This window comes from Denticeps clupeoides, chromosome 18 (genome assembly GCF_900700375.1).
Source record: "Denticeps clupeoides chromosome 18, fDenClu1.1, whole genome shotgun sequence".
NCBI classification, from domain to species: Eukaryota; Metazoa; Chordata; class Actinopteri; order Clupeiformes; family Denticipitidae; genus Denticeps; species Denticeps clupeoides.
This window is the reverse complement of record NC_041724.1, coordinates 6,046,532-6,186,934: the sequence shown is the minus strand read 5'-3', so window position 1 is coordinate 6,186,934 and position 140,403 is coordinate 6,046,532. Positions and strand designations below refer to the sequence as shown.

At 43.8% G+C, this 140,403-nt stretch overlaps 14 protein-coding genes and 1 long non-coding RNA gene across 26 annotated transcripts; 10 read left to right on the top strand and 5 right to left on the bottom strand.

The window, feature by feature from the left end:
* Positions 1-6,079: 6,079 nt before the first annotated feature.
* Positions 6,080-14,110, bottom strand: cpeb4a (cytoplasmic polyadenylation element binding protein 4a). 5 transcript variants are annotated; one of them, XM_028960820.1, is made up of 11 exons: positions 14,093-14,110; positions 13,843-14,001; positions 12,314-13,406; positions 11,412-11,505; positions 10,491-10,514; positions 10,076-10,225; positions 9,318-9,407; positions 9,122-9,240; positions 8,918-9,032; positions 8,640-8,821; positions 6,080-8,527 (listed from the first exon to the last, which is right to left on the bottom strand). In XM_028960820.1, the coding sequence occupies exons 3-11, from the start codon at positions 13,355-13,357 to the stop codon at positions 8,300-8,302; spliced, it is 2,046 nt and encodes a 681-aa protein (XP_028816653.1). In that variant the 5' UTR covers positions 13,358-13,406; positions 13,843-14,001; positions 14,093-14,110; the 3' UTR covers positions 6,080-8,299. The 5 variants fall into 5 exon arrangements, with proteins under 5 accessions (XP_028816653.1, XP_028816655.1, XP_028816654.1 ...); XM_028960822.1 differs by lacking the exon at positions 14,093-14,110 and having other exon boundaries at positions 11,412-11,502; positions 13,843-14,023; XM_028960821.1 differs by lacking the exons at positions 13,843-14,001; positions 14,093-14,110 and adding an exon at positions 13,691-13,741.
* A 35,665-nt stretch (positions 14,111-49,775) lies between these two features.
* stc2a (stanniocalcin 2a) lies at positions 49,776-57,629 on the top strand. Its single transcript, XM_028960092.1, has 4 exons — positions 49,776-50,045; positions 52,315-52,457; positions 53,845-54,056; positions 54,613-57,629. The coding sequence occupies exons 1-4, from the start codon at positions 49,901-49,903 to the stop codon at positions 54,977-54,979; spliced, it is 867 nt and encodes a 288-aa protein (XP_028815925.1). The 5' UTR covers positions 49,776-49,900; the 3' UTR covers positions 54,980-57,629.
* A 6,744-nt stretch (positions 57,630-64,373) lies between these two features.
* nkx2.5 (NK2 homeobox 5) lies at positions 64,374-66,480 on the top strand. Its single transcript, XM_028960844.1, has 2 exons — positions 64,374-64,713; positions 65,788-66,480. The coding sequence occupies exons 1-2, from the start codon at positions 64,374-64,376 to the stop codon at positions 66,390-66,392; spliced, it is 945 nt and encodes a 314-aa protein (XP_028816677.1). The 3' UTR covers positions 66,393-66,480.
* A 2,781-nt stretch (positions 66,481-69,261) lies between these two features.
* Positions 69,262-72,062, bottom strand: bnip1a (BCL2 interacting protein 1a). 2 transcript variants are annotated; one of them, XM_028960846.1, is made up of 6 exons: positions 71,915-72,062; positions 71,589-71,681; positions 71,263-71,354; positions 70,984-71,085; positions 70,745-70,863; positions 69,262-70,539 (listed from the first exon to the last, which is right to left on the bottom strand). In XM_028960846.1, exons 1-6 carry the CDS (start codon positions 71,996-71,998, stop codon positions 70,343-70,345), a joined length of 687 nt encoding a protein of 228 aa, XP_028816679.1. In that variant the 5' UTR covers positions 71,999-72,062; the 3' UTR covers positions 69,262-70,342. The 2 variants fall into 2 exon arrangements, with proteins under 2 accessions (XP_028816679.1, XP_028816680.1); XM_028960847.1 differs by having other exon boundaries at positions 71,263-71,817; positions 71,915-72,016.
* A 2,585-nt stretch (positions 72,063-74,647) lies between these two features.
* LOC114768278 (protein Wnt-8a-like) lies at positions 74,648-76,259 on the top strand. Its single transcript, XM_028960470.1, has 5 exons — positions 74,648-74,677; positions 74,790-74,928; positions 75,022-75,147; positions 75,242-75,384; positions 75,597-76,259. The coding sequence occupies exons 1-5, from the start codon at positions 74,663-74,665 to the stop codon at positions 76,152-76,154; spliced, it is 981 nt and encodes a 326-aa protein (XP_028816303.1). The 5' UTR covers positions 74,648-74,662; the 3' UTR covers positions 76,155-76,259.
* A 1,051-nt stretch (positions 76,260-77,310) lies between these two features.
* On the top strand, positions 77,311-80,207 carry LOC114768550 (protein Wnt-8a-like). Its single transcript, XM_028960905.1, has 6 exons — positions 77,311-77,350; positions 78,129-78,187; positions 78,389-78,527; positions 78,624-78,749; positions 78,989-79,131; positions 79,644-80,207. Exons 1-6 carry the CDS (start codon positions 77,311-77,313, stop codon positions 80,205-80,207), a joined length of 1,071 nt encoding a protein of 356 aa, XP_028816738.1.
* Positions 80,208-85,025: 4,818 nt separating this feature from the next.
* Positions 85,026-85,887, bottom strand: LOC114767939 (uncharacterized). The gene is made up of 3 exons (XR_003743006.1): positions 85,873-85,887; positions 85,555-85,657; positions 85,026-85,234 (listed from the first exon to the last, which is right to left on the bottom strand). It is a non-coding gene; the product is annotated as an uncharacterized LOC114767939 (long non-coding RNA).
* A 537-nt stretch (positions 85,888-86,424) lies between these two features.
* LOC114767938 (forkhead box protein I1-like) lies at positions 86,425-89,771 on the top strand. Its single transcript, XM_028959878.1, has 3 exons — positions 86,425-86,549; positions 87,795-88,651; positions 88,988-89,771. The coding sequence occupies exons 2-3, from the start codon at positions 88,060-88,062 to the stop codon at positions 89,419-89,421; spliced, it is 1,026 nt and encodes a 341-aa protein (XP_028815711.1). The 5' UTR covers positions 86,425-86,549; positions 87,795-88,059; the 3' UTR covers positions 89,422-89,771.
* Positions 89,772-91,458: 1,687 nt separating this feature from the next.
* sh3tc2 (SH3 domain and tetratricopeptide repeats 2) lies at positions 91,459-104,750 on the top strand. 7 transcript variants are annotated; one of them, XM_028959873.1, is made up of 20 exons: positions 91,494-91,629; positions 93,987-94,043; positions 94,690-94,770; positions 95,503-95,630; positions 95,719-95,824; positions 95,906-96,049; positions 96,144-96,333; positions 96,459-96,532; positions 96,824-97,019; positions 97,440-97,585; positions 97,693-97,743; positions 97,898-98,337; positions 99,237-99,907; positions 99,999-100,573; positions 100,846-101,023; positions 101,564-101,714; positions 102,069-102,191; positions 102,330-102,480; positions 102,849-103,045; positions 103,588-104,750. In XM_028959873.1, the coding sequence occupies exons 2-20, from the start codon at positions 94,001-94,003 to the stop codon at positions 104,134-104,136; spliced, it is 4,194 nt and encodes a 1,397-aa protein (XP_028815706.1). In that variant the 5' UTR covers positions 91,494-91,629; positions 93,987-94,000; the 3' UTR covers positions 104,137-104,750. The 7 variants fall into 7 exon arrangements, with proteins under 7 accessions (XP_028815708.1, XP_028815707.1, XP_028815706.1 ...); XM_028959870.1 differs by lacking the exon at positions 91,494-91,629 and adding an exon at positions 91,663-92,264; XM_028959875.1 differs by lacking the exon at positions 93,987-94,043 and having other exon boundaries at positions 91,459-91,514.
* On the bottom strand, positions 103,539-110,112 carry LOC114767937 (beta-2 adrenergic receptor-like). The gene is made up of 2 exons (XM_028959877.1): positions 109,964-110,112; positions 103,539-108,876 (listed from the first exon to the last, which is right to left on the bottom strand). Exon 2 carries the CDS (start codon positions 108,874-108,876, stop codon positions 107,767-107,769), a length of 1,110 nt encoding a protein of 369 aa, XP_028815710.1. The 5' UTR covers positions 109,964-110,112; the 3' UTR covers positions 103,539-107,766.
* Positions 110,113-122,816: 12,704 nt separating this feature from the next.
* On the top strand, positions 122,817-125,081 carry il12ba (interleukin 12Ba). Its single transcript, XM_028960904.1, has 6 exons — positions 122,817-123,021; positions 123,195-123,297; positions 123,915-124,093; positions 124,396-124,571; positions 124,681-124,790; positions 125,018-125,081. The coding sequence occupies exons 1-6, from the start codon at positions 122,817-122,819 to the stop codon at positions 125,079-125,081; spliced, it is 837 nt and encodes a 278-aa protein (XP_028816737.1).
* Positions 125,082-127,471: 2,390 nt separating this feature from the next.
* LOC114768146 (histone H2B 1/2-like) lies at positions 127,472-128,067 on the top strand. The gene has a single exon (XM_028960283.1). The coding sequence runs from the start codon at positions 127,497-127,499 to the stop codon at positions 127,869-127,871; it is 375 nt and encodes a 124-aa protein (XP_028816116.1). The 5' UTR covers positions 127,472-127,496; the 3' UTR covers positions 127,872-128,067.
* Positions 128,068-128,838: 771 nt separating this feature from the next.
* LOC114767766 (histone H2A-like) lies at positions 128,839-129,561 on the top strand. Its single transcript, XM_028959461.1, has one exon. The coding sequence runs from the start codon at positions 128,889-128,891 to the stop codon at positions 129,264-129,266; it is 378 nt and encodes a 125-aa protein (XP_028815294.1). The 5' UTR covers positions 128,839-128,888; the 3' UTR covers positions 129,267-129,561.
* Positions 129,562-130,588: 1,027 nt separating this feature from the next.
* LOC114767765 (histone H3) lies at positions 130,589-132,567 on the top strand. The gene is made up of 2 exons (XM_028959460.1): positions 130,589-131,073; positions 132,196-132,567. The coding sequence occupies exon 1, from the start codon at positions 130,661-130,663 to the stop codon at positions 131,069-131,071; it is 411 nt and encodes a 136-aa protein (XP_028815293.1). The 5' UTR covers positions 130,589-130,660; the 3' UTR covers positions 131,072-131,073; positions 132,196-132,567.
* Positions 132,091-133,344, bottom strand: LOC114767764 (Golgi-associated plant pathogenesis-related protein 1). The gene is made up of 6 exons (XM_028959459.1): positions 133,272-133,344; positions 133,074-133,099; positions 132,745-132,972; positions 132,572-132,649; positions 132,346-132,495; positions 132,091-132,235 (listed from the first exon to the last, which is right to left on the bottom strand). Exons 1-6 carry the CDS (start codon positions 133,277-133,279, stop codon positions 132,231-132,233), a joined length of 495 nt encoding a protein of 164 aa, XP_028815292.1. The 5' UTR covers positions 133,280-133,344; the 3' UTR covers positions 132,091-132,230.
* Positions 133,345-140,403: the final 7,059 nt, after the last annotated feature.

Genomic DNA, 140,403 nt, shown 5'->3' with positions numbered 1-140,403 from the left:
TTACTGCTGGAAACCTCTATACCTAAAAGTAGAAGAGGAGGGAAAATATTAGCATATTTAAAAATAGTATTGTCTATTTCAGTGCAGTTATTGTGAATAGTTATGGTTTTAAATCTTAGATTAGCACAATCTAGAAGTTGCGTCAAGTGGTCTGCTTCACCATGTTTAGTTTTACTTTTGACTATTATATCTGGCATTTAAACCAGCATCAGCATTTTTTTTTTAATAAATTTTTCGAGAAAGCAATTTTGTTTTGTACAAATTTGAGGAGCCTCTCCTACTGCAGTTAGTGGACAGGATCCTTTTCTGGCCTTCATCGGTGCCTCTGTGACATCCGTCGCTTCCTTCAGGCAGGTTACAATTATACTGCCCTTCCAGCGGTGCAGCATGGAGGCGGCAGACAAGGAGGAGAGGTGGAAAAAAGCATAAAACCTATTACCACCTATTTCATTCTGGCAGAGCTGAAGGGGGAGGAGATGCCAGGAGGCATCTGATATATGACTTGATTTACAGAAACGTTAGTGCAGATGATTCATGGGTCTTCTGAGGAACCTCTGTCCTGCTCCTCTGTGCGAGGTGACCAGAAACTATAGGTCTGAAATGATAAATACTTTTTTATCACAGAAACCATTCTATTATTCTATTGTTTAAAAAAAAAAAAAAAGAATAGAATACTGAAACCTTGCAAAAAGAAACGTAATATTTGCTATAGACCTGTTCTTGTCCATGTATATAATGACTTCACTATTTATGTTGTGTAGAGTCTATGTGGTTATGCTGCTGAGGTGTTTTTTTTTAGGTTCCCACAATGTAAAATTGGAGTACAATCTGTTTTTTATTTATTTTTTTATTCTCCTCCTCTATCCTAATGCAACCCCTGCCTGCTTTTCTGATCTTATCCCCTATCTTTTCTGACGCCCCATTGTACTGTGTTGTGTATATTTATGGTCTGATTGATGGTCAGATTTTTCAGTAGTACTTGTAATTTTGACATGGTATATTGCAACAGCAATAAAGGGTACATATTAATAAATCAATCAGGTATAATAGATTGACTGATTATTATAATTATGTGATTCCTTCTGGCAACGTGGATCCTTGCCGTTTGCCCAGTGATCGGACCCAGCAAAACAGCGGCATGCCTGCTGAGGCGAGTGTGTTCACCCATGCTGTGCGCTCCTTAATTCGCCGCATGGAGGGTAATTGCAGTTTGTGTTGTTCATGGCTCTCTAAACACCATTATGAAGATGACATTGAGCGTAACTTGCTTGTGGCTTAGGAGCCGCTTCTGCCTCAGTTAAGGGTAAGGTGTGGCTCCATTTGCTCTGCATGTTTCGACACATGACCCTCAAATGAAAATAATTACAGCTTAATTCACTGCTGGCATCCATATCGAGTGTGCAAAGCACTGCTATTGCGGTGTGGCTGCCAAGGACTGCACGTTACTGCACGAGCACTTTTTTTTTTTTATGCTTATGTATTAGACCACGAGTGACCTTGATATTTGTTTCATTTATAGTCAATCTGTCATGGTGTTGTGTTAAATCTAGTTGCTCCAACCAAAGGCTGCAGGCACATGTAACTTTAAATATTTAAAATGTATTATTTAAAGATTAAGGTTGGGACTGCCCTGTGCCCAATGTTCCAAAATGGTATTAAGTGGTTACAGATAGTTTAATCTGATTAATAATCTGATTGTCAAAATTTATGACAATGTATTGTTACATGACTATGCCCTGGTGATGATGATAAATAGCTTTGTCAACCTCATTACAATAAAATACAACATGAAAAGTGAATGGCATTTCATTCACTCACTTTCCTTAAACGCTTAGTACTGTTACTCAGGCGTCCTGGGATACACTCCAACTACAGTAAAAACCTGTAGAAAGAAAAAGTGTAGAAAACACACCCTGATGGATTGCTGGGTCATCCCGGCTGATGAGCACGAGACCTAAACAGAAACACAAACCCAGGCACAACCCGTTTCGGAACAAAACTCTTCATTTCGGGCTATTTCCAGAGCGACTCCGGACCCCTGAGCCGTGCAGCTGTGCACAAAGGCCTTTCCACATAAACAGGGCATGTAGCCACGGGGGAGTTCATTTCGCCGCGTGGTTTGTGTGGCAGAATTCCCGCTGAGCCCATTTCAGGCCACGGTGCTGATTAGAAGGACTCTGCTGATCGCTTATCACGTCTACCTACAGTGTGTTCACTGGAATTAAGAGTCACTAACTGACATGATTGTTTTTGTAAAAAGAAATTACTGAGTGTGTGTGTTTTAAATATTAATCACTATACTAACCTGTCCAGTCTATAATGAATTAACAACACATTTAGCAAGAGGAAAAACCACGCAATATCAACACTTTCATATTTGATCTTACTTGGTTACTGTAGGTTTAGCTTCCATGATGAAATACAATTTGCAATGAATTTGCAATTTGCATGAAATGCAATTAGTTTCTGGTTTTATTGTGTTTAACAAGACTTGCATATTGTTAATTGTATGCTTTATTGCTCTTTACTTTTTTAACTTATGCCATGTGTTATTATCTCTGCACCACTTTGGCTGACGAAAGTCATTTGAATACATGATGGTGATAATGAATGATGATTCAGATTCCTAAGCAACATACAATACCAGGCATGTTGAATCCAATTATTATCTTTTCCTTTTTGAAATTTCAACAACTGCCAAACTTTTATCAGCGAGGTATTATGCTACATTTATTAAACTGCAATTACTGTCATGGGTACATCTGAGTGGCACAACGACTGCTGCGAAAATTCATTCACTTCATTCCTGTGCTACGGATAATGGTAGAATTTCAGTACCTCATCACATTACAGGTTCTAACCCACATCAAATTCTCGCGTCATGGATTTATTATTACGTGTGTCATTTTCAACATTACAAATTTGAGACTAAATTCCTGTGGCATCGCTGGATTAAAGTTAATTATGTAATTACCTGTGTCTTTGTTAACGGTCTGACAGAGCAACTTAAAACACTTTGTACAGAAATATTATTAACACATCAGCCTGTGTGAACCGCGGCACGTTATCTAAACGGCATCTTTATAATCACAAATGTCACCAGTCCGATAAATTACTAAACAGACAATGCTATTCATAGCAAATGGAAAATGGGCTAATTTTTGATAATAATTAAAAGTTCCAAATAGCATTAGCAGTGTGCAAACCTAATTACCCACTAGGTAGTAACCGAGTGGGTACCATACTTGCCTATGAACCAGAAGACCCAGGTTCAAATCCCACTTACTACCATTGTGTCCCTGAGCAAGACACTTAACCCTAAGTTGCTCCTGGGGGGGACTGTCCCTGTAACTACTGATTGTAAGTCACTCTGGATAAATGCTGTAAATGTAAATGAGACTGAATGCTGTAATTAAATCAAAAGATGCTCAAGAAATTATTATATTAAGGATGTGTACAAATTTCTATGTTAAGGAAATTATTATATTAAGGATGTGCAACCTTTTCTATATACCTCTTTTTATTAGTTATTTTTGACAGATTTGTTGATTGTTCAATTTAATTGTAGAAGTTATATGTCATTTTAAAGGTGGATAAAGCTTTTGAAAATAATTTATTGTGTTTTTTTTTTACATTTTAACAGGGGGGGTTAACAATGTCAACTTTTTATATCCATTGAATAAGATAAGATTAAAGATTAAACTTTCCTTTTTAACCCACATGAGTTTGAGATGGCATGTTTATTCTATGAAATGCCCTTAAAGTCACCCTGTAATAATTGTCTTTTTTCCCTGAAAATACTACTCTGTAGTTCACACAGTCAGAATTTTGTCTTTGGCTCAGACAAAAACATGGTTCACAAAAAAGCATCTAACAACAGCCATCAGTCATAACCATTTCAAAACAAATCATGCACTAATTATTTCAGAATTAGGCTAACTACAGACAAATATTTTCAATCATTACCTCTTGTTAACTGCACTGACACCATTTGCAGGCTCACTCTACCCTGGAAGGGGGTCCCTCTCTGTATCACTCCTTCCCAAGGTTTCTTCCTCTCTTTTTTTTCTCTCTCCTAGAGTCTTTTTTTGTCAGGAGTTTGTGTGCAGAAGGGTCAAGTGTGGGGGGTGTCAACTGTAGGGCCTGTCAAAGCCCATTGAGACATTCTGTATGTGATTTTGGGCTATATTAGCAATAAATGTAGTTGTTGTTAACCCCAACGCTACACACAGTGTGTGTATGAGGCCTGAATGTGTCAAAATCCTAGGTTTTAAAAGGACAAAACAAAAATACTGGAATATGTATTTATTCAAATCCATCTTGTTGACAAAGGGCTTTTTAACATTTAAATATTGTAGTTTACATTGCAGAAACTTTCTGAATACAACCTGTAGAAAACTACAACTAGCAAGTCGTTTATTTGAATTGTCTGCCCCCTAGTGGTCTGAGTTTGAAACACAGCATGGGAACTATTGCTGTAAAACCGAACAAAGCTATCAAAAAACTTCCAACTTCTTGGCCTCTTGTGCTTTTATTGTTTGTTTGTGAGAATATCTGCAATGTAATGAAACTACAGCCACAGACCTCGAGGCCTTCTGGTGACACGCCTCAGGTTTTCTCGTTGTTCTGGTTCAGACATTCAAGTCTCCCCCTGATCTGCTTGTTCTCCTGAAGCATCTTATCCATGGCCTTCAAAACCCGCTCTCTGGCTTTCGTCTGCTGAAGCGAACGCTTCCTCTGAACACTGACCGGTGAGCCGGCTGGGTGCTTCCCGCAGCGGTTTGGTTTTACACCGTCTGCCTTTTCACTGGAGGAAGCGCTCCGGTCGGTCTGGGTGAAGCTGAAAATGTGCTCAGAATCTGCGACAACAGAGAGAGACACACCTTCTCATTCAATGTGTTTTCTTTATTTTCATGACCATTTACGTTGGTAGATTCTCACTGAAGGCATCAGAACTACGAATGAACACATGTGGAGTTATGTACTTAACAAAAAGTGGAGACCTGACCTCCACAGTCACCGGACCTGAACCCAGTCGAGATGGTTTGGGGTGAAGCTGGACCAACAAGTGCTAAACACCTCTGGGAACTCCTTCAAGACTGTTGGAAAAGCATTTCAGGTGACGACATCTTGAAGCTCATCGAGAGAATGCCAAGAGTGTGCAAAGCAGTAATCAGAGCAAAGAAACTAGAATATAAAAATGTTATTTTTTGTTAAGTACATAACTCCACATGTGTTCATTCATAGTTTTGATGCCTTCAGTGAGAATCTACCAACGTAAATGGTCATAAAAATAAAGAAAACACATTGAATGAGAAGGTGTGTCCAAACTTTTGGCCCGAATGTGTGTGTGTGTGTGTGTGTTTATTTAATTGACTCGTGGCTTTAACGCGACATCAGTAAGGCGCGTCACCTTCTCCAGAGACTCGGTTCGGCTCCGGTTTTACGGGGCGCCGCGGTATCAGCCGGACTCGGAAGCTGCCCGCCACCCTCCTCTCCCGGCGGGCCGCCGCCGTCGCGGAGCCGCCGCCGCCGCTTCTGCCGCCAGGGCGCGACGACCGAGCCGCGGCGTCTCCGGACAACATCCTGTCCACGGGTTAAAGCTTTAAAGATTGCGCCTCGACAAGGCCACGATGGTCGAAAACAGGCGAGTGTATCCTAGACTAGCGCCGCTGTTTTCACCGACTGTGGAGTTCACAAACTTCCCGACATTTTCCTGCGTATTGTTAAGCCTGTCTGGTTGTGAGAGTCCGTGTTTGATGGCAGAATTAAGCGTTCGGCGTTCACGTACAGGCCCAATCGGCGATGCAATTCCGGCCGCGACCAGCAGAGCGCGCTGCAGCTGAAACCGCAGAACCAATAACCAATTATTACGATCCGGTTTTAAAACACATGATCCATTCGTTGTAATCTTATTTGTTTCAACAACATAGTAAAATTCTCAAGCATGATGGACAATGGTAACCCGATGATCACCAGTCAACTCTAAATTCAGTTGCAATGTGCAATTGACCACAATTGCCCCTTTAAATGAAAAAGATACTCACATAAAACACAAAGCATAATCAGTACCCAAGTAAACCTTTCTTGCATTTCAGATTTATTCACCCGACATTTAAAATCACAAACACTTCAAAAGTATGCACACTAAAAATAGTCGTCTGCAAATAGTTACAGTAGAACATCTATGGACCAACTAGAAAGTGCATTTTTCTACATAATTATTACAGAAAAATATAAAACTGGAACTTATAAATGGCTTAACAAAACTAAAAATGAATAAAAAAATATGAATAATGCATATAGCCTTTTCACACCATATAGTTTCTTAAGGAACACACATTAAGGAACACACATTAAATTTCTTCTGAAAATGAAACACAATACAGTGATTTTTAGAAAAGGTTAGACAATTAGCAAGAACAAAAATATGATCAAATGGAAGTTTTACATTCTGATGAAAACATATAGAAATAAAATAGAAGCTGAAAAGTCGTAAGGTACAAACACAAAGACGAAACAATTGTAAAAAATATTTTGCATTATTTCAAGGTTTTTTCTTTTTACATATACTGTCATGAGAAAATAGTTTTAAAGAAAACACAAAATCGCTGACAGAATATATTAACATTTTCAAATGCAACAGAAAAGCTGGGTTTCCAGGGGAGAGCATATTGCACGTAAATTGCAGTTACTTTTCGACGCAGCACATTCAAGTTTTCAACATCCCTTCTCATTGCAGGGACTGAGTCAAGCTTCAGTGTGTTACCATTCAGACGATTCCAATAAATTAAGAAAAAATGTTGTTAATTTCATAACGATGATGGGGGCACAGGGACAGTTGAGTTTCACATTGATTAATCGTTATCCATGCTCACCAAGACTGACCAAGTCCGTTGTTTCGGAATGCACTTTATATAAATTAGTATATATGTTTCACATTTAACATTCATAGTGAATACATCCCAAAACATGAGTAACCTATGTGGGAGGAAAATCATTTTGAGAACATCACATTACTCTTTAACCAACATGCTATACTCAATATGTTCAAGTAAAATAGAAAAAAAATGTGTGCACTTTGAGAGAAGTCATCAGTACAGATAAACCACAACTTTGCACTTAAACATAATATACTTTTGCAACTGCAAGTAAGATTAAGTTTTCTACATGTTCCTTTAATTACGTGGCCATATATCCAGGCCTGTTTTAATAAAATATTTTTAAAAATCTGTTCACAAGTGAAACATGAGGTATTGCTAAAGGAAACTTTCCCAATTTCTGGAAAGAACGACCAGTAACAACCATTTAGAAAAGTGCATTATATCTATGATCATGACAAAAGAATGGACTATAAAACATGTAAAAAAAAAAAAAAAAAAAAAAATTTGCAGGCCAACACACATAATCTCAGTAATTGTTTTCACATACTGCATTTCTACGTTAGTACAAAATTAAATATCCTCACTAACATAATCAACTGAGGAAAATACTACTGCAATCACATTTATATATATGTATATATATAAACTATTCAAGCGTACACGTTTATACACCAGCAACTGCCTTTTTTAAGGAGTTTCTTTGGTTTACCCACTTTTCATTGTGAAGATCTTAAACCTCTGCCCCAGTGACCTTTGGTAGAGGTCTCGCACGAGATCTTCCCCTCGTATTTATGAGCCTGGTGCACAGTACACAGTTTACGGTTAACAGCCGACTGGACAGAAGGACGTGAGCGGGCTTCTCGGACCAGTTAACAAATGACCACGGGTGATGAGGTGTGCATCACCTGCGCCACACAGCCCTTCCATAGGAACCACAGTCTTACAGGCCGAGGAATCAGAACCTGCAAGCTTTTTTTTTTTTTTTTTTTTTTTAATATATGTAATAAACCTGACACATGAGGGAGTCATTTTCTGGGAAAATTAAGTGCACTGTTCCTGTTGGAGATCACCACAAATAGCTGAGACTTTAAAAAGTAAACTACAGGAATCTCAGGCAAAACATTGATTCTTTTTTTTATGTAAAGAGAATGTATACGAAATCGAACATATTCACGTTTTTCATGCATACCAACATAACGTCTTTTAGTAGTAAAACAAAAACTTTTACTATTTCATTTAGCTTTCCTATTTTAACATCGAGAAAAAAAATTATATATATATATAAAAAACTTAAAATAAATTAAATGTCAACATTTAAAATAAAAAAAATTAATCCCCCAAAAATCTCGATTTAACCAGCATAAAGGAAAAGTGCACGTATGCAAATGAGCATGAATTAGCCTTTCCCCCGCCGCTCAGTTCCAGGGGAAGGAGATGTGCCGTGGCCGGTCTCCACCGTCCTTCACCAGCGGCTTGTGGAACTCGCGGCCGGCGCGCGAGTGAATGGCTGCCCAGCAGTATTCACAGTAGTACTGCAGACAGGTGACGTTGGCACAGAAGAAGGGCGCAAACTTGCCCCCGCATCGCATGCCCTGGCACTCGTCACACAGCTGGTCGTCCAGAACGTATGGCTTCACTTCCACCTGCAGGGCGCGGAGATGGAATTAGTCAGGTTCTGTGCTTTTAATCGACTTTCATTGCAAAAAAAGAAAAAAAAATGCATTGGTAAAAGCTACATTTTTTTAAGGCCCTCACCCGTTTGTCAATGTCCCCGTGCTGTAGCTGCACAAAGCGAGCGCTGATGGCAGCAATGTAGCTCTGCTGGTTGGAGAAGGCCACCCGGCCCGCGCCCTTCGGGTACTTCAGCTCTGGGTCGGTGTCGATACCAGCGTAGCACACCCCTCCGTACAGTCGGTCCATGATCATAGCCAGTTCCACTGCCGGAGGAACACAATCAATACAATCAAACCCACTGCAGCGCATAGCATGAGAGAAGACAAGCAAACGGACGTGGTTACAGAACATTATTCTACCTGCACGCAGAGGTCGAGGAACACCACCAACGAATATGGTCTTCCTCGGGTCGAGAGGCTGCGAGCCGTCCATTACAAAGTCACTGTCGTTCAGGTTCCAAGGGCGGATTTGGACCTGAGGTGAAAAGCGTGAAGCGGAACAACCACTTAAAACAGCGATTTCAGCAGAACTGCAGGTGCGTAGTGGGAGAGCGGGAGTCGTACTGGTTTATCCTTCATGGTGGGACTGGACACACACAGGTACAGCTTCCCCTCTTGCTCAATGCAGGCCTCGATCAGGGCCTGCACCGAAACCTCGTCTTGGAACAGGAGGAACGCGTATCCTGGAAGAACAAGGCTCATTATCGCAAGTTAAGATGCTGCTACCTCACTGGCCAAAGAGAGAGAGAGAGAGAGTCACCTTTAGGTGGAAAGTAGGATTTGCTCTCGGCTTTGTGTGGCCAGTCCACAAAAAGGGGTCCGAACCTCAGGAAACTGGAAATGATCTCATCTGAAGTAAAATGGAAGTGAAGCAGAAACAGAAGACAATTTACAGTCCTGACACCGGACGTTCACAGAAGTCTTTGTTGTGATAATATTTTGGAATGGACATGTGAGATTGTAGTTTTCACATAACTAGGCAAATTTTGTCCATTGTGGCGATTAATTTGAAATATTTAACGCGTTTAAATAATTTAACAGAGTTTTGTTTCATGTAGGCTCAGTACGTGGGGGCACCCAATCCAATCATTTTTAGCTGCTTAACCCACCATAACCCTGACTGGCCAATACGCTCACATGGGTCTGAATGACGGGACCGAGCACCGCAAACAAAGCGAAGCTATGCACCCACAATTCAGTTTGGCGACACATACAGTCACCACAAATTATGAATCTGATTATAAAGACGTTGTGATTCAATATGACTGAAGGGCTCAGGGGGAAAATGTACATATCTATACACTGCATCAAGTGTCGTAACACCACACAACTACCACAAAATGGGGCAGTGGTGGCCTAACTGCAAGGGTGCCACTGAGTAAAGCACCGTCCCCACACACTGCTCCCCGGGTGCCTGTCATGGCTGCCCACTGCTAACCAAGGGTGATGGTTAAAAGCAGAGAAGCAATTTTCTTTGGGATTAATAAAGATTAAAAAACAAACATATTTCATGATTACCTTCATCGATATCAGGCGGCAAGCCTCCCACGAACACTTTGCGAGAGTAGCGCTCAATGCGCTCTCCGTTTTGGTGGGGGAAGCAGAGTCCACTTCTATCATCGTCGCCAAAGCTGCGCTCTTCCTCCGGGGAAAACAGGGACAAGGGTCCTGACACACAGGCATTGACCAGTTACCAAGTATGGAAATCTCGAAACATACAAATTTCTTTCGGGGATAATAAAGTTTTCTGAGTCGGATTCTAATATGTTCCTGTGGTATTTTTTTTCTCCCCCCCATTCTATTTTTCCACTACTAGAACCATGACACAGAGGTTCCGACCCCTAACCCTACACAAAAACGATCCACAGGCATGGCAACACTCGAACCCTGCAATTACAGCAGCTAAACGCAGGCTCGTTTCTGGAAGCTTTACCTCGTCGTCGCCCACAATTCCTTGCTGCATGCAAAAGGAGACAGAAGAACCTTAGGCATTGACGATAGAATAAGAAATGAATGTGTTCTTTAAAACAAAACCCCAAACAGACATCATTGGCTGAGCTAATGAAAATAACGAACAAATTTAAAGGTCCCATGCCATGAAACTTTCTTGCTTCTATATCGGTATTAGTGGTCCCCCAATACCGTATCTGAAGTCTCTTTCCGAAATTCACCCGTGGTGCAGAATTACAGCCACTTTGAGTCAGTCCCACAATAAGATTTGTAGTTTTAAATGCTAATGAGTGGGAGGGCGGCCTATAGACGTTGAGGGGGCATTCGTGGAAATGAGTCTGAAAAAATGATTGGTGCTCATTTTTACACCCAATCAGCAACTGCAACGCTTCGCAAGTTTGGAGGCCATGACGGTCGGTGGAGTTACTTTTTTAGGGGAGGGGTGGGAAATTCTCTGGGTCGGACAAAGCATGAGAAACCGGTGATAACCTTTGCCCTTATGGCGACATAATGGGACAAATTCCAGATTAGACCGCTCTCTGAACAGTGAAGCAGAATGGCCAAAGCACTCTTTATACGTATCGCCATTTCTAGCCACTGCAGTACCATAGACAGGCTAGAGGAACCCGTATTAATGTTAAATAAATCTCACAAAGTGACATTTTTTCATAATAGGGGACCTTTAAAGAACTGTTAAAGATCATTTAATAACAATATTCAAGAGTTCCATCATAATCATGCATAATGTAGCAGATTTAAAGAGACACACACACAAAAGATCAAAGCGACTGGAGCAGGTTCAGGCAAAGATTATTGAATCTTCAGCAGGAAAATTAACAACATGGACAGAACATGCTAAACTAGTAATTAAAATCTTGCGTCTCAGGCGAAAGAGAAGCCACACCTTTCAGGGAATCCTGCTCGGCTCTCATAACGTCCATCAGCGAGTTCTCCAGGGACTTCATGCTGAAGCCATCAAAAGGCTGGCTACGATCCTGCTAAAAGACAGGAGAGAACCTTCATTAGCTTTATGTGCTTCCACTTGAAACAGGACAACATGGCAACCCTCTGCTGTGGCGGAGCGTCCCCGAGCTCAGACTGCTCGCCATCTTCCTTTTCACAGGCTATGTTGAAAATTGTGCTTTTCAGAACAGGGTGTCCAGTGGGTCATTCAGATAACGCGGTGTGACTGAGAAATTGAAAGTGAAGTGATTGTCATTGTGAAACACAGCAGCACAGCACACGGTGACACAACGAAATGTGTCCTAACCATCACTCTTGGTGAGCAGTGGGCAGCCATGAACAGGCTGCCCGGGGAGCAGTGTGTGGGGACGGTGCTTTGCTCAGTGGCACCTGAGTGGCACCTTGGCGGATCGGGATTCGAACCGGCAACCTTCTGATTACGGGGCCACTTCCTTCCACCACTGCCCCTGTTCTTGCTCCCAAATACAGCATGTCTTGATGCAAACAGATCAATTCCAAACTTTCTCAACATTCATCATGTCTGCTCTAGGCAGAAGGTCACAGTTACCTTGAAAACGTCACTCAACGTTGCCTGTGTGAATAGGTACCCTAATCTGAATTCCTCTCATCTCAGTATTTTTATAACATCAACAGCATTTTCTGACCAACAGAAGGCCGGTGGCAATCTTCTCTAGACAAAGACATCCATCAGACAGGGTCACGGGAGGGATCAAATCCAAAACAGACTAAGTCTGACCGAGTGGGACACCGACAAATACGCCACATGGATTCAATCACGGAGAAGAAGACAACCGGATGGACCGTTATAGGGTCTCTCCTCACCTGAAAGGGAAAGACACCGTCGTTCTGGTTCACGGCGTCCTCCATCCACAGTCTCGGACTGAGGTTGGCGGCGTTTCTGGGGTATCTGTTGTTGTGGGGGAAGTTCTTCTTGAGTTGAGAAATGGAGTTGAGGGTTATCAGCGCTCCGCTGACCCCTCTACGGTATTCTCGGCCCTGAGAGCCCCCCCAGCCTCCCGTCCCGGCACCAGAGCCCCAGGAGCTGGACTTGGGGGTAGAAGGTGGGCTCTGCAGGCTGCCCCATGGGGACACTGGTTTATTATTGCTCAAGTGGGGCAGCTGATTGTAAGCAGCATGGCGGTGGGAGAATGGGGAAGGGTGTGGCCTTGGGTGGGGCTGGTTGTGGGCAGAGTGAAAATGAGGGTGTGGTTGAGACAGGGGTCCAATTGGATGGGAAAAATTGCTTCCGTAGCCCTGGTTGGCAGGATGGGAAAAATTCTGGAACAAAATGGGAGATGGGGCACTGCTGGTGGTCCCTGCTGGGCTTATGAAACCCACCTCCTCACTGACCAGAGTGGACAGGTTCGAGGGGACGGCGGCAGACCAGCTGTTGAAGCCAGTGAGGGTGGAAGAGGAAGAACCTCCAGGCTGTGCCACCGTCCCCATGACTGGCGGGTCTTGGTAGTCAAACGCGGTCAGATCAGGAGAGCCACCGTGCAGGCTCTCCTTCCCACAGCCGTTCTCTACAGAGCCTCTCTCCAGATGCCCATCTCCAGCAATCCCGCTCTCCATCCCAGGTGCATCCTGGAGGCCCGGCGGAGACAGCGGCCGCGGTTCTTCCGGGTCCTGCTGGGCCTTGGGGTTCTCTGCCTCCAGAACGTCATCATGCACTCCGCCGTGAGAGGTCAGCGCGGGAAAGCCCCACGCAGACCCCGCACTTCCCCCGACGGGGGGTCCGCGGCTGCTGATGAAGCCGGGCGGACTGGGGGGCGCAGCGTGCTGCAGGTGGGGGTGGATTCGCACCGGGAAGACCGCCTTGTTCGCCACGTTGTTCTTCACCAGGACACCGAACCCGTAATCCCCCATTTATATAATCCGCAATTCCCTCTGAATGCCTTGGGTTTGGTTCTAAAGCCTGAAAAAAAAATAGAGGGGAAGGAGGGGAGGGAGACATGCGTGAAGGACAAGGACAATGAAATGAGAGTTTGACCAATTGTCTCCTTACACACACACACACAAGCAGGCCACCTGCAGCCAAAAGTCACCAGCGAGAAGACGCTGGCTTCAGCCCCCCCCACCCAGAGCCACGGCATTTCCTGCTAACGAAACAAGGGCGTCGCGGTCACGCACCTCAACCCACACCTCGGCCCGAATTCACGCAGCCGGGACCGGGCCGGCGAGGCGCAACGAACCACCTACCGCTTCTCTGCCCCGTTCCAGCGGCGCGGCCATTTACACGCAGAAGGGGACGAGGGGGGGGGGTGGGAGACGCCGGTGACGCGGTTTAAATCGCCCGCACCCCGGGCGATTACGGACGCGAATAAAAACGCTGACCGCGGCAGGACACTTACCGGCCACAGCGGGGGGGACGGGGGGACACACTTCACATTCCCACCACTTTAAAAACGCGCGGCGAGGACCGACCCGTGCCAAGGCAAAGCCCAGAATCAAACCGAAACAGATTGTCAGCGTCCGCCGACACCGGCCATGGTTTAAACGCTGGCGTTATACTGTTGAAATAAAAAAAAAAAAATGAACGTGATTTCGTTTTCTTTTTTTTTTTCTCCCTCTCTCTCTCGGTTTCGCACGGGCATGACCCACCTAATGTGACAGCTAAACCGCCAGTGTAAAGAAACTTCCGGTTAGGGCCCCGCCCCTTGAGCGTGACAATCCCGCCCCGCTGTGCGCGCATTGGTCCATCAGGCGCTGGCCACACCCACACTCGCCTTTTTCGGCCGAGGACCAGGGTGGCGTTCGGCCCATTCAACCAGTGAGCAGGACTATTGTTCAAATAACAAGGTTACGTTTACAAGGATGAGAATTCAAATAATTTTTAAATAAATAAAAAATCTAGATAAGTTTTTTCATGGTTCTATTAGTGTCACTGCATAGATCCGTGGCTTTAATGTGTAATTATGCAGCTTGGGCACCCTAAGATGCAAATGGTGGACCTAATAGAATTTCTGCTTCCGCCTTGCCCTGTGCAAATCGGAGGCCCTGCTCTCACCTGAAGGGCAAAGCAGGGTGCCAGTGGCAGGCCGGTGTATGTTTGCATGCGTTAGCCATTTGTGTACATGCATTAATTGGTCTGAAGGCTTATTAAAGCAGTGGTCTCACCGCTAAACGGAAAAGCGGCGAATGCAGCGGTTTGGGTCTGGAATACAGTGGCTCCTGCACTCCCTGTACAACTGAAATCTCATTAAACTAAGCTGATGCTATTTTTGGCCAGGAACTGAGCTCAGGAGCTTGATTATTGTTGCCTTAAAACCCCCCAATATTTTCCCACAGTTGCCGGACAAAAACCCATGGCATAGTCTAGTGCAGTCTTCTACTTAGCAGCCCGATATGTTTGAACTTCCTGTGTCCATCACAGAGAACTGTGATCCAGGAGCTGTGTGTCACCAGATAACTGTCAACACAAGCCAGCTACAGAGTATCTCCCAACCCACACAGCCGGTCTGTCAGTGGGGATTACGCGCACAGAGCTGGGACTCAGCAAGTGGGGCTGAGCATTGACTGTGCACATCTGATCTCCTCCTGGCACCCATGAGACCTGACGGAGGTGAGGCGGCCATCTTTCTAAAACATGCCCTTTGACAGGATTCAATTCTGTTTTTAAAGAACGATAAAATCATTGAATTCAGTTACTGAACAAGTACCATGGAGTAACCGGCAAGGACACAAAATCCTCATTAGAAGAAACCTGCTTGTGGTCCACCGTGCTCACGATCAGCAACATTTCCCAGAATTCAGTCTGAATAATCATCTGAAGTCTAAGGTTTCATTCTCCGGTTTGTCTGTGATTCTGTTTCAATACGCCAGGTACATCCAGATGTATATATTGTGAAGAATAAATGAGGATTAGAGAACTGAATCCTTTCTTCTATAAACCCATCTGAAACCAGCTTTATTATATTAGAAAGAGTTGTAGGACTTTATGGTATGGAGTGACAAAAATGAACAGGATTAGAAATATAAACATAAAAAAATAAAATAAAAAGGAGATTGGGATCATTTGGGGTATGTGGAGAGGAGGTATGAAGGACACATCAGAAGAAGAATTCTGAAGATGGAACCTGACTGGCTAGTGAAGGAGGTTGCTCATGTAGTGATAAATTACATGTTTACATTTACACCACTTATCAGACGTCTTTAAGCCTCGTCCCCACACACTGCTCTTTGGGCACCTGTCATGGCTGTCCACTGCTCACCAAGGGTGATGGTTAAAAGCAGAGGACACATTTCGTTGTGTCACCGTGTGCTGTGCTGCAGTGTTTCACAATGACAATCACTTCACTTTCACTTTCTGGTTTATACGTGTTACCCGCTACAACCTCCCTGACGTTTGTGATGTTCCAGGCAGGGTAAGATGGAGCACTGAGAAGAAGATCACTCATGGCTCGGAATAACATTAAAGTTAAACTTCGTAGCAAAAACCTTTGTAATTAGCAAAAGAACACAAACTTTTACTGTATCAGTATCTGGTAAAAGAAATCTGTTTTTTTTACTCATGTTATGTAAAATCCTACAGAATATGGACAACAAAAATGAAAATAAACAAAAAGTAAGTGTAATTTTTCTTTGGGATAATTGTCTTGTTAATATATTACACTTATTTGAAGTCAAATTGCTGTAAAACTATTAAAACGAAATAAAAATTAAATGACGACAAGTATTTCTTGTAATATACAACTGCTGTAGCCTATGAAGGAGCCTTAAGGTCAAGCTGAAGGACGCAGAGGGAAATGAATGAGCCCAGTGACTGCGCTCATTCAATACTACAATACTCAAGACTACAGTAACGTCCTATAGACGTGTTACCCTCGATTCCGTCCCTGTCTGTTCGCTCTCCTGTCCTTCGCCATGCCCACTCTCTCATTCTCATAAGCTCTATTGTGTGTTGGGCTGTGCCCGGGGAAAGAGGAAGGTTGAGCTCTGCTGAACGGCGCGGCACATGCCCGGTCCATGTGACTCGGCGCTGGAGCCGTGAGCGACTGTGGCACTGTTTGCTGGAACAGTACAGATGCAAGGGCCGTCCTGGACACAGTGGACAATGACAGTTTTGTTTCTTTCATTCATGGCTCCAGCACTAATGCTGGTCAGTTATTTGAAGTGTGCACGTCTTCGATGCCACCAGTGTTCCATACTCTGAAAGGTATGAAGTGAAATGTTGCACGCTTAACATCACACACTGGTAACCAAAGTGCTTCTGCCTAGCTACAAAACCACTCCAACCATAAAACTGCTCCCTTCCATCTGTCTCCTTGTCCTAGACATATAAACAAAGTGTTTTACAGGCTTCCAAAAGTACAACACATGACACCCAATATGTCAATAGCAATAGTAAGAACTAGAAAACATACATAAATAATAAATGTGTATGTAATAATGTTCATAGTGTGCTTTGTTGAACATACAAATCTCACCAAAAACAGCACACATGAATGCTTGGTTTCACCAGATTGCTCTAGACCCACCAGGAGAGAAGGGGGAGGGGTCATGTCTCAGTAAGATTCGTGGGCAGCACACCTGCAGGAACCGTACTGCCCGTCCGCCACAGAAGGCACACCAGTATCTGCCTGGACAGGCTGTCCCTACGGAACATTTTTGCCACTGAGCAAAAAAAAAAACGCATTTGACACATTTCAAACAGCCTTGTGCATTGAATGAGTGAATAATTGCCTTGGCAACCATGCTCATTTACTCCCAAACTGCCCATCGGTTATTTCTCATACACAGACTAAATGGCCTTGTTTGAGACTCAATTCGTCCACTTCTCCGGCTTCACATTTACATGAAAGATGTACATGTGTGCATACTGAACAGTGCGATGTAAAATGCACTTCTTGTTCAGGTCAGCTGACTCAACTTTCAGACCAGCGGTGCCATAGCAACACTCCAACCTTATCGTGGTGTGTCTGGACACCTGGGCAGGAAGCAAGGGGGCCATGAGCTGAATTTCAAATGCATTCAAAAGCATCTGTCAGTTTTGGTGCATGCTTTGTTGATTTTTTTCCAGTTTCTATTTTGCGTTACAAATCTATGGCAAACCCCATGGAATTGTAAAGGTTACATGGTGCAGGCAGTACAATAAAAATACCATTAATGACCAATCAAAACATTATCTCTTCAGAGTTTGTTTTCCAAACGAATGAATGCATTTTGTATTAATGTTAGTATTGCAGTTTTGACTGCAGCCACAGACTACTGTAGGCACAGTACGCTCACGGATGACCTCACCTTACACTGGACATTATATAACACTGGGCTGTGCCCAGATGTTGCAGTTGTAGCCTTCTGTGAACAAAATCCTCCCTGACACATGTAGGCTGGGACAGAAGAGCTTTATTTTATTTTCTGAAAAAGGTGGCGTGTGGCGCCAGCTAGTGGCTGAAGGCTTTGTTACAAGTCAGAAAATAGCTCAAGAACTGCTCCACGTGCGCAAATGGTTTTTGAAAAGTTTTACATGGTACACAGTTTAACATTTGACTTTTCAAAAATGCATAAAGTCAAAAATTACATGTCACCACATGTGACACAACAATTGCTGTGCTGTGTTCTGGTTTTGGATCATTTTCAGTTCAGCGCAGGGGACATTTAAACATGGTTTCTGGGTAAGGTCCAGGAGGACCTAGTCAGGAGACCATTAGACAATGATGAAAGATAAAAAGAAGACTGTGACAAGTAATCACAAAGCTGCCTTTTGTAGCTCGCTGCTCTCACACTGACATGCGAACGTGCTACATCCTGTGTGTGTGTGTGTGTGTGTTTTGGGAGGCAGTGGTGGAGGGGAGGTTTTCTGAGTTTCTCGTGTCATATCTTGTAAATATTCATTTGCATAATCATTACCTCATCTTTAACTCGTCTGGCATTTCCCAGTGCCATGCTAGACCCTGCCTGAAGCACACAATGCCATGACCCACCTATTCGGCCATAATTGCCTCAGTCATAATGTACTGTAGGCCTAATTCAATGTGCTGGCAGGCCATTTGCCATTCTGATGTGTTCCTTTTCCATGCAATTTGAGTCCACCAAGAAATGAGGTAAGGCCTTGCTAATAGGCTAAATGACGAGCATTGTAAAAGGGCTTGCCTAACCAGCTTGATTACCACCCTTGACTATAGATTATTCATAAAGAGACAAAGAAGGCTCGGAAAGGAGCACTGGTCTTTGTGCACGTCTCTGTTTTGGGTCCCTAACTGGCCTTCGGAGCCACACAGGGCTTTGTTAACCACAGCCCTCTCTGTGTGGACCATCAAGTCCTTGGCAGTTTTACTTGAGTTCCTGTCCAAAGCTCCAGTGCTACTGGTGACGCCATCCAATCCCGGGTCACCGAGTCGGCTGGAGGGCCTCATTTGAGTTCTCTGTGAAAAGTAATACCCCTCTCCTAATTCTCTGCATTCAGCATGTTCGAAAAAAGGCAAAAACAGAGGTGGTTTTGTCTGTTCATATACTGGTATCAAATTATAAGCCACTTTTAAATTAATCCAGGGGAATACTTGTAAAAGGCAAAATGTTTCATGGACCCAGGGCAAGTCATTTGCTTCAGATATTTAATTAAATTAGCATATTTAGCACATTTCTTAATCACAATTATTGCATCTTTATCAGGCCACATACATTTTTATTAATAAGGCTCAGGAAAAGTCAGCTGTTCACACAGAAGTCTGAATAGATGTCTTAGTGTACTTTAAATTGCATACAGAAAGTATTCAGACTTTTCCCACATTAATGCAGAATTGTTGACATTTTTGCAGATTTATTAACAAAGAAAAAACTGAAATGTCACATGGTCCTATGTATTCAGACCCTTTGCTGTGACACTCATATATTTAACTCAGGTACTATCCATTTCTTCTGATCATCCTTGAGTTGGTTCTACACCTTCATTTGAGTCCATCTGTGTTTTGCTTATACGGACTGGACTTGATTAGGAAAGAAACACCCCTGTCTATATAAGACCTTACAGCTCACAATGCATGTCAGAGCAAATGAGAATCATGAGGTCAAAGGAACTGCCTGAAGAGCTCAGACACAGAACTGTGGCCAGGCATTCTGCTGCACTTAAGGTTCCTAAGTGCATAGTGGCCTCCATAATCCTTAAATTGAAGACATTTGGGACGACCAGAACCCTTCCTAGAGCTGACTGTTCAGCCAAACTGAGCTATCAGGGGAGAGAAGCCTTAGTGAGAGAAGTAAAGAAGAACCCAAAGATCACTGTGGCTGAGCTCCAGAGATGCAGTCGGAAGATGGGAGAAAGTTGTAGAATGTCAACCATCACTGCAGCCCTCCACCAGTCGGGGCTTTATGGCAGTGGCACAACGGAAGCCTCTCGTTGCATGGAGTTTGCTAAAAAAAACACCTGAAGGACTCCAATACAGTCCCAACAGTGAAGCATGGTGGTGGCAGCAAGATAAATGTAGGGATAAATATAGGGATATCCTGTAAATATAGGGATATCCTGTAACCTTCTCCAGAGTGCTCAGGACCCCAGACTGGGCCAAAGGTTTACCTTACAACAAGACAATAGCCCTTAGCACAGAACTTAAATAATGAAGGAGTGGCTTTACAACAACTCAGTGACTATTCTTGAATGGTCCAGAAAGAGACCTGACAATTATGTATAACCAGTAGATGTTAGATTAGACAAAATTTTCAATTCAATTAAATCTTGACACTGAGTCAACTTAGAAGTATAATTGTTCTCCCTCCAACCAATTGCAAATGTTCCCCTATTAAGGAATCTCAGTTTCTGGGCAGAGGAGATGCAAGCTATGTTTCTGGTCAATTCAGGCAGCAATGCTCAGTTCAGGCCAGGTATCAAAACAATAGATGGAATGCAGAGGCAGTCCAGACTCTAGAGGAGGGTAAAGGTCAGCAAAACTGAGAAGTCACTATCTAAAATCTTTGAAATTCTAATGGTAATGGGTTTAATGCAGAGGACACATTTCGTTGTGTGCACCACGTGCTGTGCTTGCATTGTATCACAATGACGGCATCACTTCACTTGAAACATTACTTGAAACGTTCTCTCTAAAAAGGAGGTACTGATAGTAAAAATAAGAGGTGTGACTGACCTTTGTGTAGTGCATAGTGTGGTATGTGTGGGTGTTACAGACACATCACGCCATGTACAGTACAGATGCTGCAGCAGCAGGCACCACAGGGGAGCTACTGTCCAGATATCCTGCCCCCTTCTCCCTAATCCAGGCTGACAGCATGAGAGAAGGACTTGTGCTCCCTGTTCCAGCCTTTCTAATTGCCACTACGACAGAAGGGGCAGCACAGTGTGTGTCTGTGTTCCCAGCAGGTCAGGCATGCTGGATACGGCCTGGCGTGGACAGAATCATCACTCAGGTGGTGCACCCCGGCCTTGACCACATTTGCAGGCCCCACATAGAGACGGCCATTCATTAGGGTTTAGCTCCCCAGAGGGGTTAGAGGAGGAGGAGGAGGAAGGGCAGGCCAAAATGTGATGTCCAGGACATAACTGGGAGACACCACACCAGAAAATGCCAAGACTCTGGGATAACTCAGGGTTTATGTAGTGGCGTGCGTCTGCGTGTGTGGACAGACCCAGACCAGGACCTGGCTAACAGTTTCCCACCAAACCCAGTGGCGCGCAGCACTTCGTCTTCGTTACTGATGTGCGAGACACACCAGCAGGCCCAGTTCAGTGCTGCCAGTGTGAAAGGCGCAGAGTAAGGTGATGGTTATGAAATCTGGCGAGATGCGCCAACGAGCAAAAAAAAAAAGAAAAACCCTGTTGACAGATAGGCAACGCATTCCTCTGGCCTCGCCGGGCGCCAGCCCGATATTTGGAGGACGAGGCTTTGCGTTTTTTGCACATACATGTCTCATTTTTCCAGTTGCCTCTGGACAAGACAGCCTAAATGAGGCGTCCATGGGCTGCCAGAGACCGTGGGCCGCTCTTTTACTGGCAGACGCAAGCCAGGCTCAGATATGTGAAATATTCTCAGCAGGTACGAGGGTGAGTGCGTGCCGGGGCGTCTGTCTTCACCCTCGCGCCACGCTGCAGACATGGCCGCTAGTGCTGGTGGTTTCCATAAACCGGGTTTCCACTCACAAACTACAGATGAGTATAACTTTAACCTTTTACGGAGATGAAGAGTCCAACTTGGAAGTAAAAAAAAAGACTTACAATACAATTTTCAGTAAAACTGCTGCAGAACTATTAAAAGAAGACGACTGGGAGACCTCATTCTGTTCTAGTCTAATCTCATTCTTTTTCAAGAATACACCCTCCAGGACACTGGACTCTTAATTATCCCTGGGGTGTGGACAATGTAATCTGAGGAGGCAACATTCAGTGTCTATGGTCCCAGCCTGCCAGTGGAGCTGAGAATGTTTTATTTTAATTGACATTTCCATGGGTAACGTTGCAGCATTTCTGATTGCGCACTTAAACGTTACAAATTAAAGTTTTTTTTTAATGACATTTTCTGTACCTGTGGCCTGCTATCTCAGTCGGTTGAGCATGAGACTCTTAATCTCAGGGTCGTGGTTTTGAGCCGCGGGTTTGTGTTTTGGGGCCTAGCGGGTTAGGAAAGGGACCCGTTTCGCCATATAACGCCAGTTCGGATCCCAAACTGTCAAGGTGCCACTGAGCAAAGCACGGTCCCCACACACTGCTCCCCGGGTGCCTGTCATGGCTGCCCACTGCTTACCAAGGTGATGGGTTAAAAGCAGAGGACACGTTTCGTTGTGTGAACTATGTTCTGTGCATCCCAGTGACAATCACTTCACTTTCACTTCACATTTCACTAAATGAGTAATCTGTGTTTTTATATTGGTATGTTGTAGGGAGTTACACAAATAAATTCTACAATATTGCCATGGAACAATTTTGACGCCCTCCCTCCTTTTTTTGAAGATATCATATCTGTTTTGTTATCTTTTTTGATGGTTTTCAGGACACTCAACTGGATAACCAGAGAAAAGCTGCACGTTTGGCTTGGTCGTCACAAGATGTTAATAACAGGGGGTGTTAGCCTTGTAGGTTCAAACCCCACTTACTGCCATTGTGTCCCTGAGCAAGACACTTAACCCTGAGTGTCTCCAGGGGGGGACTGTCCCTGTAACTACTGATTGTAAGTCAATATGTATAAGGGCATCTGATAAATGCAACGAATGCAATGAATCATTTCCGATGTCCTCTAATGATGGTTTTAAAGATCCAAAATTAGTTAATAAATAGGGTGTGCAAGGGATGGCAATCATCTACAAAGGCTCCTCCCTATTTTAACTTAAGTATTCATAATTGAAATGCTCTGCATCCATTTTAGCGCAGGGAGAATGGCCCCCCAAAACTGACATTTCATCGTATTCTGTTGAAACCATTGGTGCCTTTAAGTCTCATTCTAAAATGCCCTTTATAATGTAATGGAATAAAACAAAAAGGAATGTTAATTCCTTGGCTGTGCTGCCCTCCATTTGTATTTATATATAATGATCTGTTGTGCCAGGCTTGGTTTTGTTGTGTCTGAGCATTAGAAAGACCATGAATGTGCAATTAGCATCAAGCTACATAAATGCGTGCTTGTCTTCCAGGAGCTTGGGACAGCTAATTGATTGATTGACTGGGAACCTCTCTATGGTGATTCAATTACGGAGGTGAAAAGCTGTATGTAAGCTCAGCGTTAATTATCCCCCTGGCCCCCTTCCCACCGCCAGCCTCAGCCACCATGCCTGCATGTGCCCATCGTCACAATCATGGGAACAGAAAACCATGTGCTGGAACATGGACATGTTGTACACTTATAACGACGGCGGAACGAGCTAAAACACTGTGTCCTCATTCCGTAATGATTTCCCATGTTTAAAACCCCCTTGGACCTGGGAATGGAGGGTCCTGTGTGCTTCCAGCAACCAGCAATACAAAAGCAAGGCCCCGTCGCTGAGGAGGAAGCTTGGGAGGAGGGGAAGGAGCTGTGGTAAACCTCACTGTTTGGTGTGAGGGAGTATGGGAAATGCGTGGGTCTGAACACGGTCACAGTAAGTGGTTCTGGCCCCGTCACTCTGGGTCCCTTCCAGACCTTCCTCAGTGACAAACACACAATGAGAGCGAAGGCTCCGGACGCTGGCACCCGGTCAGCCTGCCAAGTGGCCAGCATCTCTCAGGCCTGAAATGAACCTCCACACTGCAGCAGACAGTATCAGATGTGAAACGTTTCACCTTGAATGGGTGCTGTGACAATAAGCATGCAAAAAAAAAGGAGAATTCAAGTCCGCATCAAGGTATTTTCTAGGTCACGGGCTAATACGCTAGAAATGCAATCCCCTCTCAGCCAATCGCGATGGCCAGTTGGAATGAACTGTTGTACTCGTGGACCCTCGTGGACGCTCTGGGCTGTGGACGGGCACACTGAGATGAAGACTCACCTGATTCTCCGAGACCTGCTGGCGGCGCACGTGTTTGCGCAGGTGCGTCGCGTTCACGCTGAAGACGTGACTCCAGCTTTCATTGGAGCAGAGTGAGGGCCGAGTTGGGGAGGGAAGGAACAAAGCACTTTTGAAGGGGGACCTGTGCAGGTGCAGGCCGGCTTTCTGAGGCAGGACACCTGCACCGCCGCAGCTCAGTCCGGGTAACAGGGTAGCTGTGGCAGCAATGGAGTTAGCTGACGAACATGTTTGGGGGGTTGAGGAGCCTCAGGTTCTAGGTCCCCAGCAGCGCAAAATAACTTGCACTGTCCATAGTAATGAGACTGTGGAACAGAACCAGGAAACAGACAGAATGTGGGAACAGTTTGAAAGCGACCACAAGAGGGCAAAATTATTTCAGTTTATTTGTCGCACAACAAGCAAACCTTCACAATCTTCCTTCACAAGCATGCGTTTCAGTGTCCATTACAGTCCTGCACGTTAGCCCTCACGGCACTAAGCGGAATACTGTTACAGTAGCAAAGGCCAGACAGAATCAAGATGAGGAACAGGCAAAATTCAGCCACACTCACAAAAAAACCTATAAAGTAAAACCTGTATTTCAAAACCAAAACATAACATTACTTTGCTTTTGATTATCTTGCAGTCCTGTTAGACCAAAAATATGTTTTCATGATTCATAATAATCTAATATACAAATATATACACACATAGACACATACACGCACACACATATATGTATATATATATATGTGTGTGAGTGTGAGTGTGTGTGTGTGTGTGTGTGTATATATATATATATATATATACACACACACACTATAAAATATGATAGATCCTTCACCTTTTTCTTATTTAAAATGCAACCTTTTGCATTACTCAAATTCTCAAATTTCTTCATATAATTCGTATAGTTGGCATCTGCATTCCCTTCTCAGCAGGTTTGGTTTCAATACTTATTTATTTATTTTTTGGAACGCTGTCACTCAATTTTTTTATTGTATTTTTGCTGGATGCGCTAAATACCAAAACGCTCCTCTATTCACTGCAGCAGCAGTCAGGAGCGTCACTGTCTGGCAAGCCCAGCATCTCATAGAGCCACAAGTAAAACAATCTGTCCCATAAACCGGTGAAAGGAAAGCGCCGTCTGCTTGTTAAATGATTTACTGCATAATTTAACCTCTCTTTTTTGCTATTTGTTCAGTGATTTATTCATTTACCGCGCGAGTATAAATAAAAGTCGATGCCCGTGCGCCTCTGTGGGCCTTTCTGTGCGCTGTTTGTTTGCATGTGAACGTTTATTCACTTCACGTGAAAAATGAGTGACAGAGCGCGGCGAAAAGAAAACAACATGTGCTCTATTCCCAGTTTCTCAGATGTTCTCCATCGGTCCGGACAAATGAGTTATTTCAGGGTTCAAACATAAACGGCCTGCTTTTTTGGAGTGGACGGTGTCGGTATAAATAGATTTCTGGGCCTACAACGAGCAGGCTGTTTTGTGTTACATCACTGCCCATGAAAGCGGCCTTCTGGAGCTGTCTTGTGCACCCTGGGCCAGCCATTATGGTTTGTCCTAATGTTCTGGTATTAAAATCCAAACATGCTGGATGCTGTTATTTGCCACCTTTTCCCCCCTCTGCTCTCCTCAGAGATTCTGTTTCATTTCTTACGTTACGTTTTTTTTTTTCTTTTTTCGCACAGCTGTCAACACAGAGCAGAAACAGATTTGAGTGAGAGGGGCGCAGATGGATAAGGAAGTTAAGCAGGCCATGAAGAAGAACCGTGGCCTGTTCTGCACTTTTGGATAACACCAGGCAAGGCTGAGGTCCAATCCGTGTGTGTATTTATGTATGGAAAGCATGATGTCGCATTTTCCACGCAGTTCACTTTGGACATGCAGTCTCAAGGACAACATAGCAGCAGTTCCCTCAAGATTATGCCCCAAAATAAAAAACAATAATATGCATTCAGCACGGATGCAAAACTGGTACATTCTGAGGGTTGACAGACATGAAGCTCAACAGGACAATATGAAGCTGCTGAGAAGGTCTTCCTTCTTCCTTCTTAAACTTTCATTTGTATTCTCATGCTGTAGCTGCTTTTCAGCAGAAGGAATCGTGAGCTTTTGTAATTACGTAGACAAATGATTGAACACAGCACTGAAATGCTGTTGTAAATCGCAATTGGTTTTTGGGTCTATGTGGTTTTGAGAATTAGTCCATCTGCTAAAATGTATGGGGATATTGTGCAGGGATGATTAAAATGCTCTTTCCTCCACAAAGGTTCAAATGAAATGAACAAATGAACAACCTCCATCCAAAAAGTTTCAATTGAATTGAAATAATTGAATACAACTAGAAGAAAATGAAATAATCCTTTTTTCTTAACGTAGTTCTCTTGTTTTCTGCACCACTGTAAAATGAAATACAACTGAGTGAGAAAGGTGCCGTCCCCACATACCGATCCATGGGCGGCGTTCATGGCTGCCCACTGCTCACAGGTGTTGGGTTAAATGCAGAGGACAAATTTGTGTGCTGTGCTATGTTAAGTAGAACAACGACTTTCACTTCACCTAAATAAAAAAAAAAAAGTGCTACAAAAGTTCAAAATAGTGGAGTCTGTAATGTCTGTAGATATTTTAACCCAAGTGAAATACAAGCTAAGGCTTCAAACACACATACACTGAAAGAACAATGTTGCTTTTAAGGTGCCATGAACATAATGGAGGTTTTTGCACATTTTTTTTTCCAAGAACAATCCAGGAACTGAAAGGTTCTCTGTTAGCTGGCATGGAATAACTAATTTATTACAGTTCACACAGCTTTTACAGAAACCACATTTAATGCCAAATTCAATGTGTTCCCATTATCACTGACACAAAAAAAATGCCAAAAAATGCAGCTGTAATAACACAATTATCTGAACGTGGAATGTAATTGGAATAACACAGCCGTCTTGCATTCCCCCCCCCCCAAACTAGCTTTAAAACTTACTGACAGTGAGAATGCTGCAGTAAATGAGGGCCCAATTATCATTTGGACATCGTGTTCCTGCGATAGACCATATTGGTTATTGTCATGTTTTATGTGAGCTGTAGAGGCCTGGGTGCTCAACGCAGAGCTGCTCTTACTGACAAAGGGGGAAGACAAACCCTCCGGCGCGGTGGCCTGAATAATAGAAACACCCGATCGTAGCTGAGATAAAGTCAGGTTTAAACTCACAGACAAAGCGGAAACGGGCAAGACAGTAAAGCTTTAACAACAGACCATCGACAAAGGCAGGATACACTAAGGGGGCCACAAAGGACCAGGGGAATGTAATGCCCTCCATTAGGGGAAGACAGGACGGAGCGGGGGTAAAAAGCGCAGTCAGGAGTGCTGACAGGAAGATGGCAGTCATTTTTTTTGTAGGGTTTTCCCTCGAGTTTAGAATGCAGTTTTAATGCCATTACGCAGGAGTTACTGGGAGTAAGAGAACACCTTTCCCCAATCCTCTGATCAAGTTGCACCATGAATAAGCAAGGCTAGCATTGTAAGGCAAAATCGACAACGTCCCATAGCTAAACCACGGCCCTGAATACCCTCAGCAACCTGGTGAAAAATCTTTATTGCAAACATAAACTCATTTAACTTGTTAAAAGACAAAACTGGCTGTTTAAGATTTCTTAATGTTTTGTGACGCAAGGCACAGTTTTTAACCTCCTGGTGCAAAACACTTACTTTCAATTGTTGGTAGAAAACCAATTTAAGGTATGTGATTTGGGGACATGTACATTATTGTTCTTTAGAAAGGCACTGCCCCAGCATTTGTACCCATTTAGGGACGCAGTGGAACCTCTCTCTGTATATAGATGTCCCAGTTGTGACCCTTTATTGACACTGACACTGCAACCCCAGCTGTTCACGGACCCCTTTGTAGGACAAAGAGCAACACCTGTGTGGAGGAAATGGGCACAGAAGTTGGTCTTGGTGCTCTTTTTTTCTGCTAAGAGTAGCACACACACACACACACACACACACACACACACTGGAAGAGCGGGCGAGGGATGCTCCTCGTTTCTGAATGTCTCCACGGCTGTCGACAGCCGCGAGGTGGGCTGGCGTTAGTGTGCGCGCGCCTGCTTTTAATTAGAGCAGATTTGGGTTGACATATCACATCTAATTATGGCCGGCGAGCTCAAGCGATCAGGCCCTGATGTGAGAAAAGAGCCTCGCGTGAGCCGAGCTCCCTAACGTGGCACGCCAGGTCCAGGCATCAGCCCTTCGCATGACACTGTTGCGTGGGAGAGGCTTTATGGTTGTCTTCTGGAGATCATTTGAGATTTGTGAGGAGAACCCAAATAGAGGCCACAATGTACAAATATGCACCTATCTGACCTCCAAATTTTTTGTCACTCATTATTTCTGTCAGTGTCAGTCCAGGCGAGCAGGGAAAAGACACTGAGGATGAGAGACGCATGTAACCAAGGGGGGGCATGCATATTTTGGTTTGATCATGTTTGAACATGTTGCCAAGTTGTGGACCAACTGTAAAAGTTTCGCAGTGGAGGATTGGAGGCATTAGTTGGGTGAGTGATAACCATAGCCTGTTTCAGGAGATGGGTGCAAGTTAGGGCTGTATACCTTGGAGAACCTGCCGATACGATACATACCTCGATACACAGGTCACGATTCGATACGTACCTCGATACAGAGCTGTCTCAATATGATTTGATACAATGTGACACGATTCGATACGATTCAATAAAAATACATGGGCCAGAGCCAATTAGTTAATGCTGAACACATTTACTCAACAAACAGAACTCAATTTATTGAAGACAAAAGTGCATTATAACAAAGTGCATTTTGCTTAAATATTTGCAACTTTAAGTGCTCTGATTAATTGTACACAAATTGTATTAATCTGGAAATTACCACAAGTCAACATTTAACTTTCCAAGGGTACAGTCTGAGCTCACACAAGCACAAAATCTTCTTCTTCTTATTCTTAACTTCTTATTAAATCTTCTTATAATTCTTTTTTGTGACACCATGTACTGCCATAACATATTTCACTATGAAATCACTTAAATGCTATATCTTGCTTTAACATTTGGCACAACCTAAGCTCGTTGGACAGAAGAGCAGCGGAGACAGCGGGTTGCTGCTCAAGAAAGCATATCATGCACGTCACGACATCGGTGATCAGTTTATGTTCAGGCAACTCGAGCAACTTCTGCTTCTGTCGAAGTACGTGGCTGGCTGTGGTACTGCGCTTAAAAAAGGTGGATGTCCGTCTAACACGTCCCAATAAACGAGCGACAGCAGGAAGCTTCAGTGCACGCTGCGAGGCCAGGTTTAAAGTGTAAGCGAAGCACCTGAAATGCAACATACCTGCAAGCTCCGCTCATATTTGCGGCATTGTCAGTCACAATAGCTGGGTCTTTGGATACGAGGTCCCACTCCTCCAGCGTCGCTTTTAGTAACTCTGCAATGTTTGACCCCGTATGGCTCTCGTGCATGGCTCGCGTTTGAAAAACGTGCGACATCAGTTCCCACTCCTCGTCAACGTAATGGCAAGTGATTGTAACAAAAGCTTCTGTGGCTCGCGATGTCCACCCGTCACAAGTCAGTGCCACTCGTGGGGCAGAACTCAGGGCTGACTTAACATTGTCTTTGTCATATATTCTCGGTACTCCTTTGTCGGTCATGTAGCTGCGGGTAGGGAGCACGTAACGGGGATCTAACGTGTTGATCATAAAGCGAAAGCCTGTGTTCTCTGTAGGAACATAAACCTGTAGGGACATAAACCTTTGCAAATATAATGCACCACAGACTCCGTAATCTTCTGTGCACGGACTGAGTTAGATGGAAGCTTGGATGTTGCGTTGTCCAAAGTAGTTTGCGTGGGGTCCCGTGTTTTTTTGGGCTGCGGCGAAGCTAGCTTGTCTGCATGGTGTCTTTGCAGGTGGGCGCGCAGGTTAGTTGTATTACCGGTGTAGCGTATAGAAGCCTGGCAATGCTTGCAGATTGCATTTGTTTTATCGATCCCTTGGTTTCCTTCCTTTGCTTTAAAACCAAAATGTGTCCAAACATCTGCCTTTAGGGACAACGGCGCTTCTAAAATCTTCGACATTTTCCATGACTTTTTTTAAACTCGCGGGCGCCGCTGCGCCCCCTAACTGCTGGGCGGAGTATCGATACTAAGGGCTAGAATATCGATACTGTATCTTTTTTTATTATATCGGTATGTATGTAATAATCGATATTTTGAGCACACCCCTAGTGCAAATGTTTGCTTTTCCTGATATTGTAAAATGACAGGACAGTGACTTTGGTGACACGTTTGGAAAAACATTAATTTTTGAAGTCTTGAGGAATGAAGATTGTAAAATTAATGTTGTCAGATGGTTTGCTTGTAATTTTGTCACAAAGACAAGGAACATTTGGAACATTTGTGGGATTATATGGTGGGAACAGAAAGTTTGACCCAAAGGAGGATCATGTATTCAGCATTTAGAAGGGGTTCCAATGCCGAGCCTTGTGATTCCATGGCGCACACTCCCTGCCAAGTGATATTGAAGGAACAACCAGGTTTTGAAAAATCAATATTTGAATATCCTTCAATATTTTGTAAAAAAGACCATGTGGTGTGGGAGAAGAGAATAGAGTGTGTAGAAAAACTCTTTCTCCCTCCACACAAAGCACTGTATTCAACCACTCCAATTTGATGTTACCTGGCAGAAAGAGGCATGGCACAGTAGAGGTTAAAAATTAACAGTTTCTAATTTATTAACACCGGTAAATAATTATTGTAGTTACATGTGAATATTGATATGTAAAAAGGTACCAAGGTTACAGAGAAAATAAAAATGAGAAGAAAGAGTAAAGAGGGAGAATGGTGGTAGTAGCCTAGTGGGTAACACACTCGCCTATGAACCAGTAGACCTGGGTTCGAATCCCACTTACTACCATTGTGTCCCTGAGCAAAACACTTAACCCTAAATTGCTCCAGGGAGACTGTCCCTGTAATACTGATTGTAAGTCGCTCTGGATAAGGGCGTCTGATAAATGCTGTAAATGTAAATGTAAATGGAGAAGAGAAAAAGAGGGGGAGAGAAAGACTCAGAAGCCTTCCGGCTTCCGATGGAAAACCCCCTGAGCAAGAAAGCTCAGAGTCCCTTTTCCACATGTGAGCAGACCTTTATACCCCTGGCCTACAGGAAGTTGTCACTGGCCTACAGGAAGTTGTCACTGGCCTACAGGAAGTTGTCACTGACCAATCAGAACCTGTTGTTTCTGATGTCACGCCCCCGGTGCCTCCCATTTGGGGAAGACAAAGAGGGTGGGCGGTCCTGACGGCTGACACTTCACACGTTGCCGTCAGACAAAAGGCATGTAAAACAGAGGTGCTGAATCTTCAAGCACAACCATCCACACAGGAATGACACACCTCCCCCTGCAGACAGCTGTTTTGCAACACAAAAGGCATGCTCCCGTGATGTCCATCCTTACAATTTTTAGTTAATCCAGTCCTTCAAACTCCATATTGATATTATACATCTATATCAGGGGCAGTGGTGGCCCAGTGGGTAATCAGAAGGTTGCTGGTTTGAATTCCGATCTGCCAAGGTGTCGCTGAGGTGCCACTGAGCAAAGCACCGTCCCCACACACTGCTCCCTGGGCGCCTGTCATGGCTGCTGTTACGAGTCGGTCTAGGGGTACCGGTCCATAACAAAAGAAATGACAATAACGAAAACCTACTAAGACGAAACGGAGAAATTTTACAAATATTTTATTAACAAATAAGTATATAAATTAAAAATAAATACATACAAAATAACAAATACCGAAGCAGGCCGACACAACAAGTTGCGTCGCCTCCTAGGGGAAGCGCAGAGGAAACCGGAAGTGATGCAGAAGGGAAATGGTATGGCGGCGGGCGGGGTCCACAGCAGGAACAGGTGGGCTCAATTTGCCATCACCAGGCACCTGCAAACACAACACAAACACAGAACAGAAACACACCAAAAATACCAGGACGTAATACTGCAAAAGTCTAAAAGTGTAGTGATTGTCACATGTGATACACAGCAGCACAGCACACGCTGCACACAGTGAAATTTGTCCTCTGCATTTAACCAATCACCATGAGTGAGCAGTGGGCAGCTATGACAGGCGCCCGGGGAGCAGTGTGTGGGGTTGGTGCTTTGCTCAGTGGCACCTCAGAGGCACCTTGGCAGATCGGGATTCGAACCGGCAACCTTCTGATTACGGGGGCACTTCCATAACCGCTAGGCCACCACTGCCCCAAATGAACTGCACGGTCTATTATCTGCGTTCAATAGACACAATAGACACTGCTCACCAAGGGTGAGGGTTGAAAGAAGAAGACACGTTTAGTCTGTGTCACCATGTGCTTTGAAAATCACTATCATTCTATGAATACTTTTCACAATATCGAAAAGACAAAAAAATATGTGGGTTTTATGGGTTTATGAAACTAACTGCACACATATGGGATAATGCATTCTGACCAGGCTTTTGGGCTTTCCTGGGATTGGCCCATTTTTTCCAGCCATTTATGCACAAGCTGATTTTATCATGGACCTAGCTTCTCAGGCTGTTTTGATAAATTTGTTCTAGTTTAATTAGACATTATAGATTATGTGGAATTAAGAAAAAAAATCCAGTTTCACTCCAACCCTAAGACATACATACCTATGTCTCCAAACTTTGTCCTGCATGACAAAGCCAAAAAATTATATCCTGATGGATCAGAGCACTATGCTGCCATCAATCCGAGGTCTAGATCCAGATTCAGAAAATAAGCAGGGAAGCTGTGGCATCTTAACATTCACCATGCCCATCTGGAACCAGGATCTGCATATATCTGCCTCTGATTATAGATGACTGACTGTAAATGAGCCGTTTCTTTAACCAGGATCAGAGACCAGGTCCTCCATGTACACGACCCATTTCTTCCTTCCAAAGGCCAAAAGGCACCGATGTTTCTGATAAAATGATTGAAAGTTAAAAAAAAAAACGTATATCATGAGACTGGCACGAAGGAAAAAAAAAAAAAACACACAGAATGCATTCCACTTGGAGTTGCAGGATAGATAGATCAACCATTGCTTTAACTTGGCCCTGAAGGCTTTTAGACATGCACAGTTTCCATTTCTCGCCAACACTGGACTGAGCCCTGATCGTTGGCAGCGGCCTGTCTTTTCGAATTTGCGCCGGGTGCCAAAATATGCGCTCCCATCACTTTTGCAGTGCTGCAACGGCGTCCAAACATTGTAATTTCAATTTGCTGGTCCAAATCATTACACAAAGTGCAGGTATTTTAGGTAAATTGTTTTATTATTTTTAACACACTAATTGTAAGGCAAATTCCCTTAATTGTAACCCCAGACTCTGAAATAAACAAGGCTGAAAAATGTAACCGGTCATTATGGTTTTCAGCGTCCTGATGTGGTATTTGTGAAGCTGTTGCCAAGTCTGTTTTCATGTTACAGTTTCGAGTTACAGCCTAACATAGAATCATTCATCAGAATGCAGAACACTTTAATGGATGAGACTTTTAAAGATTTGGCCCGTTGTGGAACGTATGTAACTGGCACTTTCCATCGCCCCCCTCCATTGCAGGAATGTTCCATATATATAATGTCCTCCGCAAATTACTCAGGCCGCTGATAAATCGCTCGGCACTCGTCGTCCCCGCATATTCATCACCGGTTCCAGGTGCTGTCTGCCGCAACGCTTTTTTGGCTTGGCATCTGCGGTTCCCCAGGCGCGAATCTCGAACCCGTCCCGCTGAAATGCGATGCCGATGTGGTCGGCGTCGGCCGAAGGATCAGCACCTGGCCAAAGACAAGCTGTGAGTATCGAGGTCAGCAGGACCATATTTAACCGTGTGCCTCCCACTCCAAGTGCGGCAGGGAAGACGAGAGGACGGGGTGGGGGGGGGTGATGTGGGTAATGAGTTTCCAGGACGCAACTGGCGTCTACCTGCGTCATGTTCCCAGGCCGTGGCCACGTATCTGCTCTGCCAGGGACCTGAGCTGACACGAGTGGAACGCCGGATCGCTCAGCGCTGCGGCAAGTTATGCTGTTGGGGGGGCGGCAACAGAGGGGAGCGGGTTGGAGGCTCTTTTGTTTACATTGAAGTCTGTTTAAGTTTCAGCCAGTGCACTCGTCTTAAGAGTCCTGTCACATTGGCCGCAGTAGACAGGATGTCTACTGTACATGGCGCCGAGGTTCGCCTGGAGATGATAATTGCTGATCTTTTAACTGTATAATGAACAGCTGGTCTCCAAGGTCTGCGCACCCAATCTGCAATGCGGTGAAGACAAACCATGTCACCTTTCAGGACATTCTTCTCCTTGAACGTTCTGAGAAGGATGTTTGAAGCGCAGGACAAAAGCAACACTGTTTAAACCATCTCTACAGTGACGTATGGCGGTTGCATCATCAGACCGTTGGGCTGCTTTTCATCAGCAGAGCCTTGCTGTCTAAGGTTGAAACGAAGAGGAAAAGGAAGGAGCAATAATTCCAAACACAGGGCCGGGGCAAAGACTGAACGAACAGACAGTGGCGTCTCTGAAAGTGGTTCACAGAAGGCCTTGTCGGACACAGTAAACACTAACAAGCGAGACACATGCTCAGTGAGCCTTAATACAAATGCACCACGTGAGTTGAATCCCAAGCAACCATTAACGCAACATTTACGTAACATAACCACACCCACCCTACCGCCGAAGGCTGCTTTATAACACAGAAACTGACTTGAATTTTAGCTTTTTCATGGTAAAACCTGCCAATGCAGCAACCTGCGTTATGTTTTCAGCTGATCATCAGTAACATGCTGAACAGTAACATGTTCTGGGGTCTGGTTCCACCGGAGACACCACTGTTCAAGACTGTCACGAATCTAAGCACTTTAAAAAATGAGCTGCTTCTCAGGAATGGAACAAACCTAGCTTTGTTTTTTGAGAAGGACCTAGAAATACTCAAAGGTGCAATGTGTTGAATTAAAACACAACCCATCAGTTGAATTAAAGCATAGAGCCACTAGAGGGCAGAGTCAAAAAGTTTTGCAAGTTAAGAAAAATGGCGAAAGGGGAGGGCCACACAGTAGCATGGCTGTCAGCAACGTGACCTCGCCCATCCAAGGCTGTGAGTTCTAATCCCGGCTTGGTCTTAATGTTTCTTCCCACCAGCAAGGATGGTGAGGCGTAAAGGTGAAGGAACCCACAACCAGGAGACAGCCCTTCAAAATGATTTGCTGCCTCTTGAACGTCTCACACTTGACTGACGGCAGATTACATCCTACAGTGACTCACTGTAGCTTCTTGTATTACAAGAAAGAAATGGCTCGGTCTTTCTTGCACAAGAAGTCATAATTTCAGCGGCGAAACTGGCATTTTTGGAGACCATCTGTAAAGAATAGAAAAGATGTCACCCTGCCATCCAGAGACTATTGGTGAAATATTGATATGGCGCTGCAGTATTAAATTTAGAGATTAGCAGACCCCTGCTCCAATCCTACCCACCTACAATTATCTCTGGCAGCGCACACATTTGTTTTCTCCGCTTCAGTGTCGGTTTTTTGAGAATGCCAGGGAAGGGTTCCAGCTGTTGACCCCTCTGGGTAAATTGAGCCAGCGGTTGATGACTTAACCTTTCACTTATTTTAAGTCACGATTGACTCGTTTACAAAGCCTCCGGGGCAGACGCGCTGTCTCAGGCTTATCTGCTGCCCCATCGCAGTTGATGTGGGAGTTCGGTGTTTGAAGTGACCTTTCCCAGCCTGTCTCCTCTGCGGCCAGAGCCTCTCGGTGTCAGGGCTCCAAACGGTGGTGGCGCCGTGCCAGTGTTGTGCTTGGCCAGATGCTCTAAATGCTCTCTGGCTGGCAGGACACTCTCATTTTTGGAGAGTACTGGCAAACGTTCGGCAGCGCTGTCACACAGAGGGATAATGATTTAGAGCCCTAAATTAAGTTTTTACACTGAGCTCCGCTTGTTCCAGTACGCTAATGGATCATTTGCAACTGCCACTGCCCCCGCAGCAAGGCTGACTGACGCCATTAGAGATGTTCCACGTATGCTATGGTTCCTCACCAGTCCAGTCTCAGCTTTGGACAGCTGCAGAGGATCAAGTTGGATCAACTGACTCGCATCATTTCACACGTTTTGAAGCTCAAAGTCCCCAGTCTGTCCAGGGCTTCATTTCTTCTCTCCAAATTGTGGTATGGGCACTACAATCATGCCGACCTGAGATTTGGTCTTTATGAGATTACAGGTCAGCACAATATGTGCCTGCGTGCTGATCTGGGAAATGTTGTGTGTGTTATTTACAACATGAGAAAATGAACAGAATCTCATTTGGTGAAAGAAAATAGCTGCAGACAGCCAACATCAACAGGCTGTTGCTGGGTGAAACAATGACAACATCAATACGGACATGAAATTTTGCGGCCTTCAGCTTTGAAAACTTTTTTGTTGTTCAATTTTGTGTATAATTTTGAGGTAAAAATGAATTTAATCCATTTTGAAAAAAAAATACAACACAGCAAAAAGTCAGTAAAAATTCATCTACCAAAATTATATTTTCTGTGCCCTGTGCACAGAAAAAAACAGACAAATCACATCAAGATATGAGTGTTCTAAACCACTCTTTAGTTGAAAGTTTTGCTACCACCCTTCAAATTGTCCTTGCATGGTATGTTTGATTTGTGAATTTAAAATTTAAATGATGCTTTGTTGGGTCTATATCTCCATTTGATATTTTTCCACGTAGTTCACGCTTTGCATGAATAATAAAGAGGAGCTGTCTGTGGTGCTGAGGATGGGGCTGTAAAGTAATATGGAAAACACGTTACTCCACATTGCCCTAAGCTAAACTAATTACAAAACAGCAGAGTACATCACTCATGGTGTCTATGGAGGAGTCTGACCACATTAAATATACACTACCAGTCAGATCTATTAGTTGCATCTTTTTACCTTCATGGCTGATTTGTTCACTGTTGTCACCATCAAAGCAGCTTCATGAGATGCTTATTAACATGAGTGAATGATAAGAAATTTCAGGACTCTTGGAAACCATTCCTGGTGTCTAACTGAAGGTGGTAGAGAGAAATGCTGCCATCACAGCAAAAGCTCCCTTATTTGGAAAGACTCTTTATTTGTTTATTACACAAACTCATATGTTAAATGTGTGTGTTATTTCATTGCATTGTATTTTTTATAAATGTAAAAAATGCAAGACCCATAAATGAGTAGATGTATCCTAGATGTTGACTGGTATCATATAATAAATAAGCTCAAAATTTCAAGATGGGTCCTCCATGAATTTAACTTTTTTTTCCCCAGCACATCCCACAGACACTCAGTTAGACACACTTGGCCTGACACACTCATGTGCCGCTCATACAAAAATGTTCTGACAGCAAAAAACCAAATTCCACAAGGTTTTGGTTTCTGCTCCTCACCATTGTCACTCTCGGGTTTTTAAACACGCTTTCCATTGCCCAGAATGTCAACCACTTTGTACCCTGCAGATGTATGGCTAGAGAGGCAAAGATGCAAAGCAAGAAGTTACACACCCAGCAGAATCTATGCAGAGAAAATCAGCAAGGATAACAAATTAGTTAGATTGGCTATAATCCTGAAAGAAATCAACCCATAAAGACAAAACGGTGCCATGTGTTAACAGTTTAATCCATATGACTTGATGAAGGACAAAAAAAAGAAAAGAACACCATTTGATCACAGACTATAAACTGAAGATTTATGGAAATTTATTTTTACTTGTTTTCATGTTGGCAGACTTAATAAGGTACAGATTTGTTTTCCAGAAATATCTCAAAATTGAGCACAATCCTGAGTCACTGCACACCCAGGCATTGCTGGACAAAAAAGAACATTCCTTCTGCAATTCGATTGCGGTTCGTGGCTGAGGCGGCAGGCTTCAGAAGTAAAGTTGGGAAATAAATACAAACAAATAAAGTAACAACGCATGACACATGAGCAAATGCAGCACGATGGTAGTAGCCTAGTGGGTAACACACTCGCCTATGAACCAGAAGACCCACTTACTACCATTGTGTCCCTGAGCAAGACACTTAACCCTAAATTGCTCCAGGGAGACTGTCCCTGTAACTACTGATTGTAAGTCGCTCTGGATAAGGGCGTCTGATAAATGCTGTAAATGTGTCATGACTTGTCACAGGTCAAAGCTTTACAGATGACACACACACACACACACACAATGTCACTCATGAGAGAAAGGACTGAATTACTGCAGCCATCAATTCTGAATCACACATGATCAGGGGTGGTAGAAGCCTAGTGGCTAAGACACTCGTCTATTAACCAGAAGCAGGTTCAAAACCCCACTTACTACCATTGTGTCCCTAGGCAAGACACTTAACCCTGACAGTCTCAAGGGGTACTGTCCCTGTAACTACTAGTTGTAAGTAGCTCTGGATAAGGACATCTGATAAATGATGAAATATGAGGAAAATAAAACATACTTATGACTTAAATATATTGATAGTTATTATTGAGTATTTGTCCATTCAATCACCATTGTGTCATCTCTTTTTTCTTTGGATTGGACAAGGGCTTGGTCTGCCAGTTTTAGATGCCTTTATGTTACAATGGAAAAAAAACTGTACAAAAGAGTGGAAATCCAACCCCTTGGATTATTTAAAAGGTGAGTTGATTTTTACAAAAACATTTAACAATTACAAAACCTGCACTGATTCCACAGCGACTTACAGTCATTAGTTACAGGGACAGTCCCTCTGGAGACACTCAGGGTTAAGTGTCACAGCAGTAGTGGGTTGGGTTTGAACCCGGGTCTTCTGGTCTTAACCACTAGACTGCTACCACCCATAGAAAATGTAGAATGTAGAAATGTATGCTCCAAATGTATCCACCATGACAATGATTGCTCAGTAACTTCCTTTTTGTTAGATAATGTGTTATTGTGGCTTATAGAGTTATGCCTGAGAATGGCTAAATTTTGGTAATCTTTTTTGGAGGCGACCGACTAGACTTCACTACTGGGTCACAACTGCACTGGACCCAACCTTTAACAGCCAAATAGCCTGCTCTCAGAGCAAATCTCTGAGTAGGGGACAGTGAAGTCCTATCCCTGGCATGGCGAGCCGTATGAAGGCCATGTCCCCACAGTTGTAGAATCTCCTGAGCTTTCCACCACCGACTCCCACGGAGAGAGTGTCTTGTGCACGCGTGTCTGGCGTTGGACGTATGTGAGGGATGGAATTACATCAACACTTACTTTAATGACAGACAGACACACACTTTGTGTCTGCAGGTCCACGGTTTATGGGTCTGGAGCTGCAGCCTGTGTAGCTGAGTGAAGCCTCTGTTAGCACTAATGTTTTTACTGGTCTGTAAAATATTATTCAAAATCACTCAACCCTTGTATAACTTGAAAAGCCACATCTGTGGACTGCTGGTTTGTCATAAGAGGCCTTGGGGAGAATGTTCCGACTCAGAGCGCGGCCCAGGTCCCTGTGCGGTTATTTCTAAGGCCTCGCTATCCAAACGGCATCATCTGCTAGGTAAATAGCCCGAGGCCAATAAAGCTGAGGGGCTGAGGGGCTGACAGCATACATATCATCCCAGAGCAGGTACCAGCCAAAACTACACCAATCCAGTCTGGTACGTTGAGCTTTTAATGTCACAAATCATTTTAGCTGATTGATTGGAAAATCTCAGCATTTCTTAATTTTCTTGATTTCAAGCAAAACCGCACAAGTACTACTTTTTAACCAAAGAAAAAAAAGATAAATAATCGCTGGATTCAGTAGAATCTGGACGGGGGAGGAAACTGCACAGTCAGCTCCCAGTGAAAGGAGAAATATTCCATCTTGAAATGTTAATTAATTAATTAATCCAACAGAGGAGAGGTTTGTGCAACATTGATTGATATTTTGTATTCATCCATGTGCATATTTTATGAGATCGTTTTTTTTTATGAGATGTAAGGTTAAAAGTTTTTTTTACATTGGCCCAGTTAGGACAAACCAAACAATGGTGAAAGGGTTCACTATTCAACATTTTCTCAACTGGTTCCTGACTTCTGTAGGTTAAATGTGAATTTTTGTCAGCTACAGACCATACCATTCCATGGTGTGAGTGGCCAGAAAACATCAATGTCTGGAGGTTTCTGATGACTGAAGATAAAACATGGCATTAGACAGAATGTAGTTGGTGTGGTGTGGCTCGCTTGGGTTCACTACAATAAAGATCAAGTTAAGTCAGGTTCAGGTCATAGCACTAGGTCAGTTTAGGTGTTGGGATCATCTGTGGCCATGTTTGGGCAATAAGATGAGATTTGCCATGTTGCTGCAGGGCAGTAATCATTGGGGTACCTGCACCGTGGTAGATGCTTTGGCTACTCTGTCAATTCACAGACTACCCGGCTCTGGAGATTTGCAGAAATTGATCCTTTTGAAAGATTGTCTCAAGCTCAAGTGTAGCAGCATGTTTGGAGGGGTTGATCACATCCCATATGAATATTGAATATCATGTCCTAAAGCCCTTTCTGTTTGAAGCCGAAATGTTCTAGGAAGGTTCTTCCACTGTTGCTAGTTGTGACCAACACATCATTAGATAAAGTGTAGCTAGAGTGGTCTAATGTCAACCATAAACGGAACCCTGTTACTTGGCGCCCCCAAAACATGGTGAGGTCTAGAGCTACTGAACTGTTTCTTGTGTTGTTGTGAAACACAGCACACATGGAATACTGTGGTTAAAATTGTACTGGTTACAAGAAGGGATGATGGGGGATTTATGAATTGAATTAAATCAAATCGTTGGTCCCTCTCATACCCACATGCCTGAGCTATAGAGGCTGGTTTGAACCCCCATAATGCCCTAATTCACCACAGTTCCACACACAGCTTCCCCTCCCTCGACGGGAGCCACAGTGATGTCAAGGGGACTCGTCAGACATGCATGGCGGCAAAAAATATGTGATAATTATTGTCTTCAGAAGAACCATCTGTCATCTCTTCCTCTCGCAGCTATTTACAGCTCCCACATTCCTTCTGTTGGTGGGTGAGCGTATGGTTGGATGAGTGGGTGGAAGAGGCTGGATTGGGATGCATTTTGGGGTTGGCGGGGGGCAAAGATGTGGGAACTGGACGCTCCGCCCTCCTGGGCGATGTTGACGGGGCGTGTTGTGGCCGCAGCGTGTTTCTGCGGCGACTGTGGGCGCAGCACGTGATGGAAAACAGAAAGGTTTCTACACTTCAATCACACACCCCCTTCTCCACCACCACAGCTCTTCCCAAATGACGGAGAAGGCCATTTCCTTTCCTGGAATCTGTCTATTTTTAAAGATTCTGCTCTTTAACTAAACAATTTACTAAGCATTCTTTCTGTGTGGTAACAATTCTATGGATTTTCTTTCCGTCAACACACGCATCAATTAAACTTGGTTTAATTGATTATTTTTTTGTAGTGAATTATTGTGTTGCTTCTTCATTCACGTCTGTTATCTTAGGTTTAGTTACATTGAATAAAATTCCATAAGAAAAAACTGACATTCTCCCACCTTAATTTCTAATATTTTAAGTAACTGTTAATATTATTACTAATTGATAGAATTAAGGAAGAATGAAAAGGTCCAGAACTGTGCACTGAGTTCTCCAGAGAGACGGGAACCTCTGTGCAACGGATGTAGTAATTACGTTCAACGTTCCTCACATTCTTTCAGATGAGCCTTTTTGCTCATATGTGTTACAAACCTGCTACTTCTCAGATTTAAAAAGCACGTCTCAGTGCTCACCACAAACACACACGTGGCTGAGAAAGCGATAAAGATAACAGGCCTACATTCCTCAAACTCCTCTTAATGCTTAGCAAACATATACGATGAGATTTGTGCAAGAGGTATGCGACGCAGTGCCCAGCCACTGTGTCCATATTCTTATTCCACAAAGGATCCACATCATGATGGAAAGCAATTTAACAGGATCTGTGTGAAGACTAAACTCAATCAAGCATTTAGACTTTTCATGAACAAATGCGTGAGCAAAAGGTCACGGTGTGCTGGGGACAGAAAAAAAAACTGTAACGCCATCACCTCCGATGACCTGGTGGAGAGCTGTGACGGGCGATTCTGAACGAGGTCAATCTGAGGTGGATCTTTCCTCCTGCGTTCAGCAACATTCAGGCATTATAAACCAGCTCTGAAGGTGTACATCTTAAAGTCACCATTATAAAGTTAATTTCTTACCAGTGTTGACCAAACGTATCAGTAGAACCTGATTACAAATGAAAACATAAAAAAGCTGTTCAATTAGAAATATTTTTCTCAATATGTTGGATTTTTGCAGCAGATGTTTCCTGCTGGCTGTGAAGTCACATTTGAGAGTGAGAATGACCAATTTGATGTCAGTTTTACTCTATTATGAACTGTTCATGTCCCACACACAGCCACAAAATGTGGGTCACATGGCACACGGTCACCTCTTAATTAACAAAAAGTAAACAAGCCATAATAGAGAATTTTTAATGACTTGCTGCACTTTCCAGACTCGCACAATATACCATTCATTCCTAATGAAGAGTAAGTGTGTCACATCCTGCGGCCCGTACATGGTGATAAATTTGGCATCGGAGGCTACAAACGTTACGCGATCAAACAGGAAGCATCACAATTCAGACGTGTATGTGAGTAAAGCACCAAGAAGAAGTTAAAGAAAGCTGAAGAAGTTAAAGTGTGCTTTGTAACATTTACACAATAATATTTGTCATAAAACAAGCTGTGCACCTCAATACTAATATAATGCTATATGAAAGACTTGCTGTGATTAACAGAATTGGTAGGGAAAAGTGTTACCAGACACCTGAAATCACCCCAAACTAACAAAATCATCTGATATGTATCTAATAAGCCCATAATTGGTATACTTTCTGCAAATGTTTAAAGTGTTTAAAAATACAACTACTCACATATGACTGTCACATCTATCAAATTCAAAATTGCAAATTCAAATAGTTTAATTCAACAATGTTGGTACAAATATGAATAGTAATATTACATTTATGCACTGTCATGCCACGGTGTGTAAAGGAGACACAAATGTCTAATTTCAAAAGGAAAGTAGTTTTAAATAAATCAAAAGAAAACAGTGCGATGGCCTAAAACAACCACACAACAAAGTGAAAAGCAGCACAACTTTAATAATGCGGGACGAGGGAGTGAGGGAGGTAACCAACATATAAAGGGTTCTAATCACACATGCCAAACGAGCTGGGGGTGATTAGAACCCTGTAACTGGCAGCACCTAGCCATCCCAGGGCTGCCTGGGCGTCACATGTAGTGCCAAATACAGTTGCAACTTTAAAATTGTAAGCATATTTGGCAAAGGTACAGTTATCCACTAACTGATGTACTGAAAGCTTTTATTGATATAATGATATATATGTAGCATGTATATACAGTACAGGCCAAAAGTTTGGACACACCTTCTCGTTCAATGTGTTTTCTTTATTTTCACGACCATTTATATTGGTAGATTCTCACTGAAGGCATCAAAACTATGAATGAACACATGAATTCTCAGCATGAGAATCTACCAATGTAAATGGTCATGAAAATAAAGACATTGAATGAGAAGGTGTGTCCAAACGTGTGGCCTGTACTCTAAATGTATATTGTTGAATATAACTACGTGAAAGGACATCATATTACTGAATGAAATAGTAAAAATTGTAATAACACAGTCACCAGTCTGAAAACAAACAAACAAAAAAAAAACATTTCATATATATAACCAAATGATACGAGGAAAAAAAAAGTAACTGGCCTCCATTAGTCAGGTCTCCAGTTCCCACAGCTATGACACTATGCGCCACCCACAGCGATGTCCCCTAATACTCCAGTTTCCTGGCTCATTATCATGAGGCTCCACAGTGCCAGGCCTCAGCCCTTTTGTCCCTTCCTGGCCCTTTTGGCCTCCGCTCGGCCTCGGCGTGGCCAGCCTACAGCATCCCGTGGCACGATGACATCAGCCCTCTCCTGATCGATAGGCCAGTCAAGGTGAGGGGCCACATGCTGGGATGGGCTGCCCTCGTTCCGGACTCACTGAGCCCATTGTGCTTCAGTGGGAAAGGCTGGGCTGACAGTAATGAGACAGGGGGGTTGGTAGCTGGAGTGGCTTCTGCTGTGGCAGTCTGTCAGATTTGTTAGACAAAACATCATCATCAACAACAACAACAACAACAAAAACACTGCACACCAACAGCCACTTTATTAGAGACCCCCTTCCCTGAGCCTCTCTGTGTGTGTGCTTGCGTGTGTGTGCGCATGTACAGTTAGACGCTGTAGTGCAGATGTTGGTTGTGTCGGTCTTCTCACCCAGTTAAATCCAATAAGGTAATGATGGCAAAAAAGAGCTGAATTGTCCTGACTTGCTAACAGAAAGACGTTAATACACAACATTACCAACATGAGTTAAACATTTGTTGAGAAATAAACACACTGGCACACACACACACACACACACACATAGATAGCTGGGCCATGTGTTCTTTGACGCTCTGATTCCTCTGGGTCACAGTTCCTGGAAGAACATGTCTCTGATGTCTGCCTTCCTAAAATATTTGCAGCTTGTTTCTGCCCTCGGCCCTCCCTCCATCCGTCCTTCCAGGGCCCTGCACTACAGGCAGGGTGACAACAAACCACTCCAGAATCCCACATGCCAGCCAGCCACTAACCTCTTAATTTCAATATAACACCCACCGTCCACATTATACTGAGCAGGTGACTCTTCGACACGGACGCCATGGCGGGTCTGAAAGAACACAGTGGTGTGTGCAACCAGCACATCCCACAGATGTCTCATTGCACCGAAGCACCCGAAGGGTTCCTCAGGCAGGACGCGTTGACTATTGTCCGTTTCGGTGGCAGTGATAATGTTTAGGGAGGAGGCTGCATCCACATGAAATGCAGGGCTTCTCCTGGCTCGCCTGCTTCCCGCAGTGCGTCCAGGTGGCGGCTTGTCTTCAGCTCCACCTTCTTGCCAATCTGGGCGGTTTTGGTGGTGCACACGTGTCAGCGTGGGCACCCTGACTGGGCACCAGCTACACAGATGTCAAAGTCACACAGATCCGTGGTCTAGTCCATTTCTGTCTGTCTTAAGGCCAATATAATGCATGTTAGATTTAGAAAATCACGAGTCATTTCATGTGCATTATGTACCGATTCTGCCCGAGACGTGCTTCGGGGGATCTCTGCGGTCCCAAAAATACTCGGGTGTCTCGGCAGTCCTGCGGCGGCGCGCACCATTACGAGCCTGCGGCTGACGGCGGCAGCCGCCGCTGATTGGTCGACGTCGAGGGTGTGTCCCCCGCGTGGGCTGGCGCTCCTTCAGACGGCCATTCAGTAGTGGAAAGGCCAGTGGAATAGTGGCTGCTTCATGCAGCGTCGGTGTGGCATTTAAAAAAAAAAAAAAAAAAAAGGTACTTGTGCCTCCACGTGACTTTGACGTTTGTGACGTTTTTTTTTTTTTTTTTTTTTTTTTTTTTCTTAGAAAAAAATACAACCCTCACCGAGAACAAACGCATCTGCCAGCAGTTCAGAGCACAAATTCCCTAAACACAAAAATGCAATTCTTACTTGCATATATTAACATTTAAATGCACTGAGAATAAGCAAGAAAAAGTGCAGATATGCAATATAAATATAAAGAGACATACGATACAACATAACTGCAGGGGTGGAGAGGTGGAAACTGTCTGCAGTCTTATGCAACAACCAGCCCTACTGCCATCAAAAGCAGAACAGCAGAAAGCGGGTGTGAAATACACTCGTCACTCGTTAATTCTCTTTTTCATGGGTGTTACACTGAACTCGTACCGTTTTACTTAGGCTCATTCTGCTTAGTTGACTTGTTTAAATTGTGTAACACATTTCATTATCCACTAGTGCCACTTTTTGTACTTGTAAAAAAGCTAAAACCCTACCAAATGATGTTTAATGCATTGCAGTGAAAAAAAGATAATTTAATCAAAGCAGAAAGGTCCAATTTTGGCAAGACAAAAGTTTTGTCGCCTGTACAGAAATTGAACACATTTACTGCAAATACAAAAATATGTCATCTTGAATTACTTCCATGAGCTTGAAGGACTGCACCCATGCGGTTTGGCAAGGATTCATACACTTTATTGATGAAGTCACCAGGAATAGTGAAGAAAGCAGTCTTGCATGCCTCCAAGAGTTCATCAATATTCTTTGGTTTCGTCTTCCATGCTTCCTCTTTCATCCTACCCCACACATGCTCAATGATGTTCATGTCTGGTGACTGGGCTGGCCAGTCCTGGAGCATATTGATTCTGCAGCAGGATGGTGCAGAATTTGTCCTCATTTATGGTTGGGAATATAAAAGGTAGCTAAGATTTCTTGGTATTTCAGACTATTGATGTTGCCTTCCACCCTGCAGATCTCTCGCACACTCCCATACTAGATGGTGATTTCTACCCAGACCATGATTTCTGCCTCCAAACTTCACTCTTTTTTGGGTGAATCTTGTATCCATGCGGGTTCCAGTAGGTCTCCTGCAATATTAGCGCCAACTGTGGTGTAATTCAAGAGAAGTTTCATCCTTTTAGCAGGCTGTGGGCCTTGGCACAGTTGTTTTTTGTTTAGTGCTGTCTTCTGGGCACTGATTCCACCATGGAGGCAATTTTGAGACAGAATCAGACAAACTGGGTTTGACACAGGGACTTGAGGTGACCAGGTCTTGTGGACCTTGAATTCTTGAGCCAATAAATGGTCCTCTCGAGCAGTTGTCTTGCAGGGTCTGCCTGACCTGGGCTTGTCAAAAATGTCTCCAGTCTCTCCAAATCTCCTTTTTATCCTCTGTACTTGACGGTACCACATCAGCAGTGGATCTGGTCTTCAGCCACTGAATGAATGAATCTTATTCATTTTTGCAGAGGTCTAGTTGCAGTTGATGTGAAGGTCTAGTGTACTGGGGTTCTTTTTATACAAACCTGAGACCTAATCGATCCATTATTAGTCACAGATGAAGCAAGGTGAAGCAAATTTTAGCTGCAAGCAAAATGTGTAAAATGGTCAAATTAGCTGGTCCATCATCTTAACCATCTGACATCGACTTCACTTTTATTTCAAGCTACCACCATTTTTCAAGGTTATATTAAACAAGCAACAAATGTAGTAGAGCAATATCAATACCATCAATCTAGAAGTTTCTGACATGGCACTTCCACGCTTCCGGTCAAACTGATGAATCTTTGTTTACATGCTTTCCTTTTTTGCTTGCACCTATGAGCAAATGTTTCATTCATTTGAAAGCAAATAATTTGTGTCAAGTGTAAAAATCTTGATCACTGCAGAATGGCGATGCCCTGCACCCTTGTACAGAGCGTCTACTGTATATTTCTGGAGGTAAAAATGGTGCAGACTGGGAGGTTGGTAGGACAGAAAAAGGACAGAAATATGGGAGTTCAGCTGCCCAGTATTTTTGGCCATGGGCCACCCCTCCTCTCCTCTCCCTCATACTTTTTGTCCCATTTCTACTACTGGAAGACGCTGTAGGTAATCATCATCGTTTCAATGCCGACCTTTTATTTCCCTTTGAGCAGTGTGACCGCAGCGTCCACGTGAGGGGGACACAAAACTGAAAAAAGCATAAAACGTTCAGTTCTTCTTGTTCTCGGACTGCTTTTAGACCCCAAAACGCTACTTTCCACTAATACTGGTGACAAATGTATGATTGGTAAGGGAGTCACTGACCAATCATAACACAGTCACATACCCAGAGCTAAAAGTGTCCCCGCAGAGTGCATATTTGGCAATATTTTGCCATTTCGGTCCCTTTACGGGATTTGGTCATTTCCTAGTGTTCTGGGTTCCTAATAATAATTTCCTCTTTTTTTAATCGAATTGATGATTTGAGGTGATTTTTGAGCGGCGGCTATTTTTGGTCGTGTAAAAAGGCGGACGGTCTGTTTTTGGCAAGTAAATATTTGTGCACCATGAGTGTCCTGCCTAGTTCTGTTTTTGGCCTAACCCCTTTTTCTATTTTTATATCACTTGCTAGAGCAGGATGCATATTGCTATAGATTCAGTCAAATTCAGATGAGGCAGGTTTATCATCAGGACCAAAAAAGGCTGGTAGTGGCCTAGTTAACACAGTCGCCGATGAACAAGGAGACCACAAAGTCACAGGTTCACTGACATTGTATCCCTGAACAAGACCCTTCTGTAGGAGAGAACTATCCATGTAACTATTGATTGTAAGTCACCCTGGATAAGGGAGTTTGAGAAATGTCATTAATGTAAAACAAATGATTTGGGGATATGACCAACCTTTTAATAAGCATTGGGTGCCAATAGCCTTGTAAACATTTCAATTCTCCTGAAATGTCCTTAAACCATCAACAATCAACTTCTTGAAAACAAAATGAGATTTAACAATGTGATCTTGGATGAGCCGTTTTTCCTTTGTTTGATGGACTGATGAGGGAGCATCAGTTTAAAGTCTGAGACGGAACTGAAATAAAATTTCCCTTCAGCAAAATGTCCCTTTATTTAAGGGTTTAATCTGCAATGCATTACGTTTCCATTTGACACATACAATTTTGAGCTTCTCATTTATTGTGTATTCCATTAGGTCAAATCATCCCTGGTAATCTGCACTTAATTGGAGCAAAAATCTTCCATATGACAGCGTATATGACCTTTAATGAACTAATGAAACCTTATCCATGGTTCTGAAATGAAGAGATAGAGATAGAAAACCTAGTTGATGGTGGTCTAGTGGTCAGTCCTGCATCAACTATGAACTGGTGGCTAAAATGGAGGGCAGCAGAAATTTCTGAGAGTTCGTCTACTCCATGAAATCTTTTCCCCTGAGAAAGAAGAAGTTTCCTTTTACAGGCCTGCCTCCTCCTTAATAGCTGGTATTCCACCACTGCCCAAGGCCAAAGTTAGCTGATAAAGAGGGAAATATGAGATTGGTGATCGCATCTTTGGTGGCATCTAAAATGATCATTAGATTCACCAATTCAAGACACTGGATTTTTTTTTCACCTCTCATCCTAAGAAAAAAAAAAGTTGTCAATGATTATATGACTATAGTACAGAGGATGAATGCAGATAGGCTAAGGTTAATTACTGCTATAATTACTGCTGTTTTACTAATGACAGGAATTCCTAATTATTATTAAATGCACATGTGTGTGTTATAATTGTGTAATAATTATAAAATATTCTTGTAATAGATCCTCCAGGTACAGCTGGTGCCACGCAGTAGAAAAGGCCAGTTTTTTGGGGGATCTTGGAACAAGGCTTTCCATCATTTCTTTTCCGTTCATTTCAGAAAACATCCACTCACTGTGACTGGTCTGCCACAACCCCATTACAGCTGAAAGTGTCGGTTTCTCTAATAATCTGAGACTGAATACCCACTCAAGGGAACAGAAAACTGCTGCCTCTTTCTGTGGAAACTCAATCAGCTGAATTGCGCTAAAGCGGAGCAGGACAAGGAAAATGAAGGGAAATGCGGGGTTGGTGTTGGAACCGTGATGATGGTTAATAAGGCATTTCTCTGCATGTCATACCGTGCACGACTGTGTGTGTGTGGCAAATAAAATGTGAAAATTTGGTGGTCACCAGGACCTGGCGTGTGTGTGTGAACGTTTTAATTATTATTATTATTTTATTTGTAGTTAAAAACATAAAGGATCACCACCACCCCACCAGCACCACCCCTCTCCCTCTTCACGAGTGGAGTTTATGGCACGCAGGGACAACTTTCTTCGCGGACACTCCCCCTCAAACTTGGCCGCGGACGCCTGCGCACTCCGATTGGTCGGCGGCCGCGGCTGACACACACCTGTTAACCCCTTCATCAAAACCTGACACCGGGGGAGATATAGGCAGCATCCATCAGGGCTGCGCCGCACAGTCCCCCCCGTCCCGCTCGCGCGCGCGCCTGTGCAGACATGTTGGCCCGGTCCGCGGTGGCCCTGCTGCTCCTCCCGTCGCTCCTGGTCCAGCGCTCGGAGGGGACGGACGGCGCCGACGCGCACGAGTTCTCGCCGGAGAAGCCCGCGGGCCAGAAAGGACGCATGTCCCTGCAGAACACAGGTAGGGGTGGCGTGCGGGCGCGCGGGCGTGCGTGCGGGCGCGCGAATGGGACGAGCCGCGACGGCACGTGCTCTCGGTGGCGACGTGGTGGCGGCGGCGCGTTACCGGAGCGAGAGAGAGAGGGAGGAAGGAAGGAAGGAAGCGTCGCGACGTGCGGCACGCGTGGTTGTCGCCGTGCGTGCGTGCGTGCGCTCCGTCGTCCTGCGTCCCGTTATCCGGTAACACGATAGTCTGTAAATACACAGAGGCAGAAATTCAATAGCTCAGTAAACTATTAATAGAAATGGCACAAGGTAGGTAATGATAGGTAATCTTAGTGTGTGTGTGTGTGTGTGTGTGTGTGAAGGCTAAGCAGGAAGGATTTTGCCATTTTTAAGGACTGCCTTGTTTCTACAGAAGCCATAGCACCCTGTATTAAATGAAAGAAATTAAATTGCACATCCATGCATTTCCACCGTCGTAATGGGTGCAATAAGAAGATCTGTCTTTGGGTTTAAGCGTCACGTTTTTTTTTCAGTTTTCCGTAACCTTGGGACTAATATACACCAGGATCGTTGGAACGATGCATTGGAGACCATTTCAGACGACTGGGATCCTGTGGTGTATAATTTGCTGTGTATCTGCAAACAAATTGCTCAGAATGCAGCGCGGTATCGTGGGCATGTTTTGTCACGTAGCAGGCATATCTCTCGTGCCGAGAAATAGCCCGGGTCTGCGGAGCAGAGGCAGCCCCTCTTTCGCACTGCCGTGTAATCCAATGCAGCGCGACCCAGAGCCAGCCTCCCACGATCCACGAGCATTCCCCCGCACGAATGCCAACACAAGCACCGCAGCGGGCAGGCTCGCTTTTCCAAAGTTCTCTGACAGAAGGCTCCTTCTGTCGACCGGTGCTGGTGGCAAGTGTTCCCCTGAGACCAAGCCGGTCCGGTCATGTTCGTGTTTAGCAGCGGTGGAATATTGGCATGAACGTGGGCTTGCCCATGGCCTCCTGTTCGCAGAAGATGATCTAGGCCTGAAAAAAAAACAAACGACCCTTTTGCCAGATGAAACATCATGTTTTCGCTCGCTCGCTGGAGACCTGTTATTAGTCACTATTTTTAACTGTGACTTCGCCGCTCGGTGCCTGCGCACTGTTCAGGTCGGCTCTGGTCTTTTAACGAAGGGGCTGGCCGGATCATCAGAATCGGCCCTTTTGAATTTATTTTCATTTCTCTGTGTTACCCGATGAATAAAGTCGGCACGCGAACGAATGCGTCGCGAATTGTGCGGTGCCGGGGTGCGCAAACGAGAGAACGGGCCAGTTAGTACCTGCCTGCGATGCGTTGATCAAGGACTAGATTATGGGGAGCGGTAACAACCTATTGGCCTTCTCCTGGCCGAGGTTAGTCCAGATTTTTCCTCGTGCTGATGGCGCCAAACACGATAGCCTCACCTTGTCCCATATAAGATTACGACGAGGCATATGTGACGCGTGCCACTAGTAGAGTCCCGACAGGATTTGCGTTGCTCTCCCTCAATGAGAGTTTGTTTTTTCCACATCTGGATTTTGCTGTTCGGACTTTATTCCTCCTCTATTATTGCATGACCTTGTCAGCACTTCTGCTGGATTTCGTCATGTCAGCTACCCCAAGAATTCCAGAATTAATGGGCAGTTTGTTAGGGCTGTTCGTTTCTGCCGTTCAGGACGGGCGATTTGAAGTAAATAAGTCTCGTTGCTTTGCCAAATGGGGAAAAGGCAACGTTAAAGGAATGCTAATGGACGAAGCCAAAACATTCTTCTCTTCTCCAATAGCCGTTTCACATGTTGATCATAAGTCTTCACTGTGCCTCTAAATTTTGACCCCCTGCAGAGTCTCTCCTGCCTCAATTGGTAATACATATGTTATAATTATGTAATAAAAAAAAGATACGAACAATAACCTACGTCCTTTTCACAAGCCTTTTACTGCAGCTCACTGAAACCTGAGCCCTTGAGCTCTTGTCGTTGGTGTATCACGCTGGTCAAGGGGCTTCTTGTTAAAAGTGTTCGTTTGACAGAGCATGAGGGCATTTTGGTGTCAGGACAGTGACTCTAATGGAAACGTGGAAGCTGAGACGTTTTTTCCTCTTTCACCTCTGGAACAATTGCAAGCCTTGTATAGATGATTTTACCTCATGTACTGGAGTACAGGTGTTCCAAGGCACAGTCCCTTCATTCATCCAACAGAGTGGCCTCTCTCTCTCTCTCTCTCTCTCTCTCTCTCTCTTTGTCCCCCTTGCCTGCCTGCAGCTGAGATCCAGCACTGCCTGGTGAACGCGGGCGACGTGGGCTGCGGCGTGTTCGAGTGCTTCGAGAACAACTCCTGCGAGATCCGCGGCCTGCAGGAGATCTGCATGACGTTCCTCCACAACGCGGGCAAATTCGACTCTCAGGTGAGCGGCGTGCGTGGCGAGGGGAACCCGGGGCGAGGGAGATGGGGGACAGCCAGCGGGCAGCGTCCCAAAATGCTCTCCACTTTCATGAGGTGCAGGTGGACTTGGGCCGGTGCGCTTTCTGCCCTATAACGCTGTCCCGAGGTGTAAGGTGTCCATTTGCACTTGGTGGGGCTGGGGAGGAGGGGAGGGGGGTCGTGGTACGACACCTGCTGCATTAAACATCGCATGCCCTCTTATTAGGACCGTATGGAATATCCTGTAAAGCGGGATCTATCATCTATGGAAGCTGCTGTCAGTTGATGGACTCCTTATGTTTCAAAATGTTTTTTTTATAATTGCTTTTATTAATGCGGCTTTAATGAAGAAACTTTAGCAACAAATCTATACTCAAAATCACAGCTAAATTCATTTTCAAATGTGCATGTAAGAGGATATGGCCAAAGGGTCAAGCCTCTGTGATGAAGATACTAGGGGGTGGTAGGGTGGTAGTAGCCTAGTGGTTCTTCTGAATCCCACTTACTGCCATTGTGTCCCTGAGCAAGACACTTAACCCTGAGTTGCTCCATGGGGGGACTGTCCCTGTAACTACTGATTGTAAGTTGCTCTGCATAAGGGCATCTGATAAATGCCATAAATGTAAATGTAAATGTGGGGGTGTTGAAATTAAGTGAAAGTGAAGTGATTTTCATTGTGAAACGCTGCAGCACAGCACACGATGACACACAATGAAATGTGTCCTCTGCTTTTAAGCATCACCACTGGTGAGCAGTGGGCGGCTGTGACAGGCGCCCGGGGAGCAGTGTGTGGGGACTGTGCTTTGCCAAGTGCACCTCAGCGGCGCGGGATTCGAACCGGCAACCTTCTGATTACGGGGCCACGATTACGGAGCTCTGCTGGCTGTTTTTTAAGAGGATGCGCAAACCTTGCAGCCAGAGCAGTGCATGCTTTAGATTTGCTACAATGAGCAGAAAAAAGCTCGCCGTTCAGTCTGCGCTCACCTGACGCCACGGACGGTCTGAACCAGACAACGCGGACAGATTCTCTGCTCATTGCAGCAAATCAAAGTGTCCACACAGGTGAACGAGACCTTAAATCTTGTATTTTAATCATGTGCAGTAATGAAGAAAATTTATGGAATGCATTGCAATGCATCAACTGTCGAGGCTATATAATCGAGGATCGAGGATTCAGTGAAGGTTCACGCCTCTGGCAGATCAGGTTAAACGTCAAAGAGATTTAATACACAATGGAGCCACCTGGCCAGTGAAAGGCAAGGATGCAGAAATTCTACAAGTCACAACCAAATATTGCAATACGGTTGCTAAAACGCGAAGAACACACAGATTTTTGGCCATGACAACCTGTGGTCCGATGCGTTTTACAGGGAAAATCCTTCATCAAGGACGCACTGAAGTGCATGGCCCACGGCCTGCGTCACAAGTTCAGCTGTATCAGCCGCAAGTGCCTAGCCATCAAGGATATGGTGTTCCAGCTGCAGCGGGAATGCTACATCAAACACAACCTCTGTGCCGCCGCTAAGGACAACGTCAACGTCATAGTGGAGATGATCCATTTCCAAGACCTCTTCCCCAAAGGGTGAGTTTTTTTTTTTTTTTTTCCAGATCTGGGTCAGTAGGTAGACGTTCGCACAAAAACATGTGATGTAGCATCGCGGGTCGTTGTCTCTAGTGATGTGGCCGAGTGTAGCTTCGTCCAGCATCCAGGTTCGCGTCGTGTTAGGGGTTCTAAATCTGCAGCTGGTTTGGCTGGAACCGGATCCTGCAGGAGCGTGAAGCACCACAGTAGGAGGCCTCGCTCCTTTCCAGCACTTCACCTATAAAAGTGAGTGGGGCTCTGCGCAGTGCCAGTGACCCTGCGCAACCGCAGTCTTCTGCTGGCACGTGTGGCTACCGAGAAAAGAAAAAAAAAAGGAGTTCTAGTAAAGAGGGAAGAGTTCTAGGAAAAGAGCCTTGGCAAACAGCCTTATTTGGGCCTGAGTCATTTTACTAAATTATATGAAGGATTTAATGTTAGAAAATAAACACGGCAACTAGATCCCTCCAAGAGTAGAAGATGCAGCATGCAGCCGTTGCATCCCTCCGCGTTTGAATGGGTTTAACCCGCTGACTCTGTTGTGTGGCTCCCCCTGCAGGCCGTACGTGGAACTGGTGAACATCCTGCTGGGCTGCGGCGAGCGGGTGAAGGAGGCGATTACGCGAAGTGTGCGCATGCAGTGCGAGCAGAACTGGGGGGCTTTGTGTGAGAGTCTCAGCATCTGTACGCCCATGGCCACGGGCCCGCCCCCCGGGCCCGGGAGCCACGGCGACCGCCGGCCCATCGTCCCGCTGCACCCCGAGCTAGAGCATCCCAGAAGCTTCCGGCAAGGGGACAAGGAGAAGCACAGCAAGGGGGCTTACAACCCCCACTCAAGGAACCGCGGCCAAGGTCCCCGACGTGCAAGCCTCGACGTGGGGGTGGCCGATCAAGAGGACCCTGAGATAACAGACATCCGGAGGTGAAAGAGCAGGAATACCCCCCACACACACCTGGACCATGATTTCATCACCCCAGTCCCGAGAAAAAAAAGACAGACAGACCCAACCCCCTTCAAAACAACAGCCCCGTCCTCAATATCATTCCAGCACTGCCAGGCCGCAGGGTATACATGGTGTAGCTCATTTTTCTTACTCCAGAACGTAGGTCATATAGCATTTATTGATGATGATGTTGATGATGATTATTATTATTATTTTGATTATGATAGCTCTAGCATTTCTCAAATCATACCGTCCGTTTGGTTTGATGACACTTTTTATTTATTTTACTCCTGATGCAGTCTTTATAAAATGAAAAATGTACATATAAATTTAGAAACCTATATTTATATGAATAAATATAAATATAGTCACCATATGCAATTCAGATACACTTCTACTAATACAGAATATAGCTCTCCCTCCCTCCCTCTCTCTCCAGGTGTTGTCGCGTTTGCACCAACCATGTACGAGACTGTAGATATGTAACATATCATGTTATTGTTTTATTTTATTTTGCGTTTCTATCATAACTCGTACTCGATACTTGATGGTTACAACACGACCTGTATAGGAGGAAAAGTCCAGTTCTGGCACATACGACATGAACCGCAATTCAAGTGAGACATATTACAGTCTGAGAGAGCTTTTACCCCAACCGACTCTTTATACTGATGTACCAAGGGTAACTTTGAATACGTAGAGTGCAGCTGTTCATATAATGTGTCCAGCTAAAACTGCTTTTAGAAAAAAAAAATCAAACATATTGACTGTTTTCTAGACTCCTGTTTGTGGTAGCCCCGCCCTTCAATGCATATGCTGTCTGTGATTAAATTTACAAGTGTTACCATGTTTTTTTACGATACAGCAGAATAACAACAACAACAACAAAAAAATGCTGATATTTTTAGAAGATTTTTGAAAATCATATATATCAATGTTAAAAGTTGTACTGCAGCCAGCCAGCAGGGGCGCTCTAGGTGGGCCTATGGTGGCTTCTGGTTTTTTTTTTTTATAGATTATGCAGCATCCATGTTGTTTTTTCACTCTGGACGCTGTGGACAGAATAAGCAGTAATAAATATCTTTATTTAATTGTTAGAAAACTGGAAAATTCTTAATGAATTTATTGATGATAATATTTTATGATCTTCAGTGACTGTGACTTCTGCTCACAGAGGAGCTGAATGGAGATCCACATTTCCTGATCAAGGATCGCAGACCACAGTTTGAAATGCTGAGCATGCCGAGCAAAGGTGTCTGAAGCTGTGTCCACAGTGGCATGTGAGAGCAATATTTAATGTGAACATAAAAGCTTTGTCCAGTCAAAAAAAGCTACGAAGGGCCTCCGGTCACAAGAATGTTGAGAGAACTCTAGAGAAACTCGTGTGCCGTGTCGCAGCAGAGCAATCCAATGAAATCCCCCCCCCCTCAAAAAAGCGCAACTCTTCTCCCCTAAACCCAAACTCTTCAGTCTGAAGCGTCTGCCTGGGCTTCCAGTGCGGAGCCAGAAAAAGCATAAAGAAGCAGCTGAGCCGCAGATTATTGACCCCGCGCCCGGGAACTGGGCCGGCCCTGCGCAGGGAGGCTCCTGGAGCTATAACCGACAAAGAATTCCTCAACAAACAGACAAGACAAAGCACAAAGGAGCTCCGGCCGAGGAGCGTCTCCATAGCCCAGCCATTATTGCTGAGAGGCCGTTCTGGTTGCTTCCCACGTCCAGACTGCCAGGGAACGTCTCCCCAGATGCCTCTCCAAACCCGTTTCTCATTTAGCACTGCGCTGGACTGATTTGGTCGTTATTGTCAGCGTGGGAGTCTTGAAGCTTGGATGCTGACTCGGCGCGTTTAACTTTAGACCATTTGAAAGAAGATGGGTCACTGTGACTTATTGTTTTTTTTTTCTTCTTCTTCTCCTTCTCCAAGCTCATTAGCCTGGAGCAGTAAGGGAGTCTCGATGTCTGCAGAGTAGTGGAATGCGGATCCCTCGTTCATCTCCTCGGTTGCATTGGAACATACAAAAACGTGACTGGCGGCTTACAGGCACGTTGTCTGTCAAGAAATTTTATTTGAAACGTCAAACAAATCAGATTTCCGAGAGTCTTAGAAATCCATTTGCTGTGACCTGGTACTGGTTAAGTGGCGTTTTACAAAACGTGAAGATGAAGGAAGTTCAGCAATGAATCCTTAAAAGCACACATTATGATTGTTATATTGATGAAAATTCAGATGGGAAGCTCACTTTTTAAACCAGGGAGATGATGGCAATGGGCAAACTACTTCCTTAAACGTCTTAAACATTACAGTTGTTTTGTTATGACCCACTGTGATCTCGGAGGCCTTTCATATTAACTTCATGAAACCGTTCCTGTTCGGAGTGTTTTGTATCATTTTAATGAGTATTTTTTTTTGTGTTTGTCTATTCAGTTTATTCTCCACTGTGTAAATACTGAATAAAAATAAAAAAAAGTTCTATTTATTTCGTGTAGGTTTAAAAATGGCAATATTCTTGTCCAGGCTTGTTATTCTGCTAACATTAATGAGTACTATTAATCATAACAGTTATCATATAATTTTATAAATGTCCATGAAGTGGTGTTACACATTATTTATTAAATTCTTTCATTACTCTTCAAATATTAGTTCTGGTCTTATTTTTTACACTCTGTCTGTGACTTCATTCATATATAACAATATAAGCAGTATGTTATGTGTTATTTTATAATCTTTTTTTTTTTTTTAGAAATGCAACATTTTAACATAAAGTATCATCTCATCCGATGTGCAAGATCCTTATAACAAGAAACATTTGCAGCCAATGCTTTAGCCTCTGACACTGACACATTTTGCTCAAAACAAATAGACAAAATCCAGTTTTCCGTTTTCAGCTGGTACTGCTCCGGTGGCCAAGAATCCAGCCGCGATTTAGGTTATAACGTGAACTTGAAGAGTCACAAATTTTTTTATGTTAGGACCAGAAATAATTAAATAAATGGGCAGTTGCCTTAATGCTATGCTGCATCCCATGATGGCTTGGTTTGCGAAGACACTTATGTCACATAAACAATACTCATTTCACAGAAACACACATTATTTGGGATAAAAAAAAAAAAAACAGTTGCTGGCAATTTATTTGCAATTTCAGCCCAGCTGTCAAAAAAACTCCCAACTAGCTGACAGAAGAGTAAACTCAACTGTTGCGACTTCGGCTGCCGCCGCCATGTCCCAAGGATGGGAGGCCGTTACGTAGCGCATAGTATTAATTGTAACATAGGAGCAGGATGTGGCCGTGTGTGCAGGGCTGAAAATGCTACCAGTGTCACCCTACATGCACTGAAAAAGTGAACACTGGCTAAACTTAAAAAAAAATTGAAGTAACCTGTCACACCTAGTATTTCAGCATTGCCGTTATGTAAATAAACCAGGTTACAGCAGGTTTGATTGGTTTATTTACATTACGTCAATGCAAAAATATAAGGTGTGACAGATGACTTCAATTTTGAAAGTTTAGCCAGTGTTCGCTTTTTACAGTGTATGGGTGCACTGAAAAAAGTAAACCTTATTTGTTATAAAAATATATAAAAATATTAGTTTGTTCTTTTAAACTAATCTGTCTAATTTATGCTTCTGAGTAAATTGATTTTTTACTTTACTATAATGCTACTGGTTTGCTGCAGGTTTGTTTGGATTATTTGCATTAGGGCAATGCTAAAATATTAAAATTGATAAAAAAAAAAAAAAAGGTAAGTTTAGCCAGTGTTCAGTCTCTTCAGTGTGGATGAACACGTAGGTCCGTCGCTGTGGCCCAGATGAAGAGAGCCAAGCCTGGGCGTCTGCATGCCTCAGTCGCATGGGCCGCTGGAAGCTTGTCAGGTGATCCGAGTGCGGTGGGCTCCTCCATGCTGGTACATAAAGCCGTCAGGCCGTGTGGTACTGCGCTGGCGCCAGACGTGGGCAGAGCGGCAGGCACCCTACTACAGAAACACTCGAACTGGAGAGGCGGCGGGGGGAAACACCCTCCTCTCCGCCGCCCTTGCTCGCTCCTCTGAGTGGAATTAGACCACCGTGCCATAAACAAGCTCCCCCTGCGCTTTGGCAGAACGCTGAGTGTACATAAACAGGCTTTACAAGGCCTGGTGGGCCGGACCTGCGCTCGTCTGGAAGGTTCTGCCGCCGGGGGCCGCGTGCCTGATACATGAACGCCGTGGCCTTCAACAATGCCGCCATTCTGGCTGTTGCGGGCGCAGCACGTATGGGCGAGCTGAGTCATGTGCTTCTCTTCGAGGGGCCTGTGCACCTGGGGGTAAACAGCCATACGTAATGTTACAACAGCCATGTTTCATTTTATTTGAGTGTTTTAAAAAATATGGCTTCGTGGAGACGTCACAATTTTGAGAAACTTGAGAACCAAATAAACCCACACCGTTCAGCATATGCATGTACGATGAAATGTGTACACACGTCTACAAAACAACAATATTATGAAAAAGATTTTCAAGGGGCTAGATATTTCTGAAGATATTGAGATATATAGCCGATGTTGGTTAGTCTCTTTTCAGTAACTTGCTGGCCCCTATAGAGATTTAAACAAATACTGTGACGTGAAGTGATTGTCACATGTGATACACAGCAGCACAGCACACGGTGCACACAGGGAAATTTGTCCTCTGCATTTAACTCATCACCCTGAGTGAGCAGTGGGCAGCCCGGGGAGCAGTGTGTGGGGACGGTGCTTTGCTCAGTGGCACCTCAGTGGCACCTTGGCGAATCGGGATTTGAACCGGCAACCTTCTGATTACGGGGCCGCTTCCTTAACCGCTAGGCCACCACTGCCCCATACTGGAGAAGATCATGATTTAGAATTGAGTGTAAACTAGTGGGTTTGTATTAATAGTTACACACACACACACACATACAGACATACATACATATCTACACATATAAATGTGTTTGTGAGTAAATATACAGTACAGGCCAAAAGTTTGAACACACCTTCTTATTCAATGTGTTTTCTTTATTTTCATGACCATTTACGTTGGTAGATTCTCACTGAAGGCATCAAAACTATGAATGAACACATGTGGAGTTATATACTTAACAAAAAGTGGAGACCGGACCTCCACAGTCGCCGGACCTGAACCCGGTCGAGATGGTTTGAGGTGAGTTGGACCGCAGATTGAAGACAAAGGGGCCAACAAGTGCTAAACACCTCTGGGAACTCCTTCAAGACTGTTGGAAAAGCATTTCAGGTGACAACCTCTTGAAGCTCATCGAGAGAATGCCAAGAGTGTTCAAAGCAGTAATCAGAACAAAGAAGAAACTAGAATATAAAACATGTTATTTCACCTTTTTTTGTTAAGTACATAACTCCACATGTGTTCATTCATAGTTTTGATGCCTTCAGTGAGAATCTACCAACGTAAATGGTCATGAAAATAAAGAAAACACATTGAATGAGAAGGTGTGTCCAGACTTTTGGCCTGTACTGTATATGTTCAGGAAATAGAAAAATTGAGTCATGTACAGCCATATGCTAAATGTGACAGAGCAGACAAATCAGTTCTCTCATCCAGTCAAAGCAAAGCCCCCTCGCAGTCCCGTAAGGCCAACTGTCCCAAACCACCTTCACCTACAAGTTGTCTGATCTCTTGCCAGGCGGGAGCTAACGAGGAGAAATGGTTATCCGCTGCGGAAAGGAAGACAAATTACGTGTTGACAGAGTACAGTACACTGGGCCTGGATTCTCACAGGGCTCTGTGGGTTTTACATCTTCTTCATGCTGAGCCAAGGTGGCACAAAATCTTCATCAGGATGTTCAAAACTCAAGACATGCCTTTTTTTTTTAGATCATCATTCATTATAACATATATCTTATTTAATGTTTGACTACACATACCACTGCATATCAAAACAGAAAATCAGCACTACAAATGAATACCCAGTTCCATCCAAAAAGAATAAATAGAAGATCTCTTAATCTCATGGATTATACACAGCAATTTGTCTCTGAGATTAAATAACAAGTCAGTACACTGGAAAATTTATTCTAACCTACGGCAGGTTTCACATATAAATTACCACAGAATTATATGTATACTATCTGAGAATAAAACGCGCTACTGTATTTCAACTAATAGCCACGAGGGGTCAGTATGTGTCGTGATTTTACACTTTTCCCTAATTTCAGTGGACCGATGCCTGACCTCATGAGTGATTTAATGTGACATTTAACATGGATAAATCCACGAAGAGTATAAACAAACAATATAATAGCGTTTTATATAAAAAAAAAATCTAAAGCATCATGCTATAGTGGGCTTCCAGGTTTTATATTGCAATTAATACATGTCTGAAACATTATATGGCTCTGCCACTTTTTAAAATAGCTCTTTGTAACAAATGCAAAGGACAAGTGTGTGTGTGGGTGTGTGGTAAGAGCTCACATTTGCTACAGAATTTCACAGATCTAAAATAACAGAATCTGGGGGAACCGCACGACTGGAGCAGGTGTGAAATATAAAAACAGACCTTGGCCAGACTTTTACCCCTGGAAAAATATCATTAGAAAGTAATTCGACTGCGGTAGGCTGCAATGCACGCTCTGCGCTGAATTCATTTCAGCGCAGGTCCTCTGGGATGTGTGTCATGGAGAGCGAGAGATGAGATTCAAGTTTTAGTGTCAATTACAGGTTACAGCAGAAGCAGACATATGAATATAAAAGGAAAATGACATTTTCTAACAAGAGTTATTTTTAAATAATTATGATGAAAATTACAGTGTATGTGGGTTCCTGTTTAACACACCTGTTAAAATGCCAGGGTTTATGCATCTATGTATTTTAAGACATATTTTTAAAAAATAAATAAATTCCTTTATTCTCGATTGAAATGGGACTGTTGGGCTGAAATGTCCTTTAATTAACACAAAGTTATTTAACAAAGTTAAAACAAATACAAAAATAGAAAAATATAAAAACATGTCAATCTTTTACACCACACAAATATTAGACTTGTCTTAACTCATAACATTAGGGGAAAAAGAAAAAAAACGCAAAGGTGCAAACGAGACGAAACATCTTTAAATAGAGGAGAGAAGCCAGACCTGGTATCCACTGCACTCAAGGCCACAACAGGAATGGGTGCAGACTCATTTAGATAACATCCACCTCTGCTCATCTCACCTCTGCACCAGGCAATGGCCTAATATCAACAGGGGCGTCCTGCAGGAAGTGTTCAAGACCCCGTTATCACGGCTCTTTATCTGCGGGAGAAGCGCTGCTGAAAGGTGTCGGAAAAGTGCCTGTTTGGCCGATCAGATATCGCTGTCCTCTCAATTTTACTGCGGCTCCATCGTTCGGCCCTCGATTGATGCAGAAGCCAGTGCAATTGAATAAATTAATCTTATTTTTGCGCTCCGTACGTCTACAATATTTTAATGACCTCGGATGTCAAAAGTACAAATTCAATGCAGTCAACCTTCAATTCAGTCGGATCATTCATTTAAACAATTTAAACACTTCTTCTAAAGCACAGGTCACAGTCTCATCATGACAAGCGAATACATATAAAGACAACCTCTAGTCATGGGGATATCGGGATATCAAGACGGACTTTTGACGGCAGCTTTTTTCCACGCATTCCTATTTTTCGGGATGACGTTGGGGGAAAAAACATCCCCTGATAAAAAAAAAAAAAGCTGTTTCCACAAGTTGTGCCCACGTTTACTCTATTTTCTACCATTACTGCTGAAGACAGACGCTGTCTATACCCCACGAGTGCCCCAAAAGTGCAGAGACATTCATCAGGCCTGAGCCCTCGCCGCACCGAGGGGTGCAAATATCCCCTCAAACCTATAAACACCATCTCTGGGACAAAGACAAGGGGCCCATTTATTCTGCGTTACAGATAAAAACAAACGATAATGCTGTCTGTCTCCCATAACCGTCGCCATAAGCACCTCGGATGAGTAATGGGACAGGAGGGGGGTTCATTTAACCCTCGTCCTTTCAGTTTAGACACGGCTGGAGCCGAACAGCCAAACACAGTGCCAAACGCGAGGCTCGGACATTTCCCTGTATGTTAAACAGATTTAAAAGGCTGATAAAATATGCATTTGGCTACTGTCATTAAAACAGTCACATTTTAGATCTTAATAGGCCGTGTACTTCCTGAAAAAAAAACCTGGAGTTGTCCTGAAAGCTGGTCAGAACGCAAAACCATATTACTCTATTTCAAAATTGTAATATGCCAGACAGTAAGTGTATAGTTTCCAGCTGCTGGTCAGAGGTGTGTGTGTGTGTGTGTGTGTGTGTGTCAGGGTGCGGGGGTGTGTTTGGGTGTGTGGGCAGGGAGGTTCTTGTTTGTTGTCATCTGTTATCACGTCTTGATAGCTGAAGCTGTGGCACCAGGATCTTTCAGTGGCAGACAGTTGAGTGCGTTACTGAGGGTTTCGGGTTCCGGCCCGAGATCTGAAGATCTCTTCCTCGGCGGCTCACGCCCGCCTCCCCCCACCTCTGCAACCACGGGATTAAAATAAAATACACACATTCCAACAAAGTGTGTTGAAACTCAAACCAACCAAACGGCACCTTTGCAGGTGGAGATGTTTGCTGCTTGGAGACTATTTTTTTTGCTTTGCATCCTCATTGTTAAATTCAATCGGATCACTTTCATTGCTGCATCACTTGGCACTTGAACACATGTGCAGTAAATGTGATGTAAAGGCTTGCAAAGACAAAAATGAATGGTCATAGATTTAAGGAAAATTATGCTAAAAGGATGTGACTGTGAAACCTATGCTTCTGATTTGGAATTTATTATTTATTATGCATATCAAAATAAAAAAAGACTAATTTGAAAGCGGAACGACAATCTTTGAAATATTGCCTGCTGAGTTTATAGAAGGGATATAAGAATTAGGATGAGAGTAGCAGAAAACGCAACATACAAACCTATTTAAAGGGATTTCAACATCATTTGTCACAAAAAAAAAGCTTGAAAGAAAAAGGCATCAGCACACAAGCCATTCCAAAGTGATTCATGTCCAAATTCATATGCATTAGATAGATAGACATATAGATAGATAGATTTTAAATGTTATTTTTTGGATAATTTAGAATCAATATTTTCTGCGTGCTTCACACTTTCTGCGTACCTCGGCTCACAAACGTAACTCAACTGCCCAATCAGAAGCGGCAGAACGCGATTATCCGTCCCACATCCTTCTCTCCACCCACCTGAAGGCTGCTTGACTGACCCATAGCCTCCAAAAAGCTCGGATCAGAGGTTGACTTTGAAGATGCAAGTAGTTGTGAAGCTCCTTTCCTCAGAACAAATCTCATTTCCCGACTGGTGAATTTTTAGATCTTTCTTTTGACGATCATGGCCATGTTTTCACCCCAAATGAATTCTACCCCTTTCTCAGTAAAAGACATCCTCAACTTGGAGCAGAACCATGAGGACATGGGCTCCATAGATCTGTCCCCGCGGCTGGATGCTCCCTTTCCAACCTCCTCCTGCATGCTGGCTAAATTCAAGCAGGAACCCTTTCTGGAGATCCCGTCCGAAGTCCCACTCTTCAGAGAAGACCACCATGAAACCAGGGCCAGCAAAGAGACAACTCTGAACTTCCCCACTGCCTTTTATGGGAAGAATTTCTTGGAAATGGACATTGTGAAAGAAGGAAAAACGGATACTGCATTTAACAATAAAGAGAGTAAAGGTGAGACTTTATTAGACACCAGTTACGGTGGCATATATGGATACAACATAAACATTTTAGTAAACATCTGTTCATGATGGTTGGTTTAGGCAATAATGATAAGATTCATTAACCAGAGCATAACTTATTTAAATTCAGACCTAAATATGTTTAGAGCAATAGATCAAATTAATTAATGAATTATACATAATTCTGTTTTTTAATCTATATGTATTACATCAAGCACACTTATTAAATTGCTCTCTGTTTACAAGTGGTATATGGTGATTAACTATATGGCATATAATTATCAAGTTAAAATAATATAAAATGATTTAGTTAGAATAAAAATCAGTTGGTGACAATGATTAAAGAAAATCAAGATTCAAGATTTATTTGTCACGTGCATAATTATACTAGTACAACATGCAGTGAAGTGCACACCAAGAAAGACTAGAACATATTTAATAGTAACTGTTTTTTTATGTCTGAAAATAAATTACACAAATACCCCAATTAACACAAAAAGTGATCAAAGCAATTTCACAGGTAGTCCGAACACAACATTACAGACTTCACGTACTGACCATCTTTACATTGAATTGTACCCAGTTTTAAGTGTCACAAGTGATTTGATACCTGCCTGACTGCTGATTTAATGATTTCATGCAGCAACACAAGGAACCACATTTTTGTACAATGTGAATCGTTGCACAAAGATATCATTTTTGCAATTGCTACAGAGATGCACAAATTCTGTTATAATTGCTAAAACAGTTGAATCTAAATACATATGAATATATGAAAAACAATTTTTATGGAGATGATTGTGTGAAAAGTGCAGTCAGCTGCTTTAGCCATAAAAGTTTATTTTTTATTGTAATGTAGCGAAAAAAACACAACCACATTCTCTAACTAACCATATTAATAAAATTAATAAAAAACAGAAATTGATTTATCATCATTTTATCTTAATTTTAACATAATTTTTTGTGTATTTTCTAGTTCCATCCATAATTACTATTTGTACCCCCCAAAAAAAGGAAATCTGCAATAATAATATTTCAATTAATGACTCCTATAATCTCTCATTAGATGTCTGCTCATCAGAAAATAATTCTGTGGACCCGCTGAAGTCTGAAGATCCTGATCGGCCCAAACAGAGGAAGAGGCGGAAGCCAAGGGTCCTCTTTTCCCAAGCCCAGGTCTACGAGCTGGAGAGGCGCTTCAAACAGCAGAAATACCTCTCGGCCCCCGAGAGGGACCACCTGGCCAACGTCCTCAAGCTCACCTCTACCCAGGTCAAGATCTGGTTCCAGAACCGACGCTACAAGTGCAAGAGGCAGCGGCAAGACCAGACCCTGGAGATGGTGGGAGTGCCCACCATGCCCACAACCAGGCGGATTCCGGTGCCGGTCCTAGTCCGAGATGGGAAACCCTGCCTTGGGGAGACATCGGGGTACAACATCAATCATTTCGCTTACAACACCTACCCTGCATTCAGTAACTACCCCAGTCCGGGGTGTGGCACAAACTACACCTGCAACTACAACACTGCAACTGCCCCAACAGCCGGCCTTCAGCCATCTGCAAACAGCGGCAATTACATCAATTTCGGAGTCAGTGATTTTAACAGCGTCCAGACCACATTCCAGTCCAGTAGTGGGGTTTCATCACTACATGGAATCAGGACCTGGTGAACTAAAGAGATCTTTGGAATTAAACATCCCAGTGCAGGCCATGTATTTATGATATCTCGTAAGCTTTTTTCCCACTATTTTTCTCGCTATTACCCAGTGTTTGTGCTATAATGTCGAACACAGCTTCTCTGTTGAGAATCTGTGCCACTGAGAGCCATTTATCAATTGAATTGTTCCTTTTAAAAAAGCTGGGCAATAATAGAGCCCAGTCGACTGAAATCAAAAATCCCCATATTCCCAAAAGCACCACAGAATTATTTTTACTTGTGTCATAAATATATTTTAGTGATGCAAACATTTAAATAACATATAAGTAGGAAATGAATGTAAAACCAATCAAATGTATTGGTATTAGCATGACGTAATATATTGATGGATCCCATCTGAAAAGCATGTCAATTTTTTTGTGATATTTGATTTAGATTTAAAACAACTGACCATTTTCTGGTGGAAAAGTCCAAATATTAGATCAATTGTTAAGATTAATATGGAAAAATGCTTTATGTGGACAAAGTTGCATTGATTTGTTTTATTATATTGATCCATTTGAGTAAATGATTGGACAGTGATTGAGCTATTAAAAATATTGTTATTATTTTTCTAATACTGTGCAGAAATAATTTTGGTGTAAATACAACAAAAATAATAATTACAATAATACTTCCTATCATTTCTATTTTTACATTATCAATTTTAATTATCTCTTTTTAAGTGAAACTGAAGTGATTAAAATGTTATCGGTAATGGTAACTTATACTAACCTTCATAAAAAATCATATCGCTTATATGCGTCATCATTATTACTGTTCTAATAAGATGCTTTTAAGCATTAAAATGTGAAAGGATTTTAAACATCAAATTAATTGCCCTCTACATCAGCGTCAAGGAGAACATGGCTGCAAAGTGTGATTCATTATGGATGGTTTGGGGTCCATACATTAACTCGTGTCAAACAGACTTAACGCAACCGGCGTTAAGGTTGGCGTATGTTTAGTGTCAGGTTGAACCGTTCAAGTGGCCATTATGGGCTTTCATTCAAACTGTTAAAACAAAGAGACGCGGTGTTGTTTTGGCCTATTTTTACGTCCATCTGGCGAATACATGTGGGGTAGTATACATACCGGACATGCTGTTAGTTGGACTGATTGTTAGTAGGCTGATCACTGAATTATACGGCTGACGTGTGTCAGAATTTGAATCAACACATGAACCCGACATCATCCTCTCAGTACCATGTCGACGTCGCTGCTGCGTTGAGAAGAGTCCCGGAGAGCTGAAAACACCGACTGGAAACTTGAAATGGATGGTGATGGCACCAACAGAGAGGACAATAGTGTCAAATTGTGCTCATTCATTCAACCAAATTGTGTATTTAAAACACAGGAATGAATAATAATTAATCCATAATTAATTAATTCATATTTTCTGATTATTATTGATTTTGGTTTGAAACGATGTTTAACGTGAAATCTGTACTTGATAAGACAGAAGTAAACAGAGCCGTGCATTCGGGACACATGCAGGTGGGTCTCCGAAAAAGAAAAAATGGATGCTGAACTGTGCCATTAAGCAGAAATATTTACACTGAGGCCCATGTTCTGCCAAGCTGATTTGACAGCTCGTCACAGGGAAGTGGGCTGACCTCGGTGGGGCCGGGATGGGGAGAAGGGGGGGGGAGCTCCTGCCAGCCTAAATTTATCCACTGATGAAACACAGCCTTCCACTGCAGTGACTAGATTTGCTCTTTAAAACCGGCCCAAAGCTACGTCATCTCCTTCAGAAATCTGGTCACTACTGAGTTAGAGGACAAGTAGTAGCATATCATTCTCTGGAGAAAGAATGGAGCAGTAAATGGGAGGCTAAGGGGATCAAAGAAGGCAATGAAAATTCAATTTGTTGCATGGGTTGATGCATGTCGGATGTAAACATTTCATGTCCGTATTTAGAAAAGTGAAGAAATGGGGTGAGTTCAAAGCATACACACAAAAACGTAATGTAAATGGGGAGAAGCGGAACAAAAAGTGTAGATGCATGTCTGTTCAGTGTTCCTGCATCATTCGGAAATACGAGATTACAAACGAGCACCGATCAAGTGAAAGACTGTGGTCCAGTTGGCCTCGAATGGATTTGGAGAGCCATCCCAAGTGCGCTTCAACATGAAGAGGAGAAGCGACTGAGAGTTACAGTTGTCTGCACTTTAACAGAGTAAGAGACGGACCCTCGTGTTCATGGCGAGCCGGTTCTCACCTCAATTCGTTCATTTTCTTAATTTACCGCTGGGAGTCAACAAATAAACACTTTATCCAGATGACTTGGATGACAGCAACATGGAGTTCTTGGAGTTTCCCTCCGTGCAGTTGCCTGGTTGAGCCAGATTCTCGGCAACCAGCACCCCTGCCTCCTGCATCTGCCTCCTCTTCCGAGGTGCTGAAAAGAACGAGTCAGATAACACAGACACGTAGCCTCAAAAATAACCCAGCCTGGGCCGAAAGAAAGCTGGGTTGGGGGTGGTGGGCCTGGAATAATCTCCTTCCCTGGCTCTTTTATCGGAGGAAGGACGGGGGCGCATGGCCCAGCTTATCGCCGGCGCAGCGATAAGAGAGGTGGCTTTTGCGGGAGCGTTTCCTTTCCACTGCTCGGCTTATACCCTACCAGGCAGGCGTGCACTGGGCTCGGGGCATGCCAAGCTAACGGCACACAGAGAGACGCAAGGGACGGGAGTTTAACTCAACAAACGCTCCTGTCAGGCTGAAGGTGTTATTGTGACAGCAGCCAGTATCTGGCCTGGATGTGCCGTGTGGACTGGGAAGGCTTTACAAACGACACATTACCATATAGGGAGCATTAAGAGGGGAAAAAAGGAAATGAAGACAGTTGCTTTCTTCATGATTTTGCAGTAGATTCCATTATTTGTTCAGAACATTAATTAACAATTTAATTCAATAAGGTAGTCTGTGCAGGTAGTGCTTATAACAGTGCATAGAGTGGGGAGAAACAGTAAATATGTATACACACACACACACACACACACACACATACATACATACATACACAAAATAAATAATTAGATTATACAGTAACAACATTTCTAAAATCTAGATTTCATAGACAGATTTTGGAGTAGTTAAAGGCTTTTATTGTTGTTACACAAGCCATTTGAACCTGATTAGATGACTGTAACTGTCTACCAAATTGCTCTACGTTAGTGCTAAATCAACAATAAATTACTGTATTGTGATTTTACTATTATTATGATGTCTTTAGGATTCCCTACTGGCTGGTTACAGTACAGCTTTATCTCTGCCCAAACACAGCATACATGTAGGGGGCACACATGGATCTTACCTAACTGGTCAGATCTAATATGCTTTATTAGGCTGAATTGGATGATTGGTCCACCTCAGTTCATTAAAACAATACATGTAAACCTCACAATACACCAAATAATAAATATTTAAAACCAATCACAGAACATAACCCAATGTGCAAAAGTAAACCAGCCGCACACTCCATATTGTGACATCAAACTTTACGGCAAATAAGAAAAACAATTAAGTAAGCAGGAAGCTAGTGTTGAGTGCTATGCAGCTAAAGTGTATTACTATGTCCATTGGGAACAGTGGCGGGACCCAGAGAGTGAAACCAGTCACTGATTAACAACATCTATTCTATTCTATTCTATTCTATCCTCAAATTACCCTGTATGGGGGGTATGATTGTATATACTGGTTTGTGCTTGTTGAATTTAAATGAAATACAGAATGACAGATTTGAATTGTAACCAAAAGGTTTACATGCACTGCGCGTATAACGCATCCCGTGCTCTTATGTGACATGCACTGTTTATTTCAACAAGTGCAATAGTTTTGTTTTCATTATCAACATTTCAGCCTAACCATTGCAGGAAGCATGTCCGTCTAATTTTGGTTGAAAATCCAGGCACGATGTTTTCAAAGGAATGGGAAAAGTCTTTTCTTCATAATGTAAAGGACAGTTGCCAAAAACAGACCTAGGGCCAAGAAGATGAGGAGTTTGTCTGTGAGTTCTCTCCGGTTGTACTTGGTGATGAGCTTTCTGCCCAGCTGTATTGTCCCTGTCATGGCTTTAAACTCTTCGTTGGTTTCTTGCACTGTTCGTGAAGACGTTGCTACAGAAAAGCAAACATAAAGAAATCAGACCGCATTTATGTGCAAAGAGACATGTGAGAATTTGATTAAAAGTAGTGTTAAAGAATACAGTACTGTGCAACAAATACAGTTGTGTGAAACAAAACATAACTGTTTATTGCAGAATTTCCTTATTTTATTTTTTACTAAACCATTTGCACAGTGCTGTGTGTCACACAGGCTCACCAAGTGTTGTCATGGTTTCCTCGCTCTGCTCTACCTGTCGTGCCATCATACGGCTGATGTTCATCAGACTCTCAGTGATGTCACTTGATGTTTGAGCCAGGCTCTCTTTGGTAACCTTTCTGATTATAATAATAATGATACATTAATTCACTACTTTGGGTATGCTTTGGGTGATTGATAAACTCATAAATTCTGCCCGATCTATTCCAGTTACTATGTAGGCATGACAGATAACTCACCTCTGTCTTAGTGTATCTCCATCTTTCAGCAACTCTTCCTTCTCCAGATTGTCAACTGACTGTTTACTGGTCAGATTAGCTTTTCTCCAGGCAGTTCTATTACTAGGGGGAAAAAAAAGTCTGATTTAATTTGGGACATTAACTTTGAGTGTCCCAGCACTGTTTAAAATTCTAAACGTATTTTGTCCATTTTTGTACCCAACACCATGAAAGCACAGATGGTTTGGTAGTCAGTTGAACTGGTAGGTAAATTGGTATATAGATCTTTAGCAGGCTCACCTGACCATCTGTTTTCTGTGTCCTTCTACTTGGTTGAGTAAAGCCCGTTTATCTGATTCTCTATCCTGCTCCCTACCCATCTGCTCCAGATCCTGCAAAATGGGAGATTTCAGTGACATCCAGAAATATTGGTAATTTTGATAGATCCCTTCTGGATCCCAATAATAGTCTACAGTAATTCCCATGATTCACTGCAGAACTTCCCTTGCCGAACGCGGCCGGCCTGTAAACTGCAGCTGAATCTGTGCAGCTCTGCGCGCGCACCTGCAAGAAAGTTTGCAACCCTAAACAGTACACGGACATATAACCAACAACAACAGTCTCACTTGTATACGGTGCCGGATTTGGCCGAATTTCTCCTTCACTTGGTAGTTCAGGTCAGTCAAAGTGGTCTGTGGTCCCATACACTCAGCGACGTCCTGTCATGTGAGCAAGTGGCCGTTTCTAAAACACGCAGTCTCAACAGCATTAAGAGGTCAAGCACAAAGAATGTGTTCGCTGCAATAAAGAATGTGTTGACTGCATTTAATGGAGAGGGCTTCCCATTCATTTGGACTGATGGACAGAGTAAAAAAAAATGACTACATTAACGCCATTTCCAACACATACATATAAGGACATATAAGTGATCAGTGTGGTCGCCCTGGTTTACCTGGATCAACGCTTTTACTTCCAAATCATACTTAATTATTTCTTGCTGACATAGTCTTACGTGCACATCCACGGCAGCCGCCATTATTGACAGAAAACTACGGCAACCCGCGAGGCGAGAGCGGCAACGACGACGAAAGCAAAAAGAAAAAGAAAAAGAAAAAGAAAAAGAAACGGTCTTTGGCGCCAACTACTGGCCAAACGCGCGAATTTAAAAATCGGAATAATCTGCCTTTCTCAGTCCCACAAGTGGGAAATGTGTAAATTAAATTCGATTTGGTGCCACCTAGCGACGCGGTGGTCGCCTTTCAAATAAAGTGCGCCGCTTTGCTCGGCAACTGGGGTTCCACCGCGGCCACCTATTTTTTTTTTTTTTTACCAGCGTCCGTATACGCCGTTTTGATCGCTTTAGTGCGAGGTTATTTGTTTTCAATTCGCATTAACGCGGACTGTGAGAAAGCAAGGCTGGCCCGCGCCAAAACATTAATCACAAACGCATGTGCATGCTAACGAATGTCTTGATGTTGTGGTAATTGTCCGTTTTAATCAGAAACTCGTCGACATCCCAGATCAGTCGTCGTATTTATTTGTCTCTCTCTTTTTTTTTTTTTAATGAGGTCAATTCCGAACGCGACAAGGCGTGTCGCGTTTCGCGCGCCGCACTTGGCGCATTATGGGATCTGTAGTTTTCCCTTTTGTGTTGTCGGCGGATCATTCGAGGACTTGATCTGCCGCAGCGGGCCGTGATGGGTGCATATTCGGCGTGGTTTCACCAATTAATCTAGTGCCCGGTTAATATGGGATTTCGGCGCGGATTAATGTCACACATCGAAAGTACTCCGGTGCGAATCGCGGAGTGCTGATGAGAATCCTGCACAGATCGTTCTTACCTGCAAGCGTCGAACAAAGGCGGGAATATACACTGATTAGTTGGGATTAGTCAAAGGATTCCGTTTAATCCACATTCGGCACATAAACTGAATGCCGTGGACGTGGATTTACCCCTCACTGTGTTTGTCACACTGCGGATAAATGTAATGGCCTGATAAAAACAGCGTCCCCAAATGTAAGGAAAAGTGTCTATGAGATAAGAGTGAATGCAGTTAGATAACCTTGACCTGTGCCTTACATTCATATAGTTCTTTCATTTGAAACAGATCTCCAAATACACAGTTCAAGAAACCTGTAAAAAAAAATGCAACAACGACGTTTATGCATAGGATTGTATACATAATAATAATACTTTTATTTTTTTTTTAAATTATTTGTCACTCAGAGAACAGGGTCTTTCTTCTGTTTCCTTCTTAGCTAAATGAAATGGTTGGAATGCCACCCCTCCTGCCCCCCGCCCCCCACCTTAAACCCCTGCCTGTTTTTCGCACCTGAGACCTTCCTATGGCATTATTTATTATACCATTAACACCATGGTGCCAGAGCCAGCCAACGTGTGAGCTGTTATTTGCATGTCTCTTAGCGTGTGACGGAGAATGATTTTACAACTTTTTTCCCGAAATCTAGCAATAAAACTCACACCCCCCAAAATTCTCCATAAAACAATAGTGGGATTAACTGGGTCAGATTAGTTCAGGTGGTTGTTTTGTCCCCTCTTCCCAAAAAAAGACTTGTGAATAAATATCAAACACGATAAATAATTCCGCTACATGCAAAAATGGTTTCAGTGACAGACATGACAGATACCAACGATCTGAAATGTGTAAAATTTAACCAGTCTAGGGTTCCCGCAGGTTTCCTAGCATTGATTCTCCCAGAATTCTGATGTATAAGACTATTGCATTAAAAATCTAATGTGCTCAGATTCATATCGAGTTCACTTGCCGGAGGTCTGCAGCCAGTTGAACATCTGCTGATGGAGACAGTGTGCAGATGGGACATTTCGGTTCGGGCAAGGACGACCCTGACCCGGGACACTTCAGAGCAGATTAAAGACTGGTGCTCAGAATCACTTTTTCAGAGCAATGTCACCTGTAACCAACAGTTGCCACAGATCTCCTGCTTCTGGAACCTTTCAAACATTTATTTGATTACATATATTTTCCACATACACGGGTACAATAGATGATATAATTACTATATCATTATTTCTATTATAACAACAAGAAAATGAGATGGGATGATAAGATGATGACTAAGGCTACTATTAGTTTCTCAGAATTAAATATATTAAAGGGAGTCAGAGGTCGTAGCCGCATTTGGGAGAGTGGGGGGGGGGGGTTTCCAGGCTGATATCAGACACCACGTTATGATTCTCTCACCCTCAAAGTATTAAGCATGTAATTCTGATGGTAGAATTCACGTAGGCGTAATCAGTGTGGGAAAATGGCAGAAATAGACGTTCCCAGTAAATGTATGTGATGCTTTGAAGTGCGACCAGGCCCCCCTCCTCCTGTCACTTCACGACGAAATGCGAAGGCCGGTGGGGGTGGCCCGGGAGCGTGGCTGTATAAATGCGCTGACCCCGTGCGAGAGATGTCACTCCATTTCTTTATCCGTGTTTTGGAAGCGACGCCATCCGCTCGCCTCGCACCGGGAAAGCGATGTCCGGTTACAGGACGGTGCTCGCCACAGCGGTGCTGTCCGCATGCTGCCACCTGCTCGCTGCCAGGGCCTGGTAGGTGCTGACCCCACCACTGGGAAATCGCTAATTACAACTGCATTGATCCAGGATCATTTGTAATTCATTTTTTTCCCCTTCTATGTATTTCTCTACAGGTCTGCTAACAACTTCTTGATGACGGGACCAAAGGTGCGTTACGGGTCTTTCTTTCCAACATTCCGACATTCGGGGAAGACTGTTTTCATTACTACGACATCGAACCAGATTTTACTGATTTCTTGCACGTTCTCGTACATTTTAGGCTTATGTCACCTTCTCGGGCAGCGTGCAGGCCGGTGCACGTAGGGGCATCGAGGAGTGCAAGTACCAGTTTGCATGGGACAGGTGGAACTGTCCTGAGCGCGAGATTCAGCTACCTAATCACAACAGGCTTCGAAGTGGTAAGGAGATCGTAAAAAAAACATGCCTCGGACCCAGAGCCGCAAATGTTGTGCGTTTTGGTTCATTCAACGTTCTTCTTTTCGCGATGACAGCTACTCGGGAGACGGCGTTTGTCAATGCCATCAACGCCGCAGGAGTGATGTACACCCTCTCCAAGAACTGCAGCATGGGGGACTTCAGCCACTGCGGCTGTGATGACTCCAATGTGGGCAAAATAGGCGAGTTGTGGTTCCTGTCCATTACAAGGCAATGAACTTGCGTTACTGCACCGCGCGCGTACTAAAGTGTCGCCGTGTCTCCGCGCGTTGGCAGGGGGCCGAGGCTGGATCTGGGGCGGCTGCAGTGACAACGCGGACTTCGGGGAGAAGATCTCCAAGCAGTTCGTGGACGCCCTGGAGATCGGCCATGACTCCCGGGCCGCAGTCAACCTGCACAACAACGAAGCTGGTCGACAGGTGAGTGTTCGGCGCCTCGGAAGGCCTGGCTATTATATAAATATATTTGATATAAAAATAAATGAAATAAAAGAAAACAAAAAAAAAAATCGCCATTTAACACGTGTCCCATATTTTATGGTTCAAATACTGCATGCAGGAAGTGAAAATACATGCAATATTACAAACTGTCATTCGGTGACCGTTTTGGGTTATTTTCGTGTCCCGGCCAGGCCGTCCGGGGGACCATGAAGCGCTCGTGCAAGTGCCACGGCGTCTCCGGCAGCTGCAGCATCCAGACCTGCTGGCTGCAGCTGTCCGACTTCCGCGACGTGGGCAACTACCTGAAAATCAAGCACGACCAGGCGCAGAAGCTGGAGATGGACAAGCGGCGCCTGCGCGCCGGCAACAGCGCGGACGGCCGCGGCGCCGTCGCGGACGCCGTCGGCAGCATCGCCCGCACCGAGCTCATCTACCTGGAGGACTCGCCCGACTACTGCGCCCGCAACCTGAGCCTGGGCCTGCACGGCACCGAGGGCCGCGAGTGCGTGCACAGCGGCGACGGCCTGTCGCAGTGGGAGCGGCGCAGCTGCCGGCGGCTGTGCCACGAGTGCGGCCTGCGCGTCGAGGAGCGGCGCACGGAGACCGTCAGCAGCTGCAACTGCAAGTTCCACTGGTGCTGCACCGTCAAGTGCGACACGTGCACGCAGGCCGTCACCAAGCACCACTGCGCCCGGCGCGGCAAGGGCCGCCGCGGCAAGGGCGACGCGCGGCGGAGGCACCACGGGTGACCCGCGCGCGGGGCGGAGGGCCCGCCGGAGCACTTCTGGAGGCCAGGCCACCTGGGCCTCGGTTCCCAAACTTCACGTGGACTTCATGGCACTTTTGTCGTTCTCGCCAGGACCAGGGTTTACATAGGCTATTATTTAAGAATTACGGTTGCGTCGGAGTCTCCGCGACTCGTACCAATTCGAAGCATTTATGTGACTTTTTTTTATATAATGCTGTAATAACAGAATAAAATATTACCAAATCTTTCAAAATGTACAGGGTGGGCCCTTAATAAAATGGGAATGGTTGGTGACATTTTAGAAGTGGTCAGAAACTTGTAAATAACTTGTAAAAAAAAAAAAATAAAGAATAAAGTTACGTTAACACCATTGTTTTTCTTGTGAAATTACCAATAAATTTGATGTGTCACATGACCCTCTTCCTATTGAGAAAACAAAAGTTGGATCCAAGATGACCGGCTTCAAAATGGCCACTAGGGTCACCACCCATCTTGAAAAGTTTGCCCCCTCACATATACTAATGTGCCACAAACAGGACGTTAATTTCACCAACCATCCCCATTTTACTAAAGTGTATCCATATAAATGGCCCACCCTGTACATCTTTATTTGTCATGTACCCAGCGTGAGGTGCAGTAATCCTGCACTAGGGTGGTAGTAGCCTAGTGGGTAACTCACTTGCCTATGAACCAGAAGACCCACTTACAGGTTCAAATCCCACTTACAACCATTTTGTCCCTGAGCAAGACGCTTAACCCTAAGTTGCTCCCGGGGGGGGGGGGGGGGGGGGGGGGGGGGGGGTTGACTGTCCCTGTAACTACTGATTGTAACTCCCTGTGGATAAGGGCATCTGATAAATGCCGTAAATGTAATGTAAATGCAATAAAATGATAACATCCAAATTCAAAAACATTTTAAAGAATTATTTAGTGCTTTACAAATTCATTGTAGTGTTTTGGTAAAAAATCATACAATTGGCCGTTCAATGAGACGAAACCACCAGTAGGCTTGTGCAATGTTTTTATTGTGGAATTTGCTCCGTGGGAACCCTGGATTAAGTGATTTAAGTGATTAAGTGTCATGTCGACAAATAAACTGTGAAATCTTGAACCCCCCCTCCTTTGATGTCACTCTTAGGCGTTTCCCCTAACACCCAATGAGCGCCAATCATCTGGCCCTGATCCCCAGGACAAAAGGTGAGACCCCCAAACTGGCAGCTCCACCCCCCGGCCCCGCCATTCCAGTTTAAATTACAGCCAAACTTTGTGAGCAGTGGTCAGATGCTTCAAGCTCCAAAACAGAAAGCCATGGCCCACGCCATCATCTGCTGCCTGATCTTCATCCTATGCCAAAGAGTTCTGCCGGGACGTGCTTGGTAATGATTTTTATTCTCTATTCCAGCATTGCAATTTCTGATGACAAATTAGAATTTAGTATCTGGAAGAAACCTGCAATTCAGTTACAATATAGGCATGTAAGCAATTTTATTTTACCAGGGGAATTTAAAAGAGCTTTTTGCTAACTAAACGTAGCCTTAGATAATTTCTAGCTGTATCACAGGCAACTCTGTCTAAATTATCATGCCATCAAACACAAAAGGACTTTATTTCTTGCTAAATTGCATTGTAAAAAATATTTAAACAAATGTACCTGATTAGTTTTCAACATTTTACAGTCTGCAGCAATGCTCTACTTAGTCTTTGTTTGTTATATACTCTATATCAACTATTTATTTCCTTTATAATGCTCGCGTACTCTTCCATTGTACTGACATGTGGCACTTTCTTGAACCTTAGTGGACTTTTGTTGTCCAGGAAACTGTACAATGACAATAAAAAGGTCTTGAGTCTTCTGCTAAAGTTTTTTTTCTAAAACAACTTTGCAGAAGACTTGTTCAATTTGTTATTTTTGTCATCTTAACTTTGGCCCAAACGTCTGGTCCGTATTGTTGTCAGATTTCACCGTGTCTTATAGCTTTCTCCCTCTTTTCTCATTCCAGGGCTCTCAACAATGTCCTCTTGACGGCACCAAAGGTAAATAGCTGGCTCATCTGCTTCAAAATGGCCAGCTCGTGTTCTGAAATGCTATTACCATTACCATTTACACATTCTATCTGTGGCCACGAATCAATACAAGTCTAGGGTAATGCACCAGGCGGCGTTTTTAACTGCAGATTCTGCATATATCAAGTTATTACTGTAAACTTAAAAATATGGCCGTGTTTGTTTCACCAGGCCCCTCTGACTTATACAAGCAGCGTGCAAGCCGGCGCGCAAAGCGGCATCCAGGAGTGTAAGTACCAGTTTGCGTGGGACAGGTGGAACTGTCCCGAGAGCGCCCTTCAGCTGTCCGCCCCGAGAGCGCCTCGCAGCGGTACGTATGACATGGAGCTAAAGCCCATATCACCGCTTCTGGCAAGAAAAACACAAGAGCAACGGGCTCAGATCACTTATAATGCGTCTCCCACAGCTACAAGAGAGATGTCTTTCGTCCACGCGATACGCGCCGCTGGGATCATGTACACCCTCACCAGGAACTGCAGCCTGGGAGAGCTTGTCAACTGCGGCTGCGACAACTCCAGAAATGGCAAAATTGGTGAGATATTCGCGACTGCGTTCATATCTCTTTGCGCTTGTGACGCTCGTCCATGGAAATCTTATTCAGACGTTTGCAATTCGAACCACGCCAGAGCATCCCTGACTCCTGCTAGTAAGGCATAGTCACCGAACCGTTAATGTAAGGGGTCAGGGGTAGGGCAGAACGTACGTTGACCTGGTTTTGTCCTGCGCGTCCTAAAGAAATCATTTGGGATTAATTACGACTGCTTCGTGCAGGGGGCCGCGGTTGGCTGTGGGGAGGCTGCAGTGACGACGTTGACTTTGGCGACCGGATTTCCAAGCAGTACATAGACGCGCTTGAGACGGGACAAGACTCCAGAGCTGCGGTTAACCTGCACAACAACGAAGCGGGCCGACTGGTGAGTCAAAAGGAAACTTTACATGTTCACTATCTGAAGATCAGGCCATGCAAGGAATGATGTGAAGCGCCCTGATTGCAACCATTTGTATTGTAAAAATGAGCTTACCGTTCAGAAACAAACACGAACAGCAGCCCATTGCCGCTTTGAGCCATTGTGAGCAGTACCTGCTGCTTGTTAGCCCGTGTTAGCAAGGCCAAGGAAAAACATGGCAGCATGTTCAGAGATACCTGTTTGTACGAGGCATGGAAGAGGCATGTAAAAACAGAATGGCATATAACTAACACTTTTTAATTCACCGTTGATGCACGGTGGAGCCATTTTGAATTATGAGGTCAGGGGTGGTGGATTCTGTTTGATTTTTCATATCAGAAATTGAATATGATGTTTGATGTAGACTTTCCAAACAGGGACTAGAATGGACAACATATGACACAACAAGCAAGCTGTACATTGTAAATTCTTGGCTCAGTGAGGAGCTACTGTGCTAAAGTGCTACTCTCTTCTGACAGGCGGTGAAATCGACAATGAAGCGCATCTGCAGATGCCATGGCATGTCGGAGAGCTGCAGCATCCAGACCTGCTGGATGCAGCTGTCCGACTTCCGCGACGTTGGCAACCACCTCAAGGTCAAACACGACCAGGCCCAAAAGCTGGAGATGGACAAGAGGAGGATCCGTGCAGGCAACAGCGCAGAAAACCGCGGGGCCATCGTGGACGCGTTCAGCAGCATCGCCCGCACCGAGCTCATCTACCTGGAGGACTCGCCCGACTACTGCGCCCGCAACCTGAGCCTGGGCCTGCACGGCACCGAGGGCCGCGAGTGCGTGCAGAGCAGGGACAGCCTGTCGCAGTGGGAGCGGCGCAGCTGCCGGCGGCTGTGCCACGAGTGCGGCCTGCGCGTGGAGGAGCGGCGCACGGAGACCGCCAGCAGCTGCAACTGCAAGTTCCACTGGTGCTGCACCGTCAAGTGCGACACGTGCACGCAGGTCACGGTGAAACACGTGTGCGCGAGGAGAACCGGGAGCCATGGACAGCACAAGCGACGTGGTAACGGGAACAAGTCAGTGCACTGACCACCACGGTTCCAGGGACAAATCCTCAACTCTGGCCCAGTCTCACCTTAAGGCGCAAACCTAAACCTAAACTCATGCCCACGTGATGTTTTAATTGAGGAAGTCCTTGGTGTCAATGCGGAACTGTCTGATTAATTGTGAGTAATTATGAATGGCTGAGTTGAGGTATCAGGCATCAACAGATTACATCACAACGGTTGTATAGGTTCAAGAAACGGGCTTTTCGCTGCCAGTTGTTATTTGACGTAATATTGTGCCTCGTATGACAGCATGAACCAGACTTCTGTGACACGGGAAAGGGATCGTGGGGGCAGTTGTGTAAATAGAAACATTTCGGCCTGCATCTCATGCAGCAGTGCCTGCTGGATTTTTGTAATTTGTGCACTTTTTTTATGCCACGTCTGTCAAATCTGCTTAGTTCTGTGAAAAAAAAATATTTATAGGCTATTTAAATATTTGTGATGTGAATAAATTAATCGAAACGTTTATTGTGAGCAGCTTGCACGCGAATGTCATAAAGTGATTAAAAGCCACAGGCCATTTAATTTGGACGAAGCAGAAATGACGAGTGTGTATTTACGTCCAAGGCCCGTGGGAAGCGCCCGATCGCCGCGGCGCGATGAATACGGGAATCCCACTGAATCCACTAGAAGGGATTATCGTCGTGTAGCGATTCACACCTCGCAGCGCTGATTTAGCGCCACTTTGATATGCGGGCCCGTACATCTGCACGGGGCCGGCTTCCGCGGGACAAAACCCGCCGCCGGGAGCGGAGGAAGCGGCCGCGTGTCTGCCCGTGTTTATTCGGCGGCGCACAGACCCACCGCTGCGCCGACGGCCCGGGCTGCATGACAAGGAATCAAAGCGAACCCCACCGAGCGCATATGCGCGGACGGGCTTTGAATCTGGGAAGCTGCGGAAGCGCCAGATTCTGATCTCGCGAGAAAAAAAATACATGAAAAAAAAACCAGGATGGTCGAACGGCGAGAGGGGGCTGGGGGTGCATTTGCATTAGAGCATAACGGGATTCGTCGCGTGCAGGCAGAACACAACAGCTTGCAAAAATCTTTTGACATACACGTGTTTTGCGTGTGTACTACGAAACCTATAGTGATGAATTATTTACTTTTACATACAAGATAGAAGAGAAGAGCCACTCGCAATATGGCGGCGACGTCAACGTACGACGTACGATCACAAGGCGTCTGTCTGTCATGCGTTGCAGCGTCGCCAAATAATTTCTCTTTTTTTTTGCACCATGTTCCGATTTAGTTTCCCCCTCCTTTTAGGATCAAATACAGGACAGTCAGGAGTTAATCATTGGGAATGATTGCAAGGTTATCTGGTCACTTATCAACATGAAACTCCATGCAGACTGCAAAATACACTAAAAAAAGTGTTTTTGATAAGGGTCCTTGGACTGCTCTGAGGCACAGTTGCTGAGCCCCAGTCACTGATCTATACAGCCTAAGGCTTGGAGACTGTTTGTTTGTCTAATTATGGGTGGCATTTATGATACCATTTGTTACTTGAAATACAATTCACAAAGTGTACAAAACAGATAATAATATCTCTATAATGATTCACAAATAATCAGGATAAAAACTTACTTCATGTCAATAGGAACCTCTACAACATTGTACAATCAGCATTTCCAATATCTAAAGTACTTTCATCACAGAAATAGTAAACACATTACACTGTAATTACACCAGCATGGGTTCAGTCAACATCACAGCCTTTGGCTGCAATTTAAGACAGAAGCAGGTCTTGAACATACAGTCTGATCTGGGCCTAATTTCCTGCGTGATCAAGTTAATTTTTTACAAAACAATCAACATCATTTATTGTTTATGTGTGTTCTCAGATGAAGCTCCATGGCTGTGACAATGTGGTGAAGAACACCAATTCCAATTTTTGTATGGTTCTCAATACTGCACTACATCTGCTCTACATTTTGACACACACACTGTATATGTGTGATTTCTACATTTCAAATGTATGTGGTGTCCACAACTACATTGGCCTGTTCACTATAGACCCCTACCCCGTATCTCCACCATGTAGTGCAGCTGTATGTTCTTCTTTCCCTTTATTAATGGCCAGAAACTGATTAGTGATTAATGGTGGCTGCAGAGATGACCAAGAGATTTACAAACATTTCCCCAAGTGCACATCTTGTAGGTTACCCATACCCAGCATTAGGCAGAACTGTGGAACATTCATTCTAAAATGATTTGCAATTAGTTAGGTGTTAAAGGTTGTGGAAAATAATGCAATATGAGAAAATATGAATCATTAGCTTATTGACATCAGATAACGTGGGCAGGATGGAGGTGTGGTCACATTTCAGGTTGATTAAAAACTGCTGAAATATTGAAATGTGAAGCATGCCCAGGACTGGCTTTGGTCAGAAACCGACTGTTGTTCTTATTATTGGTTGGAGTAAGATCTGTTGTGTGCAGTGCCATAAACCAGAGTAAAAGAACAGGAGGGAGGTACTGGTGGGAAAAGCGCAATTAGCCAAAATTTTTCTCTTTACGTGTGAATACATTTCCCCAATCACTCTCTCCTGTAATTCCGTAGGTCAGAAATGCCAAAGCAACAAAGTCATTGTCAAAATACACTTACCCAGTGCATCGGAATATTGAAAATGATTTATTTAATCACACTGCTTCCAGCACTGTTTGTTAAAGTAATCAGACACTCAATAGTGATTTCATCTTGGTTTTGAAATCTCTAAAGTTATACTGCAGTGAGTGAGAATGCTGTTCCCATAATGTTGACGATATCTACGAAGACCTGGATGAGTTTAAAGCTGATGACCCCTACATTGTGGTCATCAGCGATGAAGAGCAAGGTGACACTCATGATTATGAAACCCCTCCTTGAGATCCCACGGCCTTTGACCATGCAGCGGCCAGAGGATTATATAGGTATCTTTACATCATTTACAATCAGAGAGAAGACAGATATACCGAGAAAAATGGTACAGAGACACAGGTATTAATTCGGCATCCACCAGCCAATTGGTTGGTCAGCACAATCTCCTGTTTCAGGTCAGTGAATGCCCATCATTGCAGCGACATATTACATACACACATATTACATGCAGCAAAAAAAGTCACACACAACACTGGACTACTTCCTCTCAGCGCGTGTGTTTGTATGTGTAGATAATGATAGTAGACCTCACACCCCTCAGGCACCCCAGAGACGACACTATGCTTCCACAACACAAGCAAGTGAACCGAAGACAGCGCCTACTTACAGAAACTATCCGATTGTTAAACATGTAAATGTCTCTGCCTCGATCCAGCACGAACAATGCCACATTATCACACCAGGTAAACTCCTGTTTCTTCAAAAATATATTTTCACTTAAACATGTTGTCTAAAGGACAAAGCCACGCAGTAGAGAACCGAGCCAATCAGGTAGGATAAGGCTCTTGAGTATTCAGCAAATTGGCGTTTATTGTGCTATAATCAACGTCACTGTTTGAGTAGGTGGTGATGGTAAGCTCATCAGCATTTGCCAGCCGACAAGTGTGCCACCAATTTAACAAAAAGCAACCTGTGCAAGTGTTTTCTTCATTAAAATAAATGCAGATAAAGTGTCTAATTAGGCGTATGTGTAATTGTGGACATCAAATTAACCGATTCATTAGGCATTAGGCATTTTGAATTTAATTTGAGTTCTGTCATTTCCAGCACGGGTCTGATCAACAAGAATCTCGGACTGGGTTTGAGTGAATATAGGTAAACCAATATCTAGACATATTTGTGGAAGCTGTGTGTGCAATCGTAACCAAATCTTTATAAACGTATTATAAACTGCTTTACGTAATTTTTGCAGGTCCCTTCCAGGCCAGTTGACTTACTGATAAACGAGACATTCTTGCCATTCAGACAAACTATTGTTAAACATATAAAGGGTTCTTCACACGTCTATTGTCACAGGGACTGATCATCTTTATTGTGTGTGTGTTGGTGTGTTAGAAGATGGACCACAGGTGGTACGTAGGGCAGTTGTGTAGCAATGAAGCCTAGAACACTCTCAGAAACATTAACCTGGTGCGTCTCCATACAGTGCACACAAACGCAGGCGCACAATAACAGCACTGGCCATCAGGCACTACACAAAATATAAACTCTCCCTGAGTGTGTAGGATGGCGCCTTCCTCGATGGGTTCCAGCAACCAGTCCTACACACTCATGGTCCTCAACCAGAACAAAGTCTACAACATACAGATCCGTTACCAAGGCAACCTGCGGAGCTACGTCCTGGGAACTGGGCTGAAGAGCACCGAGGTGAGCAGCAGGGAATCCTCCCTGATGAACCAATCACGTGGCAGCAACCACAAGAGGGCGGCACAGCTTAGAGGCAGTTGGAAAAAAAATTAACACTTGGTTTTTGGGTGCCGGTTACTGGTTTTCGGCAATGGCGTGTGCGTTTCAGGCTTTCTCCAGTGTAAAGGACATTATCAGTCACTTCAGCACCACAGAACTCCTGCTGATTGACGCTTTGGACCAAGACATCAAGGCTCAGCGGCAGTGCTGTCTTCTGTACCCTGCAGGATTTTGACTTGTGTGGCAGCCAACATTTACTCATCACATAGCAAATATCTTATCAAACTATAAATACATGTATAGTCACTTTCAAATTCAAACTATAACATTAAAGGAGAACTACTGCAACAGCAAACAAGATCTTGAACCTGTTAACATTAAATGTACTACAAATGGTTTCAAGGTATTAAGAACAACATTTTACTGAGTCAGCAGTTTAAAAAGCTAATGAAAAACTGTGTTACTGGACTTGTCTTGTGTGTGTAGATCATGTGACTGTGTTTGAGCTGTCACACTGTGCCGGTGTTGGGTTCCGATGTGGTACGGGGTGGAAAACGTCGGGGCAAAAAAAGCTGGGGAGTTCGATGAGTTTGGATCCTCTTCAACGTGCATTAGCGCAGACACCTCTGGGTGTGTGAAACACACTGTGAGGTCACACAGCAGGAGCTCAGCATGCCCTTAACACACACAAACAGAAGCACAAGCGTAACATCTAAAATCTATCATAGAAATTCTTATACACCCATGACTTATTAATCTTTTCTCTATTATTTATTACAATGTTCAAAACTGTTACAGAGTATAAATCTCTACATGAGTAAATAAGTCTATTGCAAGTGATTGGTCTTTTTAATGCGACTGTGACATAAATGCATTTATACACTGAATAGAGTGAATGAATGAGAGCAAGGAAGCTGGAGGAAATTAACAGCTTGAAGCCCTGGCAGGTCCATGGCAGCTTATGGTGGAGCTAATTGGCCTCTACTACTTCACACACCTGCCATGTACTCCAGCTGAGTGGAAAGAGAGTCCAGCTGCCTGAGCATGCTTTCCAGTGCCGCGATCTCACACCCCTCCGAACGGTCCTCCGCTCCGTCCATCTAAAATTAAAGCAAAAAACAGAAAAAAAACCACCATGATTAACCCATCACACTCTTACACAACATGAATCTATCACATTGATCATTAGTTGGTCTGGTGTATGTTGTGGTTTTGTCAACAAACTGCATCACTCAATGTCAGGGAACACTTTATTGGGCTAAAAAAGAAAGACAGAAATAAGACAAATGCAAATCGCATCGTTCCCACAACACACCCCACTCGGCTGAAGGGTCACTCAGAAGGTTCCGCGGAGGGACGCAGGACCTCCTCACACCTGCGGATCTCTTCCATCAACCTTCTGAGTGAGGTCTGTCTTTCGGGGTCGGAGCGGAGCACAACCATGTCGTATGCCATCCAGGTCAATTGCACTGTGAACAGGCAGAGAGAAAACCTGTTCACCTTGGCTTCAGAAAATAGACTTAACAGCTTCCAATATTTGTTAGTCAAAATTTTTTTATATATATATACACGCACACACACACACACCTAAGTTTAACCAATGAGTTTAACCAATCTCTGCTCAACTAATTGAGGTGGAGTTAAACTGGGACATTACAGGTAAAAAACACAGGTAGGTGAGATAATCTGCGGAAGGTTTGGCAAATATTGTACATTTAATCTGTGATGGTACAACTGTGGAAAGATACACCCCTACTTGTTGGACACAGAGAATTTAAGAAGCTTGCTCTGGAGAACAGCATTCCCGTGAACCCTACACCTTGTTCTGTGTGGATGGTAGACGGCCTCTACCAGCTATACCTGCTGTGTTTTCCGTGGCCTCGATCACTCGCTCCAGCTCTTTGTTTAACTGCAGATTGTCCGCAGAGCCGCTTCCCTGAAGGCCGGCATCTGATGGCGAGTCGGTCATCTTTAAAACAGCACATCAGTCTGGTAAGTTGTGCACAAGGTGGGCCAGGAATGGGGTGGTCGTGTGGTCCACGTCAGGGAGGGCCGACTTCATGGCTCACCAGATACTTAATAAGTGCAGGGCACCGCTGTTCGGCTAAATAGTTCAAATTTGTTTTGTGCAACCCTGACACCGTAGCACTAAGGAAGAGAGGGTAAAAACTGACCTTGGTTCAGAACAAATTGAATTAATATTTAATTTTTTTAATGCCATTGACCAAAAAGCAGTATTATTTTTTCATAACCTCAGCTATGTTAGTTATACTAATAAAAAATATCTATCCAGTGAAGTTGGAATTTAGAGTCAATCCATCCAAATGTAACTAAATCCGACATAACGTCTGACTTTTCGCCCTCAAAACGTAACAGCAACTGAGGGGTTCGAATGAATTTAATGAGAAACCTTTAAGCATTTTTCGGAACACTTCCGGCCTCATTTTCTTTAGTGTTTTTTTTTAAATACATTTTTCAAACTTACGTTGAAGGTTAAAACAGGACTGAAACGACGTCAAAGATTCGCGCTTCGGTCTGACTCAACGAACACGCTGTTACGGTGTTGTGGCAAAATGTCGCTCCGGTTAGAAAAAGAGCCCTTCAACTGGGTTGCCAGATATGGTAAAAAATAACACGCTCAGAAGTTCTTTGCAAAAAAGATCAAATGTGTGTATTTGTGTACGAGTATATGAATGAATATTCGTTTTGTAATCCGTAGGGACAGAAAATCCAGCCATGGTGTTCAATAATGACATATGTGGCCATCACATTCCTCAGTTGACTTCGTAATTCCAGTCAAAGTCTATCATGAACACCCAACAGGACAGCCCCATATTTATCCTATTGGACAAATCTGAACATTTCTAATTATTTTTTAATAATCAGTTTTCGCGAGCTTGGTGGAACTTTGATTGGTGGTACAACTTTGCAGAGGGCCTGGCAACATACTCAAAAGCAAGTTGTAACATTTCCCCACAAGACCAGTATCTAAAAATCAAATGTAAATCTGTACTACAACTACTACTTCTACTACTACTACTACTAATGATAATAATACGAATTCTAACAATTAACAAAGGAGGATTATAATTGTTTCTAATTCTTTGATTCAGACCAATCATTGAAGTCAGACCAATCATTGAATTAACTTGCTTTAAACTTCTGAATTTCAGCTCAATAATGTCCTGTATGCATAACTTACCACCTATGACAATGATGCATACCCTTTCTCCCTAGTTAATGATTCCATCACAGGAGGACCAATGAGAAAACTATAACTTGTTGCAAGGTAGGCATAAATAAGACAGGTAAGACCAGGAGGAGATGCACACGGATGGCAGTGGCAGCAAAACATCAGAGCAGTCAGAGGGATTATATTTACAACAGAAATTACTGAAGAGACAAAAGATCAACTTTTACAGATAGTTTTTTAACAAGAAGTGAAACAACTGGAGAAGAGGAGTACTTTTCTTGGAGCACTAGATGTTCTGACACGCAAAACATGGCATCATTTGACATCTTGGGAGAATCACCCAATCAGTGCAGCCCCCAATTTCCCAGCCTTGGTCAGGAGCCTCCAGAGATCAGCCTCTATGGAGAAGACTTTTTTCTTTCTCCATCGCTACCCAGCCCTCAGCGCAGCGCTCCCTCATCATACGACCTACCTGACTACACCTCTGCACCCAACCCCTATCTGTGGTTTGGCAACACCGGGATTAAGGGGACCCCTTACCTGCCAGGGGTTATAAGTGGAACAGGCACCCCATTTATTCACCAACACTATGGAGGGCAGAGGCCATACCTTGGTACAAGTTCAGGTGGGACTTCGAGTGGACAGGTGGGATGGTTTTCTCTTCCTTCTCAAGAGGACCTGATGAAACTGGTCCGTCCTCCGTATTCCTACTCTGCGCTCATTGCCATGTCAATCCATGCGGCCCCAGACCGACGGCTAACACTCAGCCAGATCTACCAGTATGTTGCGGACAACTTCCCATTCTACAACAAAAGCAAGGCTGGCTGGCAGAACTCCATACGGCACAACTTGTCTCTCAATGAATGCTTCAAGAAAGTTCCACGTGATGACGACGATCCAGGTCAGTAGCTTCTCTTGCTGCATCAATACAACCAAATACGCAATAAGCAAAGCGTTAAGAAGAAAGCACTAAACTCTTAAATATTTAGAGGTATGTTTTGCGTGTAACGTAATAAACCCACCAGAATGGCACCTTCATATAATTTCTAAAAACAGAAATGCAGCACACTGGTATTATAATGCCAATTGATAGTGGAAATAAAAGTGAAACTATCTAATTGCTGACCACCATCTCTGTGCAAAAGAGATCACACTGTGTAAAAATGTAAATAATATTTTGTTCATGACTAAAACTGTTTAATTGTCGTGTGGGCATCTGTCTCACTGTTCCTCAAAGGCAAAGGAAATTACTGGACATTAGACCCCAACTGTGAGAAGATGTTTGACAACGGAAACTTCCGTCGGAAGAGGAAGAGGAAATCGGACATTATGAGAGCAGAAGCGGAGCTTGAAGGCGGAAATACAGAGAGCAGTCCTAAACCCCCAAACCTAACCAGTGACACTTCAATTAACCCTGAGAAGGTCCATGAGAACCACAGCCCTTGCCTGAGCAGCTTCCTGACAAACATGACCACCATGTTAACAGGGTCAGAGACCAATGGAGATCCACTTATGCAAAGAGGGGTGGTGGGCTTCAGCCAAAATGAGTGGACACCCCCTCTTTCCACGCAGCCTCACCTGTCCCCCTCACACTTGGGTCAGTTTAGCACCACCCACTTTTGCTCCAGCCGCAGCACAACTGAAAACCCTCAAGATGCAGCAGAGGTGTAGACCAGGGGCTACCATAGACTGTCCATTTTGACAGAAATTGTTGTAAAATTTCTCTCATAATCTGTTTTTAAATAGCACTTTAATGTTCTTAAATGTATAAAATGTGTTTAGTATAATGAAAAGTCCATTTAAATCATATCTATTTGATAGACTTTGGATTAATGAAACAAGAACAGTGACACTGCTCAAACAAGAACACACACACACATACTTATGTGACTGGAAGTTGAAATAGTTCCCACGGTGAAAAACTGCTGATGCAGATCTGATTGTTCCAATTATTGCTGACAGCCATTCACTTGTCTCACATGCTCAGGTGTGTGCGGGTGTGTAATTGTAGGTGTATTATGAGGGGTTAGTATGCATACTGTGCTGTACAAATTCGAATTGTTATGAAATAACTAAATTATAATTTTCTGTAACAATATTAAATATTACTATAATTACTGCCTAATATTAAATCTTTCTTTTTCAGCCTGTCAGTAACATAATTGACAAGTGTGTCTGTGCTGTCATCACTCACGGCTTAAAAAAAAAAAAAAAAAATTATGATATTTTTATTTTTCTTGTTTGACTTGTTTAAATTACGAAAGACCGGGGGAGAGAGAAAAAGAGCCTCCACTCACCAGCGGGGAGTGTTGAGGGGGTTAACTGGTATTCACACCCCTGGAATATTAAATCTTCACTCTGACTGATGCTGACTCACCCAAAAACTTGTCTCACTATTTGTGCTTTCATTGCACCAGCTGTGACATTTTAATTCAGTAATTCTAATTCATCCAATTCATCTGCAATGTGCTGGCATGAGATTTAGCTTGTTTTCCTGTGTCAGACCATATTGGATTAGACACGTGCCACGTTGTTTCCCCCAACAACATTATGACCCTGTTTACCAAACTTATACGCACTGTTGTGGGTACTTTATTGACCCGTATACATAAAAAATATTTGTAACATATTTACTCTGGTGCAGCACGGCATCCTTGTGGCCCTGACTTCAATGTGATTTACGTCCTGCTGGAAACACATAATGACAGAAAAAATGATTGGCCAAATTTCTAGGGGCTCTGTAGCAGTCTTGGCAACTACTGGGAATTACAGTCCTGTTCAGTCTTTAACAACACCACTTACAAAAGGGACCTTCTATCACAGAATTGAGCTGTTTTGTGGCACAAATGCATCTTACAAATTCTTTCCAATGTTAATTCATCTTTAAAACCATTAAATTCACAATACAGCCAGGTGAAGTGATTCTGAGAGAAACGTGAGATCTGAACACACTCAAACCCAGGCTGTGGTTTGACACAGTGGCATTGTCGCTCATGTATACAGCCAGGGCTGACAAGATAATTTTAAAGATAAAAAGTTTTTTTTTTTTTTCAGTTTATTTGGTGAACTGTCCTTTTCCCTTGAAAAATAAAAATGTGGATTTTGTTTTGGAAGGACAGTGCTCCATTTGCACAATGGACAATGATTAGCTTTCATTAACAAGAAGGTGAGTTAGAAAAAAAAATGTGTGCTTGATATCTTCCTGATCTGCAGCTTCAGACTTCTGCTCGTATTACTGCTGATAACAGCTGAACAATGATCTAAAGTGCATGTTGGACATGTGAGTGCGTATGTGTGTGAGAGAAAGACAGACGTGTACGAGGCTATTGGTGGGTGGGTGAGATTCTGCACTGGAGCTAAAAACAACAGGATGTTTTACTTCCTGAGGTCACAGGTCACGGGCTCGGTTGGACGTTCTCTGGAAAACCTTCTGTGTACCGACTTTTACAAAACACATATAATTAAATCCCCCAGTCATGACTCAAGCACAGGCATTACACAATATGGAAATTCAATTATGAATGCAATTTGTGGCACATATCTGCATTCCGTAGTGTCTATTATTATGTATTAGGTTTATTGTTATGTTCAGGGTGACTTTAACGCCGCCTCACACACACACTTCACAAACACGCACACACACCTCACACGTTACTGCAGAGTTTATCTATAACTCAGCAACCCAACACACCCCCTGGACAGGCATGAAGAGGAGGGGCGAGTAACTGGGTCACATGGTTAAAGGAAGGGGACGCACTGCAATGGTGAGTGCGAGGGCGACATATGTTTGAGTGTGTGTGTGTGCGTATTTATGGGAATATGGCAGGAATGCTCATTGCCTGGAATTTCGTTTCTGACAACGGAAATGGATAGGTAAAGGTAGGTAAAAATTCATTTCATTTGGGTGTGTATGTGTGTGTAGGGGGGTAGTGTCTGTGTATGTTGGAAAGAAAGACATGCAGAGAAAACGAGTCTGACAGGCAGGACAGCTTTAACTTTCTGCTGAAAATAAAAACAGATGCCATTCTGCCTATTTATAGAGCATGAGAATTCCAGTTAGGCTGCTGCGCTTCCTTATGATGTGAAGTGTGTGTGAGGGAACACACATGCATAAAATGTACACAGCCGTGCCGAGGTCAAAGGTAAAACTAAGGAGCTGAAGGTGAGAAAGCAGGATGAGAGGAAGAGAGAATGAAGGAGAGTGAGAACAGAGAGAGAGAAACATACTAAAACTGACAAAATGACAGAAGGAGGAATACAGAAAAAGGGAGGAAGTCCCTTGTCAAAATTCACAGAGAAAACACACACACATCCTTACAAGCATGCACGTGCACACACACACATCCCCAAACAAACACACACACACACACCTGTAGGCTACGTTGACCAGGAAAGAGAAACATGATGAAATTCCAGTCTGAGGACCCGGCGAACAAACACAATCTCCTTCACTCTCAGTTAAACACAAATGTCTGTAAGGAATGCACACCGTACGTCCAGCCAGCTGCATACAGGTATGTATGTGTGTGTCTGTGTGTGGTGGGTGTAGTCGGTACGTTTTTCAGTCGTTACTTGCATTCTATTATTTTGTTCCATGTTCCTAGTCTATACAAAATTCACAATCTCCATGTTTTTTTTTTTTACCTTAAGATATGTTTATACTGCAGATTTTCTTCTCTGAAGACTTCATTGGTCAAATTCTTTGACCTTATTTTCATTTGCTCAGTACCTTGGTTTTCCTGGACTTGGTTCTCAAACTCTGCATTCTTTCTCCTTCTAGTGGTATGCTGGGAGACTGAGATTAGTGTTAATATTCACAGCGGCTGTCTGTTTCAATGCAGTTTAGGTGGTATTCCTCCTATCGTGTATGTAATACATACAGTTAGTCTTGACAGTGAATGACAATTAGCAGCACATTAGAAATAAGTAATCCTCGTGACTTTCTTCTTTCTTCTGCTTCGTTCTCTCTCCTCTATTTGATGCATGATGCAAGGCTGCAAATGTCCCGCCAAGTTATTACTGTATTTAAGAAGCCCTTTCCTGTCTCTTTGAATGCAATGTGAACAGTGGTTCCTAGTCCTGTTTCTGGGGGACTTCCTGCCAAAATGTTTTCGTTCCACGTCAATCCTCAATTGACCAATAACAAATATGGCAGTGTGGGTTGGAATGGAAAAAAATCTGGCGAGGGACCTTCCAGGAATAGGAGATAGAACCACTGGCTTAAAAGAACTAGCCATACAAGCAATTAAAATATAGCACAGCGTGTGTATTTAATATGCTTACCCATCTCATAAGACAGTCATTATGAATCTAACAAAGACTCTTCACAGGCAGATGACAGGATGACTCCTCTTCAGCTTAGCTCACTCTGATACAGAGCAGCTTTGTCTCAAACATGACATCTGTGACAACGCTGTTTTATTTTCCATGCAGTATATTCTCCAGAGCCTAAATTCTACTGGACAAGTTACACATGCCAACAAGTAATGGAAACATTTTCAAAATGACTCCCATGGCATTACATTTCTTTTTTCAAAATTTTGAACTACTGTTACTCATTGATGGTAACATGTTGTAAGTCACTCTGGATAAGGGTGCCTGCCAAATGCCTCAAATGTAAATGTAAATTAAATTCCAGACTTGCCTGAAAGTAGTTGGTGTGTAGAGTCAAGGAGGCATGTAAGTCACAAGCAAATATTCACCGTGTGAGTTTTCTAACCGTTTGGACGTACATGGAGATTTTCCAGTGTCCCGGGCAGTCAGCTCGGTGGGCCTCAGTGGGCACTGGAATAGGTGTGGTCACAAATGGCCAGACCTGTCAGTCAGCCATTAACGGCCTATGATGCTAGACTAATTGTGTCTGCGTCTGCTTTTTATTCCGTCCGGCGATTTTAGTGCATCAGCAAAACATACACAAGCACAGCTGCTCTCGCCCTGGCACACGGAGGTACTGACCTACCCACACACACACATGCCATTAGCACTGAGAGAGTTGGAGAGTGGGAGAGAGAGAGAGAGAGAGCGAAAGAGAGAGAAATGGGCAGTACACAAACAACTTGGGGGGGTGGGGAGAGCCGACAGCAACACAAGTAAACGTGCAAGACACATGGACAGTATCAGAAGAATCAGTGAGAGCCAGGCAGTGTAAGTGTGTGTGCGTATGTGTATGCAAGTTGCAAGACTCATGGACAGCTGCTGCCCTACCCTTTGTGTGTGTAACTGCATCTCTTCCTCAGGTGAGCCTCGTCCAATGCTCACACACTCCCACATGGGGAACAGACACACACATGGAGGTAACACACGCTTATGGTGGTGTGTGTGTTATTGTCTGTAATTGTTTCCTGGGATAATTACCGCAATAACATGTGTATTGTTTTCTTTGGGTGTCTTTCATGGGTTTTATGGGCGTCTTTCTGTTTTTCATGAGTGTCAACAATATATGATTTATGAGTTTTGATTTTGATGTGCATTGCCAAAATAACAAAGCAATGGTTTTTAACAGAAATACAGAGATCCTCCTTCTCTACTGTTATTTACAGTGTCCCGCAGGGTTCCAGTCTTGGTCCCATTCTGTTCTCAATTCTTGTCATTTCTTAGACTTTGATAAGATAGGTTGCAGCATTTGCAGTCATGCTTTAAATTAATATACTGGTGATATTTATCTGTTTATAAATACATACTTCCACTATTAGTTTCACCCCAAAAGCACTATGAAGGAGACACAAATCTACAGAAAATTTTGTAGAAGATTCAAATCTAGTATTAAAGTATCCAGCATGTACTCTCTGGCTTGTGTTGTTTGTCCATAGCCAGCCAACCCTGGAATCCATACTTGGACTTTTTATGACTGTTCCTGAACACTGAACTAATTTGAATTAATGCATTAGTTGTGCCATGTTTGTAATTGTGCAATTGTATGCTTTTCTTGCTTGTTTCCAGATGTTTCCTCTGATGAGTTTGATGTTCTGTGGACAGAGACGTCCCACTCATTAGATCCAGGACTTGACATCATGACCACAGGTGAGAAGACTTCACCATCTCGTAGCCAGATGTACTCTTACAACCAAATATTTAATCTGTGATAAACCACTTTATTACTAACTAAATTGGATTTTATATTTGACTGTATTCAATATTACACCTGCACTCCTTTATATAGGCAACACACATTGTTAGGACAGAACACATTGCAAAGTGTTAATGTGAAGTTGCTGCCATGTGCACAGTTCAAACAAAGGCAGAATTCAGCTGTCAGATGCTATCTGCTAGATGAAGAAAACGATGTTTGAGACTAAAGCCTACAGGAAAATTCCTTTCAGGCTGAGATCAGCGTTCCTTGTATCCGGCCAAACAGGGGCTCGCAATATTAGCTTCTCTAGCTCATATTCTATTCAATAGACCTAATGGGAAATGCCTTTTTCACAACACAACAGAGGAAATGCATCACCATCCTGGTGGCTGCTGTATTTGTAACAGGAGGGCTTCTTCCTGTTTGTACATTTAGAGGAAGCCATCAAGTCCAGGCTCCGCAAAGCTGACCATGTGCACCCACACACTGAGCCTCATGCAGTTAACATCAGCCTCTCACCCCCAGAAATCTGACAAATAGCACAATAGCATTTAGAAACTTCTTACAAACAATTTTAATCAATCGTATGTGGAACTTGTACGTCCTGAATAATGTAGACGCAATCTCAAATCATATTTAACATTAAAAGCGTAATGTTTCTTATTATATGCACGTGTGTGTAGATGTGGTTTTGCAGTTCAGTGGTAAGCGCCACAGCAGTGAAGAAACCGACGCTGTCCTGCAGGAAGTGCTCAGAACGCGGCTGAGGGTGTTGGAGAGCAACAGCCAGAACCTCTCTCGTCTGTTCAAGGTCAGACACCTCCAGTCTAGAGTTGTGAATCACGTAGAACGTTAATATTCATGGAACTTTAAATAGTCACATAGATACATGTGTTCAGGACATGTCCGCACGCCTAGTCTCCGTTCAGGCAGAAAAGGATTGTTTCATCATTACCTTCAAGACCGTAGAGGAGATCTGGAAGTTCTCGACCTACTTGTCCCTAGGTACTCTGCATGGCTGGATGAGACAATGATTTTAGCATCAGCTACTCTGTCTGCAGCTATGTGGTGTGTTTCTGTCATCAGGCCTGGTGGCGCGATGTCTTCAGAACTTTCTGTGCGATGCAACGCTGTGTGTGGACCCATTGCAGCTCAGTGACGTGGCGATAAGTGTGTCTGTCGACGAGGAGCACCTGGCCACCTTATACCTGCGTCTTCTGCTAGAGGAAGGTGGGTGTGATTTTCAAGCGTTTTTTTCTGTACTTGTGTGTATGTTCGGTCTTTGGTGAAGCATTACTGAAAGAGGGTTTTGTGCGTGTGTTAGGATTCTTCTTTGGGAAAGCGTTGTGTGATGGCACAGGTGAGGACGACAGGCTGTGCTTCAGGCAAGATGATCTGCTGATGGTGAGGGACGTTGGGCAGGATGGAATGTGGGAGGGGACCCTTCTGTCCAGCGGAAGTCACGGCCTGGTTCCTGTCAGCTCCATGCAGCCTCTACCCTATCCATTTTACCAGTGAGTTTCACAGTCCACCCAAACGTTAATCCAGTAACTCGATTCCTGTGGTTTCTGTGTTTATATTGGTTTCTGTTTTTAACTCTATTAAAACGCTAATGTTGTGTGCTCTGATGTTATGGTAGGTGGTTTCTCAGGAAGTACCCAGGCAGTGCTGCTGGTTTACCGCCGGCTTCGACTTTTTGTGATTATCCTATAGGTGAGTACACTTGTCTCAGCAGTCTGGCTTGGGCTGAAGGCCTCCACTGATAGAATGCTTACAAAGAATCGTTTGATTCGGTTCAGGTCGTCATTGACCACCTAATGTAGTCATCTTTTCAGTCAAATAGTGAATAAAAGAGGAACAAGAATGAACCCTTATTGAATGGACCTTTGCCTACTTTAAATGCTTGAAAGTAAAAGTCATCTGCTCAAAATATCTTGTGTGCATATCATTTTAGGAGACGTTGCCCTATTTCTCCTGATTGCGTCTTCCCTCTTTGCTCTTTAGCAACCGGCACATGCATATCGACAGTAGCATACGATCCCGTGGGGCAGGATGAGCTGCCTCTGTATGAGGGGGAGGAGGTGGCAGTAGAGGGACTACTCCTGCGAGGGATGAATGTATTTGTTGGGCGGAGCCTTTCCAGTGGACTTGTGGGATTTGTGCAAAAAGCCCATGTGAAGCCTGCTGAGCTGCACCCACTGTAAGAGAACACTACGCTTAGCATAGTTTATTTAGTCTTAACATAGTGATCCTTAGTCTCAGCTTCACTGTGTCCAATTCACTATATTCATTTGATGCATGCTAACATTTATTTGGTTCTTATTCATGTGGATAAAAATATCAATAACAACCCATTTGGAATATTTGAAAGTGAAGTGATTGTCATTGTGGAGCACAGCACATGGCAATAAAATGTGTCCTCTGCGTTTAACCCATCACCCTTGGTGAGCACTGGGGAGCCATGAAAGGCGCCCGGGGACGGTAACCTTACCCACCTTGGTGGTTTGGGATTTGAACCAGCAACCTTCCCATTACGGGTCGCTTCCTTACACACTAGGCCACCATTTGAGCATCATGTTTTTTGCATCTGAATGTTAAAAGTACCTCTTTTATTGGTCAGGACCTCTTCAGTGGCGTTTGTGACGGAAGAGGAGAAAGCTGCTCTAAACGACATAAACCCTGGAGTCACACATTCAGATTCACATATACAGATGCTGCAGGAGCTGGAGCTGCGTTCATGTGAAATCAGCAGAGTTTACAGGATGGGTAACACACTTTATTACATGCGGTTTTTAAATAGATCCTCATGCTTATTAAATAGATGTTTTATTGCTTTATTATGCAATATTTTAATTAATCTGATTTCTTTGCAGATAGACTGGATGAATCTGATTTTCCATACATGACTTGCAATTCCAAAAAAGGTACTTTTCTCTGTTAGCTTGTAATTAAATTAAAGATGATGGCTGTAGGTTTACACTGATCATCTGAAATTTGGAGAATGGCGGCGATGAAAAAGGCACAGTGTCTTTTCTTCATGTGCATTCCTTTGTATCCCACACTCTTTCTTCATTCCAGCTGTAGAGAAGACTCCTCTTGCCCAACGTCAGAGTGTGGCATCCACACTTCACTCCTCCCCTTGCCACTCCCTTCACAGGTCCCGCAATACTTTGGGCCAAAGCTTCACCTCCTTCAGCCTGAATGACACCTTTTGTAACTTAGACGAGTTTGACGACATCCTGGAATTTGAGGAATCTGAGGAGCCGGAGCTCTGTGACCCCCTGCTGACCTTGCTGGATTCTGACCCCAGCTCGATTCCTCCTAAAGACATCGGTGACCTGTGTGACCCCTCACACTCGTTTCTTGAAGTTCTGTTTGCGGGAGAGGGCGAGGATGCAGTAATGTTGCGCCTAGAGTCGGTGCGGGAGACCGCAAAGCGCCAGTGCATGTGGTGGGCGCAGCGACGGGCGTGCTTTCTTCTGGGACGCTTGTGTGCCCGCAGACTGAAGCTGTCACAGGCATGTACTTTTGATATGTTTAACTTCATAGATTAAGCTTGGTTTAGTTTCAAGTTTTAACTTGTCTAAAGGTTCAATGGCATGAAAATTTCACTTATTTAACATTTATTTAACATCAATACGCGTTCCCCCAGCCTGTCTATGGTTCTGCAGTGGCTAGAAATGGCAAAAGGTGTGCTTCACCGTTCAGAAAGTGAAAGCTCAGATGGTCGGACCCGGAATTTGGTTAAAGGTTAATAAAGGCTACCTCCTGTTTTCTCATGCTTTGCCCGCCCAGAGGAATTCCCCTAAAAAAACGAGCTTCATCGTCTGTCATGGCTTCCAAATGTGCGAAGCATATCAGTTGCTCTGTGCATGGATGTAAAAATGAGCACAAATGTATTTTTTACATCCCGTCATACGAGCCTCTGAAGAACCAGTGGGTTCATTTTATTTTTTCTGGAAAAACGCAGACTGCCTGCACCAAACACTGTAGTTGTGTTTGGTGAATGGCGTTGAAGAAGTTGTTCCTGCAAATGACCCCTCACATCGATAGGCTGCTCTCCTCCTCAGCCCACCTCTCTCCTCCCCATTAGCTGCAGATACCGACACAGTGCGTCCTGGGGAAAATTTCATTGTGCCAATGAGGGAATTTGCCAATGTGGGAATATGCTCAGAAATGCTGTAATTCTGCACCATGGCTGAATTTCAGTTAGTTACTTCTGATCCAGTATTATGGGGCCACTAAGACCTTTATATAAAAGCAACAACAATGTCATGGGACCTTTAAGAAAGCTGCAAAGCTGCTTTTAACCTCCTAAGCAAATACTTCTATCTAGTTAAAAACATTAAATATAAAACTGTCTTTATTGTTATTATTTCACTTATTAGATCATAACAGTCTTTTCTACCGGTTCCAGGCTCGCATCTACTTCGAGGAGGCCCTGGCGGTTCCTGTGCCTGGCTTTTTGGACCTTCGTCTGCTGCGGGCACTCTACACCCACCTTACAGCACTGTACATGAAGCAGCGGCTGCCACAGAAACTGCGGTGGACTCAGGAGCGGGCATGTGTCCTGATGATGGCGCTGCCTGACCACTGCTTCTGCTGCGCTGACGAGTTCGAGCTGCTGAAGCCCGTGATGTGGCGGGCACTGTTAGACGGGGACAGGCACCTGGAGACGCGTGCCCTCTTCCTGTCCCTCCGCCTCTTCCTGCAGCTTGGCCGTCATGACCACGCCCTGCCCTTTGCAGAGAGACTACAGTTTCTGTCTGCAGGCCTTGGATCACGTGATGGCCAAGTCCCGATGCCCCTCGACCTGAGCTGGCTGCTCAGTTGCCTGTACCACCAGAAGTACCAGCCTCACCTGGCGCTGGCCGCCCTCAGCTTGGACCCCCTTTGCCCGCGCACGCTGAACCATGCCCTTCAGAAGGTGGAAGTGTTTGTGAGAAATGCAGATCGTCTCAACCCAACATGGCGATGCACCAACTGCCCGCTGTCCAGCCAGCTGCGTTTGCACCTGCAGCAAGCTGTGGACAGTGCCAGTCGAGAGAGCCAGCATCTCGCTGAACTTGACCTGTGCATAAGCCTGGCGTGAGTGCAGATTATGAGACCATTATTCCTTAAACGTCATTTATGTCTAAACGTCTAAACACTCTTTTGTGTGTGTGTCCCCTGTCAACAGTTGGCTGTTATTGTTGCATGGTGCCCTGGAGAAAGCTGTGTGGTGTGCAGAACATGCAGTGAAGGTGGGTTCTCACGTGGGTGAGGAAGAGAGATTCGAAGCACAAGCCCTTCATAGCTGGATGTTGGTGCTGAGTGGGAAGGCGGAGTCTGCTGTGAACCAGCTCCTCCCCCTCTTAAGCTCTCTCACAGGCTCTGACAGCCCTGCCGCAAGGGGTGTTGTTCATACATTGATTGGCCTAAGCCTGCGGCAATTGGGACGTCTCCAGGAGTCTGCCACACACTCCCATTCCGCCCTGCGCATCGCTCATGAGAATGGAGACAAACGTAACGAAGCCATTGCCCTTGCCAACCTTGCGTGCCTGGCACTGGGTACGGGGTCAATGGGTGTGGCTGAAGGCTTCTTGCAGAGATCGCTGCTCCTCTTCTTCAACTTGGGTGACGGCGCTAACGAGGAGCACATTCAAGCACTCATCTGGATGGGTCGAGTTCTCAGCGACAGCGGGCGGGGCCTGGAAGCAAGGGTGGCTTATGAGTTGGGCTTACTGATCGGCATCAGTGTGAAAAACCTACGCAGTGAGTAAATGCTACTTACTGGCTATTTCGTGTGAAATAACATTTACATGTAGATAAACAATTTTTTTATTGTTTATTGCATCCTATAACCGAGTACACAAATACAGTATCATTTACTAATGCTAATTTGCCAACAGTGATTTCACATTTCCTTGTGGATAATCTTTATTGGTTGGATTTTTTTTATCGTTGGAATGCAAGAGATTGTTTCAGACATCACAAAGACACAAAGACACAACACCACAGCCACATTTATGTGCTATCCCCTGCAGGCCAGATGACGGTGGCAGAGATCCTGAGCCGTCACTATGCCACAAAGCTGATGTACAGACAGTGCATTGTTTACTATGAACACTGTGTGGCATTGTCACGTGAGCTGCAAGACAAGCGTCTGGAGGGACAATACCTCGAAATCCTGGGCAGCATGTACCTGTCACTCAACACAGAGAGGTCATCTTTAATTCACTTTGTCAATTTTCAGTCACAACCCTATTAATCTAGTCTGTGCCAGTCTGCAGTTCTACTGAACCAGCGTCTTGTTATTGTTGTGTTGTATTTTTACAGATGTGCACAGATGTGAACAATAATTCATGAAAGTAATTCCTTTCCATGAAAGTATTTAGTAATGTCCATATTATGAAATGGATACATAAATGCATATAATTTTGTACAAGCGTAGCACATATTCCATTGCATCCTGTGCCTCGATATATGGTCAAATGTAAGACATCCTTATCTAGAGTAACTTACAATCAGTAGTTACAGGGACTGTCACCCTGGTGACACTCAGGGTTAAGTGTCCTGCTCAAGGACACAATGGTAGTAAGTGGGGTTTGAACCTGTAGCTTTGTGATCTTCTGGTTCATAGGTGAGTTTGTTACCTACTAGCCTACTACCACCCACCCCAGAGTAAATTGTGGTTGGGTAAGGAAGCAGCCCTGTTGCATTTCTGCTTTGACTCTGTATCATTGTGAACATTGTTGCATTCAGGACTTCCTGGAAATCTCTAGACTACACCAAGCAGAGCCTGAGGATCTCCATTGACTTGGGTAACAGGCAGGAGGAGTCTGTGACATGGCTGAATGCTGGACGCATCTACTACCTCATGTGTGAAGACGAGCTTGCTGACATGTACCTGCAGGTTAGGGCTAAAGAAATGGACTGCCAACAAGCTTTATGAAATGTTAAAGAAAGATTTGTCAATGCTAAACATTTCAAAGAACATTCAAAGGATACTTGCAGATAGAAATTTATTGCACGTGAAGTTCTATCAGCTCTATCAGAAGTTAGGGGCTGTACATGGTCATGGTTGGCCACTGCTCACAAAGTGATGGGTTAAATGTAGAGGACACATTTCACAGTGTGCACTGCATGTTAAAACACATTCACTTTTAAATGACAAAGGGGTGTGGTTTCAGCAGACTTTTAATTTTAGGTTCATAGTGATTTTCTAGTCATGTCAGCTAAATATCTAAAAAGGCTCTCATGTGTTCAGGCTGCTGTGAGGACAGCCCTGAAGGTGGAGGACCCTGCCTTTGTCCTGAGCGTCCATGAAGGTGCAGGAGACGTCTTTTTTAAAGGGCACAGGAACAGGATGGCAGCCCTGCCATTTTACAGGGTAGATCTTTACATACTTAACACCACGCCTTGTATTCTGAATAACTTTTTGTGACAAACTACAGTTAAATGAAATTCTTTATGTCAATAAAGCTGGGATTTAAATCTAATTTTTGTTATGTGTTGCTTGTGTTTGTAGGATGGCAGTCTGCCACTAGCACGCAGCATTGGTGACACGCTCTCGGAGTTGAGGATGCTGAATAAAATCACTGTGCTGCTGATGTCTGAGTCGCAACACCAGGAGGCGCTGCAGTATGCCATATTAGCCGTAGAAAGTACCGCTGCTACAGGTACACAACATTTTACCCTGAACACACCATGATACTCACAAAACACAAACATACAAATCACATGCAAACATCTGAGCAAAACTCTCAGAAACATTCACAGTGTGGTAGTGGTGACCTAGCATTTAAGGAAGCATCCCCCGTGATCAGAAGGTGCCACTGAGGTGCCTCTGAGGAAAGCACCGTCCCCACACACTGCTCCCCGGGCACCTGTCATGGCTGCTCACTGCTCACTAAAGGTGATGGTTAAAAGCAGAGGACACATTTTGTTGTGTCACCGTGTGCTGTGCTGCAGTGTTTCCCAATGACAATCACTTCAACTTTCACTAAAAAAGACTGCACAGCAAAACATTGCCCATGTACAATTGCAGGGCAGTGGGAGCAAGAGTGGGTGGCCCTTCACCGCCTGGCGTCTGTCCACTACGCACTACGGCACTACGAGCTGGCAGAGAACTTTTACCTGCAGGCTGTGAGGTGTGGGCCTACTGATACCCAGCACCGCATCACTGCGCAGTACTACTGCAGGACCTACAGACGGCTTGGAGACCTCACACTGCACCACCTACAGGTGAGAGGGGGACGAAAGGCATAAATTGACATCTATCTTTGTTACCTATGTGTTACTTTTTACCTACGTAATAAGTATATATTGGCCTATATATATATATATGACATGTTTTTCCCCCTCAGAATATGTGTGTTGTAGTTACTCATGAAAAAAGGAGGTTGTCTTATATTGTGCATTATATTTCATTTGAGCCAATGTAAATGCATATCCACGTGATGAAAAATATGTTGAACTTTGTTGAGTAGGGAATGTTTAGAGGTTATGATATGTTAAATATTTGGAGGAACAGAGTTGTTATCTGTTTTTTTTTAAGAAGAGAAGAAAATTTGATCTGGTTATGCTGGTTCACCAGTTATTTTGACTAAAATGGTTTTCACAATGGAGGGCAGTGGTCGTTTGTGTATTGTGTATTGTGCAGTGTATTGTGGTGGGCAGTGGTCGTTTGATCCCTTACTTCACATTGCTAGTTAGGCTACTGTTAAAAAAATGTCTATTTTATTCTGAATTCTTTATTATGAATTTATGTATGTGTGTGTGTGTAGGATGCATTTGATGCCATGGGGTATTACCAGCTAGCCCTGGCAGCAGCGATGGAGGACACATGCCCTGCCTCACGTTACATCCTTTTTATGAAACTTGCCGAGGTCCACACACACCTGCTGCCTGACACAGAGCTGTGTGAGCACTACACACACTCTGCCAACAGCCTGAAGAATGTGCTTGCGGAGACATACACAGAGAACTCCCCCGTGGATCAAACACAGACAGAAATGTACCACAGAAAATCAAGCGACACAAATGTGGATAAAAAAAAAGCAGACGCACTCACCACAAATACACATAAAACAAATACACATATTGCAAGCACCCTGAACATAGACAAAACTGACACACACAGCACAATCAGCATAACCACAGACAAAACAGACACGCCGAGTACAAACAGCATAAACACAGACAAAACAGACACGCAAAGCAAAAGCAGCATAAACTCACACGAGACAGACACACACAGAGTAATCAGTGTTAATACACGTGAAACAGGCAGAAACAGTGTTATCGACACCGACGTACAGGAAACTAACACATAGCACAAGTAGTGAAAAACACACAGAACAGAAAAACACAAACACATACACTCCTTAAGGTTAAGGTACAGTAACACATAAAATCATGAGATGTGATGGCAATATGTGTTCAGAATACAGAAAATGAAGTACCTGTATTCAGTTCATGTTACTGTCAGTCAATTAAAAATTATATTAATATTAGCCAAGGCATCCCATGTTTCAGTTCAGTGTCCCATTAATAATTCTATTCTGAGATCCAAAAATTCACCACCTAGAAGCACTGCGAATTTAAAAGAATCAAATAATGATAAAGCACTGCTGCTTTACACACGCATGCACTGTATTGTACTTGTGTTCTGAATACTTTACTGTCTATGTGCTGTAACAGAATGCATAGCTGAATATGTTTATGTATTTAGTTTTTGTCTACCACTGTTTACATGAATAGCAAAGACCCACAAAACCATACACTCAAGCATGTGCTATTATGCACTCAACCTTAACAACACACACCAGACTTTATGACTTCAATTCTGATTCCCTGACTGCATTCTGTACCTGTTTATGTGCTTAGTCATGTTGTAAATATATGTGAATTTTTTTAAACCTGAAATAAATTCAAATTTGCTGTTATTTATAATGCCTGTCATTTCAGTATCTGGATTAAGTGCTATTCTCAGGTTTGGTGAGACAAATAACATTAGTTTTACTGCACAAACCTTTTAACAGTATAGTACAGGTGTATTATTTAAATTTAAATACAAATCTTCATTGCATAACGTCAATGGATATGCTTGGGGATTCAGGCTTGGGGAGAAAAATCTTATGGTTTTATGTGTTGTCACCACAGAAGATGGTTTATGAACTTGCAAGTCTGGAATGCAGTTCTGGAATTAAAGTCCGGCATTTCATGCTTTCTCTTTGGAGGCACGATATATCTCAAGTCCTTGAAAACACTGCTGTTATTCTGTAATCATTGAAAAATATATAACTTAGATTGCTTCTTAATGTCTTGAAAGATTAAACATATGTAACACAGAACATATGTAACACTTACTCTTTTTATATAATTATTTAATATTATTAATCCTACAAAAAATTCTCAACATGTTTGCATTTAATAAATATCGCTCAAAACATTGAAAAACCAAGGCAAAATTTAAGTATTTGGTGTTCAACTCTCTCTCTCTCTCTCTCTCTCTCTCACACACACACACACACACACTTTGAGTGTTTTTTTTTGTGTGTGTGTGTGTGTGTGTGTGTGTGTGTGTGTGTGTGTGTGCAAAACTTTAGAAAAACACACATGACTTAAGCCAGACCCCTCCAGAGTCAGACGATCATGTGCCCAGAACTCTGCTATTCTGGAACCAATGTCTGCAGAGCTGTCCTGTCTGTTGCTATGTCAACCAGTGTGTTGTAAAGGACCCCAGAGTTTGTCAACCTTCCATAAGTGTCAGCTGGGGAAACAGAAGCAGAGCTATGCCAAAAGTTATTAAGCCAATGCTGTTAGCTCCTTATAAAACCGTATGAACTAGAATATGCGACTTTCTAATAATTTTACTTGATATTATTTAAACTATCCAGCAACACTCGGCATCCCAGTACTGTACGAATTGTGCACATATATTTCCCCTGAATATTTCAACACACCTACTCTATGCCATTTATGGAGGCTGAGATAAAATCTAATTCATAATTTGTTTTTACCAGAAAGATTTCATCATAATAACCAGCTTCATGAGACGTTTGCTGCTTTGCAGATTCTAAAATATTTAGCTTTCATACCCTCATTTGTGATATTTAAAAAACTGGAGTCTTCCATTTTGTCCTTCATTGTCAGCATAGTGAGAAAATGAAAAGCTCATAAAAGAGTAGGTGTGTTTTTTACTTTTTGGTAATGTGCTTCATTGGGATTAATTCAATGTATTCATGAATAAAGCTGTGATGGCAGGAGCTGGTCTTAGGACAACATTTCTGCTGTATGTTGACTAAAAAATTCAGGTAGAGCCGTTCTGGTCACAGACGGAGTAATGTACACTTCAGACCTTACAAATTCAAACACACACACACACACACACACACACACACACACACACACATTCCCTCTCCATCTCTCGCTTTCTGTCACTGTGATAGAGAAATATCTCTCCTCTTTGACGCACATTTGCAGAGGGAACACATGACCAACCAGTTCTGTCTGCCAAACCAGCTGATCTTGTGAGTAGCTTCTGGCAGAACACACACACGCAACAAACTAAAAAAAAGTTCACCGTCTCCACAAGAGATCAGTTAGCTGCCCTGTAACAGTCCCAGTGCATTGTGCCCTGGCAGCTGTAACACACACATTTCCCACACACACACGCTGGGTAGACAGAACCCAGTGTTTGCTATTCAAAATGCATCTGACACCCCCCCTGGTCTGCTGAAAGCTGGATATATAAATAGGGTTATCTTATCTAGGCTAGGCACCTGAAAGACTGACCACACCGCTGAGCAAACAAAACAGGCGGCTAGGATGCTCTTACAGTACATCAATGCGTACTGTACGTCTGCGCACAAGCTCGCTGGACATGCTTGCATTCCTGGAGATGTCCCGCTGCAAAAAAAATAAAATAAATAAATCCCAAAATCTTGTGTTTGTTCATTTTGGACGCTGCTAGAGTGACTTGGCCGCTGTGTTTATTCCGACAGAGGAGGTGACCGCTCCCTAAAACTATGGTGTTTAATTTACCAAAACACCTGGCGGGCCCTCTCGAATGTCGTGCGCGATGCGCCGGGCTGCCATCAGCCAGTGTCTGCGTTGTTAAATTCGTCTGTTTGTCCTTGTGTATTGATATTACAGGCGCGTATTGATATTTGTATATTTCAGAGGGACGGGCGAGGTAAACATGTCATTGTGCGAATGCCCCTTGCTCTTCGCGCACGTAAATAGTCTTGGTGCTGACCCCATTTTCACCGCATATGCCATACTGACTGTCTTTTTACACTTGATGAGTGCGCCATTGCGGGACTCTCTGGGGACATACGTCAGACGTGTGTGAAAAGATTGCAAACTCTGCACTACTGATTTTGCAGTTATGCTGGGAAACAACATAAGCTCTGCGTCAGGACGGTGTAATGCCAAGTATGGCTGTTTGTTTGATACAGCTACAGCCTCTCAGTGTTTTTGGCCGGGTTCTGCTAGCAAATACTACATATAGCTTGCAAAAATGAGAGAAACGATAAAGGACAATAAAGCTACTTTTACAGTCGTAACTGACACTTCAGAGGGGGGGTGTGGATTCAGTACCTTCAGTTGACACGTTCCCAGCAGTTCAGTGAAGAGAATACTACTGCTATATTAAACATTATTTTTAAATCCTTACTACTACATTTTTGATGGTTTGATAAACATAATTTTATTACTACTTTACACATTGTTTATGAGTTCAGCCCATTTCACACATTGAATTGGATCTGATCTCAACTTATGGGGTCCTCCTCACAGTGAAAAAGAACAAGCTTATTGGTTTTAAACAATTAGGCCGTTTTCCCTCATCGAAGGTTAGACGTTTGTGTGTTTGCACGTATAAATAGGTAAGAATGTGTAACATCCCTATTCAAAATGTCTTCACCACTTTTTGAGTGTGAATGTATTTGAAAATACATTCACAGCACACTTGTAACATTAGTTCTGCAGTTCCCAAATGGGTCAGTTCTGTTCACACACCCTCCAACCTCTGTTGGGTCACTGTCTTCCCAGCTTCCCTTGCTGGCGGCGGGTGGGATGCTGTGTCCATTCTTGGTGCTGTGAGGCGAGCATCGTCCCTCTCGAAGGCAGAGAAGCTCCATAAAGGCGCGACGGAACTCAGGGCTCCGGCAGTAGATGAGCGGGTTGAAGGCAGAGTTCGCGTAGCCAATCCAGTTGAAGATCTGAAATACAGTGGTGTTGATCTTGACAAAGGGACTGGTGACATTCAGCAAGAAAAAGGGTAGCCAGCAGAGTGCGAACACGCCCATGATGGTGCCCAGTGTCTTCAGCGCCTTGTGCTCCTTCAGGCTAAATCGGACGCCACGGCCAGAGTGTTGGTCTGGGTTCCCGTGGAAACGACCCTCACTCCGAATGATCTTCCGCAGCTGCCGGCGTGCCTCCTGGAAGACCCGGCTGTAGACAAACAGCATGATGAGCAGCGGTATGTAGAAAGAGATGAGGGAGGAGATGACGGCGTAGGTGGGGTTTGTGTCGAACTCACAGTGGTATGTGCTGCTCTGGGATGTAACGTTATGGAGTTTGTCCGACATCCATAAACCCATGTAGATGGGCACAAATGAGATCAGAACTGCCACAAGCCACACCAGCAGTGCCAGGCCACTGGCGCGCCGCTTGGTCAGCAGCGTCTGGTAGCGGAACGGCGAGACGATGGCCAGGTAACGGTCCATTGCAATCATGCACAGGGTCTCAATGCTTGCTGTCACACACAGCACATCGATCGCAAACAATGTGTCACACCAGAATTTGCCGAAGTACCAGGTGCCCAGCAGGATGTGACAGGCACTGAATGGCACCACCATCAGACCCATGAGGAGGTCTGCACAGGCCAGGGACATCAGGAAGCAACTTGTGACGTTCTGCAGCCGTTGGAAGCGAGCAATGGCCGCGATGACCAGCATGTTGCCAAATACAATGACCAGCACCAGAAATGCCATTAAAATACCCAAGAGCACATGTCCGTGGTCAGTGCCTCCGTCACTGTTGGAGGGAACTTTGGAAACGTTCATCTGAAAGAGATTAAAAATAAAAATTGTTCAAGAAACACGCTGTTGTTACTTCTTTGGCATTTACAGAAATTTTAGATGGCCACTTGATCTCTGAAATTATATTTGGTGTGGAACTAAAAGGCTCCTTTAAAAATGTTTACATTTTACCACTGTTAAAAAAAATTCTTAAATGTAGGTAAAACACAATAGTGAAATTAGTGTGACTGCTTTCAGTGGAGTTTTCTGATCAAAAACTATTTTTTCCACCATGTAACTGCAGAAAGAATGTCCATTACAGTTTTGAAAATCATGATTTCAATCTCCTGAAACAACAAATTTTGCATTGTGTTTACATTGGTCATGTTTCAGTTTTCATAACAGGAAGACAACTAATGACCAAACGTTAATACTGGTCCGATCATTTTTACAGACCAATTTTTTAACAGTTGTAATTTCTCAGCCAATTGATCAGGCATTTTTTTATTACTTGCAAATCCAGTGTAACAATGCCTGAAGCTAAGTGGAAAACATTTCTCAGATGTCTTGGATGTTGCTGGGAGAGCTGAGCCAGTAGGAGGGTTCCTTGTCTGGGTTCCTTTGCTGTGATAGCGACAAGGACTGTTGCTAAAGTGGTGAAAGGTTGTAATAATTTAGTGCCACCGATGGACAGGGGCAAATCAACGACAGGCCATTTATTAAATATAAAGCACAGAGTTCATCGCTATTGAGGATGTAGGATTCAACAAAGATTCAAGAAAACGTTTAGCTTATGGCCCTTTTGCTTCTGGGCATTCTGACTTTTAACCCTTTCCAACTTTCTCCCCTACTTTGATGCGTGGAGTTCAGGCACAATATGACTGTATATTAGTAACATGGATTCCCTCAATGTCTATGTAACTGTAAGTGCACAATCATGCAATATAGAGAAAAAAATGGTTATATTATTACTACATGTCAGTGAAGTGGAATTTTAAAAATACCATATAAATACCAAAAAAAGCACATGTTGGTAATGTTGGTGAACAATTCAAACCTACACGGTTATCATCATATAACTCATAATTTCTTTGAAAAACAAAAAGTGCTATGAAAAACTTAGACATTTTACCTCCTGATGTCTCTCCTCTTGTCTGTAGTCCCATTAGCAGAGTTTTCTCTAAAAGCTTCTCCAATTACCATGAACATCCATGCTTGTTTTGCCCTCATTCCAGATTTTCTTTTGGAATCCTCTCCGTCTCCGTCTCTGTCGCTGTCTGTGACAGGGACTGTAACCAGCAGCGTCTCCGAACATTTATAACCTCCTGTGCTGATGTCACGGCTGAACAGCAGCCAAATGACGACAACAGAAGTCCTGCCTGAATATATCTGTGTGTGACTGAAACTGGAGATGGGAGCAGGGACCAAAAATAAATTAAAATAAATACATGAAGAAAACAAACAAATTCATCTTTAAGTTTTTTACTTGCTTTTACCACTGGTAGAGAGTGTTTTTTGTTTTCTTTTTCAGATTTACTCATTATTCATTTTGTGTAAATTAAATATGTTTGAAAAATGTTTCCTACCATAACCTTCAAATTTGCATGTACTGGCTGGGTATAAATTCACTATAGAGGAGTTCAGTTACAGGCTGTGGCCATTTCCTTCTGTACATACCCCCCTTGTATGACAAGGGAGGATGGGAAATAAATCCGCTGGTCAGTGCAGTCTCTTCAGCATGAAGGGTGCATGAAGGTCTAAAAAAAGATTTTCATCTAAAAGCCATCTAAAAGCCATCCATGACTTGCCTGTACTGGCATACCCGTGGAAACCAGATCCTCACGCTAGTCTCAAACATTCAGCTAACAACACCTGACCTGCATTATACTTGTTGCGACAGAAACCGACATTGTCTTATGTGGAGATACATCAATCAAAGATCAGGTTTCACCAACACACATAACACATCATTACCACAAACACAATTAAGCCACACAGAACACCTCGCCCTACCACAGTGTTATAAAAGGCAAATACCATCACAGTGTCGGCACAATAAAAAGTTCTGTGTCGTGACTCAACTCCATATCCTCAAATTTTAATACATACTTGGACTTACTCAGGTCAGCATTACATTGCATGAGTAATGTGTTAGGCGTATGATTTGGTAATCCACCTTGCTTACATTGCTCTAAAATCGACTGACAGAGACACCATAAAAACATGTTGATCTTCATGGCAGGACCAAGTGAATGGGACAAGGTGGGGCAGTAGAATGACATTAAAAGATCTTGAATACGACCTTTCAAATAGTAGTAAACCAAGACCTCAAGAGTACACTGGGATAATTTTTCATGCGATTTGTATAGAATGCCATTGTTAACCTATTATGGCCTACAAATGTCAATAGCCAGGGTTTGCTTCAGCAGGAACATCATTGAATGTCAAAGAATTTGCATGTAAACATTGGGTGCTTTGCATTTGTTTGGCTAGAATAAATCTGGTTTTGGCTAAGGTTGCATTTCTCATGCCAATTCAGGATCAAGGTTGTGCAACAACATATCAAAAAAGTCACCACAAATGTACAAAATCATAATATAATTCACAGGAATATTCAAGTACTTAATTTCAATAGCAATATAGAGTGGAGGAAATAATTATTTGACCCCTCGCTGATTTTGTAAGTTTGTCCAATGACAAAGAAATGAAAAGTCTCAGAACAGTATCATTTTAATGGTAGGTTTATTTTAACAGTTACAGATAGCACATCAAAAGGAAAATTGAAAAAATAACTTTAAATAAAAGATAGAGACTGATTTGCATTTCATTGCGTGAAATGAGTATTTGAACCCTCTAACAAAAAAGACTTAATACTTAGTGGCAAAACCCTTGTTTGCAAGCATAGAGGTCAAACGTTTCTTGTAGTTGATGACCAATTTTGCACTTGAAATTTGGTCCACTCCTCTTTGCAGATCATCTCTAAATCACTAAGGTTTCGAGGCTGTCTCTGTGCAACTTTGTGCTTCAGCTCCCTCCATAGGTTTTCCATTGGATTAAGGTCAGGAGACTGACTAGGCCACTCCATGACCTTAATGGGCTTCTTCTTGAGCCATTCCTTTGTTGCCTTTGCTGTATGTTTTGGGTCATTGTCATGCTGGAACACCCATCCACGACCCATTTTCAATTTCCTGGCAGAGGGAAGGAGGTTGTCGCTCAGGATTTTACGATACATGGCTCCATCCATTTTCCCGTTGATGCGGTGAAGTTGTCCCGTGCCCTTAGCAGAAAAACATCCCCAAAGCAAAATGTTTCCACCTCCATGCTTGACAGTGGGGATGGTGTTTTTGGGGTCATAGGCAGCATTTTTCTTCCTCCAAACATGGCGAGTTGAGTTAATGCCAAAGAGCGCAATTTTGGTCTCATCTGACCACAGCACCTTCTCCCAGTCACTCTCTGAATCATTCAGGTGTTCATTGGCAAACTTCAGACAGGCCTGCACATGTGCCTTCTTGAGCAGGGGGACCTTGCGAGCACTCCATTGCGGTGTAATGTTTTCCCAATGGTTTTCTTGGTGACTGTGGTCCCAGATACTTTGAGGTCATTAACTAACTCCTCCCGTGTAGTTCTAGGATGATTTCTCACCTTTCTCAGAATCATTGAAACCCTACGAGGTGAGATCTTGCGTGGAGCCCCAGACCGAGGTCGATTGATGGTCATTTTGTGCTCCTTCCATTTTCGAACAATTGCAGCAACAGTTGTCACCTTCTCTCCCAGCTTCTTGCTAATGGTTTTGTATCCCATTCCAGCCTTGTGCAGGTCTACAATTTTGTCTCTGACATCCTTGTGCAGCTCTTTGGTCTTTCCCATGTTGGAGAGTTTGGAGTCTGTCTGATTGATTGATTCTGTGGACAGGTGACTTTTATACAGGTGACTAGTTAAGACAGGTGTCATTAATGAGGGGGACTAATTGACTAGGAGTTTCTAACCCCTCTGTGGGAGCCAGAACTCTTAATGGTTGGTAGGGGTTCAAATACTTATTTCACTCAATGAAATGCAAATCAGTTTCTATCATTTATTTAAAGTTATTTTTTCAATTTTCATTTTGATGTGCTATCTGTTACTGTTAAAATAAACCTACCATTAAAATGATACTGTTCTGAGACTTTTCATTTCTTCGTCATTGGACAAACTTCCAAAATCAGCGAGGGGTCAAATATTTATTTCCTCCACTGTACATAATGTACCAAATTATTTTACCAGCAGAAACATTAATATTTGGCTACAGCTAGTATATGAATTCAAATAGCAAGATATATGAAGGTATGCAGCTGTTTATTCCCATTCATGTGGGAATTAGGAAACATAAAATTGAAACACTGCTTACGTTTATTTGACTTTTATCTATTAGACCAGAAAGTTCACATACACATTCACCCACATAGGGAAAAATGCAGGTTCTGTCTGGGTTATTGTAAATATGAAGGTTGTGAACCAAATCCACATCCTCTTGAAACAAAATGCTGGCAGCCAAGAGGCTGAGAGCCAGAGAGTGTGGGGGGTGGCGTGGGTGTGTGTATTTCCTTTTTCCTCTTCATCTGCATATGGCAAAACCATTTCTTCCTGGACAAATAGAAACAGATACACAGTAGACAACACACACAGATTTATTGCTAATATCAGCTACTTTACTGTTTCACACCTTTGCAAATGATAATAAGACTTAATATAATGTGTGTGCATGTGTGTGTGTGCGTGAGTGTGTGCTGGTACCCTGTTCAGAGTTTATTCCGGCCTTGCATCCAAAAGGTTGCTGGCATACATGCTATGGCAGACTGTTGCCGGAATGAATGTTCTCTGCAAGAATCTTAAGACTTTCAGTGGGAAAATGTGCAACTCATTGAGTGGCAGCGAGATCCAAGCCCCAAGATACTTTTGAGAACATTCTGTACATCTGTGCAGAACACACACACACACACACACACACACACTCACTTAAACTCATTTACAGACAGAGAGACAGGCAATAAATAATTTTGTGCCTGTTAAATAAACAGAATTGATGTGACAGTCGTGAAGAGTTATGATTTACACAATAAAAGAGTGAAAGGGTTTACACAATAACCATTTACTACATGAACACCATGTGCTAAGATTTTAGGCCACTCTTTTGCTCACTCATAAACACATAATAGTTTTTCCCGGCGAGTGGTTGTCAGGTCTAAGGCAACACCCAGGACAGCTGGTTTATAGTGAAATGTACAGGGACAAAATAATCTTAATATTATTCTATATACAGTATCCAAAGGGACTTACAAGTAAGCAAAACCATTCTGGTAAAATCTATTAATACTGTACATGACCTACATACAGGATGACCTGTATCAGGAGTTAAAAGACACACTTGGTTGTGTAATTCTATTTTTTGTTTGTTGACAGACTCAACATTGACTGAGAAAAATTCCTAGTCAATCAATGATGCCATCAAGGTTCTTCGCATTATTGGTTGATGCGAGACATCAGGAGCGAGTTATGAAATTGATATTGGAATTGACTGAAACTGCCAGCCCTTCACTCCTACATCACATGAAAAAAGAAAAATGAGAGCTGATACTTGGACGCAATAAGGTGTTGTGCATTGCAAAGAATTGAAGACCAAGCACTGAGTCTGGAGGAACCCCTATTCACAGGCATCTGAGAGAACAGGTTCCATGATGTACTGAGTTAAGGGCTCCAGAAAGATAAGAACTAAAGACAGAGCTCAATCTCTTGCTGTCCTGAGGCCTTCTGTTGGAGACATCATAACTGTTTCACTGGAGAGATCCACCTGCAGATACTGCCGGTTTGGGTCAAGGGGGTCATTTAACTCTCGTTTGAAAAAACATCTGACAGTCCAGATCTTTCATCAGGCAGGCCTGATGAAAGATTTATTTTAATGTTCCTGAGGCCACTGAAGCATTCATGTCACATACATGATTGCTTACATATTGGTGGGATTTGAGGCTTGGGGGAGGTTGGTAAGAATAAAAGAATATTATCCATGTATTTTGATGAGAATGCATAACTGGTTTTGATACCCTACTCTCCATGTGAGGAGTGAATGGATCAGTAAGTAGAGGGTAAGACCAAGTGTCTTACTTTGTGAGTGTCATTCAGTCCTGTGAACCAGACCACAATTCAAAGTCCCAAATTCAAACCCCACTCCCTGAGCAAGACACTTAACATTGAATGTCTCCTTGTAACTACTGATTGTAAGTCACTCTTGACAATTAATTAAATTAAATAAATGATGCAATAAATGATTTCACCAAGGAGGACATGGTCAAGGTGAGGTGATGGTTTAGAGAAATGGCTATTGAACGCTGTCTCTAGTTAAATAAAGATATAAACTGAGAACTGATGTCTATTGGAAGCTGCAGAGTGTTTTGGCAGACGGAGAAAAAAAAATACCAAGAACAATAGGACTGGCTGATATTTCTATTATGTATTCAAACACTAAACACTAATACTGGAATTTTTGGCTTGATGATTGGGAAAGTTATCAACCTCAATTTTTCCAAATGTGATTCCCGCAGTGGGACCGAAAAAAATAAATGTACAGAATGTACAACAATTATCTTTTTCATCAGTACATGTTAAAGACTGCCTGTGCTTAGTGTTGGTCTTTTTCTTCTTCTTTTTTTCAGGTTTTTGTTATCTGCTGGACCATCACTGGACACACTGAACATGCTGTCATAAAATTTTAACCATGAAGTATAGTTACATAAAGGTGCTTATGCCAATGCCTATGCAGATGTTTAGAATTCCCGTAAGTTGAGCTGTCACACGCGCACAGGCAAGCCCTGGAGTGGTTGATGTGAGGATGATATATTGCACACAATGTGCCCTGGAAGGAGAACACACAGCACTCAAGGAAAGTTTCCGCTTTGCTCACTAGTGGGTGTAGGCGTGTGTGTGTGTGTGTGTGTGTGTGTGTGTGTGTGTGTGTGTGGGTGTGTGTGTGTGTGTGTGTGAGCACTCGTAACAGGGTTCTTGTGGAATGCTTAAAATGCGGCATGCCTGCATTCTTTCCAACATGCTTTTTGACAGGGTCTAAAACTGCAAACCATAAAGGAAAAGCGAACCAAGCACAGCTGAGTTTGGAACATCCTGCTTGCTGTCATGTAAAAAATAATTTAGGCCATCAACAACACTTAAATAAATAAATAAACAATAATCACAATTGTAATAATAATGCAGCTAAAAATAATCATACAATAAAAAAATAAAAAAGGATGGACTACATGTTTTTGTGTTAATTACTAAGTGCAGTCAGGGGTGAAGATCCTGACTCTCGGTTGCCCTCTAGCACATTGTAAGGTCAACATTCTGACTTTCTGACATTTTGAATGTATGAGAAACCTAAGATCCCACATGTCTCATAAATCTAGTTATTAAAAGCTTGTATAAACACTGGCCATGAATTAGTGACCTGTATCCTGTATCAACATATTGTTTGCATAAAAACACATAAACTGCCACATGCTGTTTGCATGGATGTAATTTTGTGCTCTATCTTAAAGATTTGTATAACTATGGATGCTTTGTTGTGCAAATCTATAAGAAAGAGCACAACATTACATCCATGCATCAGCATGTGGCAGTTCTAGTGAAACTTGTGAAACATTTACAATGACAGTAAGGTGTGTTTTACAGTACTGAATCTTAAAGCGATATATAAGGAGAGACATGTTGATACCTTTCCAGCCTGACAGCATTGACTGTCCCTTTTGTCAATGCTTCTCATTTCTACATTCACTAAAACTCCTTCTTCCTGTTTTCATAGGGGGACCTTCAAGCTCATTTTACACACCTTGTCCCTCCTAGTACCTGCTTTGAGCCACTTCATGTACTTCATAATTGAAAGGCTTCTGTGTTTAATTAAAACACAGACCAAGCAATAATATACAGGGTCGGCCATTTATATGGATACACCTTAATAAAATGGGAATGGTTGGTGACATGGAACACATTTTATAAGTGCTCAGAAACTTGTAAATAACTCATGAATGTCACGACTACGGACTTACGGGGGAAGGAAGCACAGAGGTTTGACATGTTGGGAAGGGGTTTTTATTAACAAATAAACAAAGAAACACAAATAAAGACTGGCGCGGTGGCCGAAAACGATTTAACTTAAATAAGGAACTGAAACTAACCCGTAGGCGTGTGGCGATTGCCAGAACTCAAATTACGAACAGTGTTACCAACTAAAGTTCACGAAAATGCCAGCGACCCCGAACGGGCAGAAACTTCCGGCATTTATGGGGCGTCAGGATTGGCTTCCGGTGTGGAGCCCAGCTGCAGGCAATCCTGACAGAGCCCCCCCTCCAAGGGCTACGTCCTCGGAGCCCCAACAGTACCATCAGTGGAGGCGGCGGGGCGGACGGCGGCAACCACAGGGCTCCTGCCCTGCTGTATCCTCCCCTTGGAGGACCCGGTCCCTCGGGCTGGCTCCCCGGCGTGGTCAGGCGTGGCGGCCCCGGTGCCTCGGGCTGGCTCCCCGGCGTGGTCAGGCGTGGCGGCCCCGGTGCCTCGGGCTGGCTCCCCGGCGTGGTCAGGCGTGGCGGCCCCGGTGCCTCGGGCTGGCTCCCCGGCGTGGTCAGGCGTGGCGGCCCCGGTGCCTCGGGCTGGCTCCCCGGCGTGGTCCCGCTTGGCGGCCCCGGACCCTCGGCCTGGCTCCCCGGCGTGGTCCCGCTTGGCGGCCCCGGACCCTCGGCCTGGCTCCCCGGCGTGGTCCCGCTTGGCGGCCCCGGACCCTCGGCCTGGCTCCCCGGCGTGGTCCCGCATGGCGGCCCCGGACCCTCGGCCTGGCTCCCCGGCGTGGTCCCGCATGGCGGCCCCGGACCCTCGGCCTGGCTCCCCGGCGTGGTCCCGCATGGCGGCCCCGGACTCCCGTACCTGCACACAATAATCAGGGCCGATCCATCTGGGTACGTGTGGGCCCTGTCTCCACATGTCCCCTCTGACACGTCTTGTGTCACCCCCTGCACCGCGCAGGGAGATTGTCCCAGAGCCTCCGGCGACTGTTCCAGGCACCCCAGGCTGGTGCCTTCTGGGACTATGCAGCCCCTCTCGCTGCACGGCCCTGGTGCCAAGGGGGGGGGCATTGCCAGACCATCCGGCTAGCCCCTTCTGCGTCCGTTGGGACAAGCAGGCCCTCTTCCTGCCTGTCCCAGCTGGGTCCTCATGCCTACCTGGGGGCTCTATGGCGCTCCACCCCTCTGGAGGCAGACGCAGGCCCATGCCTGGCCCGCCCTCCTCACTGGCTACCGGAGGACCCAGCTCCATCGCTTCCCCACCTCCCCTCCCCTCAGGAGGAGTCCCCAACCCGAACTGCACCCCCCCAAAAAATTCTTTGGGGGAGCACCCCCCCCGGCTGGACTTAGGGGTACCTTGGGGCTTGTCCACCTCGCCTTGGACCAGCACATTCGGGTCAGGAACCTCCTCCCTGGGGTTCGGCTTCGCGGCTGGGTCGCCATCTGGTGGACACAAAGAGGGGAAGTGGGGGCGACATACGGACACATATGCCACACAGACACACACAGACAGAGACAGACAGAAGAGAGGGTCGTCTAGTTCCCTCTCTGAGCACTCCAGGACCTCCTCAGGGGGCACAGCCAGGATCTCGGGAGGCGCGACCTTCTCGTCGCCCGCCAGTGCTTGGTCTTCTTGCCCCGGATCCTGACTGGCACTGGATGTGGTGGAGGGGCAGAGTTCGATCCCTGGCTCAGGCCGATCAAACTCCGCCCTCAGTCTCTGCTGGAAGTCCCGAAAACTCCTGTCTGTCTCTCCCTGCTGCCAGAGGGCTGCGCTCCAGCCCCATGCTGACCCAAGCAGACACGATAGGATGGTGGTGGTCTTATCAGTGTCTGCTGCCCCACTGAAGGGTCCCGGGACAATTGGGCTGTCCCACACGGGGCTGGGCACGTCGCTGGAGATGGTGGTAGGTGTGTGGTGTGGAGGGGGGTGGACGTCTTCTCCAGCAGGTGTGGGCGCTGGTGCTGCGCTGCCATTTCGCTGGGGAACGTCCGGGCAGAGGGAAGGCGGGTCGGCGACTGGAGCAGGAATGGAGGATTCCCTGCGAGGCAGTCCCGGCAGCGCAGTTGCTGGCTGGCGACCTCCCGTCGCCCTCTTCCACCAGCTTTCCTCACACTGCTGGGAGGGACGTGGGTTTCCACGGACCTCGTGACGATCCTGGATGGGCGCGATGGGCGGAGCCATCCCGGCACCGACTGCCCAAACGGCGTCATCCTGGTCGTCGTCCGTGTCCACCTCGTACCCCCGGAAGTCACATGGGTCATCACGGACGCCGCGATGATCTCGGACGCGCACGCTGGGCGGAGCCATCCCGGCAACGACCGCCCACCGAAAATCCACGTCATCATCGCTTTCGTCATCCGTGTCCTCCCACCGGTGACTCCAAGGGTCGTCCACCCTGCGGACATCCTGGACCCATGGCGCGATAAGCTCCCATGGGCAGTACTCTGGCCATTCGGGCTGGAGGCTGCCCACCTCCTCGCTGGAGGAACGCCGCCGTTGTTGTTGCCGCTTCTCACCCCCCTGGAAGTGACGTGGGTCCCCACGGACCTTGCGACGATCGCAGACTGGTGCGATGGGCGGAGCCCAACTCTCGTCTCCCGTGCTCTCGTCGTCGTCCGTGTCGTCCCAGTCCACGGGGAGCCTTGCCAGCAGAGCGCAGAGTTCTTGGCTCGACATGCCGAAGATCGTGGGGGTCGCATCTTCTGCGCTCGCTGCCCACGTCACTTCCTCGCTGCTGCCGACGCCAACGTCCTCGCTCCGCCCACTCACCCGCCGACGTTGTCGCTTCCGGGTTTCGCGGAGTTTCCCGGGGGTGACGTCATCACGCGGCGCCGCGTACCACGGCTTCTCGGGGAGAAAACGCTCCACCAGAACGGGCGGCGCGTCTCTCCCCTGCCGTCCGCGTTCGCCGCGCCGGACTGCGTCTTTCGCGGCGTTTCTTCTCCTCTGTTTTTTACCTCTGCGCTTTTGGGGGGGTCGCTGGCATTCTGTCACGACTACGGACTTACGGGGGAAGGAAGCACAGAGGTTTGACATGTTGGGAAGGGGTTTTTATTAACAAATAAACAATAAAGAAACACAAATAAAGACTGGCGCGGTGGCCGAAAACGATTTAACTTAAATAAGGAACTGAAACTAACCCGTAGGCGTGTGGCGATTGCCAGAACTCAAATTACGAACAGTGTTACCAACTAAAGTTCACGAAAATGCCAGCGACCCCGAACGGGCAGAAACTTCCGGCATTTATGGGACGTCAGGATTGGCTTCCGGTGTGGAGCCCAGCTGCAGGCAATCCTGACAATGAAAGAATAAAGTTACGTTAAAACACACTATTGTTTTTCTTGTGAAATTACCAAATAAATTTGATCTCACATGACCCTCTTCCCATTGAAAAAACAAAAGTTGGATCCAATGGCCGACTTCAAAATGGCCACTAGGGTCACCACCCACCACCACCATTCCAATTTTATTAAGGTGTATCCATATAAATGGCCCACCCTGTACTATGACATTTATTTTTTTTCAACGTACAAATGTCCCATCCAAATAAATGTCCTACTTTCAACGCTATGTGTTCTATGTACTGTTATGTATCTGTGTGCGATTGTGTTTTTGTATTTTTGTGTAGCGTCTGTACAATCCCAATGAAGCTCAGCTGTTCAGTGCGTAACCGTGGGGTTCCCCCCTAAAAATACACACACGTGTGGACACCTAATGAAGAATTCCTATGTCAGAAAGTGTGTGGAAAATAAAATGTCTCAATACAACTGTACTTTTGTGTGCCGTCTTGGGCAAGGTGGCATTTTTAGCAAATTAGAGTAAAAAGAAAAAGTCCCTCCACATTGTGATTTATGACACACATCCCTCCGTCCACATGGCCAACATAGCTCATCCTTCAGATTGTTGTGCATCACCAAATTTTGACTCAGAAGTCAATAGTCCAGGCCACTAATAGCTGTCTGCAGTGTGGAGGAGGGTTAGATAAATGAAACCCAGTTGGTTTGCATTGTTAATAAAGACATCTATTTGAATTTATCAGTGTTTATAACAGAGGTGTACTCTGCATTTACACATGTGTGGCTATACGTAACCTTCAGAGATTAATAGGACATTCATTCAACACGCCCTTATTCAGAGCGACTTACAATCAGTAGTTACAGGGACAGTTCCCCCCTGGAGCAACTCAGGGTTAAGTGTCTTGCTCAGGGACACAATGGTAGTAAGTGGGATTTGAACCTGGGTCTTCTGGTTCATAGGCGAGTGTGTTACCCACTAGGCTACTACTACCTTTGTGGTAAACAGGGCTGGCCCCATGAAAAATGGTAATAAGTCAGCACCAGGTTTAATACATTGGCTCTCAGACATCATCATGCTCTGTTGTGTTAAAGTTGGACACTCAAATAAGTGAAAGTGAAATAAGCGACTTTGTGGGTTTTGGAACGGTCACTAACTGACAGAGGTGGAAGATGCTCAAATTTGCAGGTTCATTTCCTCTAAAATACAGGTACTGTGGACTTTTTATTTCTAGGGAAATTTCCTATATTGAGAAAGGAGCCACACAGAGACAGCATATGTTTGTGTGTGTGTGTGTGTGTGTGTGTGTGTCTATATATGTAAACTCTCAGTGAGTTCAATGTTTTTGTCTCTAACATACACAGCAGACTGGGAGCCGAGGTGAGTCATGAATTACATACATTTACTTTAAACACAATGCCACAGATACCAAAAATATGATATAGTGTGAATTGTATCCAGACAGTACATGAAGTGATATTGTCTGATTCAGTCCATAAATTTGCAAATGCTGTGGCATTAATATGTTGAGAGTTAACGGCAAATATTCTAACATGAACAGTGGGTATCTAACATCATGACTCCACTTTTGACTCCACTTTTGACTCCACATCATGACTCCACTTTTTTTTTTTTTTTGATGCTGCTCGGAACCCGGTCAGTTCTGCAGATGCATCACAAGTGCAGACTCAGAAAAAACATCCTGCAATTCAGCTTTCTCAAAAATGCCTTTTAAATAATACTTTATCACATTTTCTTTAAAGAGATTTATAGAATGTTGATTTGTGTTAAATGTGTCAAATTAACTTATATGTATTTATACTATATTTGATAATTTAATGTAAAGAAATTCATGATCTACAGAATAGACATATATGATAAACAAAACATAACCTTTAAGCAAGATTGGGCTATTTACCTTGAAAATATAGTGATGGTAATGTATTGTTTCTGGTAATGCATTCCATTTCAGTATTTAATACGTTATAGGTTATGAAAAACATTTAGTAAATGCATGTGTATTATTATTATCTATTTTTTTATTTTCCTGTAGTTTTTGGTGGTGGGTTTGTCAATTATGCATCACCTTCATGGAGATGGGTTGGAGCAGATTTAGTGTGTGCAGAGCAGATTTAAATTCTTTATATTCCAGCATGTGCATTCTAAAAATATTCCTGAAACAGCAAATGTGTTGTAAATTGTAAAATGTACCTGTAAATATACATTCAGTGCTGTGCTCACTCTTTCAGATGTACACAGGTCTGGTAGGGATTTTAATTTTTATCATCAGCCCTGGATTAACCAGCAGACCTTTGCAAAGGTCCTGGACTCTGCAGCCCAATGGTATGGAACCAAATGTGTTTGTATTCTTAGGTTTTGTTGCCTTGTGTGCAATTTGTCTGCCATTTTCTATCATCATGTCTCAAATGTCCAACATTTTAACAGTATGAAATTAAAAAAGCACATCTGAGTTGCACAGATTCATGCTTGTGGTGTAAACATCTGACTATTTTTTTTTCTTTTTGCCATCCACCCGTGTGACTGACTCAGTGCTGGTGGTGGAAGGTGATGGGGGGTCACCAGGGACACGGGTGGATGTCAGGCTGCGCTGCATGGAGCAGTTCTGCCATCAGGAGGTGCTGTGGAGGAGGAACGGAGAGGAGGTGGCGATGCGTGGGAATGAGATCAGCATCACTGTGGTTGAGAGAGAAGGGGGCAACTATTCCTGCTACAGTGACCAAGGGGCATGGCTTAACTACACTCTGGTGCTGGTGCACTGGCGCTACAGAAAGATCCTGCAGGACTCGCCTCATACAGGTAATGCATGCCCATGTTTTCTGCAATTCAGTGTCTGACATTTATTGGGACCTGGTACAGTGTGTCGCCATCTAAGTACTGGCAAACCTGGTCTGATAATCATGTAAAAAAAGTGTAAAATTTTGGGTGCATCATGGTGGCGTCTGATTGTGTTTGTGTGTGTGTCTTTTCAGGTTATATGCACTGTTCAGCACAGAACTACACCGGTGTGTTTCAATGCTCTTGGACATGGCACCACACACGAAAAGGCACCCTCCTGAAGTTCAATGTCAAACGGTGCGTGAGGTTTTAAATTAATATAAGTCTATACTCCTTTTTTTCTGAATTCATTGCTGTAGCAATGCATCCATTTTTAGTTTGCTGGCAGCATGTGGAAGGCAGGTGTGATAAGTGTGTTTTTTTTTTTTTTTTTTTACTTAAAAGGGTAAGTCCAGAGAAAGATATTTCCAAAGGTATTTCCAAAAGGCACAGAAACCGAGAACTCACAATTGCAATTTATGAAAGCAGCCTGGGGAACAAACACAATGGTCTAAATAGGGAAGTGTACAGAAGGGAGAGCTAAACACAAAGAATGGGAATAAGACACAGGTGATAACAGTTAATAGAGCCACGGTGGCTGACGAGAAACGAGAAGGTATGAAGTCAAACCAGACCAACATGAACAAGCAAGAACCAAACCACTGTAACCTGGGGCTGCCACGCCAGAGACTGGAATGAAATGCGGTAGACATCCTGTCTTTATTTCCCCTCAAACGTAGATAAGTACAAAAATGGATGTGTGTCCTGTACTGGACTTCCTACAAATGTCTACAATGCAACTGAAAAAAATAATTCAGGTTACTCGATATTCTAGAGGAAATACTGGAGTCGTACAAATGCTGTTTCAACTGCAGGTCATTGACTGGTGGCAACATAAGCTGTTCTGTGGACGCAAGCGGACATGCCATTTTTTGCAAGGACCACGGCCACTGCCCATATGCCGAGGAAGCCGAACACATTAACCTCACCTTGTATGTCAGGAGTCAATTCCTGCTGGAGAGCTACACCCGTCGTTTCTACATTGGAGACATTGGTGAGAGCCTGGTGTCAAATCAGCTCAAATCAGGCCAGGACACTATCAAAGTGAGCTGTGGGACAAATTTAGCAAAGCATTTGAAACAACATTATTTATTTATTTATTTGTGGGTTTGTTTATTTATTTATCCATTAATTTCTTTTTTTGGTGTATACATGTGGTTTTCAGAATTTTTTAAATATATTAAAAAATATAGTACCAAAAAAAGTATGGAGTACCATCCCTAGTATTGAATTTGAAATTTCAGTGTTGTGACAAGCCTGTAAAGTACAGTTGTTTCTGTTTCTGTCTGTGTTAAGTGAAACCTGACCCTGTGTCAATTCAGCGTGTGGACAATCGGACACTGGGCTGGACATACCCTCACACATGGAACACCCCTTCCTCCTATTTCCCTCTCACTTTCCAGGTAAAGGAAGTGGCGTGCACAACGCAGCGACAGTGCACCTGTGAGTCCACCAACCCCCCTGAGCACAAGGTACAATCAACAAAAAATACATGTGATCAGGATGTTAAATATAAGATGGATTTTGAGACTTTAAAGTGTTAAAAGAAGACTTTTTTTCACCTGAATTAAAATATTTCAGTTGCACAGGACACAACGACAAATGTGGAAGCGGCGGAGAGGTGTGGCCTTGTGTGTCCGTGCACGGGATGCCTTTTGTGACTCTTTGTGGAGCGACTGGAGCCAGTTCAGGTGAGAACTGTTACCAGCTGAACATTCAACCACATATGTCCTTCACATTTCAACTCATGTTTAAGTCGTTCCATGTTGGATCTTTTTATGTTTAACAATGCAAGTGTATGTCTTTGTCTTATAAACCATGAACTGTATTGAATCCACAAAAAAAATAACAATAAATGCAGAGGTTTGCCTTCTGGAGTTTCTGAATAAAATACCAATTTGCTTTGAATTCACTACAGTAAGACTGGACGCAAGAAAAAACTAAATGGAAGAAGACAGCAAAAGAAAACCACCAGATGTTGAGCTTCAGATGATTTCTATGGTTCTCCCATAGTGGGAGTCAAATGGCCAAACATGAATTAGCATTTTTGAAGTGCTGACAGTTCAGAGACATTCCTCTGTTTTATGTTTTAAAACCTTAATATGTGTATTATACAGTTTTGTGTTCTATGAATGTCTGCAAAATCCTGCTTTTACAATCAGATATGTTAGATATGTCAGATCAGAGTGATGAACCAACTGTTGTTCTTCAGATGAGGAACATATCTTCTGATTATCTGAAGTTTGGACTGATCAGCAGCTGGACCTTTACTGACTGTTTCTGTGGTATGCTATGATGTGAGAACTTCAGTCACAGAATCGTGAACTGAAAATATGTACTTCTCTTCAGGCCTGCAGACCTTCCCATTGAAATCCCCAGAAGTATGCATGTGTGACCATGTGGTCAGACAGAACATGTGCTTATCCCTGCTGGTGCATTCTGAAAGAGTGATAAAGTGGTTTTGTGGCTAGTTCAAAAATGTCTCCAAATCACATTTCTTTTATGTCCCCCCTCGGCTTCTCGTGTTACTGGTTACCACACGGGTTGTCCGCACAAGTTTTTTTTCGGATCCTTCCTGACACAACTCTCCCCATTTACCTGGACTATGTCTCCAAATCACACATTCATCATAAAAAAGTAAACACCAACTTCTGAGAAAGAGAACACCCTTAATAATCCCAAAAGCCTAAATAATAATACCCCACGCACCATTATGAGTATGGGGCCCTCACCCTGATAATGTTTGGATGGTTCTATGTTGTACAGGCCCCGAGCCTGGAGAGGTAGGCCTGCCATGATCTGGTGAATGCGCTGCCGGTCGGGCAGACAGCCCATACTGCCTCGAGAAGTAGAATGAACAACTTCCCCCGATGCTGAATCCCGGCACACCAGTCGATGGCGCTCATCAAAAACATGATGATGGTTATCCACTTGCTTCACTTCATGTCACATGGGCGCATAAAGATAACAGCGATGGGTTTATCCTCAGCGAGGACTCTGGGTGGGGGCAATAAAGCTGGAAGGTTTTTGCCTACGTCTGCTCTGTACAGCAAGTCCTAACGTTCCTTCAGGATCATTACGAGTCCAGGCGCACTACAGCAACAATGAAGGTGTTTGCCAGCCATCACGGTTTGAGAAGCTGACAATATCCAGCCACCCTCTGCTGAATCGTTTTCTTGCTGGGGTTCGTTGGTCGCGTCCCACGATCGTTCCTCATTGGGATTTGCAGCTTGTGCTGCAAGACTCAGTCAGCCACACTTTGAGACACTAACTCAATGTCTCTGGAATTGTTGTCATAGAAGACAGCACTTTTGCAAGGCGAGTGTGTTTCCTGTAAGCCATCTCGGTCCACCCGTCTTGCTGCGTCTTGATTCTGGCTGCTTAAAAAGGAAAATGTTTGTGTCACATGTTTTTTTTTTCCCTGTTTCTTGCAAACATAATGTATATATGGCTGCTGGTATATTACTGGTCTGACTTTTGTCCTTCATATAGCCAGTAGGCTACACTGTGCATTCCAATTACAGGACCGGTAAACTAAATTTGGTAATGCTGAAATTTCCAAATTTTTGTAATAGTGATCCAATCTAGCACTGCTTTGAAAAACCAGCCTAAAAGCCTGAATAACCAGATCCTGGATAGCAAAACAAGATTTAATTATCCAGATTAAATTGTTTGAACGACTGGGTCCAGATGACAAGATACACTGTACCCAGCACGCAAGGACTTCAGTCAAACTAATCAGCTGTTTGTCTGTTATGTGACGTCAGACAATGGGCTATGATCGTTGCAGCCCCATCATGAGCATAGCCATGCACTTTTACCCAAGCTTGAGGGACATGACCGTAGGCTCTGTGGCACATGCTGTGCTGAGCACTGGTGCTTGCATATTTACACTTACAGCATTTATCAAACGCCCTTGTCCAGAGGGACTTACAATCAGTAGTTACAGGGACAGTCCCCCCCCTGGAGACACTCAGGGTGGCAGTAAGTCATAGCAAGTGGGATTTGAACCTGGGTCCATGTGGCAGGATGTCCGGCGGTGGAATCAAAAAGAGAGGCCCAGAATATATCTCTGTTTATTTTTTTAAATTCTGCTCCCCCTTGTGATAGAAAAAAATTGATTAAAAAAAAATCTCTCTCTCTCTCTCTCTCTCTCTCTCTCTCTTTACGCTGTGGGGGAGGGGTGTTTCTCTGTTTCTTTGTCTGGAACAGCAATTTCCCTCTTTGCGCCAACATACAAACCGACCAATAAAGAGCAGCGGGCGTTTCCTTGTGGTGACGTCTTTCCGCACCCCGGGCGCAGCGCTTCACGACTAATTTGCATGAAGGTCTATAGGATACACCCTGCTGACGCTGCCGACGGCCATTGTTGCAGCGCTCTGTCCTAGACTGTAACCATGCCTGAGCCCGCGAAGTCAGCGCCCAAGAAGGGATCCAAGAAAGCCGTGACCAAGACGGCCGCCAAGGGCGGAAAGAAGCGCAGAAAGACCAGGAAGGAGAGCTACGCCATCTACGTGTACAAGGTGCTGAAGCAGGTCCACCCCGACACCGGCATCTCCTCCAAGGCGATGGGCATCATGAACTCCTTCGTCAACGACATCTTCGAGCGCATCGCTGGAGAAGCTTCTTGCCTGGCGCATTACAACAAGCGCTCCACCATCTCGTCCAGGGAGATCCAGACCGCCGTCCGCCTGCTGCTCCCCGGAGAGCTGGCCAAGCACGCCGTGTCTGAGGGAACCAAGGCGGTCACCAAGTACACCAGCTCCAAGTAAAGCGGAGCCACAAGCGACGCTGCACCAACACAAAGGCTCTTTTAAGAGCCGCCACATTGTCAAAAAATAGCCTGGATTTCTGTATTATGGAAATTTATCATTGTCACTATTAAACTAAAGTTTTAGGAGTATATTCTATTCCCGAAACCCACTTGAACGTGTTCATTCATGCCTTATTAAAAGCGTACTAACCGTGTTACAGTGGACCTTCGTTACTTTTGCGTTGGTTATGTTAAATAGGCTACAGTCATTTGAAGAAAATGTTGTCTCAGTTTATTTCTCCGTTTGTAGTTAAAGTGCGTGCGTGTTATTCAGTCTGGTAATGGCATCTGCTAAGTCCTGTGCACGCAAACAACTGGGGAATTGGAGAATAAAGTGGTGGTAGTAGCCTAGTGGGTAAGACCAGACCTATGAACCAGAAGACTCTGGATAAGGGCGTCTGGTAAATGCTGTAAATGTGGTCCCTATGATTTTCCCTGAGGAAAAACACCCCAGCCACATGCTGCTCAAGATGCTACCAGTCCGAGGCACCATTTTTTACAACACAAACACGAAACCACACTTCTTGCACATTATTCATAGTATAACAATTCACACTTGTCATACGTGTGTGATATATATATATATATGTGTGTGTGTGCGTGTGTGTGTCTTTAGTACACACATTTCTAGTGAACACTTAATTGAGAGGCTGATATTTCAAGTACAGCTATATGTTTTTTATATATAATAGTGAATATTTTTTAATATACACACACACATGCAACAAATACATCATGTGAAATAACTCATACAGACATCTCATAATGAATCAATTGTTTGCGCTATCAACAGGACCGAGGAGCGCGGGAAGATTAAAAATACGGGCGGGGCTTGTTCCAGAACCGCTTACCATTGGCCCGCGTCCACGACCTTTTAGCCAATGAATTTTCAGCATGGTTCTGTTAAAAGGAGACTCGCTAGTCCAGTCAGGCTACTTCCTGTTTCCCCAGACAGAGACTCACTCAACCTTTGAAGATGAGCGGACGCGGAAAGACCGGCGGCAAGGCCAGAGCCAAGGCGAAGACTCGTTCCTCCAGGGCGGGCCTTCAGTTCCCGGTGGGCCGTGTGCACAGGCTCCTGCGGAAGGGAAATTACGCCGAGCGTGTCGGCGCCGGGGCCCCGGTGTATCTGGCGGCCGTGTTGGAGTACCTCACTGCTGAAATCCTGGAGTTGGCCGGGAACGCGGCCCGCGACAACAAGAAAACGCGCATCATTCCCCGCCATCTGCAGCTCGCCGTGCGCAACGACGAGGAGCTTAACAAGCTACTCGGCGGCGTGACCATCGCCCAGGGCGGCGTCCTGCCCAACATCCAGGCCGTGCTGCTGCCCAAGAAGACCGAGAAGGCCAAATAAACCCGTTTCCCCTCCAGCGCCACCCAAAGGCTCTTTTAAGAGCCACCATTTTGTCAAACAAAAGCGCGTTTTTATTCTAGACATGTATTCAGAGTTATCACTCATTATTGAGGTAGACTACCTAAGCCTTTTCAAATCTTTAATTTCGCCTGGCTCTCTCCTGATCCCACCCATCTGGAGACACTTGGGCTCAAGTGTCTTGCTCAGGGACACCATGGTAGTAAATGGGTACTGTGTAAAATATGGAACATTAATGTTGTGTTTGAAAGTGAATAAAATCTCAATGTTAATTTATTATTTTTTTTCTTCCCTTTACATATATCAAGACTCCCTTATCCAAAGTGTCTTATCAGGAGTTACAGGGACAGTCCCCCCTGGAGCAACTTGGGGTTGAGTGTCTTACTCAGGGACACAATGGTAGTAAGTGGGATTACTAGCACCACCCCCTCTTACCGTATGTGAAGTATCTTATGTCACCAAGGAAAGGTCGGCGACGTGAATCTTTTCATCAACATACTCCTGTGCCTTCATGGCCTGGAGGAAGGCGAAGAATCTTGCTGTGAAGGATGCAATAAAGATGGACAGCATGCCAAAACCCAGAACGTTCCACAGCTGGAGAATGTACTCCCTGGGTCCTTCTGTCCAGAGTTCCTTACATTCAGACCACATCATGCCTGCAAGTGAACACGAGACATGACCCAGTCCACACCCTCAATACTTTTCAATCAAACATGCACTACCAGTCAAAAGTGTGGGCGCACCTACTTTGTGGCGGCTATGGAGATGGTGCCATTTTGAAGAATCCAATACAAGAAATGTGTTTAGTTCAGTTCAGCATAAACCTGGAAACCATCCCTGTTGTCTAACTTAAAGTGGTGGAGAGAAGACATGAAAAGAGTGAAATGCTGCAATCACAGTAAAAGCTCTATTAAAAAGGCTTTCTAAAATATGCTATTATATACATATTCTAAAAAGAATTTTATTGTTTTATTATTAGTTGCTGTTTAGTACTGTTTGCAATGAACATTGCGAGTTACAGGCCATGAAGGTAAATAAAAGGAGGTGGTAGCCTAGTGGGTAACACGCTCGCCTATGTGGGTTCAAATCCCACTAAGTACCATTGTGTCCCTGGATAAGGGCTATAAATGCTGTAAATGTAAATGTTTTGTCTCATTAAAATATATCGATGTTCTGTCGAAAACAAGAATGCGCGTCCAGACAGGAGGGGCGGGCTCAAATGTTTGAAATTCTGGCGCCAACCGGAAGCTCCTCTCAACGTCCAATGATGGTCCGCAATGCCCACCCGGAAAAGGAGGGGCTTGCAAATCCCGCGCACTAGCCTTTATAACCACGACTTCTGGCGTCGTGTTCCACTCGTTTTGTAGATTCCCGCAATGGCAAGAACCAAGCAGACCGCTCGCAAGTCCACCGGCGGCAAGGCGCCCAGGAAGCAGCTCGCCACCAAGGCCGCCCGCAAAAGCGCCCCGGCCACCGGCGGCGTGAAGAAGCCCCATCGCTACAGGCCCGGAACTGTGGCTCTGCGGGAGATCCGCCGCTACCAGAAATCCACCGAGCTGCTGATCCGCAAGCTGCCCTTCCAGCGCCTGGTGAGGGAAATCGCCCAGGACTTCAAGACCGACCTGCGCTTCCAGAGTTCTGCGGTCATGGCTCTCCAGGAGGCCAGCGAGGCCTATCTGGTCGGGCTGTTCGAGGACACCAACCTGTGCGCCATCCACGCCAAGAGGGTGACCATCATGCCCAAAGACATCCAGCTGGCCCGCCGCATCCGCGGGGAGCGCGCTTAAGGGTGACTGGAGTCCCTACATCAAAACAAAGGCTCTTTTAAGAGCCACTAAACCTCCTTAAAAGCCACGTTTCTCGTCCGCACTGTTCACATATCCACACTTATTTAGCTGGTTGTCAGGTCCAATTTTTTTTTCCTCCACATTTACGTGGTTCTGCGTGCGTTGCTTCCACATTCCAGAATCTCCCCACTAAGGATGTGCTGATCGGACTTAAATGTCGATATCGTTGCTAATCCAAATACTCCATCGCAGTATTGGATCGTTCTCGTGCTGCAGTATTGGATCGACTCTGGCTTAGTGACGTCACAGAAAGGGGCGGACCCTGCAGCCCTCAAGTTTTATTTCAAATTGCCAATTACATTTAGTCTTTGTATAAAGGGTCAGTATCGTCGAAACTGAATTTTACTTTGTATCGGATCGAAAAGTAGGTAAAAGTTATATAAATTAGTGACATGTTTGTCATTGCGAAACACTGCAGCACTGCACATGGTGACACAACGAAATGTGTCCTCTGCGTTTAACCATCACCCTTGTGAGCATTGGGCACCATGACAGGCGCCCGGGGAGGAGTGCCTTTACTCATGCTCAAACTTGGAGGAAGAAACAGTCATTTACATTAAGCTTTTTTAGGGAGAACTAACTTTAGTTATTTTGTGAAACTTTTTGTGATTATTTTTTTTTTTACACAAAGATGTCGGAGAACAAATGTTAATTTTAAATTTAAAATGTTAATTTTCTGCAACGAAACATCCCGTCCACTGGACTGAGATCATTCACCCCACCTTGTGTAAACAGTGTATTTTTGTGCATTATTTAATAATACTTTGTAATACTTTGTTTTTCTCATTTTTTAATTTAGTAGTATATACTGGGGGTAGATGATGGCAAAGAGGTTAAGGAAGTTGACCCATAATCAGAAGGGTGATGGTTAAAAGCAGGACACATTTTGTGCCATGCTGTGTATTACGATGACAATCACTTCTCTTTCATATATGATATACATGACTATTACACATCAATCCATAATAACACTCAGCTTTATTTGCGCATTAAAGGATTTTGTACTGTGATTATATCATGTAAAGTTACACATAGTTATGCATTTTTTCTAATGTTTATTACAGAACGCAGTGTTCTCCACTAGCAATGCTCCGGAACTTTACTCTGTGGAGGAATAAAAAAAAAAAAAACAGTCCGATTTAACAACCACAGAGAAATATGACTGTGAAGATTCATGTGAAGATGGGCCCTGGGATTCAGCATGCAAAACCGACCTGCTGGAAGCACGTTCTTCTCAAAGCAGCCCTCATTGCTGATGTTTCCAGGAGGACTGTACTGCCCAACCACAAAAACGCAGTTACCGACCACAGCACAGCCCACACCGACCTCTGTCGTGTCTTTCCACACCACCTGTGTGAAATGTCCTAAACGGGAAAAATCGTGTATATATAGGATTTTATTGTACTGTTTGCATTAAAATATGAGATGTTGAAATATTACCTGTGTTAGAGGCAAATCCTGGATTGCTGAAGTCATAATCCTTGATTTCATTGTACCAGTTCTCAACAGCTTCTTTTCCTTAAAAGAGAAAAAAAAAGATTATTAACAGCAACATTCTCTATTTATGGTCATCATTCTCTAAACATGGTTTATTGACATGATCTGCATTTCACCGGTCAGTTTGTTCGCTGAAGAGCTGAACGACATGTACAGGTTCTCGCCATGCTGGGTGTCGCTGTGCTGGAGGCTCATCGTTCTGCTGTCCTTGTTGGTGCTCCGCAGGTGATCAGCCCACGCCTGGGCTGACCGACACAGCGCCTCACTCATCTTCATGTCTGGAGCCCTGTGCTTCTTCCTGTACAGGTTGTGCTTTTGCAGGAACTCTGCCTTGAAATTAGCATCTGTACTCAATAGCAAGAGTCGATTTATCATGTTAAAACCCGTTAAAATGCAAAAGAGCTGATATAACATCATCAACATTTGGGGAAAAAAAAGATCTTACCAGCCATGGTTTCTGTTTTTTCTAAGCTGAAAAGTATTAGAATTTTCATATATTAGCATGTTCTATGATGACAAAAATATACACAAATCCGTAAATCAGACACAATTATTTTTGCAGAATCAACATGGACAGGGAAAAATTTAGGTACAGAAAATAATGCGTAATGAAGATAATAGCAAGTGAGCATAGTATTTTTACCATTTCATAGTAGTAAGTGTCTTTTATTAAGTGTTTCTCACCGTCTGACCTGCTTGTCTGCTTGTCTGGAGATCGCTGCCTTCAGTCTAGTCTTTGCAATCTGCTTTTATATGCAGCCATTTCAACACCCTCCCTCCTATAAACTTTTTACTTTTTTTTTTTTTCCCTCTCTGCACAAGACGTGCTTTGGCATCACTAAAAACGACACTGGCACAGAAATGTCATGTATGGCGGTCGCTGTCACATTGTGTGCTGGCGCGCAAGGCTTTGTTTTAGTCACGTTCCTTTATGTTTGTGTGATTCCGTCAGAACTCCTGCTCGCAAAATTGAATTTCTGTGCCTGTGGTCAGTGAGAAATCCGCACCCGGAGGACACACCGGTTTTATGGATGTTTTTAGACTGACTAATGAGGTTTTATGACAAAAGCATGACACTTGTGTGTTGTATGTCTTGTGTTTATTTGCATGCCCGCAATCAGAACACAAGCAACACAAATGAAAAAGTACGGCCAAGAGGTACGAAAGTTGACGTGATCTGCTATAAAAAATAATGCTATGTAGAATGCCACCTAATTGCACCAGCCCCTTTAATGGGTTTTCGGAGCCATAATGAAGCTGACAGCACACGTTTATACCTGGAGGCTGGTGTCAGTTTCCTTTAGGCTGTGCACAGCAGACGGCCTCCATATGTTTAAAGATTAATGAGAAGAATATGGAAAGCCACCAGTAAACCCATATTTATGAGTGCCTGACTGGTCTGAACCTTAAATTGCCTGGTAACAGTTGAGGCTGCAGGCCATTAAGCAGAGTGGTCTGGCGACACGTGCACGTTTATTTTATTTTTTCTTCATTAGCAGAATTGAGTTTAATTTAAGTGTCTATCTCACAGTAACGTCTGATAGGTTTCAAATTTGAAATGATGTAAAAATGCATAATCTTTTAGTTGCACAAAAATATCTATTTCATCAGACATACCATAAGGAATGCAACAATAATTAGCCCATAAGCGTTTCTCAAGGATATACATGTTGAAATGTGTTACATAATTCATGGGATAACGTAATTGCTAAATGGCAAACATTCGCCGCTATACAGATGCAATGAACAAGCGGTGCCCTACACATAAATATCATTTTCTGTTTTCATTCCCACGCTCTGGAATTAATGGTCAGTTCTGAGTGGGAAAAGCATGTAGGCCAAATTGCTGCAATAAAAAAATCCACACAATCCACAATCAACCCGCGTAACCATAACAGTGTCGAAACATACATTTACATTTGTGGCATTGGGCCGAAACAGCAGTGTCTATTTTTATCGCATTATTCAAAATCTTTCGTGCAAGTGAAGACAATCGTGGATTTTGTGGGGACATTCCAGACACCTTTAGGCTTGAGAGATCCTGGATTACCTGACGAAAGCCGCTTGTTGTCTTATTTTGTGTTGAAATGGTGTTGATGTGACCTGCTGGCCTCATCGAAAGATTTTCCACATAACATGAGTTTAACAAGACTTTGGTCATGCAAGTAGACTGTAATTGGATTATTGTTAAATCAAAGCATTTTTAATTGTTAACATTGTGAATGTTGCTTATATAAAATAGTGATGGAGAAAAAGAATCCTGCATCATGTTCATACCATGGATTGGAAGATAACTTTCAATTTGAACCCTGGGATGTTCATTGTCTTTAAATGTGCATCTGTGCTACACTGTTCAGCTATATTTCTAAATGATGTGAAAGCGATCATTTGCGTCATTGTATAACACTGCAGAACAGCACACGGTGCACACAACAAAATGTGTCCTCTGCTTTTAACCATCACCCTTGGTGAGCAGTGGGCAGCCATGATAGCGCCCGGGGAGCAGTGTGTGGGGATGGTACTTTGGGAGTGCTCCTTTCATACAACACATACTATATTGTATTAGTTATGACAGGTATATGTACAATTACCATTACTTCACTGTTTATTGTGCATTATTTAAGTAGCAGTAGTACCAGTATTATGCAATAGCAATGACCATGGATTTACTTGTTTAGCTTACTTTAATGCAATAAATAATGTAGTTGCTTACCTGGTAATAGTTGGAAGCATGCAATGTGAGACCAAGGTCACTCCTGAACAAAAGTGAATTATGGAAAATGTGCACATTTGCTTTTGGATTCAGTCCCAGCAGATGGCGTATTTAGCTCACTCAAGGCCGGGTTTCAGTTTCAAGTTTACTCCAGCCTTCTGCAATGCCTACCTTCAGCATAATCTGTACATTTTTATGTATGCCTTTATGGATGTACGCTAGCCTTCTAAATAAATCTATTCAGAAATGTCATTTTTTCCACGTGAAAGTAGTTTGAATAGAAAGGATTGCTAAATTAATAAGAAATAGACATTGACAGAGAAATAATGATTAAAGCCACAATTGCTGATGCACCAGATAATCGGGGTCACTGTTTTTGTATCTGCTATCATTGCCAAGGGGCTTTCTAATAATCAGACGTGGTGTTAGTGAACGCAGCATAATTCCATTCTGACTCAGCTGATAACAGGCTTCTCTACATTTAGTTTTACTCAATTACTCATTCTCAAACCATGAGTGACATCATGTTTAGCAGCTGCATACAGACAGAGAATATAAATGGCCTCTCAGCAACGTAATTAGCCTGACTTTAATCGGTTTACAGCGAGCTGGACTGAAGCCTGTCCATTTCTGTCGCCAGTGCCCATAGGGTCAGACAGCATGATGTAGTACATTGTTCAGTGCAGGTAAATATTTCACGTGGAGAAACTCCAAAAGGTGACCTACATGAATACGACAGCTTAATAATTCCCAATAAATAATAATGTTGATTTAAAGTTTTGAATTAACAAGTCATGGTATGCGTGAAACAGTTTAGTGTTTATATGATCAAATACAAGCACAAAATGTATCAACGAGACTGGGCCTATGCTGGATGTAGCATTTCAAGGACTGAATGAGCTGTGATTAGATCATGTGGACCATTCTGTCTTAAGTCAGTGAGGTCCAGTCAAACAATCCCAGTGCTTGAAGTAACAAAAAGGCACCACTAGCATCATTATTATTATTATTATTATTGTTAATAATAATAATAATTTGTATAGTCATATCAGCAAACCATTCGCCTTAGCTTTTTCTGCACAGATGAAATGTTTGGAAAGAAAATCAAAGATGTCTGGTTAGAATAAGGCCACTCTGTTGTCCGATTTTCAAACGACTCTCTGCACTCATCGAAACAAAGAGCCACATTTACACAGCACGTCAGGCATTAGCCAGAACAGCTGAGATTTTACAAATACGCTATATGTTACTGCTACTGTTGGACCATATAAATGTATTTCTTTATTGTAATAACACATAGTTAATATGAATGTAAGAACATTTGTACGTGCAGCGTAACAAGACTGCGTTGTGTCAGACTTCATTATGCCGCTTGCAATCTCGAACACCGGAGGAATGAAAACCGAAAGGGAAGCAATTTCACAGTGCTCCGGGGCCCGTTCCTGAAGGGCCAAACACAATCACTCGCTTCGTAATTGGTGTGATGATAACACGCACACAATTATTTGCAAGGTGCCTAGGCTGATGTGGAATTGTTGCAACGAGGCACTTCAGGGCCGTTCATTCTCTCACTTGTTCCATTAAATTATTATCAGAGCAAAAACACACACGGTCGATCACTTTCAGGGGTCCTCCGGAATGCTACTTAGGAACATGGGAATAAAGTGGAATAGTGGGATTTATTATGTGCAGGCCTTCATTTCCACATCTTCATTAGAGTATGATTTAAGTTCAGTTACATTTGTGCATACACCTCCTACCTGTGGACGGGTGAATATTACAATTCTGTATGTATTTATCGGCTGAGTATCACTGATTTACTTGAAAATGAATTGCATGAATTTTGTTCTCTCAAAATGAATTCGACTGACAAACAGCTTCTCCTCTCTACCACATGCACACCTCCCTGTTTCTCCCACCTTGACTGTCTGTGCACCCATATGGGTTACACTAATTGTGGCTCAGTCCAAATCAACCAAGATACTGACAGTTATCATCAAAAAGGTGGTTAATTGGCACAGAATTAACAGTGGTTCAGGGAGCATGAGGCATTTTTAAAAATGACATTTTAAAGTCATTTAAAACAAGGTTTTAATACCTCAGTGGGGTTTTTTTTGGGTGGTCTGGGCAAATTCATTACAAAATTGATTACCCAATTCCTTCATTATTTATATTTGGTGCTGGGACTGATAAATCATCTTGTTCACGTCACCTAGTTCACAACGCAATGAAACGAGAGGAGATTTGAACGCAGTCGATGATCACACCCCCCAACCCACCCTCATGTACGTGAACCATGCTTATTAATGTGGGTATTGTGAGAGGACAGGAAGTTGTGAAGAAAGAAAATCATGAATCAGTAAATTGTCTTGGGCAAAAGCTGTTATCATCCCTTTCAACACTTCAGAGCCACTGTAAAAGAAATCCAAATCTCCGGGTGAATTCTGCGGTCCTGTACTGTGGCCTGTATTGAGCAGTTCAATCAACCAGACAACTAATCCAATCAGCAAAGCCATCTCAATCACGCTCTATTGATTGACAGTGAATAATAGGAGTTGGAAGATGGAATTAGAAATTAAACAAATGAGCTGTGAAGTGCCTCTGACACAAGTGTTGCCGTCTTTGACCATTTATCTATATGTATGTGTGCGTGTGAAAAGTTTGGATGCTCTGTGCCATTTTGAAGGACTAAATGCACAAAACATTTTTTCGTATTTTTTGTAACAGGAGAAAGCAAATTATAGGCTGGTGGTAGGCTAGTGGGCTAGACATTTATAAAGCAGAAGATCACAAAGTCACAGATTCAAGCCCCACTTACTACCATTGTGTCCCCAAGCAAGACACTTAACCCTAAGGGTCTCCAGGGGGACTGTCCCTGTAACAACTGATTGTATATCGCTCTGGGTAATGACGTCTGATAAATGATGTGAAAGTGAAGCGCAGCACACGGTGCACACAACGCTTGACTCAAGGGAAACACACAAGGGTTAAATCACGCAGGGTACATGGTACAGGTACAGAACCGGGTACCGGGTAACAAAGATCATGCACGAACACGGAACAGAAACCTTTGTCACACTACAGGCAACGACAATCAAGGAGACCTACACGAGACAACCTACACGAGGCACCAGGAAAACCTGGCCTGGAGCGTCAGGTAAAGTTTGGAACATAGAAATGTGTCCTCTGCTTAGCCATGAGTGGTGCTTAGCCATTCAGTGGGGGCAATGAAAGGTGCCCGCGGAGTAGTGTGTGTCGGGACGGTGCTTTGCTAGGTGGCACCTCAGTGGCACCTTGGTGGATCGGGATTCGATCCGGCAACCTTCTGATTAGGGGGGTTCTGCTTGCTTACCCGCTTGGCCACCACTGCCCCACTGTTAATGTAATGTAAAGTATGTCTGATTAATCTGTTTTTTTCAGAGTCACCACTTTTACCTTCAAGGCTGCTTTGTTCACTTTTGTCATCATCAAAATGAGATGCTTCATGAGATGCTCATTAACAAGAGTGAATGACAAGAAAGTGATCAGCATAAACCTTCAAGACTATTGGAAACCATCTCCATTGTCTAACGTAAAGTTTTTGCCTCGTATGCAATTTCTTTGTTAGTTTATTACATATTTTTCATAGCCCGGTGTCTTTAGTTTTGTTCCATAATGTTAAAATGTAAGACCCCTAAATGAGTAGATGTGGTTTTTTTATATATACACAGTACCAATCAAAAGTTTGGATGCATCTACTCCTTTATTGGTCTTGCATTTTTCCCCAATATGTGTGACTGCCATGATATGAATAGATTCATTAGCATCAGCCAGTGGTCTGAGGGGGATGTCATTCCATTGAAGGGCATCATCGTTCAGTTTCCCAGTGTCATCATGCAGTGGGATGCGGAAATAATGAAACACCTTGGCCGTCTCAGCCGGACTTCCACAACTGTGCTTGTATTTCGGAAAAAAAAATCTACAAAAGGACGAATCAATGCATTGATCGTTTTATAAGACAAACCGTTTAAAAGACGCAAAGGGACCGTAATTAGAAACAGAAAACTGAGAGGCAAGCTGAGATACTGCAGGAAATTCAAGCTCAAAATCCCAACAACTGTCCCATCCCACATTTCCCTGTCTAGATAAAGACCCTCACCCTTCTTCTTTCCATATAGTGATGCCCACAATGCAATGCATTTCTATTTAGGTTCAAAATTAACCATTTAGCATTTTTGTGTATTTACTTTGTGTTCCTCGAAAATGCCAATTCTTATCATTTGTGGTCACAGGTGGGAACCAGACAGCAATCTAATTTATTTTTCATTTTGCCTGAACTGAGCACTTCAGTCAATACAGGTCAAGTTATTCACCAGGGAAATAGGATGCACCCATAGGCCATTTTGAACAATTCAAAATCGCAAATCGCAAAAACTGAAGCTAAGATCCCAAGACAAAAAATATTGCAAGAATATGTCCATATTAATCAGAAATGTGCACATGAGCAAAGTTCCCAGGTCATTTTTACAGTGAAAAATGTTTTGGACCAGAAAGGTATTAGTAGATACTATTTCTGCAACTATTTGAAAGGTTTTTAGTGGCCTAGAGCTTTCAAACAGTAGTTTTTATATTCTGAACAAAAATGCCATTCATCAATCCAATGTACAGTTCCCATGTGAAATGTTCAGTGAAAACAGTGTTGGTCCAGACAGGTAACACTTGATACCATTTCTAATAGTTCAGGATGTTGAGTGGGCACATAGATCACCACCATATGCAGATTTTAAACGTCCTTTATTTCTGAAACAGATTTCCTGGCAGTAAGCCTCTAATACGGGTATTGCAGCCTGCTTTACTTTGTGAGCTGGTTATTAGATGCCACTCCAGCCAGCCAGAGAACCTCTTGCCGCCCTTACTTCCCGCAAACGGGCAATAGAAAACCGATCGGTGCCCAGGCAATCATAGTGTCAAAGGCAGCAAAAACGATGCCCATGTCGCCCATATCAAAAACCGCCTCTGAACACACGTCAGTGCTCTTTTATTGCCAGACACCAAAAAGTAAATGCATGCATGCTCTGCTTCA

What these genes read in the sequence shown, in the direction of transcription:
- cpeb4a (XM_028960820.1), bottom strand. Translation starts at nt 13,357, where the DNA reads ATGGGGGATTACGGGTTCGGTGTCCTGGTGAAGAACAACGTGGCGAAC. An exon ending in TCCTCGACCTCTGCGTGCAG is followed by an intron (nt 8,822 to 8,917) that starts GTAGAATAATGT and finishes TTCCTCCGGCAG; the next exon opens with TGGAACTGGCTATGATCATG. An exon ending in ACGGGGACATTGACAAACGG is followed by an intron (nt 8,528 to 8,639) that starts GTGAGGGCCTTA and finishes CGCGCCCTGCAG; the next exon opens with GTGGAAGTGAAGCCATACGT.
- stc2a (XM_028960092.1), top strand. Translation starts at nt 49,901, where the DNA reads ATGTTGGCCCGGTCCGCGGTGGCCCTGCTGCTCCTCCCGTCGCTCCTG. An exon ending in CATGTCCCTGCAGAACACAG is followed by an intron (nt 50,046 to 52,314) that starts GTAGGGGTGGCG and finishes GCCTGCCTGCAG; the next exon opens with CTGAGATCCAGCACTGCCTG. An exon ending in CAAGACCTCTTCCCCAAAGG is followed by an intron (nt 54,057 to 54,612) that starts GTGAGTTTTTTT and finishes CTCCCCCTGCAG; the next exon opens with GCCGTACGTGGAACTGGTGA.
- nkx2.5 (XM_028960844.1), top strand. Translation starts at nt 64,374, where the DNA reads ATGGCCATGTTTTCACCCCAAATGAATTCTACCCCTTTCTCAGTAAAA. An exon ending in TAACAATAAAGAGAGTAAAG is followed by an intron (nt 64,714 to 65,787) that starts GTGAGACTTTAT and finishes ATCTCTCATTAG; the next exon opens with ATGTCTGCTCATCAGAAAAT.
- bnip1a (XM_028960846.1), bottom strand. Translation starts at nt 71,998, where the DNA reads ATGGCGGCTGCCGTGGATGTGCACGTAAGACTATGTCAGCAAGAAATA. An exon ending in AAGTAAAAGCGTTGATCCAG is followed by an intron (nt 71,682 to 71,914) that starts GTAAACCAGGGC and finishes CTCACATGACAG; the next exon opens with GACGTCGCTGAGTGTATGGG. An exon ending in GGAGATACACTAAGACAGAG is followed by an intron (nt 70,864 to 70,983) that starts GTGAGTTATCTG and finishes TATTATAATCAG; the next exon opens with AAAGGTTACCAAAGAGAGCC.
- LOC114768278 (XM_028960470.1), top strand. An exon ending in CTCCAATGTGGGCAAAATAG is followed by an intron (nt 75,148 to 75,241) that starts GCGAGTTGTGGT and finishes GCGCGTTGGCAG; the next exon opens with GGGGCCGAGGCTGGATCTGG. An exon ending in ACAACGAAGCTGGTCGACAG is followed by an intron (nt 75,385 to 75,596) that starts GTGAGTGTTCGG and finishes TGTCCCGGCCAG; the next exon opens with GCCGTCCGGGGGACCATGAA.
- LOC114768550 (XM_028960905.1), top strand. Translation starts at nt 77,311, where the DNA reads ATGAGCGCCAATCATCTGGCCCTGATCCCCAGGACAAAAG. An exon ending in CCTGATCCCCAGGACAAAAG is followed by an intron (nt 77,351 to 78,128) that starts GTGAGACCCCCA and finishes CGTGTCTTATAG; the next exon opens with CTTTCTCCCTCTTTTCTCAT. An exon ending in CCCGAGAGCGCCTCGCAGCG is followed by an intron (nt 78,528 to 78,623) that starts GTACGTATGACA and finishes CGTCTCCCACAG; the next exon opens with CTACAAGAGAGATGTCTTTC.
- LOC114767938 (XM_028959878.1), top strand. Translation starts at nt 88,060, where the DNA reads ATGGCATCATTTGACATCTTGGGAGAATCACCCAATCAGTGCAGCCCC. An exon ending in ACGTGATGACGACGATCCAG is followed by an intron (nt 88,652 to 88,987) that starts GTCAGTAGCTTC and finishes TGTTCCTCAAAG; the next exon opens with GCAAAGGAAATTACTGGACA.
- sh3tc2 (XM_028959869.1), top strand. Translation starts at nt 93,911, where the DNA reads ATGTGTATGCAAGTTGCAAGACTCATGGACAGCTGCTGCCCTACCCTT. An exon ending in CAGCAGAGTTTACAGGATGG is followed by an intron (nt 97,586 to 97,692) that starts GTAACACACTTT and finishes ATTTCTTTGCAG; the next exon opens with ATAGACTGGATGAATCTGAT. An exon ending in CTGTCACTCAACACAGAGAG is followed by an intron (nt 101,024 to 101,563) that starts GTCATCTTTAAT and finishes TGTTGCATTCAG; the next exon opens with GACTTCCTGGAAATCTCTAG.
- LOC114767937 (XM_028959877.1), bottom strand. Translation starts at nt 108,876, where the DNA reads ATGAACGTTTCCAAAGTTCCCTCCAACAGTGACGGAGGCACTGACCAC.
- il12ba (XM_028960904.1), top strand. Translation starts at nt 122,817, where the DNA reads ATGGAGCAGTTCTGCCATCAGGAGGTGCTGTGGAGGAGGAACGGAGAG. An exon ending in CTGAAGTTCAATGTCAAACG is followed by an intron (nt 123,298 to 123,914) that starts GTGCGTGAGGTT and finishes TTTCAACTGCAG; the next exon opens with GTCATTGACTGGTGGCAACA. An exon ending in AGCGACTGGAGCCAGTTCAG is followed by an intron (nt 124,791 to 125,017) that starts GTGAGAACTGTT and finishes AATTCACTACAG; the next exon opens with TAAGACTGGACGCAAGAAAA.
- LOC114768146 (XM_028960283.1), top strand. Translation starts at nt 127,497, where the DNA reads ATGCCTGAGCCCGCGAAGTCAGCGCCCAAGAAGGGATCCAAGAAAGCC.
- LOC114767766 (XM_028959461.1), top strand. Translation starts at nt 128,889, where the DNA reads ATGAGCGGACGCGGAAAGACCGGCGGCAAGGCCAGAGCCAAGGCGAAG.
- LOC114767765 (XM_028959460.1), top strand. Translation starts at nt 130,661, where the DNA reads ATGGCAAGAACCAAGCAGACCGCTCGCAAGTCCACCGGCGGCAAGGCG.
- LOC114767764 (XM_028959459.1), bottom strand. An exon ending in AAAAACAGAAACCATGGCTG is followed by an intron (nt 132,973 to 133,073) that starts GTAAGATCTTTT and finishes TATTGAGTACAG; the next exon opens with ATGCTAATTTCAAGGCAGAG. An exon ending in TTCAGCGAACAAACTGACCG is followed by an intron (nt 132,650 to 132,744) that starts GTGAAATGCAGA and finishes TTCTCTTTTAAG; the next exon opens with GAAAAGAAGCTGTTGAGAAC.